This window comes from Lepidochelys kempii, chromosome 5 (genome assembly GCF_965140265.1).
Source record: "Lepidochelys kempii isolate rLepKem1 chromosome 5, rLepKem1.hap2, whole genome shotgun sequence".
Lineage (NCBI taxonomy): Eukaryota > Metazoa > Chordata > Testudines > Cheloniidae > Lepidochelys > Lepidochelys kempii.
The window spans coordinates 98,290,354-98,427,835 of NC_133260.1; the positions used below are offsets into that span (position 1 = coordinate 98,290,354).

The 137,482-nt window shown below is 41.3% G+C and overlaps 1 protein-coding gene and 1 pseudogene across 1 annotated transcript; one reads left to right on the plus strand and one right to left on the minus strand.

Moving 5' to 3' along the window:
* Positions 1-13,549: 13,549 nt before the first annotated feature.
* Positions 13,550-14,450, minus strand: LOC140911951 (choline/ethanolamine kinase pseudogene; annotated as a pseudogene).
* A 48,715-nt stretch (positions 14,451-63,165) lies between these two features.
* On the plus strand, positions 63,166-115,559 carry ALDH1A1 (aldehyde dehydrogenase 1 family member A1). The gene is made up of 13 exons (XM_073345141.1): positions 63,166-63,330; positions 78,149-78,253; positions 87,775-87,915; positions 95,058-95,187; positions 96,341-96,402; positions 97,714-97,842; positions 100,884-100,997; positions 102,707-102,809; positions 103,515-103,699; positions 108,893-109,057; positions 110,587-110,744; positions 112,240-112,314; positions 114,955-115,559. The coding sequence occupies exons 1-13, from the start codon at positions 63,235-63,237 to the stop codon at positions 115,025-115,027; spliced, it is 1,536 nt and encodes a 511-aa protein (XP_073201242.1). The 5' UTR covers positions 63,166-63,234; the 3' UTR covers positions 115,028-115,559.
* The last annotated feature ends 21,923 nt before the right edge of the window (positions 115,560-137,482 follow it).

Sequence of the window (137,482 nt, forward strand, 5' to 3'; positions counted from 1 at the left end):
TATAGGTCCCCTATAGTATCCTACACAGACATAAAACATGAGACAAATTTACTGAGCCAAGAAATACAGGAGTCAGGAGTATGGCCTAACTTGTTGATACTAAATAATTGGTTAATTATTAGTAATACAGATCAGCCTGAACCAAATGTTCTAATCTGAGCAACACTGAACTTTAAAGCAGAATTCAAATTGGTAACAAACCCCAATCTGAATTTTGTGATTAGGATTTACCTCTGCAATATCTCAAATGGGCACGCAAAATCCAAACACTGCCAAACTTTGAGGTTATTCAAAATCTGTACCTGAACCTGGATAAAGTGTGGTTCTGCCTCATTTCCAATTATTATTGTTAGGAGTTACGAGAGACAAGGTTATGCCCATATTTAGAAAGACTGTGGTGCCCTCTGATGTTTATTTTTTGAAACTACCCAGAGAGATTTATTTAATATGTTTGCTCACTTTAGAAACTAAGCTCAGTTACCAATGTCTCTGAGTACATATATTGTTAAACACAACCTTTTTTTTTTTGTTTGTTTTGTTTTTTTAAAAAACAAGCAGTCATTCCGACACACCAGACTCTGACATTTAAATCTGGGAATTGTTTGCTGTGATTCCTAATCTGATTTCAGTTGTAGTTGCTAATGGAGAGAAAAAAGGCCTCCCAAATTCACCTCTGCCTCAGTCAAAAGTGAACCCTGACCTCAAACTACAGGAGGTGATGATCTGACCATGACATTTGTAATTTTCAGCCCCTTAGTCCCCAAATCTCATCCAAAAGCAACCCGCAGGGTGTGCCCATCCGAATGCATAAAACCAGAAATCATCTTTGGAATGACATGGTGGTCACTATTGTAATCTAATCCTGATCCCATCATCATGTTTGCAGTGTTGTTGTAGTCATGTTGGTCCCACCATATTAGGAAGACAAGGTGCATGATGTTTTATTTAACCAACTTCTGTTGGTGAAAGAGAAACGCTTTCAAACTACACAGAGCTCTTTTTCAGGTCTGGGAAAAGTATTCTCTGTCACAGCTAAATACAGTTGTTTAGCACAAGTAGTTGATACATTTTAAGGGACCATTCAAGATGAGTGGCCTGTTAACACCCCTACAGTCATAAAACCAAAAAAAAAAAAAAAGACTTGTGAAACCTTTAACAAACAAAACCTTTAATCTCCATGCCAGAGGACAGCTATAGGGTCCCTGAAATCAAACCACCAGATAGTTATCAAATCAGCAGACAAAGGGGGTGCTATGAGGCCAACCAGCAATTCTCCAACAGCACCTACTATAAAGAAATCAAAATCCCACACTGCAATTCACCCAGCACTTTAAGGATATCATGAAATCCTTCCCAAAACATTACTCCAAGGAAAAAATCCTACAGTCTCATCCTCAATCCCATCTCAGGGATCTTCTATATGCTTCCAAGATACACAGGTAGATCCATCATATCTGACTCTTACTGAAAGAATATCAGAACTCATAGACACCATCCTCAAACTACTCACCACACAAAGGGCCAACTTTCTCCAGGACACAACCGACTTCCTCCAGAAACTCTGCAACATTATCAACCTCCATCAGAATGCTATCCTTGCCACTAGGGATGTCACCTCCATATACGCCAACGTCCCTAACAAATGGTGGCATTGATTCCTATCTCAAACATCTCAGAGACAATGGACAACACTCAGATATTCCCTCATAATACATTGTTAAACTCCTCCATTTCATCCTCACCCATAACAATTTTACATTCAACAACAAACACTTTGGCCAAACCATGGGAACAGCTATGGATATGAGGATGCTTTCCAATATGCCAACTTCATGGACAAATGCACCAGAAAACCAATGATATACCTAAGCTACCACAATGATATTTTTATTCTCTAGACAGATGACCTGAACTCCCTCATAGATTTCCACCATCATTTTAACAACCACCAGCCATTCATCAAATTCTCTCTAGAATATTCCTGTACCAAGATCAGTTTCATGGATGCTATGACCAGTTTCAATGATGGAACCCTATATAGACAACTACATACAAGAATACCACAGATCACCACACTTACCTCCACAGATTCAATAACTACCTCAATCGCACCAAGAAATCTGTTATCTACAGCCAGGCCCTCAGATGTGACAGAATATGATACTAGGAGAAAGTCCAGGAGCACATCTTAACACACTTAAAACTGTCTTCACCAAATAAGGATGCTCCACCAGAGAAGTAGCTCACATCATGGAATGGGCTACCTAAATACCCTGAGAGAACCTGATTAAACACGGGGGGGAAGGGGGCAGGGGGAGGGGTTTGGGAGCCTCTGACCACACATCCCTAGTTGTCTTCTGCCACCTCCCCTGGAACCCATATGGGGTATCCTTAAACAATTACAACTTATACTTGATGTATAGCAAGCATATATGTATATAACACTCTGACCTCACTTCCACCAGTTTTACGTGTTGAGTTACGCTGAAGTAAATGTCGTTACACTGTAACTCAGTACTGCCAACTGCAAACATTCTAATACCATGAGCCAGGTGCAGGGGGGAATCATGAAGTGTGCTTAAAAATAAGATTTTTTTAAAAAATGTTAAATTTGGGCTTCTTTTTACTTGCCTTCTGGGTTTTATGCCTTTTGGATTCACGCTTTTAAGTTTTTTTCTCTCTGCAACCATGAAGGATAGAAATTCTCATTTATTATAAAATGAGAGCTGCATTCTCATGTAATAATAGCATTCCAGGAGCTGATTCGAAAGGAAAATACCAAATATCATGAGACACACAATAAAATCAAGAGAGCTGGCAACAGTGTGGGAGTGTGGCTGCAGAGACCAAAGGTGATCCCCCATCTTGGAAGGCAGGGTCTGGATTGCAAGGATAGATCAGCAAACTGTAGATGGTACCAGGCACTAGGTGCTAGTTGCTATAATATAAAACCTTTTTGAATAAAGGAATAATTTTTAAATACAAATTCTCATTGCTTTAATGCAAATAGAATCCCTGATGACTGAGACTGTTTGGAAGTGGCCATGAATAAGCACATCTCCCAGGTAGCCTGGCTCCATCCACTATTTTGGCTACACCAATTGCCTCAAAGACCTCAAGCAGACATTTTCACCATGGGGGTCTTGCAGCTTGGCATGTACTATAGTGAAAATCAAGCCCTAGGCATTGTTTTTATAAGTCTGACCTGGCATTATTTTATGTATTTTTTAATCTATGTTATATGATGTATTTCTCTTTCCCTGAACTCATCTCCTGTTGCATTAATATTTAATATTGATCTTTTTTTAATTGGCTGTGCTGTAAAAGCATGTAGTATGAAGACACTGCCTGGATAATTTTTGCTTCACAGAGCTATTCACAAGGAAAAGAAATGAAGTTAGCCTCATCGCTTTATTGTTTTTTTGGGTCAACATTTGATTAGACTCACGTGCTAAAAGCTTTGTCCTCAAATGCCGATGTTATTGATGACCAAGATGCAAATGGGTTTGGGGTGATACCATTAACATTCATCTCCTAAAAATATGTTGTGGGGCGAATCCTTAACCCTAGGAGTTTTTACATCTACTGAGGTGTTTGACTCCATAACTAATAAACCACTCGCATAGATTATATTAACACGTTAACAAACGGGTTGTTCACTGTTTATGCAGTAAATGAGCCTTATAAATAGGGTTGTCAGTGTTCCCTGAATGGCTGCTAATTTATGTGCAGCTGTTTGATTAATCTAAAATGCACACCATTAGAGACGACCAAACTGGTTCAGAGGAAACAAGAACCGATCCAAACATTTGAGTGTACTGCCGTGCTGCCAGCTCTGATGATTTTATCACTCTCAAGCCTCATGGCATTTGGTTTGTGTTGTTGTTTTTTTTAAAATCCCGGGTCCTTGGGCCATGGAAGTATATGAGAGTCTCTGGTTTCCTTTCAAATCAAAAGTTATGTTTCTAGCCCTCACGGGGTTGCAAAGAAGAGCCTGAAAACATGATCTGAGTGCTCAGAAACTAGAAAGCAAATAAAAAGAACCCACAGTTTGGCTTAAAATCATGGTTTAAAAAATTAATCTCTTGATTTTTTGGGGGCGGGGGTGGGGCTGACTCATGATTTTTTGAATGCTTTGGGTTGGCAATAATGCTAGTGAAACAGAATCATTTAGTACCAGGACCCAGGGAAAGAGGAAGCCGATTGGCTCCGGCAAGGCCTCCCACTTCCCACTCTATGGTTAAGTATTACCAGTCGATCATCCTGCTGAAGGCTGCCCCACCCTGCCCTGCCTTAAAGCCAGTGTAGTTGTCAGAGCTGGGTATCCAGGCTTGCTGGAGCGTTTAACCACATTGCCTTTCTGGGTCTGAGAGGAATTTTTCTCTGTGGGCAAGATTTACAAATGTCCGGTTGTTTTTGTTTTTTTGTTGTTTGCCTTCTTCACAGCAGCCCAGAGGCCTGATAATTGTGGCTAAAAAGGATTAGGAGTGTCCAAAAAAAAAAAGTTCTGATCGTGGTAAAGAACATCACTCAATATTGTTGCAAAGGGTAGCCTTGTCCAGTGCAGGTCAGAGGCCTCAAGGGGCCAACTCTCAGGGTAAATCTAAGCACAGCACCCAACAAGGGCTGGTGGTCTGAACCATGAATTTGATAGTGGAAGTTTTGCTAGGAGGGCAGCAATTCCTTGATTGTATGATATGAGGCCATTTAGTCTGACACTGGACCCAATTAATACCTGATAGTTTCAGGAGGAGCACTGAGCTTCTTTCATAATACAATAATGTTGTGTCCTGGCACTGTAAATCTATTCACATACCTATTTTTTCCATGCCTTGATCAATGTACCATGCACGTGGTTTTCTGAAGTTTAAACATTCCCCAAATTATCCAGCTGTACTGTCCATAAACAGGAAAGTGGCTGAAATAATTACCATCACTGCAAGTGTCCTTCATGATAGAGAATATTGACTTTCAGTGGCTGTTACCACATATTGAGCTATGTGAGTCTCTTCCAATTGAAAATTCCTCTCAGCAAATGCTGTGTCCGGCATACTGATGGCAGCTCATTGAACACAGCGGGGTGTGCTCTCAGAAAAGCAGAGGGAATGTTTGTGATATATGAACAACAACGCAAAACAGCTGAGTATCTATCACAAGTGGGTTAATTTTAAGTCTGAGGAGGATGGAATTCTTACTTGTAGCAAAATTTCTGGGCCTGAAATATATTCCTGCCACCATGACTGCTACTATCCAGAGGAATGGGCATCCATACACGCTACTGAAAATGACTGCTCTAAGTTACAGTCTTCCTTCTAACAGAGACAGTTGAGAATGGTCAGAGATAAGGGGATTCTTAGAATCTAAGAGCCTGGTTCAAAGCCCACCAAAGCCAATATTAAGGCCATAAGGGCCGAAATCTCCTCCCATAGTAGTTCCATTCAAGTCTGTGGCATTTCAATAGCATAAAGCCAGTGTAAGTGAGAGAAGACTCAAGCCCTAATCTTGTTCGCAACCTAATAACAAAAAGAGTAATAATCTGTCTCAGGCCAGTGAGTTTTTGGCTTCCTCACTCCTAGCTCAGTCAATTGACATCACTTTCATGGAACCAAAATTCTGTGAGTGCAGCAGGAAACATGAGAATTGCATTCAGTTCAGTTAGGAGTATCAATTCCCACCAACTCATATTGCTACTGGAAGGAAACCAGGCAGTCCAAAAATATACTACAAGAATTTGAATCCCTTTATGTTAACTTATGCACATCCTCCCTAATAAGAGAGAGTCCTATGAAGGTAAAGTCTGAGACCCAAAAGCAGCTGGTTCAGGATGGGGTAGAATAAGTGCCCGAGAACAGAAGTGGGAGGTTCCACTGTCATGCTCCAGTCACTTCAGCAGGACTGAGCTGCTCTTGTTTTTTTCCTCTCTTCTGAACAGTTTCTTTGCATCTTTTTTTCGCCTGGCAGCATCAAGAGATTTTGGAAGATGATCCTGCAGTGAAACCTAGGCTAGACTGGATGGAACTGTGTCTCCACTGATGAACAAGGTATTTTTGTTCATTTTGAATGCAGTTCAGATCCATGGACCTCTAAATTAAACAATACGCTACCCACATTTAAAGTGAAGCACAAAAAAGTGAGCTAAGAAGCTGATATAGGTCAGGGTCTACCCTTATGGAGGCCACCAGCGGTGGAAATTCAGTTGGAAGAGGACAGAGCACACTGTTGGCTGGAGCTGGAGCATCAGCTGTGATCTAAAGCCACCTTTTCTGGGTGAAACCCCAACAAAGAGAGTTGCCACTTCTGAGCATGGCTCAGGATAAGTCACCAATGGAATACAGGCACCAGGCTGGGGCCTAGATGATGTAATATATTCCCTGGAATGGCAACCAAAGAAGGAACTATGGAAAAACCATCTTTATGACAAGTTATCCCCCTTGTCTAACTGAGATCAAGAAATTAAAGGAGAACTCAGAATTCAGCCTGGTCCTGCTTTATATCAAAAACCTGGTTAGCTGAAATAACTCATAGATGTGGAGACAGGCTGAGACGGGGTGATGTGTCAGCTGTGATGTCAGATGTGGCACACATCTCATTTGCAGTATGGAACTGGAAAAAAGGTGGTATTGGTTAATTTTTAGTTGATGAAGCTGAGACGCTGATACTAGCCATGAGCCAATTTTCTCCCTCTCTCCCCATGCACTTACAGAGATATCCAAGAAATACCAGAACCCCATTTAATAGCACACCTTCTGCAATGATCTGCCTTAATTGTATGGACACAGCACATTAATTGTTTCTAAAACAAAAATGGGCATTCTACCATTCAGAAAATAGATTTCATTTCAATTTACAGCTGGGCCAATCTTCTAATCTTCTTGAGTAAATCATAGAGTACATATTAAAATGAATAACATTTAGTATTTTGTTTGTTTTGTTTCAAAGAGGGAAAACTGTCTGTCCACATTAGAGGTTGGTAATTTTTTGTTTGCCACCAGGAGGTGCAATTGATCTTTCCAATGAACAAGCAGCTACCCCTATGCTGTCTTTCTTGGCTTGGTACAGTTTCTTTTCAGTATCAATAATGCTTTTTACTTTGATAAATGTTTTTGTCTGTGGTACTTCTTTTGTGGCATTTGATGGAGGTGGAGGATGGACAGTAAACTTTCACGTCCTTTGACGTTTGTGTTTGCTGAACTTTACTCCCTCTTTGAGGAGCTCATCTCTTTCTTCCTCATCCTCCCACAGCTCTATCTTCAGTTTCTCAGCTTGCACTCAGACCTCAGAGCCCAGGTAGTATTCCAGATTTGGACAATCTCCTTTGCTGCTGTTGAAGCCACAGTAGAGACAGACAGAAATTTCACTTGCAGTGAGGAATCTCCAGTATCACTGTTTTCCTGGCAGTGAGATTTATTAGCCTGTAAAAACTGCCTGAAGGAAAGTGTGGAAGCCCCATCATTTATGACATTTAAAACTAGTATATACAAAACCCTAGTCAATGTACAATGGGGAGCAATCCTACATTAGAAGGGAGATAGACTAGATGCCTAAATGAACTTTTGCACCTCTAGATTCTATTGAGCTAATTAGTGAAAATCTGCATTAAATATGTTGGACTTGATTCCTTCCTGCCTTGCCCTGTGTGTATTCATTAATACCTTTGCAATCCAGATATAAATCACTGTCATTCTGAATTGGTAGGGTTTAATGTCCACTTTGTGTTCACTTTCAACAGTGTAAATTACCACACAAGGTGCAAGGCAGAGGAGAATTTTGGTCTGATTTAATCAGAAGTGGTATTTACATGTTTTAAGAGCCTATGTGTGAAATCTGCCATATCTGCACTCAGTTGTACTTTCAAAATTTTTTTCTTTTTTGAGGAGCATGGCAGGTAAAGTTGCCTCCTGTACTGAGTTCTGCAGGACATTCCTGATTTTTCTGAGGCTATCCTGCAATTACAAAGCTGCCAAGATATTGAAAACATCCCCAAATATCTTTGCGGCTAAAACATTATGATTTGACACATGGAAGGCAATATTTAAAAGATGGCAGCCTGTCTAGAGTTCTTTCCATTCTCTTTTCTCTGGGCCTCAGGTAAATGCATTGTCACTAATAATGCATTCTTTTTCTATATTTTCCATTTTTGTTGCACTTTTGATATTTCTTCTTCAGGTTCCCCCATATTGATTTTCAAGGGCACCTGTACTGTTACAGTTCCCTTCCATTCCTCCTACAGTTGATCAGCTGTTGAGATTTTCACTCAATTATTTCCTCTTTACTTTTTTGATCTATGGTAATTTGGGGGGGAAACGCTTTTTTTGTTTTTTCTTTTTAAATCGAGACTATTGACTAGCCAACATATATTTCACAGGACTATGTTTACAGTTTCTGTTTTAATATATACTGTCAGATACGGAAAAGAACTTCAGTAACAAACAAACAAAAAACATACTTTGTTTTTATTTTTTCTCTGTCCACAAAACCTTTTCTTCTTTCCTTCAACAGCCCAAGATAAAATCCTCCAATATGTGTATTCTCCAAAAAATGGCTCAGTCTGTTCTTCTTTTTCTCATGTTCTTATGCTTAAAGTGAGAAAATGATTTTTTTTTTAAGAATCTAGATTTTTAAAGACAATTCAGTTTTCCTGAAAAATGTCACCTGTGTGATGGATCAGTTGAGATTTGAACTAGTAACTGCTTGTAGACATAGCATGACCCTTTCTGCTAGAAGTCTGAGCTTCAGTGAGAAGGAACAGTGCACATTTCGTTCTCAATTATCAGTGATCCAGAAGCAATCCCTTTTTTTGCTGAGAGAGTATTTTTAGACAGTTTCATTCAGAAACATTTTGTGAATTACTGCCTTCTCTGGTATGTATGATTAGAATGTTTTTAAGCCTCAATCAGGAGCACTACGTTGTGGGAAAAGTTGAGGAAGGAGCTTCAGTTGCCCATTCCTTTAATTTTGTGTACGGTAGTTTAAAGGAATACAGAGTGTCAAAGGACAAAGGAGGTATGTGATTCATATGCAAGAATGTGCAAAAAGTGAAGACAATTGTGTTTTCAGATTGCATGAGTTGGGCACATTTAGATGTCTGCTGTATGTGCAGTCACCTGGTTTGCAAGCACAGCTGAAGTAACTGTGCATGTAACTGAGCGTACCTGTTGGTGCACAGACCTCAGGCCTCTTTTCTCAAAAGTGGGCCCTTACTACTTTTGCCAAATATCTCTGTAAAAAAACAGTTAAAATGGGAACATAAATGCCACTGATCACTAGATGTTTTCTTCAACAAACCCCTTTATTTTTCCTAATTTAATGGTAAAGGGGGAGTAGATGGTGCTTTTCATTGTTATAACTGACTTTCATGGCACCTATTTTCTAAAGATATCAGCAAATAGATCTCAAAGGCTCCAAACCTGCAACCTGATCCACTAGCATGGAACCCTGGGCCGATGCAGAGCCAGGCTCGGGTCTGCGCTAGCAGATCTGATTGCAGGATCTGGAACTCAGTATATACAGGGATCATTTCACCTATCCCTGAATGGCTACCTGTTAACAGCACATCATAGCTCTGCGCAACACTGTATGACAGGAAACAAAGAACACTTTCTCCAGTTAAGACTAACAAGGAAATTTTAAGTAGCAAAAATGAAATCCCCAACTTATTTAGCCAGGTACCACCTCTAAAACCCCTACTCTTAAGAAAAAGTGCTATGGTACTGTGGATCTCAATTTTGCATCTGATCTGAAAGGTGGCTCTTTCATCAGCTCAGTTCTCCCTAACAATGTATTGAGGCTTGCCTTATAAACACTGGTCTGTGTTGGGACAGTGCTGCACTATTCTGTCTAGAGGGCTCCCCAAAAGGAATTCTGCTTCAGTGAGACAGCATTGTCCACCGAGCTCGCTACATACACTAGAGATGCACCCACTGCTTCAGAAGGTGCAGCATATTTCTTCCTGTATACTCAACAAGCCCCAGGTCTTCTATACTTGCCCTCCCCCGGTTCACCTTTGTTGAAAGGGTGTTGAAAAGAAGCAGCCCCTGCACTTTCACAAATGTGAACTTCGCTTTTTACCTGGCCACTGCTCAAGAGTGCAACGGAAGGAAGGTTTTTTTGTTCCCTCCCGTCAAACACCTCAGGAGCAGCCAGGCACAATCAACCCTGCAGTTCTGACTGAGAGGGGATAGAATTGCAGCTGCCTAGGGTTTTGCTTTGAAATCTGCCATCCAAGGACTGATTATCCATGACCTTGCTAAGCTTGTGTTTTGATCTTACAAGACCACAGCCCAAGGTTGCATGACTGCCAGTTAAGCAGATAGTGGAAATTTAACATTATCATTTAAAGTCAGATTACTTTACAATCTAAGCCATTCTCTTCAAAAGCCTCTGTTTCAGGAGCCCTAGTTTCTACTGACTTCTTGGTATGTTGCTATCTTTGTTTCTTATTTACCTTGTCCTTCCACAGCTGTCCATTAAGGGCTTGAGTCAACTATGTTACTTCAGTTTTATGCTGGTATAATTCCATGGCTACACTGGCAAAAAAACTGGAGTAACACAGCGGTGAATCAGGGCCTAAAAAGCTTTTTTAATTTATTTTATTTTTATACCATTTTAAATCCAAAAGTTTGAATAATATCACACAAAGAATGCCATATAACAAGCATAATAAAAATACATAGACATGACTTACGCGTCCAGCTCTGTAGTCATTATATCACAATGAGCCATGCTGTGAGTAGAAATCAGTGCAATAACTTTGTAATGCTTAATGGTATAATGAAAAGCAGATGCAGAAGAAATTTTAGCAAGAGAAAGCAAATTATTAACAGTTCATGAACTTGAAACTACTTTATAAGCTTGAGGAACTCCCAGACAGCATCAGACAGATGAAAAACTGATACAATTTTATTCTTTCCAGATAAATAACAAAGTTCATTTCTGTGTATATTATGATCCACTTAAATTGCCGTTTAAATCACTGAAATATCACTTCATTTGCATAACCACACTGATCTATTATTTATGAGCAGATGTGGCTGAGAGCAGGGTTTCCAGATACTTATTTCTGCTGAATATAGTCCGTGTTCAACCTACACATCAACACATGTAGGTGGCTTTACTAAGTAATTTCTCAACCAGACATGACATAAAGTCCAGCATAGTAAGTAACTATGAACATGTGAAGAACAATCTTCAGGTGAAATTTCAACATACAAATAGGAATTCAATATTGGTGATAGTTTGTCACATTTTACATCTTCTATTTCTGGAAGCAAAAATCAAATATAGCCCAGTGATTCAATAACATACTTAACAGGGCATGTCAAATTTGTTTTTAATGTTGATGAAAACCCATCTGCTGGCCTTGTTACTCTATAAGGGGCTGAGCACAAACATCTAGTTCTAAGGTGAAGAGATGGGGATTTGGACTGGGCCACTCCCTGGAAATGGTATTCAGCCTGTGGCTCTTCATCACCATCCTATTGTTATCTTCTCTACATGGAATAAGATGTCTTATAATGTCCTAAACGATGATTTGGCAGTTGGCCCACTGAAAAAATGGTAATTTTATACAAAAATATAGACACACAAATGGACACCCTCTCACAGAGCCACTGTACAATGGGCACGCCAACCCCATTGCTTTTTTTTATAGCTTTTTTTATAGGGTAGAATATAGCAGGATCTATGCAGCAGCAACAGATCATCTGTTCACACCCTGGAACCTTCTCCATTCCTGACTCACTCTTTTTTCCAGTATTCGGACTGCAGGCGACTGACATGGAGTAAAGATCCACTCCACAGACCAGATGTTCGTGTACATGAACGCACCCTTCCAAACACCTCTTTCTCCCACCGCACCCCATAACCTCCCTTCCCCATTCTGCTAGAAAGGCTGACAGTGTTGTCTGAAATATCCCACCCTGATAGCAGGTGTTGATCCTGCTGGGGAATAAGTGACTTCTGTTCAATCACTGAAGCAGGTGGCCTGTTCTAGCTTATCTAAATATAAGGGAACTGGAAGTGGCTTTTTAGAAAGAGAAGACTTACGGTATGAGCTGCGTAAAGCTGGTGTGGAATTCTCTGATGGAACATATTTCCATTTGGAAAATCATTAATAGTGAGAGAGATTGAAACGATTGGGAATGCTTACTTCAGAAAAGAGATGAAGAAAAGGGGTGTGATAAAAGCATATAAAATAATGAATGGTTTAGAGGAAGTACATCAGGAACTTTCTTCCTGTCTCATAACACATAGGGATATTCAATGAAACTGAAAGTTGACAAATTCAAAACTGACAAGAAAATACCTTTTCACATAACACATAATTAAAATCAATGTCACATGATGTCACTGAGGCTAAAAACTTAACAAGATACAAAGGGGACCAGATATTGATATGGATAAGAATATGTAGACTAGCATTAACTATTGTGACCAAAAAAAAAAAAGTTTTGGAAGGAATATGAAACCTCTCATGTTGAGGTTTAAGACAAGCTAACTATTTATGATGAGATGTGCATAGGGAGCAGATTATCTCGTAACTGAATCATTGGGTGCTAGTGATTGTCAAAGACAGGATACTGAATAGATTGACCACAGGTCTGATTCATATGGCAACTCCTGTTTTCTACATAGAGTCAAGCACTAATAGCCTTGTCCTGAGCTCAGAGCTGTAAGTCATATGAATCAAAGCAGAATAATCAGGGTATAAGGGCTGTACAGCTATATATGAAATCTCAAATGTAGTTCCACTGGATCCTGCCATCCTTTGAAATACCCAGACCTGAAGAAGAGCTCTGTGCAGCTTGAAAGCTTGTCTCTTTCACAAACAGAAGTTGTCCCAATGAAAGATATTACATCACCCACTTTGTCCCTCTAACATCCCCTGAAATATGCATTTAGGACAGCTACATCTTTTATAGCTGGGCTAAAACAGACCCTCGCTGGGGATGTGGTTTGAACCACAGCTGAGAGTCTCTGACTTCCATCTATTCATATGCCACCCTCTAAAATTGTCATATAAACAGTAAATTTATTGAATGCAAGTTTGTTTACCGCACAGTAGAAATAAACAACTCCCATGAGACCAGATCCAATGCCTTGGGAAGCCATTAGCTGGTGATGCCTCTCCAAATCTTTCCTTCAGCCTCCTCAGGCTCTTCTCGCTCCAATGAATAATCCTGCATCTTCCAGTCCCTGCCAGCAGGTGGAGCTGTTTGTGCCATCCTCAGTCTCCATCAGTCTCTGTCACAGCTGGCTGCCTACTCCTCCCCCACTGCAGATTGAAAGGAGAGGTCCTCCCAAGTACCAGAGGCTGGAAGAGGGATATATACATACGTGGTGTGGACGTTGTTCCCTTGTGGTCCTTACCAGCTGCTGTCCCTTGGTAGCGCAGGGCAAATGGATCCCTTGGCCAGGAAGCGGCCATTCAGTAGTGACTACCAGGCCCCACGTGTCTGCAGCAACCCGAGGTCAGGGCCACACTGCAGGAGACAGAGTCTGAGAGTGGAGCAGGCAGAGCTGGGCTGGGGGATGCTGTGGGCTGGCCTGGTCACGTGCACTGCACCTTCTGCTAGAAGTAGGCCTCGAAGTGGCACTGCACATAGTCCAGGTACCCGACCTCGGTAGTGGAGATCTTTGCTTGCAGGATGGGACTAGAGGCCCCAAAAGAAGTGAGAGGCTAGAGCAAACCTGTTGATCTCAGTGAGTATCTCCTCCTCAATGCAGGCCTGCTCCTTGTGCATAATGTCCCTGGGCCTCCCCCAGTCCTCTCAAAGGTAGTGCTGAATGAAGTGCAGCTGCTGCTGGCAAGGAGGGTAAGGTCTCCATGGAGGCCTTGTACAAGGGCCACGTGTCATGGGTGTAGTCATAAACCCACTCACAGAAGTGATTACCAATGTCGAAGCCTCTGCAGTTATAGCTGCTGTACTTAACGTCAGTCAGCATCAGCTTGTCAAGGGTGAGAGCGACTGGCACCCCACCAGCAGCAGGATGTTCCCTTCCTGGATGTCATCATGGCAGAAGACCACAGGGGGAGGGCGTGGACTCCAGCAGCTCCCTGAGGCTCCTCATTTCCTTCTGCAGATTATAGGCTTTGAGATGGTTGAACTTCTTCAGCTGGGCTTGCTGGGTGAAGGTGAGCTCGGTGTTAGGTACCGTTCCATGGTCTCAAACAGCTCAATGGCTGTGAGGTTGCTGGGGTGGTCTGAAGGGCTCTGAGGATGCAGGAGTGCTGGCGTTCTATGAGTGCAGAAGGGCTGTGGGAGAGCAGAGGTGATGATGAGTGGTGGGAGGCAGTTCGAGGTGGCAGAAGGGCTGCGGGAGAGCAGAGGTGGTGATGAGCGGTGGGAGGCAGTTCGAGGTGGCAGAACAGCTCGGGGAGAAGTAGGAAGAGACACCACAGAGTGTGGGAAGGGAGATTCCCATAGGAAGAAATGAGAGAAATCCAACATCGGGGGGGGGGGGGGGAATGGGAAAAAACAAATGGCTTTCCAGGAGTGAGGGGGAGAAAGACAAGCTGACCTATTAAGGGTAAGAAAAAACAGATGTGGAAACCAGGTGAAGGTACCAACAAAAACCTGAAAATTGTGCTCTTTTAATCTTTGCCTCAAATGAAGTTTCCAAAGGGGATTGAGGACAAGTTTTCACTTCTGCTTTATTTAGATGTTACTTGATGTGCAAATGGACATCTAGGTATACTCCACAGTTGATGGTTGGGTTATGTACAGTAGCACAGAGCATAGAAGGAATATTTTAGAATATAAGCAGGATATATGGTGTTATACCAGTAGATACACCCAATCATCTCAAACTTACCTTTCAGTGCTAAATGTCTGTTTTATGATTGATTTGGTGACATTATTTTACTTGATCCTTGTACAGGCTCTGAGGATGAAGAATGAATATTAGCGAGGTCAAAGGATGACATGAATGGAATTGAAACGGAGGTTACTATTGCCATTGGTTGAAATTTTCTATGCAACCCTTTTTTTGATGAAAAATTACCTCTTTTCTAAAATGAACATTTTCCCAGAAGGTTTTTTTTCTTTTGAAATGTTCTGAGCGAGGGGTCAAAAAAGGAAAAAGGAGAGAGAATGGGGAGAGAGCAAAAATCTAAACACAAATATGTTTTGGAAAAGTTGTGGTTTTTTTCATTGAAAAATTTGATATTTCTTGAAGAAAATATTGAAATTTGTGTGGATTTTTGTTTGTGAAACATATCTACTATGGGTATGTCTACACTGCATTGTAATTGCAGGGTGAAGGGGGAGGGCCACAGAGCCTGGGTTCCAGCCCAAGCCCAAATGTCTACATTGCAATTTTACAGCCCCACAGTGCGAGCCTGACTCGGCTGACTTGGGCCAACCACAGCTGTATCACAGGTCTTTTATTTTCCCTTATGCATTTTGAGATCTTCTGTTCAAGTGTAAAAAATCACATATTACCTATTCTTATTTAAATATTTTGACGCTTTGTATTTACCCATTATGCCCTTTTGTGTAGGTGGTTGAAATCATATGCAAAAGTCCAATTTTATTAGCCCAATTTTTTAACTAAGATTGTTCAGCTCCTGGCTTCATGTTATAATCTTTTGTAAAGTACTATCAAACTCTATGAGTTAGCAACACTCACTACTGTGTTCATTAGCTCTGGTGTGACTGAAGAAAAATCATTAAAAATAACAAACCCACATCCAAGATCAATTTAATATTATATCCATTTAATAATTTCATTTTCATTAATGAATATTAACAAAGTCTATGAAATGAAAGATATTTTAAATACTTCAGTAAACAGGAATGTATAGAATAAAACACTGAAAAGGCACAAATTATTGTAGTAACACTGTGAACTCTCACATAAACAACAAAACATCTCTAAACAATCAGTTTTCAGAGTAGCAGCCGTGTTAGTCTGTATCTGCAAAAAGAAAAGGAGGACTCTAGGGTGCCACAAGTCCTCCTTTTCTTTAAACAATCCATGGCTTTTTTTCTTTGGTCTTTGGGACAATGAACCCAGATAGATTTCTCGATAGGATGCATTACATCATTTAATAAGCCAAATTCTACTCTCCGTCACACCAGGGTTAATCAGCAGTAACACCATTGAGTTAAGTGATTGTACCTTAGTATATATAAGAGCAGGAATTGATCCATTCATTCTTTTATTTAAAAAAATAAGTGCAAAAAGTATCCAAAAAGTAGATAATTCAAAAGTGGGAGGAGGAAGGTATGAATGTTTTGGCCCAAAGCCTCTTTCAGCAACTTACAATTCAGTAAAAGATATCTTTATTTCAAGTGTCCAGTCTATCAAGGCTTCAGTTGTACTGAAGCAACTAATGTTCAGCATGTGTAGGAAAGAGGGAGGAGATATTTAAATATGTGTTTTGGTATTAACATTAAAGTTCTATAGAAAACACATAATAACTCTGAAGAGAAAAACAGGAGGAAGATACATTGATCTCATTAATTTCTATCTCCACAATGAAATAGAAACCTGTATTTAAGAGTGGGTTGTGTGTATGCATGATCAAACCTGTACATTCAGCTTTGACAAATGGGAACAGAATGGTCATTCGTAGAGAAGTTTTTTGATAAAAACAATCAAAGTGACTAGAAGGAAATGATTATTAAACTGGAAATGAGTACATTTCAAAATTAGTGTGCTGGAAATAAATATTTCCTGCTGAAACAATTAAATTTGAAAAATGTATAGTTATATGTGTTTGCTATTGATGGGAAGGGGAAAAAAAGGAATAAAATCCCAGCAGTGCAATATAAATCCCAAACCGGCAATTCATTAACTTAATAACAATTATGATATTTATTAAATTTCCAAAGAAATAGTATTTCCTGGAGCTGATTCCAGACGCATTAGCAGGGAGTGAGCAAGAAGAAAACCACACAGAAAAAGAAGTTGTGGTATATTTTTCTTAAAAATATTACCACATTTTATTAATCACAAATTAATTCTGAAATATTTTTAAAAGATTGCTCCCATCTCCTAACAATAAAAGCAGGAACATGAACCTTGCTTAAAAATGTTTACTGTGCATATATATAAATGTATACTGTGTGTATAATTTCCATTCTTATGCTGTAGATTAGTCCCATAATAATTCCATAATAAATTATTGAACCATATATTAAGTAATCTATTCAGTGATTTTCCCAACACGTTTGGAATAAATTATTAATATAAAATGTACACAATAAAATTTTAAACTGACTTATCAGTTTGGTTAATGTTTATAAAAGGGAAGGAGGGAGTCTGTAATTATGGGATATAAACATGGACTGCCCCGCATAAATATTTTTTCTTGTGTGTTTTTTATCCAATTTATGTTAATCTTTCTAAACATGACTGCTTGAATAGCTGCTTTAGTAACACTTGTAAAATCATCAGATCTTTTAAAAAACATTTCCATTAGAAAGGAATAAATGCAAATAATGGCAAACATCCTAATCAAACACTTTATAGTTTACAAAAGCTAGGTAGAAGTCTAACAGAGGCACAGACAACACAGGCTGAGAGGATTTCCCATGATCAATAATAACGTCCATCACACATCCAGAATTGTAATCTGGCTTTTTCATCATTAGGTGTATCTCAGCTCAGACCCCAGTGCAGATCAGGACCACACAGTCAAAGACCATCATTCAGATAGTGATTCTTCTTCTCACTTACACCAATTTTACACCCATGTAGTTATGTCTGATTTCTTCCTGAGAGGGGAATCAGCTCCATCATTAACCTCCTGCCCCCTGCCCTCCACTACTTCCATCATATCTTCTTCTGTTAGATACATCAGCAGATAACTAGAGGAATACTTTTTTTTTTTTTGGGGGGGGGGGCATTTAAAATTAAGCAAAGCTTGAGATTCTGCTAGTATATCAGGAATTTTAATAAAAGGATCATATTTGCTATTTTAATAAAAGGATCATATCATATTCAACTTTCAGAAGAAATAAAAGCAGCCCTTTAAAAATAAAATAAAATAAAATAAAAGAGCTGCAATTACTAATCATAGTTCTTTGTAAAATATATAGTGATTTATACCTGGGAGGGATTAGGCCTTTGCTCCAAATCCCCTCTTAACAGTGGATGCCCATAAGTATTATTTGAAAACAAAACTGGAATATAATATGTTTCCCAAGTCATGGCCAGAATCTAGTGAAACTTTTAGATTTGAAAATCTTACCCCAATCTTTACATGCATGCATTTTAATAATATAGTATAAACTCTCAGCAATATCTGCTTCCACTAGCTAACAGCCTAAGTTCTTGATTCTGATCTTATTTACATCAGCTCTAAAGTGGTATAATTCCATTGACTTTAGTGGGGCTACTACTGATTTGCTAAGTACTGGTGTAAATGAGATCAAAATTACAACTGGGCAAAATATTTTGGAAAAAAAAATTTCTGAAAAAATCAGATTTGGGTCAACCGAAACATTTCCAAGTTCATGTCAAATTCACCAAATTGTTTCAGTTGAAAACAAACACAAAAAAATCTGGAAAAAAAATTCATTTTGACAGTTTTGAAATAAAACATTTTGATGCAAAATGTTTCATTTCAAAATTTTCTTCAATTTCATTAAAAAAAATTAGAGATGTAAAAAAGTCAAAAACAAAATGAAACTTTTTTAGGTTAAACAAAATATATCAGTTGACACAAAACAATTTTTTAAAAATATTTTCTGTTTGCAAAAATATTTGAAAAATGTTCATTTCAGGTTGACCTGAAACTATTTTTTATTTTATTTTGGCAAACAAACTTAAAGTTCAGTTATTCATACAACTCTAATCAGAATCGGACCCTAAAGCAGTGTGGTGTCCTTACTTCAGATGGAGGAGCTACACATACAGTACTATCATGACTAATAATGAGCATTTCACACGGTCAGTGTACTACTGTACAAACAATAATTAGCCGTATAACATTTATCACAAACCCACTCCTCTGCATACACTGAGTAGATTTAATGGAACGAAACTGTGCAAGTTAAGTGTCAGCTCCAGCAGTTTTTAGTCAATGGAAGCTTATCAATAAGTGCAAGACTGGCTTCTACAATATTAATGATATAACATGTTTTCAGGAATAAACTGCAATGAGATTCTAAGATTAAAACAAGGTCTGTAACATAACCTTTTTTAACAATTCAATAACTAGCTGTTAATGTATTTGTTTCATATCACTTAAAAGAAAACCTAGTTTCAGTACAAAGATCAGTTGAGTAGTCATTTATAAGTGTCATGATGACATACCAAATATCCCACAGCATCATTACATTTTCATCTGTTGATGTACAAATTATCAATGAAACAACACATGTCAATAATTTTAAAAGTCTTATTATTTGCAATGACAGTTAAGTACAGAAAGCAACCTATTTAAGTATAAGTCAACAAGCATTACCGAGTAGATATGCCTAATAAATCCTTTGGACTAATTCAGTATTCGTAGAAATTAATTCAATTAATTTGCCTACCTGGCAGCAGTAAAACAGGTTTCAGTGCAGGGTTCCTTCATCAGGCAAAGTAGCTGATTTGAGCAGTCCAACTTCAGCAAAGCTTTTTTAATAAAGCATTTATCCCAAGAACAATCCCAGTTCCACTGCAACAAAAGGGCAGGGTCACACATTCAACAGAAAAAATAAACAAACAGCAAATTCATTGACATGGGATTGCCCCACAAAAGCTAAACTCCAGCTCAATTCCATCCTATCTTCTGTGATTAACAGGAGAAAAATCAGGCCCTTCTCATAGCCAGTTTTTTTCTACTGAACGACCCTGTTAACTTCAAATAAATCCATTATGAAAAAGGCAGTCCTTTACAGAAACAAGCTTCATTATATGGAAAAGCAGAGAACAGGCCTTCATGTGACAGGTCTCTTTCACAGCCAGCTCAGCCCACCTTCACTTCAGCCAAGTTCATCATGAAAAGTCACAACAGAGCCTCTTGCAGCCAGCTCCTATTCTGAATTTTAAAAAAACCAAGATGCTGGAACCAAAGATGTGGGGAAACCTAAATCATGTCATCAAATGGAACACCTCCAGGTGCAAGCACATGTGCACACTTGGCCTTGGTCATCTTGATCATCCAGTTCTGGGTCCCTTGGTGGGTAATCCACCTGAGAGCTGGTCAGTTCACTCCACAGCTCTCTGTGATCTGAATAACTGTACATTCCAACGCTTCCATCTTGAATTTCTTCTATACCTGGGATTTCATAAACTACACATGCTTTTGTGACTCTAATTTCTGGAGCTGTCTTTTTAACTGCGAGGGCATGCATGGTAGGAAGCAATTCAGTGACTGAGAATAACTCACTTTCTGCTAGATTGTCTCTTGTGTTATTTGCCAGCAGCTGACCGTGACTCATCAGTTCCTTTTTGTTTAGGGGGACAATTTTCAAGCAGCATTTTTTACAGTACTATGTGATTATAAACTAGAGTTAGAGATTTGTTGCTTGGCAACAAGTTTAGCAGTATGCTAACTAGAATCATCCTGGAGAGCCTCAACTTAATTTATTCCTTGAATTCAGATACATGAGGGATTCACAGAAAATTCTAATTTTGTGTATATTCTCTGGTTTAATGAAATCTTGCCTGAAAATTAACCTGACAAAATGTGTTGTTCTGGTTATTCACATTATCTGGTTCCCCTTTAAGAGTAGCAGAAGCAATTCATTGTTTTTCAGCTTGCTTAAGTTTTTGTTCCAAGTAATAAGATAACCAACAAGATTTCCAACATGTACCAGGTTGTCATAAAATGAGTATTTAATACCAACGGTACAGAAACAACTGTATATTTTTAATATCACCTAGTTACACAGCAAATGGACCTTAATTTCCAATTGTTTTGCTTAGACTCAGATAAACTACTTATCCTCTGAAAGACAGGATGTGATTCATCTTGTAAGCTTATTTTCTCCTATAACCATTTTAATACTAGATACAATTTTAGCAGCTCATCTGAAAGTTGGAGACATTTGCTTCGTTGTCACAGCCATAGATGTGACCAAAACGAAAAACCTTCATAAATTATAGGCTCAGTCATGCTAAACACATGGTTCAGAGGATGGTCTTGCTAGTGAGAGCATAGACCTGATTTGGCTACTTCTAATCAGCTTTTGGCTCCAAGGCCTTCAGAAGAACAAGGATGGAAATTGACGGACAAGTGCTAAATAGTCCTTCATCCTGCACTGGTCTGAAAATGACTTAGTGAAAGGGTGATATGTAACGTGTGTAATGTCACCATATGTCAGCAAACCTAATTAAATCAAAATAATTTCCCCACTGCATACTGTATTACCATCCACAGGGAAATCTTCTTTAGTAAATATAAGCTTAGATCATGTTTATTTTTCTCACGTTCCAACTGGGGAACCTGAAAAATACCAGGAATATAAAAGGTATTAAAATATGTGCAAATTACTAAAATGAGTGCAATCCAAACACCAAAAAAAGATATAAAATTTCACCATTTTCAACTCTTCAGGCCTGATTTTGATCTAACGCTGGTCTAAATCTTGATTTGATGTCAGTGCAGTTACACAGATGCAAAACTGGTCTGAGATAAGCAACAGACCTGTGTTTAACTGCTTAGAACTTTTTCACAGCCCTCTGTGCCCCAAAGTTTAAAGAAGAAAGGTATAGACAGGGCCCTTGTACTCTATGGCACAACCTTTACATTTTGTGGCAGCATTTGGTGAGGATGTTACCAGGAAATGCCCTTATCTCCCTCCCACAAACCACGCACGATTGTGGCTCATGGCTGGAAATCCTCATTGACATAAAATTCATCAATAATTATTTTCAACAGTAATTTAGGAGGATTTTTTTTCTATAATTACCAGGTGGCCCAGCACCAGTCCCTTGCTGTTGGCTCCCCCAGTGTTGTTCAGGCATCTGCCCAAAAAAACTCCTTTTGCATGTGTGCCAATTAATTCCCTCTTATGAGGAAAGCTGGAGAGCAAGATGCAGCCTCAGGCAGGTTCTGCCAGGTCAGGGAGCCAAAAAACAAAATGTCAGTCGCCCAACTGTAGCAAAATAGAAAATTCCATGGTAAAAATATTGTATTCTGTGGCATCTTGGAAAAATACCAAATTCTACAGCTACTGAATCATGGGGCCCTAAATGATGTGGGGCAATTCACCTATCTCACTGTGATTGTTTTAGCTCTTTGCAGGCTCAGACCATGTCTGCCCTAGAGACCTTACAGCAACACAGCTGTACAGAAGCAGCTATGCTGCTGTAAGATTTCCCGAGTATCCACTCTATGCCAACAGGAGAGAGGTCTCCCTTTGACATAATTAAACCACCCCCAACAAGCAGCAGTAGCTATATCGGCAGGAGAGCATCTCCTGCCGACATAGTGCTGTCCACACCGGCGCTTCTGTCGGTGTAAATTATGTTGCTCAGAAGGGTGTTTTTCACACTCCTGAGCAACATAAATCATAATGACAAAAGTGGTAGTGTAGACATAGCCTCAGGCAGTCATCACTGCATCCTGTACTCCTGGTTCACAGTTTTAAGGATGTTGCGCAATCAAAAGGGATAATAACATGTTATTTAAATGAAAGCTGAGTTTCTCAAGCATAATTCTGCAGTATGGGGTGAAATAGAGTATAAAGTTCGTGGCTGACTAGTCACTAGATTCATGGGCCTTAAGGTATAGAGTAGTGGCTTGCAAGATGGAAATGGGTTTTTTTAGTTATGGTTAGTCTTTTAGATAATAGCTTCTTAAGAGGCTTAATGTTAAAGACTGTCATTTGAAAGCAAAACTTTCATTTTAAATTATGATCTGTCTGATAAGTATCTGACTAATTTATACATTGGAAAGATTATTAATGGCTTGATATTGTCACCTAACTTCTTTTCAAGAAGCAGGCTTCTTGCTTGAACAGTGATAATTACAGTTGAGAGCCTATAAACTCCACCTGTTCTGCAGGAGAAAGGTGAATGCCAGGAGTGTGCATGGGAACTTTCTGTAGCATAACAAACTGTTCTCTACTTATTTGTTTGTCATAGGAGGCTAACAGAAATGGAGAAAGTGACAGCAAAGCAAATTGTATTTAACTTTTAAACAAAATTTGTTTGTGCTAATCGGCTGGCGTCAGATTCTGTTCTCATGCTGGTATAATTCCATATAATGTGAATGCAGTTGCGCCTTATTTTGATTTAAGTTGTTTGACAATAAAGGAGACTCAGGCCCTTCATTTTGCGACCAGATCGTGACTAAAGGCACAACCCTGAGCATTGGATTGTACATAAATTGCACCATGCAGGAGTAACCCAGGAGGCATTTTACGGAGGTGGTCATATTTTTTCCATTTATAGTTTTTCTTTTGGCAAAAAATCACTGTTTTAAAAAAATGGGAAAAAATGTAGAATTTTTGCATAGTTTTTGAAATTTCCGGGGTTTGGATGAAAAAAACAGAAGAAATATCAGTTTTCAAAAATCAAAAAGTTCTTAGTTTTCAGTTTTTCACTGAAAAATTTCCCCTGAAAAATCTAGGGGGAAAAACTAACATTTTTCATTTCTTGTGTGGTGTTGTGTTTTGGTTTGGTTTGGTTTTGGGTTGGGAGGTTGGAATATACTTAACATTTTCCAAAGGTAGAGCTTAATCTCTCTTTTGTGCCTAGGCTACCATGCATGGCTACTCTGGCCAGCAAGAAGGGAGAAGGGTCATAGCCCAGGGCCCACCCATTTTTGCCCCTCTCCATCCACTTTCTCACAGGGGAGAATATTCTAAGAGTAGGGCCTGTGCTCCAACCAGACCCCAGGTCTTGATAGATCAAGCAAGGGGGTGGTTGAGGAACAAGCGTCCCTACTTAGCTAAATAGAACAGGAGGACAATGTAGCTTGAAATGAAATAGTTGCATATCTGATTATTGTATCTGTGTAAGCTACACTGCAAGGATATCCTATATACATAGAACAGAGGAGCATCTTAGAGCTCTCCTAACATTTTGCACAGATTGGTCTCACATTACACTAATGTAATCATGGTGGGGCAATTGTCATTTTTGTGCACCATTTTGTTTTCCTTTTTTCATGAACACATCCGTTCACGTAACTTTTTATGTCCAGTAGGAAGGACAGTTTGCTCAGTAAAACTATGAGAAATTATACATTGTGAAAAACGTAATTTTCATTGAAAAAATGTTAGATTTGGTTCATAAATCTAGCCTCGCTCACCCCCACACCATAGCCACATGGCTGCACACGCGCGTGCAAACACACACACACACCCCTTTCCTTCCTATTCATTGTGGTAATAGTTCACTAACGAGAGAGATTTCCCACCCATTTTTTCAAACATATTTAGATTTAAACATTGATGTGAGCAATCCTTTGCTGGGCAATGAGACTGTGATGTGAGAAATAACTCCAGCAAATGATCATACGGTTAACTTTAGTTCATTTTCATAATCCAAAACTATCAAGTACAATACTGTAAAACTTACTTTGTGCATTTTCCCCTCATATTTTAAGAGAGTAATTTCCTGGCTATAAAATCACAATATTACAGGATGGTTTTTCCAAAGGGCTCAGGCCTGATCTCTCTTCCCCCACTTTCTGTAGGAACTAGCCTGATCAATTTTTGAAACCTGTTTCTTGGGGCGGGGGGAGGGAATAATGAAAGTGCCAACAATCCTGCCACAACTAGACCTCCATTATTTGCACTGCCAAATGTGGAGGCCAGTATCTGTCTTGCCTTAAAAATCACTGTGTCTTGGATAATTATCAGTAACTGAGAATGTATTTTTAATATGTTTGCATATATGGGGAATACGAATGTTGATATAATATGGTCTAGATAATAGTTAGACCTTGCCATGAGTGCAGGGTACTGGTCTAGATGACCTCCTGAGGTCCCTGCCAGTCCTATGGTTCTGTGATTGCTGCACAGTGTTCTAAATTTCTTGGTATAAGAAAATGCTGAAAAAGTTTGATTAGTTTCATTCTGAGCTGAACCAATGACCGTTGACTCCCATTGATTTTAGTGAGCATTGGAACAGGCCCAGCTGTATACTTGTCCTGGCCATGGTTTCTGAAACAAACTAGTGACAATTAGAAGTTTTCCACAGAAAAATCCTGGGGACTGAATATACTCAGTCTTGTACTTGTTTAGTTTTTTACACCTGGGAAAAGTGAATGTAAAATGAGTGTAAAATCAAATCAGAATGGTAGTGTTTTACACACATGAAAATGACCTCATAATATACATGGCAGTGGAGAATCAGGACCATAGTGTTTGTCACACTTTTTTTTTTTTTTTTGGCTATACAGGTTTGTTTAACGATGATAGGAGATCTCTAATGTCGCTGTAATTTAGGAATGTATAACATGCTTTATCAGATCTAACTAGGCTATCTTTATTTGCTTTTAAACTATTAATGGCAGCTATTTCCACTTTTCAAGTGGAGAATAATTTAATAATAATTAAAATATTTGGTGCCACCAACTTTCACGTTTTAAACTAAAATGATTAGTGTTCTCTCTCTTTCTCTTTTTGCCATGTCAAACAACCAGCCTTATTAATGGTGTATATTTTAACTCAGAAACAGCTTTCTGTGAATGCTCAAATGCTGATGACTAAAGATGTGTTCAGATGTAAAGATGTTTCCATGTGTGTGCAATGAGTATTTGCACTTACTAATTAGCAGCACACACCTCTGGGTGTGCAAAGTAGGTGTATAGTTACAGATATACAAGTGCACACCAGTGTATAAGTGTATAAGTCCATGTGTACTTAGAGGATCTGACAATCAAGTTGTATGTCTTCCCAGACATGTCTTTGGGGGCAAATTTACTGAGCGCATTTAGAAAGAAAACTTTTGTTTTCCCTCACAATATTGCATGCAAAAAAACCTGTTGAAAATTAGACCTGGATGAGAGACATCTACCCAGAGATATTTTTTAACTACGTGAAGGGAGAATGAATACAGTCTCTTCAGCAAAAATATTTCCTCTTGGGAAGTTCCAGATCCCAGAGGCAGTGGCTGTAGTGTAAGTGTGTTTTGTATTAGATCTGAAAGGAGGTGATCTATAATCTCACTTTCCCTTTTCCTTCCCCAACCTCTTTTCCCCTACCCAAAATCTGGTCTCTGGCTTTGCACCCCTCCGCTCCCTCCCTTCTCTCCATTTGCTCTTCTGAAGATGTCCGGGATGGTTAGGATTCATCAGGTCACACCTCAGCCTGTCAGGACACGGCGCCTCCTTTGCCCTGCTTCAGCCCATCGCTTCATTTCATCTGCAAAGAGGCTGGCGACGAGTTGGCCTCGTTAGGCACGAATAACCACAGTGAGCCAAAGGCAGACAGCGATTTCCTTCTCAGTTACCTGTCACATCCCCTCGGCTTTTGCAAAACCAGCCAGTGCTTTTATTAACCCCAATCAAAGCCATGGCAGAGAGGCAGACACACAGGCAACAGAGTTTCGGACAAGAACTCCTACTTTCAAGTTGATAATGACTTGAAACCTGAGGAACCCAAAATCTGGTCTTTCCCCTTGCCCCAGCCTCATACCCATCCTGACAAACTTTTCCTCATCTACCCTCCCTTTCTCCCCTTTTCTGTCCTGACAACTCCCCCCTCCACACTCCACCTCCTACTGAAACTCCTCCATCTGCTTACCCAATGGCTCAGATTTGACCCCTCTCCTGTTCCTCTGAATGGTTGCCTTTGTAATATTTCCCCCCCACTTTCCTAGCCTGACCCAAGACACTACTCTTTACCTTACCCTTTTACAGCTTAACTTTCCCTTCTCACCTCCCCTTCTTCACCTTCTCCAGCCTGAAACTGTTTTCAGCACATGCTTATTAGTAGTCTGACATTTCTTCCTACACTATTACCCCTCCTTCCCAAGCTTGACATGGCCCTCTTATCACCCAGTGCTCTTATTCCCCCTTTTTTGGCTTGATGCCCCCTGTCTTTCCTCAGCCTCTGCTTCCCCAGTCTGAACATCTTCTCACTCTGTCTGATTTCTCCTTTAACCAGTTTGTCTGTGGTGTGTGTTAAGGGGGAAACTCTCCTGTTTGGTATGTGGTATTGCCTGTGTTACAACTGCAGTAGAGACATTCACTGTCTCCTCTTCCACTTGCCATGAGGCGTACGTTTCAGGCATTGGACAGGAGAGAGAGGGAATACCAGAAGGCCCAGCCAGAAAAAGTGTGTTAGGTAATTTGATGCCTCCACTGAAATAGAGGCTGGACACAGAACATGTTCCTGTTAACACCCACTGCACACACATATATATACACACACATATTGGTCCTGCTGCTTGTCTCACACCAGTATAAATTAGGAGTAGTCCCTCTACAGTCAATGAAGTAACAGCAGTGTAGAACTGGTATAAGTGAGATTAGAATCAGGGCTACTGTGTTTAAGAACACCAGAAACTTGAATTCATGCCTAGACATAGGAAGTCCTTCCAAAGAAGTGGCATCAAAAATACATGCTTTCATATAACTGTTTTATATCTTATACAAACTATCAACACATAGAGATGTAATTATAGTAATGAAAGTTGAAGATTAAGATCTCTTTCTCTTTTCCACAAATGTGTGCGTACACATATGTGTGTACACATGCTCTTGTAAGCCGCAGATTGTGCCCACCTACATCTTAAAAAGCATTGTGTGTGAGCACTGCAATTAGATCCTTCTTTCCTGACTTTTTGTTATGTTGTATATTTTTAACTGGTATCATAAGGAAAGGTGTATTTAATTTTTGGTTAGAATAATGCAAACCCTGCCATTTTGCTGGCAGTTGAGAAGAAGTTTAAAAAAACCCCAACAGTCAGATACCACTTCCTTCCATGAACATTTAGCAACTATAAGTAGTACTTTGGTTGGCAAAAATAACTGCAGCAATAAATCATGTATTTTTTTAGAGGTGGGTGCAAGGTAGGAACAGCTGCTGATGGGATAGCAATGTCCAGATTTTGGAATCTGAGCTGTTCCCCTGTGGGTGCTGAAATACTTCCTAACAAGAAGCAAAAATCTAACACAACGTTGGATTTTATATATTTATTTAGTAATTTTACAGAATGTCATCATCTTTTCTTGGAAACCATGCAAACATCCCACCCCCAAGAATGCAGACTAACTGTATCTATCTGTTTTCCCCTTTCTCCGTCCCCTTCCAACTCATGATCTCTCTTCTCTTCCTAGCTTCCCCCCACCCCCCCTCTCTCTCATTAGTTTAGCTTGAGTTAATTAGGAAAAGAAGGCAGCCCTCAATCTGTTATGTGTTAAAATAGAACAATCCAAACAGAGAGGCACAGACACAACTATGTGATTTCATTGTCTACGGGAGACAGAAAGCCAGTGGGGCTTCTCTTATCAAGGCTAACATCTTCCCAATGGTTAATCTAACTGGCTTTAAAATGTCCCACAAATGCAGATCTAGGATAACAATCTTTCCGTGTTTCCTTTTTTTCCATTTCATCATAGGCAAGAATGAGTGAATTGGATTGACGTGGAGGTGATGGAGGAAGAGAAATGGTCTACACGTCAAAATGACAATGTATATTACATGGTTAACAGAATGAGTGGTACGTGCAATAGCTGTGGGTATTTTCATCTGCTCTGTTGTATAACAAGCTGCTTTCCCCCCCAAGTGTATCATCAAGATCCCTCCCAATTCAATGCAGATTAAGTGTTTGGTTGAAGGATCTCTTTCTATGAGTAATATCACTTGATAAATTTGGGATTGAAGTAAGAATCTAAGTATTCACTTGTTGCTATTACTGCTTTGTGTATATATAGAGGTCATGCCTGGTGCTGTGACTATACTATTGATCACAGAGCTGAGGGCAGAGTGTGCTGTGGAAGTGAAGTTTAGCAGATCTGGGAAATCAAGCTTTGGTTGTAAAGGTAAGGCCTTGGAGTCTTGATTATCTGAGTATGGTACATTTTGCATTTGATAAGATGTATGTTCCAGGAAGAAAAGCATAACAGTACACATACAAAGAAGAATGTTTATAATGCTTTAGCCCTCAAATAAATGTTATGCCATATTATATGGGCTACCAATATTTAAGTTTATAGCAATGGTTAAATAAAACTGACAGCTCTGTGTGAAGGTGTGCAACATTTAAGATTGTAATTAGTGTTAAAATTTATTTGTGAAGTACTAAAATGCTTAATGCAGATACAAGTATCTTTGAAATTTAAAAACATGTCAATAATCTTTGATATATGATATGCAGGACACAGAATGAAAAATCAGGGACCTTTGCTGAGAAAAGAAGAGAGAGACCTTAATTGTTTAGGAAAAATATTCTGCTCCCCCTCTCCCCCCAACATGATTTTTGAATGAGACAGAGCACCAGCATTTTAAATGAAGAACAAAGTGCAAGCTTCATAATCAGACCAAATAAGGGCATTAAAAATAGGGGAGTCGAGTATCTCTTTTGAAAGGCTTTCCTTGAAGTTTGCTTTATCTGGAAGAGTTTCAGGCTAAGCAGAATGCAGTTGGCTTCAGATAGGGATATACTGTCTGTACATTTGCTTTGACTAGATTTTTAAATAAAATCATGTTTTCTTACAAAAATTAATTTAGGGCCAAAGTGTGCTAATTACAAAAATTAATTACAAAAAAAATTAATTACAAAAATTAATTTAGGGCCAAAGTGTGCTCACCTTATTGAAGATAACAGGATTTGTCCTTTAAATTTACTTGATGTTTTTGTGCTTTATACGGTAATTCAGAGTTAGTCCTCAAATGCTTTTTCTGTGTAAAAGATTTTATATATAGTGCTTGAAGTATTTTCTATTAATAATTTTATAAAATTATTATTAAGAGAAAATACTTCAAGTAATGACTCTTGACTCAATATTAGTAACCAGTGGCAGATGGTATTATGTCTAGTATTTCCATTTTCTCTTTTCTTACTGTAAGTGTCTTAGATCACAGTGTGAAATATTTTTAAACAGGCAATCAATCGAAATGTTAGAAATTACAACATTTTGGCTTAATTTAAAAATCAAGAAGATTTGAAACAATAGAGTAAGTAAGATTAAGAATTGTACACGTTATTGTTATTTGATATCTTATCAATTCCAACTAAATGTCAGTATGCTGGAGAGTTTGTAAGGATAGCCATAACATACAGATATATGTATGTATACTTTCTTGGTTTACACAAAAAGTACAATAAGTATTAAAATATTAATGTTTATTTACCAATTCCAAATCTCTGGAAGAGTAATCAAGGTTTCCCCTTTTGTAAGGTTGTTTTCATGGACTATAGTTGTTGGGTAAGACTAATATGCTATGGGTCTCCCAAAAATTGACTTTTACTGGAGTAGATATTTGGCACCATGTGCAGCAGATTAGACCCACAAGTCCCATTACTGTTCATTGCCTATGCCCATGTCAGACTGCCATGCAAGACACCTGAAAATCTACCATTCAAAGCATAGCATGCATCTCAGTATAACATGCAGAATCCTTGGCTCCCAACAGCCACTGAGGGAGGAGTATAGAGACAGCATTGCAGTTGGAGGAGAACAATTTTAGGATATAATTAGCTAGGGCAAATGTTTGTTTCTAGTCAGTTAAGTGAAGCTAGTGTAGAAAAGTGTTGTTTAGGAGAGAGAAATGACAATCTAAAATATTATGTAATTTATCTACTATAAAATTTAAGCCTGATTCTGCACACTTACAACTCCAGCTGAACTGAGTCTGGGATTGTCCAAGACATACAGAATGCAGGATCATACCCTTTTATTTGTAATAAACATATACTATACTAATTTCAGAATAATGTTTGCATTTGATTAGCAATATATGTGTTGTTTGTGTACCAGAAAAATCAACTGTATTGGCAGCTTTGTTCGTTGTCTAACAGCAAAACCTAGAACACTTAAAGCTCATGTATTTTATAATTTGTCCTTCACATGCCATTATCCTATTTACACTGCTTTGTACCAAAAAAAACCCCTACAACACACCTATGTCTAGTGGATCAACACATTTGCTAGTAGAAGCTGCTTCAAATGATTCAGTTGTGCTGGTAGTTTACCCCCTGTGACCCTAAAGCTGATGAGTGTATTGCAGTGGACTTTACTGTAACATTAGCTAAAGATCAAAACAATTATATGTTTTGTATCTAGTGTTATGCTACAAATTAAGCATTGGAGAACTAAAATAGACAGTGATTACTGAGTAGAAGACAGTATTTATTTTGCTTTTGCTGAAGTGTGTGTGTGTGTGTGTGTGTGTGTTTGGCCTGAATATTAAAAAATAACATACCTATACAGTGTTAACACCCATAGAATTTTGCAAGTCTAAGAAGTCAGGTGAAAGGTATTGAAAGCACAGTAACAACTGAGTCTAGTATTCAAGTTGTAACACCATATTTCTTAACTAAAATGAATATTTTGTGTTAATTGTGTAGTACATCAACAATAATTAACAGATTCCACTTTATGCTCCACTTCAGGCATGTACAGTATATTTACCACTTTGTTGATTTCTTCAAAGGGCAGAGATATAGCTGGCGATCTTAATGACTTCACCAACTTTTTAATATTAACATGTATGCTGTCAAGGAGTTTGAAAATTCAAAGTTTTCCATAAACCTTTTCCTACAAACTGGAATATTTTACACTGATTTGAAGTGTTTTATCTTCAGCAGTGTATATTTCATCTTGCAACCCATTGTTTTTGGCAAGGATTTAATGAGGGAAATACAATTGTAAGTTTAAATGCAAAGGGCCTGATGGTCCACTTTATTGCACTGCCATAAAAGTAGCATAAAAGAGTGGATCATCAGGCCCAAGGATCGTCAGACCATTTCCCCAAAAGTCCAGTGTATTTTCTTAGAAAACAGCATTGGGTCTTCACTTTTAAACATGAAGTAGACCTCTTGTTTGTCTTTGAATCTGTTTTCTGCTTGCATTTGAGTGTGTTTTCTTCATATCTAGAGGGGGATTACAGACTTGAACACAAATGGTATTTTATGATCTAACAAATAAAACAGTGGTTGAAAATACTGAAAAACTGGCTGCAAGGTATGTGCATGGACGGGGATAACCACACCCAAGGCAATTGTAGTTCCACTGTATTAACAAGTGTGCAGTTCAGGCTAATATCCATATTTTACAATAACAGTGACATCACATGGTGGGTAACTTCTGCAATGCATACTATTTTCTTAAAACAAACCAATTCCTAATGAAATTCTAGTTTTTAGGACTTCTTATGGGAAATCTGTGTTAAATTGACTTATTTCTAATTTTAAGCTGTATTTAACATAATGTGATTATTAGTTTTTTCACCACTTTCTATTTAAAAAGAGAAATAGATTTTTAAATGATACTTCATTGAAAAGTGGAGTTCTGGGTGGTGTGTTTGGTTTTTTTTTCCCTAATGGTACAGTGGAGATGAAGTAAAGAGAAAACCACTATTAAGTATTTTATTGAAGGGGAATTTGACTACTACCTGTTAACTGTGCAGACAGATATCTGACAATTAATTAATTTGTAGGACAACAAAGCAAAGAGTTTCTTTGCCCATAATGGATTTCCACACTCACCAATGTACTTTCCTTTCTTGAGCTTGGTCCACCACATATTAACAAACGCCAAACAGACACATGTTATGTAACATAAGGTCCCATTACAACAAATGCTTACTACAAGGCATAGCACCTACTACCATGACTGCGAATGCTGAAGTTCCTCACTGGCACTCCAACTCCAGGCTCACACCTGCATGATATTTCAGTACATAATAAGTATCTTTAATCGATTACCATGATTATATTTAAATCCATTCTTGGGCATGAGGATCTAGACTTTCCTGTTTTTTAACACATGCTACCATTACTAATATGTTTCAAATTACTAAGTAAAGTTTAAAGAAAAGGAGTACTTGTGGCACCTTAGAGACTAACAAATTTATTTGAGCATAAGCTTTCGTGAGCTACAGCTCACTTCATCGGATGCTGTAGCTCACTAAAGCTTATGCTCAAATAAATTTGTTAGTCTCTAAGGTGCCACAAGTACTCCTTTTCTTTTTGCGAATACAGACTAACACGGCTGCTACTCTGAAATAAGTAAAGTTTAGTGATGTGAAAACTTTTCTTTTCAGGCTGGAGAAAATACTACATTAAACTATTTGATTTTCTGATGTGTGGTTAGATTAGGGAGAAATTATTAAAATGATTCACAAAGATTGCATTTGGCAAATGTTGTGAAATTCTTAAGTATCTGAGGAATATTTTTCAGAAATGCATGTTAATTTCACAACATTTTCCAAACAAGATACCTGTGAATAATTTTAATTATTATTCTCCTAGTTCTAACCACAACTCAGAAAGTCAAACAGTTTGATATTATACATAAAAATGTCACTGAATGAGTCATCTGTGTGTATTATTCAACTAACTTTACTTCTTAATTCAGTATAAAATGCAGCATTGAGTATTACTTTGACCAAATGAATTTGAAACTTATTAAAACTTTATTGCATTAAGTTCACTATTATGGTTCTCATTCTCTACGTTAAGGAAAAAACTCTCATTGACTTCAATGAGAGCAAGATCAATCCTTCTATCTCCGTACACAAATAAATATTAAAAAAATAGATGCATCATTGACTTTCATATAAATGAATTATCTTTACAGCCACGGCTGCACTTAAAATGGACAATATACTTACTACAATCCAATCTGATATTATGTTCATATAATATCCTTTTATATGTGGTACCACACTGATTTGCAGAGGGAGTCAGTCATATGATTAACATTGTTAAATACCATATACACTTTGCTTTTCAAAGGGTCTTATGTTGATTATCCTTCCATCCAAAATCTGTGGTCTCTGATGAAACACTTTTAATTGCATTAGGTGAACCGAAAATACATGATACAATTCTCAAAACACTGAATGCTCTTGAACTATGAATACTATATGCAGCTATAAATTTGCCTAGTCGCAAAGCAGCATCTTAATAACTTGCCCTAGGTTGGTATGAGCTTGCATAACTTTACTGGTAGATGACACTACTGCCTTGTTTTACAATTGTTCTTCCTCTTCATTGCAAATTTCGGCACTTGAATGTTGTAATTTCCTCTCAAAGAACAGATATTTTGTAGTTTTAATATGTGCAATCTTGAGTGGGTAGGAGGAACAGCAAGGAATTCCATTACTTATTGCATAGACGTGATGATATTCCATTAATACTATTCTGTAGGACTGACAATCCTAATGAATTAACAACAAATTGTATAGAGGGAAGAAAGTATTCAGTGCAGAGAATTTTGGTTTCTGTATGTGATTACCTGCATCATATAGTCATACCTGTGTAAAAGTATTATTATTGTTGTTATTTCTACAGGAGTTAGAGTTAGAGCCCCTTACAAACACATAAATTGAGAGGTTTCTGCTCCTGAGATGAGATTTTACACAGTAAGGGATAACAAATTGTGGAGTGGAAAAGTGGCGAACGATTATGAGAGTTTATGCTCAAATAAATTTGTTAGCCTCTGAGGTGCTACAAGTACTCGAGTTCTTTTTGCTGATATAAACTAACACGGCTGCTACTCTGAAACCTCCCAAATTGTTGGGAATCAAGAGAAACTTTGTTTGCTGGAAAGCAATCTGTAACAACCTCTGTCTCACTTTTGCCTCTCTGTTTGCGCTACAATTTGCTGATTCTGCAGGTAAATAGCATCATCATCATCATGACCAGGGGCTATGACTTTGGGTTATAATTCGGGTAATGTATAATTCTTATCATTTTGATAACTATGGTTCTAATAAACATAATTATTGTATGTTGAGTATTACATTGCCACACACACACAAACCATAGAGTTAGTAGTAGGAGATAGCGTGGATTAGGCAATAGACACTATTGTCAGGAACTTAGAAAAATAAATCATATGCACTGAAACTTTATAAGCTTACACTGATTTTTCTTGGGATATGTGAACCAAATATTAAATGAAATGTTGACATTTCCAGTGTACAGCCATCATATTCTCTCTTGTGTACAATGATGGAAAACAAGTAGGCATTAACTAGTTTATTAGCTGATAAATTTAATAATCAAACAAAAATATATCTCTTTTCATTTCAAACTTTTTGAAGTGTAGTAAGTTCTTAAAGGATTTGTTTTAGGATTGGGGTCTGTTTCTCCTCTTAAGATATTTGAGCAACCCCCAGCCAGATAATGTTACACACAAGTGGCAATAAAAGGATTATATAGATTATGAGCAGCCTGAATCCATTGGTGACCAAAACTTGCTTCAGAGCATTATTCTAGACAATAGTATGTACAATTTAAATAGAACAGAATGAAATATATAGTGTGAGATTAAAAGGTACTCTCATTGTATAACCATGTATTTTTGTAGAGAAAAAATAATTATATTTGTTTAAAAAGCAATTATAAAAATAAAAAGTAAAGGGGAGAAAATATTTACGTTGCAAATAAACAGCTGTCCTAACATTTGGTAAATGTCTGTAACCATACTGGTTCTTGTGAATGAGTGGACTGGGTAGATAATGTATTACCTTTTGTTTGACCAGTTTACACATTTCTAAGCCACTGATTGCTAATACCTGGAGAAAGGGCTTTTTTTATTTTCTTTTTCTGGCTACTTCCCTAGTGGTGAGATTAAACATATATATTAAATTAATGTGAAATCATAGCTGCATTCAGTGATGCTACTATTCTGAAACTGTGAAATATTCTTGCAATTAAAAAAAAGAATTTTAAAACAGGAAAGGGATTTGTTTTGTGCTAACTCTAATTTTGGATAAGATAGTTAATAGTGTCACTACACAACATGCAGAAAATTCAAACATATTGCATTTTTTAATGCAGGCTAGGCTATCTCTAGGATTTACTGTGTACTGTAATTGGGTTTGCTTTATACTTCTGCTGACTAACAGCATTCCTCCAACAAACTAGCAAATTAATTCTTAGATTTTTAGTTGATCTCTTTGATTTTTGCTTTAGGATTGTTTTAAATTTCTGGGTATAAGTGGGTGCTATAGGAATGGCATTCCCTGACTGAGTATTAGAACTGGGCTTAAATATACATTCAACGTGTGTTCATATTATTTGCCACAAAATAGATTAATTTTTTTAAATATTTATTTAATTCAATGAGACTGTCCTACTCCCAGTGAAGACAATAGCAAAACTCTGATTGACTTCACGCGGAGCAGGGAATAGCACCTAAATTAAACTGTATTTCCAAAAACTGCAATAAAGTGTTCTGCTTTGTTTTATTAATGTTTGCTGATCAGTGTTGCAGATGACTTGGAACCTGTACGTCACTGGTTCAGCAAACAGTATACATGGGACCACAAAACAACCAAATACATGAGAAACCGGTATTTCAGATTATTTAATTAATGATGTCAGTTACACTGTATTTAAATTTGAGGATTAGAGGTGTACTACAGAACAATGGGATAATGTAAATTCTACTAATTACCTTAAAAATAAGGTACCTCTCAAAATCCAGGTGTGGGGGTTTTATTTGGTCCATGATAAAGTTAGCAGTTGGTAGTGAAATTTGGATCCGAAATCCAAAGTTTGAGTGTGTTCAGATCCACAGTTTTGGTTCAGGCCCATCTTTAATTAAACTGCTCTGGACTCAATGAAATGCTCAGCAATGCTTTACAAAATGTAAATGGAATAATGTTTTCATTTTTCTTTACTTTTGTAAACCACCCACTTTCATTATATGGCTAGGATAATATTTTGAGTTGCACAGCAAATTAATCTGAAAATGTTGTCTGATGAAGCCCTATGGGCAATCATTTTTTATAACAAAGATTATTATGACATGGATGGAATTTTCATGATCCTTCCCGTTCCACTTCAGATTTTACAAGTTAGCGTCCTGATCCTGTAAATCCTCACTCAGGCAAGTAGTTCCTACTGAAGGCAATGGAAATACTTGTGTGAATAATGGCAGTGAGGCCAGACTCAAGAATTGACAAAAGATCCAATGCTGATCCCACACTGGTTTTACAACTGTTTCACTCTATGCAGTTCAGCAGGATTACTCCTGAATTACTGCAGTGCAGGTGAGATCAGAATCATGCCCTGCATGTTTACTCCTGTACTGTGTGGCAAGTGAGTACTGGATCTCAAACTGTACATTATTTGTAATGTAAATTTCTAATCTGCCGATTCTGAGATCCTGTAAATCAAATGAGAACAAGTCTAAAAAATGGCACTGCAACTTATACTCTTGATCAACTTTCGCTTCTAACAATGCCATTAGTAATAATAAAAAAGTGGTAGCAGGCTATCTTGGAAAATGCATTTGGGTATATAATCAAAAGATAAATGTGAAGGTAAGTAGGAGAACAAATGTCTCACCATTACCTATCATATATTATCAAAAACTTCTAACTGTACTACATTTAAGTATTTATTAAATACTCCCTCAAACTCAAAAAAAAGAGAAAGACATTTTTACATACAAGACTTTCATAATGAAGGACATAATCTTCTACTGACACACAGGCTTATAAAGCACACAAAGCAATTATGTAAAATCAATTGAGGTTGTCTAAATCTTGGCTTTGAAACAAATGTTCATGTAGGGAATGCTGAAAACTACTTGGCAGCAATTGTTACTAACAATGCAGGTTAATAACTGACAACTTTTGGCTTGATCCTGGTCTCACGCAAACCATTTTTACTTCACTGACTTCAGCTGAATCACTCCTGATTTACTTCACTGTGAGATCAGGTTAAGGTCATTTAACTGCAACCTGTGGCATAGACCGATCTGTTTGTTCAGACACAGTTATCTGAGAAAACTTTGAACCATTTAGCTAATTATTACTCTAGCATTACTAGCAAGTTGGGAGCTGAACAGAATTATGTATCTTAAATTCTTTTAACAGTAGAAAAATGGGAAAAAAATTGAGTTCCTTCTTCAAGTATCAGAGTAACAGCCGTGTTAGTCTGTATTCGCAAAAAGAAAAGGAGTACTTGTGGCACCTTAGAGACTAACCAGTTTATTTGAGCATGAGCTTTCGTGAGCTACAGCTCACTTCATCGGATGCATGCCGTGGAAACTGCAGCAGACTTTATTTATACACAGAGAATATGAAAAAATACGGTGGGAGGAGGTATTTTTTCATATTCTCTGTGTATAAATAAAGTCTGCTGCAGTTTCCACGGCATACATCCGATGAAGTGAGCTGTAGCTCACGAAAGCTCATGCTCAAATAAATTGGTTAGTCTTTAAGGTGCCACAAGTACTCCTTTTCTTTCTTCAAGTATAACTTCCTTATATAATTCAACTGTCCTATAGCACTTATAAGGATGAAAGATAATTTTGCTTGAGTAAATGCCACAGATTTTTGTTGGATTGATTATTAATTAAAAATCTGCTGATTTCTTTTCATATGTGTGTGCTTGATCCTGCAAAAACTCAATATCAGTCATAGTATTTCAGAGCATGAGAAATCCCATTGAAATAAATGGGGTTACTTGGGATTATATAATGTATACCTTTTTGCAAGTGTATGCAGGATCAGGCCCCAATTTAAGATTCATACTTGCTTCCTGATTGGGACCAGGACTGGCCTTAGGGGTAAGCCACCCGGGTGACTGCCCAGGGGCGCCATGGTCAAAGGGGTGCTATGTGGCAGCACAGAGGTGTGCCCTGCTGGTGTAGAGTCAGAAACTACTCCCGGCTGGCAGGGAAGCGCTGCGTGGGGGGGCATCCAGATTTCTCCCTGCTTCCTTTTGGCAGAGGAACATGGGTGGGGAGCAAACAGTGATGCACATATACTGTCCCTCCCACCCAACATTCCTCTGCGCCCCCCTAGGGCTTATGTGAGGGGGATAGCAAGGAGCAACACCAGGGCTTCCTGTATCCAGGTCACTTTCCCCATCTGGGCTGTGCTGTGAGGCATCAGGAGCTGCTGGTCTCCTGCCCTCCCTTTAAGCAGCCCAGGTGGGGAAAGTGATCTGGATGCAGGAAGCCCTGACATTGCTCCTCATTACCGTGTCTCTCCCCGCCCCCCCCCCAAAAAAAATCTAGGGGTGCTCAGAGGAGCAGCATTTGAGGGGGGAGCAAGCTGCAATGCCAGCTGCTCCATGCATCCAAGTCCTTTTCCCCACATGGGTGCAGGAGGGGGGAAGGGGTTGGGGTGCAGGAGGGGAGTGCAGGGGTTAGAGGAGCGGGAGAGGGGGGAGGGGTTAGGGGTGAAGGAGGGGAGTGCAGGGGTTGGGATGAAGGGGGGTAAATAGATTCCTTTTGAAAATAAGATTTCATCTCTTAAATCTTTAGGTGCAGCAGCACCTAAATACCCTTAAAAAGCTTGACCTAGGTCCCTGTTAATTTGTAAAGTTCTCTCTTCTTACATTAATTATTATTGGCGTTGTTATTGCTGTTATTAAATAATTATTTCATGCCCAAATTTGCTAGGCACAGAGAAGACATGGTCCCTGCCCAAACAACATACAATCAAAAATTAGATAAAACAAAGGAGACAAAACATAGTAACTGTCAGGGTAATAGACAGAGGGATAAATGTCATAAGAACACATGGTTGCTTAGACTGGTGCACATGCTTCTAATGAAGCAGTTTGCTCCAGCTGAGCACAGCTAGTTTTTACATAAATATGCCTGGATGCCAAGTCAATCTCTGCAATGAGCAAAGACTCTCTCTGCACTCAAGAAATGTTAATCCTCTCTCTTGGACCTGCTAACCACTGACAGGTTTTGTATCCCCCTGGGAATTACCCTAGCATTATTAAATCCTAATCACAAAATATTACATCTACCACAAAAATATAATAATTCCTAAATCTTAAACAGGAAACCAGTTTCCTGGGGCAGCCCCCAAGGGCCTGTTCTTGATTGACCGTCCAGTCATGTCATCTCAGCCCAGTTGGGCTGAGGTGTTGGGGGGTCATGACTAAGTGGGCAAAGATAGCTTCCAGACTGGTTCTCTTCAGCCACCTGGACTATTGGTAGGGTCACTCAGGTGTTTGCAGCCCCTTTTCCTTCTTGGGCTTGTAGCTGAAGATTACTTCTACTGCCATCATGTTCAGAATACGGTACACAGGAGGCTGGGAGCCCCCCAGCCTTCACTATGTTTGGCTCCATTTTGTCATTTCCTACACATAAGTGTCTATTTTTAAGGATTTATGGCAATAATTGTAATGACTAGTTATTGCTGTATTTGTTATGACTTTATGCGTGCTTCTTGCCAGTGCACGTAGAATATAGGAAGTGGAGTGGGAGATTCACCTTCTAAAACTGTGCACACAGTTGGGAGAAATAAAATGTCATCAGCAGGGCTAAGCTTGTTGATCTACATGGACGACATGGTATTCTTCTGCAGTGGCTCAGTTTTGGAACAAGAACAGGCAATGGGGCAGAAGACACACTTGTTTTGTATCTTGTGCAGGAAGTGTGTTTGGCTTGATGTGAAATTAATAGATTCTGGAGGGGTTTAAGCTGGATTAATATCTAAAAAAATAATGATATCAACACCCTGCTGAGTACGTTAGCTGGAAATCAGTTAAGGTGTTATATGATGTCACCAGTACCCCAAAAGTTTCAGCCTTGCCTTTTCCACCTATCCCATTTCCTGTACCCTTCATTGTGATGCATACATAGCAATACAGATTAAATTAACCATGACTACTGCAAATTCTTTTGTATGAATAGAACAAAAAGCCGGTATTACAGCATTTGCTTCGACTTGTTAGTGATGAAGATGTTGTCAAGAACTATTTCTTGTGACACTGCCTCATATAATGTTACATTTTGTGTAGTAAAGGTAGAATAAATAAAATGAGAACAACCTGCAAACCTAGGTACCTAAAGCTGCCCACTCCCCTACTTTTATTTAGGCACTAAAGTAAGTGTGCTGATTTTCGGAAGTATGGAGCACCTAAAATTCCTGTTGAAGAAGAAACTGCTCAGTACCTCTGTAAATCAGGCCATTTTGGCCTGAATTCATAACTCTTAAAATGACTGTTAATAGACCTTTTATGTTCACTTCAAATCCACTGAGAATTCTTACTGGCTTGGGTGTTGGTAAAGGGGTAATTTATTTTTCATGTCCCTTCACGTCTTTGGCTTCTCTGCTCAGACTGCTAATATTGGTGCAAATTAGTGCCTCGATAATGGTTTTCTGATGGGTATTCCTGTCCTCTGGGAACTGGATAAAGACCACTAACTCATTTTGCATAGGCCATTTATTAGATGTCCTAGATTTTCAAGAATGCTCCTAAACCCCTTTGGCATTTTTAAAACTCTCCCTCCGGATTAACATAACTTTCTGTCAGTAGCAACATGGGATAGGTCTGAAGCACTGACAGTCTCCCTTTATCTCCTGGCCATCCAGACTCTGAAGAAATGTCTCTGTTTATCGCAGTTATGAACAAAAACTGATATATCTCGTGGGACACTATTCCGATATTATTTTGCATAATTTAAATATGTGCTTCAACATATTGATCTCTTGTCTAACTTCAGCATACATGATACAGACCTCTTAATAAAACTGCTTATCTTGTGGACCCGGTGATGAGTTACATCTGAGGCTGAAAGAAATTTTTCTTAGTCATCTTTTTCTTAGCATTGGAGGCTGCCGCCTAGGAAGCGGTGGAGAAGGGCCTGGCGGAGGGGGTGGGGTGTTCATCCCCCTAGAGCTGCTAGAGGACCTGGGTGTCCGCCTAGTCCTGACCTCCGTCCCTCCTTTTCTACCCAATGCCGCTCTGTTACCTGCTCTCTCCAACCTGGGGAAACCCGTCTCTGTCATCAGCCCTCTCCCGTTGGGCTGCAAGGACCCCACCCTCCGTCATGTCCTCTCGTTCCACAGGCAAGTGCAGCTTCTACCTTCGCCAGTGGCATGTGATGGAGAAGCGCTCGAGGGGTCCTTCCTAGTCCCTTACCAGGGAGCCCGTTACTGGGTCTACTGCTCTACAGGAGAGGCCCGGAGCTACCTCTGCCAATCAGCGGGGCATGTCCGAAGAGACTGCCCCTTGGCCGGGCGGGGAGGGGCACCCGAGACCCCCAAGACCCGGCAGGACATTGGCTCCGTTGTTGCCGACGCCCAGTACCTGAAACCACCTCTCCTCCTGCTCAAGCCACTGCTACTCCGGCCCGGGCCCAAAGGTCACCTCCCCTACAATGCCCAGATGAGTGAGGGAGCCCCGCCCCCACTGCTAACAATCTGGCAGAGCCTATGGAGGAGGGTGCAGCAAAGATACTACTGGGCATGGGAGAGGGCCCGCCCCAAGGGGAACCCTCCCTCCCTCATGTTGCCTCACCATTACTCCCCCGAGCCCCTGAGCCATCGCCTCTGCCCCCCAACACGACCCCTGCTAACCAGCCCCCAGATGATGCTATGGAGGGCTGGACCCTAGTCCAAGGGAAGCAAGGCAAGTGGAAGGCTCGAGCTCCACTTCACCCATCTGTTGCGGAGGCCCTCCGGAAGACCAGGAAGGAGGGCACTGACACTGAGCCTTCCGCTCTGCCCACGAGTGAGATCCATCTGCCGGTGTCAGGTGGGGAAGACACGATAGCCCTGGAAGGTAGGATCTCCCCTCCATAGGAGACCCTCCCCTCCGAGACGCCTGAGGAAGCCCCTTCTGCCCGGACATCACCCGAAACCCCCGCTAACCCCAAGGCGACCGTCGAGGCGGGCACCAGAGGGGAGACCCCTGGGGTGGCGGAAGGCGACCTCTCCTCCATGTATGAGGAGATCGAGGCCCTAGGTCTGACCCCGGTCACCCAAAGAGAGGATGACCTTCTGCCAGCTGGCCTCGATCTGGGCAACCTCACTCCAGCCCCCCTTTCCCCATGCTCCCTCCCCCTAACCACCTTCCCGGGTGGGGACCCTACAGAAGGTAGTCCACCACCTGATGCCATGGCTGCCAAATCCACCACAGAGCCTGCGCCTGGCATCACTGGGAGCCCCCTCCCCACCCCCTTAACCCTCAAATCTGATCGGGAGGCGTCACCTTTCAGCTGCTTGCCTCCCAAAGCCCAGAACCTCGCCTCTGCCTCTGCCCCTGCCCCTACCCTTACCCCTGTCCCTGCCCAATCCACCTCCTCCTGTAATGCTATTGCCACCCCTGGGGTTATTTCTTTCCCTTTTCTTGCGGATCCACCCCAAGGAGCAGCCTTTGCATTTTCCTGCCGCGACCCATTAGGAGTCGCAATCTTCCCTCCGCCACCCCCTTTTACTGCAAGGCTTGAGACAGACCCAATAACTTTAGCCTGTCAGACACCCCGTCGGTGGTCCGCACCCTACCTGTCCGCCTCAGTGGACCATGAGGCTGCACCAAGGGCCCCGCCAGGGAACAACCGAGAAATCTCAACCCCACACCCCCATGAGCTGCAAAAACCATTGCGGGAGTTTTTAGAAGATACCATGGCTCCTGCAACAAGGTATAGCTAGCTCTCCAGCGATGGGGGGGACTTTGACCAAATCCTCCAGGCCACAAGGGCTCTCATAAGGGAGGGACAGGAAGGCAAGGTGCTGCGGCCTACGGGCGGGTCCGCAGCTTCTGTGATCATTTACTCATTTACGGGACGGGTCACGGATTGTTGCGCGACCTGCTGGGGGCCACAAATACCCCCACCAACAAGGAACCCCCGGCTCCCCCAGCCCTCCTCATGACGCCTCTCATTATCACAACTTTGAATACCTGGCACTGTAGGATGGCTCTCTGCAGGTCCCAGGTGCTCTCTTTCCTTCGGGGTACTCTGTGGTTTTCCTGCAGGAGACCCATACGGATCCGACCGCCGAGGACAGGTGGCAGCTGGAGTGGGGGGACGGGGTCTACTTTAGCCATTTCACGGTTCGACAGGCTGGAGTGGCAACCCTGTTCTCCCCCGATACTACGGCCTGAGGTACTAGGGGTCACTGAGACCGTGCTGGGCCACCTGCTACATCTCCGGGTCTGTACGGAGGGGCTCATGATCAACCTCGTTAACATCTATGCCCCGACAACAAGCCCGAAGTGGCCGCAATTCTATCAGCAGGTGTCCGCCTTCCTCAGCACTCTAGATTCTCACGAGTGCCTAGTCCTGGGAGGGGACTTTAACACCACCCTCGAGGAGCAGGACCGCTCTGGGGCTGAGCTGAACCCGGCCACCGCGAACATTCTCCGAGAAATAGTCGAACATCACTCCCTAGTGGACGTATGGCGTGACCACCACCCGGATGACACTTCCACATTCACCTTTGTCCAGGTGGAGGCTCATCAGTCACATCACTCCCGGTTGGACCGTGTTTATTTATCACGTTTCCATCTTTCACGAGCTCACTCCTCCAACATTCGGCCAGCCCCATTCTCCGACCATAATCTAACCACCATAACAGCCTCCCTCTGTGCAGAGAGGCCGGGACCAGCCTATTGGCATTTTAACAACAGCCTGTTGGAAGATGAGGGCTTCGTGACGTCTTTCCGGGAGTTCTGGCTGGCCTGGCAAGAGCAGTGGCGTGCCTTTCCCTCGACGCGGCGATGGTGGGATCTAGAGAAGGTGCGCGCCAAGCTCTTCTGCCATGATTACACTCGGGGCACCAGCCGACGGAGAAATGAGGCGATAGAGCAGTTGGAACGGGAGGTCTTAGAGATGGAGAGGCGCCTGGCCATCAACCCCGAGGACCCGTCCCTCTGCGGAGCGTGCCGGGAGAAGCGGGAGGAGCTCCGGGCCCTCGAGGACCACCGGGCCAGAGGTGCCTTCGTTTGGTCCCGCATCCGCCTCCTTCGGGAGATGGACCGCGGCTCCCGCTTCTTCTATGCCCTGGAGAAAATGAGGGGGGCCAAGAAACACGTCACCTGCCTTCTTGCGGAAGACGGCACCCCCCTCACGGACCCGGAGGAGATGTGTGGGAGGGCCCGTGACTTCTACACAAGCCTTTTCTCCCCGGATCCGACCGATCCTGGCGCTTGTGGGGTGCTCCCCACGGTCAGTGTGGGCGACTGAGACCGACTAGAGCTGCCTCTCACCCTGGCCGAGTTCTCGGAAGCCCTCCGTTGCATGCCCACCAATAAATCTCCGGGCATGGACGGGCTGACCGTGGAGTTTTACTGCGCGTTCTGGGACATCCTTGGCCCAAGACCTAGTCACCATCTGGGCTGAGTCCTTGCAGAGCGGGGTCCTCCCTCTGTCGTGCAGATGAGCAGTGCTCGCCTTGCTGCCGAAGAAGGGGGACCTCCGCAATCTACGAAACTGGCGTCCCGTCTCACTCCTTAGCACGGATTACAAAATCGTAGCGAAAGCAATCTCGCTGTGGCTAGGGTCCGTGATGGCGGACGTGATCAACCCAGACCAGACCTATACTGTCCCGGGTCGCAGCATTTTTGACAACCTATTTCTAGTCCGAGACCTTTTGGAACTCGGGCGGAGAGATGGTCTGTTGTTCGCCCTCCTGTCTCTTGATCAGGAGAAGGCGTTCGATAGAGTGGACCATGGGTACCTCCTGGGCACTCTGCATGCATTTGGATTCGGACCTCAGTTTGTGAGTTTTCTCCGGGTGCTGTACGCTTTCGCGGAGTGTCTGGTTAGGCTCAACTGGACCCTGACCGAACCGGTCAGCTTCGGGCGAGGAGTATGGCAGGGGTGCCCCCTCTCGGGCCAGCTGTACGCTCTGGCAATCGAGCCTTTCCTCTGTCTCCTCCAAAGGAGGTTGACAGGGTTGGCGCTGTGGGGGCTGAGCCTGCGGCTGGTCCTGTCGGCGTATGCCAATGACGTGCTCCTCTTGGTCCAGGACCCGGGCGACTTGGCGCGAGTGGAGGCTTGCCAGGCCATCTATTCAGCAGCCTCCTCCGCCGAGTCAACTGGGTCAAGAGCTCTGGCTTGGTGGTAGGGGACTGGCGGCAGGTGAGCTCCCTCCCACCCGCGCTTCAGACCATCCGGTGGAGTGCAGGTCCGCTGCTCTACCTAGGCATTTACCTTTCTGCCACGCACCCATCTCCGCTGGAGAACAGGAAAAATTTAGAAGGTGGGGTGATAGAGCGGCTCCAGAAATGGAAGAGACTACTCCGATGTCTCTCCCTCCGAGGGAGAGCGCTGGTGCTTAGCCAACTAATCCTGTCCACGCTCTGGTACCGGCTCAACACCCTGGTCCTGGCCCCGGGTTTCCTGACCAACCTCCAGACATCGATTCTGGAGTTCTTTTGGTCAGGAATGCACTGGGCCCCTGTTGGGGTTCTTCATCTACCCCTGAAGGAAGGAGGGCAGGGCCTGAAGTGTCTGCACACTCAGGTCCATGTCTTCCACCTCCAGGCCCTGCAGAGACTCCTCTATAGTACAGGTAGTTCAACGTGGAGCATACTGGCACACACCTTCCTGCGCCTCTTCCAAGGGCTCCAATATGACCGGCAGCTCTTTTATCTCTGTCCAAGAGATTTTTCACGAGACCTCTCTGGGCTGCCGGTCTTCTACCAGGACCTCCTCCGGACCTGGAAACTGTTTTCAACAACCATGTCCACGGCGGCCACCGTGGGAGCAGATCTCCTCACAGAGCCCCTGCTACACAACCCCCAGCTCCGTGTGCAGGTGGCGGAGTCCCGCTCAGTGCACCAGAGTTTGGTCCTGGCAGAAGTCACAAGAGTCGGAGACCTCCTGGACTACGACCGGGGAGTCTGGCTTGATCCCCTAACTCTCACTCAGTGCATGGGGCTCTCCAGACCTTGTACCCCCTGGCGCGTACTTCAGGAGGTGAAGGCCGCTTTGACGCCCGCTGCTTGGGCTTATCTCAACCGAGCCCTGTGTGAGGGCGCACCCCGCCCACCCTCTACCCCAGGCCCACCAAACCTTTCAATGGGCTCCTACCCCGTGGATCCCAACAAACCCCTCACCCTTTCACTGCGAGCCAGCTGCATGAACTGCAGCTGGTCAGCTTCCAAACCGCGCTAAGGAAACATCTATACACACTCACGCTTCACACCCTTCACGCCCTCACCCTGGTGTCCTGCCCCGATACAAAGTGGCGGGACCTCCTGCCACCTTTGGAGGGTGAGCAGCCCCAGTGGGCCAGCCTGTATTCCACCTTGGTCCCGAGGCCCATCGGGGACATCAGTTGGCGGCTCCTTCATGGAGCTGTGAGCACGGGCATGTTTTTGACGTGGTTCACCCCCATTCCAGATACTTGCCCTTTTTGCAACGTGAGGGAAACCCTGGCACACATATATTTAGAGTGTGCCAGGCTGCAGCCCCTTTTTCGGCTCCTCACGAATATTTTATTACACTTTTGGCTGCACTTTTCCCCTCGCCTTTTCATTTACACACTCCCCATCCATGGCCCCACAAAGTCGCGGGATCTCCTGGTTAACCCCCTCCTAGCCCTAGCTAAAACAGCCATCTATAAAACCAGAGAGAGGAGGTTGGCCGATGAAGCTTCCTGCGACTGTAGGGCTGTTTTCCGATCCTCAGTACATTCACGTATCCAGGCGGAGTTCCTCTGAGTGGCGTCCACCGACTCCCTTGATGTCTTCGAGGAGCAGTGGGCGCTGTCCGAGGTTCTCTGCTCAGTGACCCTGTCCGGTTCCCTCCGTCTGACCCTTTGATTGAGGGGAAGAGCGAGAGACCCCAGCCTCAGCCATTGCCGCTGTGGATACCATCATCACCACCACCTAGGAGTCCATCGCCCCCTCCCCCACAAATTGCCCACCCTGCAGCCTTGCCCATCTTGTTGGGCATTCTCAGGAGAGGAATAGTTGGTGACACTGGGCGTGGCACTAGGTAACTCGAGGGAGTGGAAGACCATGAGTGTCGAGAAAGCCCCCTTGCTCTAGGCCACCAGGTAACTCAGGAGTGTGGAAGATCATGAGTGTAGAGGAAGACCCCCGCTCTGGGCCCAGGCAAGCCTGAACACTTGTCTCCCCTGAAGGCTGCTGTGTTATACATTGCGTTTGCTTTTGGTTTGTTGCATAGTTTTGTTTTATTTTTTTTGGTGATTTTTTGTAAGTGTGTTATGCAAATAAAATTTTCTCCTGCTTCAAAAAAAAAAAATTACTCTCCTATAGCCATCTGGCCTGACCCTGTCACAATATATTTTTTCTTTATCACACTTTTTAGGAGATCTTAACAATTGTGAGGCTCAAGAGGAATTAATTCATCTGGGCTTTTACCTGGTCAACAGCTGCCAAAAAATATATAATTTGGAGCATTCTCAGAACATCTGAATTGCAATAGTTAAAGATGGGGAACACCTACTCTCCATTTTCCTGCAATAACAATATGAACCCTGTGTTGTATTACATCTAGGGAACTTTGAGTGGAAATATGGATCATCTTATAAGCTCTATGTAAATAATAATTTGGAGTGCACATGTAAAGGATGCTAGCTTGTCTCCTGCCATGAAAAGCTGTAACCAGTTTATGTTAAGGGCGAGACTATCTGGGTTTTCCCTAAACCCATTGACTCTTTTAACGGGCATCTCCTTCTCTTCATATAACTTCATCTTCTCTTTTAGCACATAACTCTCCTTTATATTTGACATGGATATTGTGCCAGGTTTTCTTCCTTATTTGGTGATGTTTATGCAACGTTGTATATGTACAAACCAAAAAAAAAAATTCTTCCTGAAATCCTGAACTTCCTTATCGAAAGACAACTCAGATTAAATAGTCAGTGAAGAAGTTTACCCCTCTCTTGTCTGTCCCTCCTTTATATGATGGGGCAAATCCAGGGCACCTTGCATTTTTCCACCAATGCCACAGTATTAATAAAATGTTCAGGAACTTAAAAATATTATTATGGACCATTGGCCTGATCCTATAGTCATAGAAGCTCCCATTGATTTCTATAGCATGAAATCAAGCTGGGTGTGTTTAGGGAGAGGTATTTCTGGCCTCATTTCTCCTAGTTAATCTTCAGATGTATTTTACCTTGTAGCATAACAAATGATTAATTTTATTCTGGGCATAAAATAAGTTACTTATAAATATAAAATAATTGTTATTTTAAGAATTATTAAGTTATTTTAAGGGTTAGGAAAAAAAGTCATATTTGGAGTTGTGACATACTTGGTTAAAGGCAACCTTCAATTTATGTCCCTTACAAACAGAGTAAAAAAGGCAGGGCGTACGTAATAGATAAAGTACTTGCGCAAGCAGGGCCCTCCACGATCACAGCTACTGTTACTCTTGATTGATGCCAGCCATGATCTTTTAAGGACCAGTGTATGGGAAATGTGCTGTTTCTGGAAAATTAAGAACGTTCAGTGTGATCCTAATTACTGTGAGTTCTTACATAAGGGATCAGTGTGATCTCCCTGTGATCAAATGGATAGTGTCTTATATGTCATTATCCTTTGTCTTCCTTCATCTTCTTGTCCCTCTTATTTTGTTGTTGGTTTGGTTTGGTTTGCTGCATAGTGGATCATTGTCTCAGTTCATATGCACCTGAAAAAAATTTGCAATTCGAGTTTAGTGATGACGTAGTATTTGAATATCAGGACCAATAATGGAAGATTATGGCATTTCTGACCTCCACATGTGCCTCTGACCCTCCTCCCTTTGACCTTTCAGGATCATAAATACTGGACAATGGTATAGAATTATAGTCATCCCTATAACTAAAGACAAAACTTTATATGAGGATTATTCCCCTCTGTGGAAAAGTTTGAGTGAAGTATCAGTAAAAATTGCTTTTTGAAGTATTTTCCCTCATTAGTTTGTAGTAGTAGTTGTAGTAATTTGTCTCATTTTATTTAATCACAGGTGGTGTATATGAGCTGGCCTACCTAGTCCTTTTAGATGCAGAAGGCAACTGTGTCTAGGATATGTGTTGCTTGGATAAAAGTGATTTGTATTCCAATCATAGTGTCAACTTAGACTTGCCAGAGAAATGGAAACTACCACATTCAGAATTTAATAGTCAGTCCTGCCATCTATCCCTTGTAGATAGAAACCCAGATAGATCTGATGAACCTCTGTTCTTTTATCATTTCAGGCCAGTTGGGGAAAACAGAATAGTAAAAATCACAATGAAAATACATAGCCATGTATATTTTAACATCATAGAGATGATTTGGTGTAAGCTGTGAAGCAAAAGGGCCTAGTAGAGGGCATTAAATCAAAAAAGAATGAACACACAGACACACACAATAGTTGTCTAGGAACATTGTTGTTGTTTTTTGTAAAATCTTCACTCCCATAAGAAGCTGCTGTTCATAATTAGCTTGTGAAGATCACACTATGAAAAGGAGAGGAAGAGCACTTGCTGATGATGTAAGCATTCCCCTTTCGGGGCTGGTGGCAGAGGTAATGCAAAGTAAAATATTGAGATATTGTCAAGTTTCTCAGGACGCCATAAAGAGTGAGATGTTCTTGCACCAGACTTGGAGTATGGGGGCACCTCTCCTTTCCATATAACCAAATTTGTGATAATGATGTTGTCATAAATATAAAGGGAAGGGTAAACCCCTTTGAAATCCCTCCTGGCCAGGGGAAAGCTCCTCTCACCTGTAAAGGGTTAAGAAACTAAAGGTAACCTCGCTGGCACCTGACCAAAATGACCAATGAGGAGACAAGATACTTTCAAAAGCTGGGAGGAGGGAGAGAAACAAAAGGGTCTGTCTGTCTGTCTATATGCTGGTTTTCTGCCGGGGATAGACCAGGAATGGAGTCTTAGAACTTTTAGTAAGTAATCTAGCTAGGCATGTGTTAGATTATGATTTCTTTAAATGGCTGAGAAAAGAATTGTGCTGAATAGAATAACTATTTCTGTCTGTGTATCTTTTTTGTAACTTAAGGTTTTGCCTAGAGGGGTTCTCTATGTTTTTGAATCTAATTACCCTGTAAGCTATCTACCATCCTGATTTTACAGGGGGGATTTCTTTATTTCTATTTACTTCTATTTTTATTAAAAGTCTTCTTGTAAGAAAACTGAATGCTTTTTTCGTTGTTCTCAGATCCAAGGGTTTGGGTCTGTGGTCACCTATGCAAATTGGTGAGGCTTTTTATCCAACATTTCCCAGGAAAGGGGGGGTGCAAGTGTTGGGAGGATTGTTCATTGTTCTTAAGATCCAAGGGTCTGGGTCTGTAGTCACCTAGGCAAATTGGTGAGGCTTTTTACCAAACCTTGTTCAGGAAGTGGGGTGCAAGGTTTTGGGAAGTATTTTGCGGGGAAAGACGCGTCCAAACAGCTCTTCCCCAGTAACCAGTATTAGTTTGGTGGTGGTAGCGGCCAATCCAAGGACAACGGGTGGAATATTTTGTACCTTGGGGAAGTTTTGACCTAAGCTGGTAAAGATAAACTTAGGAGGTTTTTCATGCAGGTCCCCACATCTGTACCCTAGAGTTCAGAGTGGGGGAGGAACCTTGACATGGTGGCATAGTGGTGGGATTAACCTGAAATCATTTTGAGATCCAGTTGAGATTTTTTGAACTAGAAATACAGATTTTAAAAAGGAAATTTTTTTTCCTTTGGAAAGAAAGTCCAGAAAGCAGCTGAAACTGAAAGCAGCTTGTTTTTTCTCTGCTTTGTGGCCAAGCAGAGACAAAAGGGGATTATCTTTGTGAATTGCAGGTTTTCTTTGCCTGGAGGCAGGGTACTTAACTCCTGCAGGGAAATTCACAGTCTTCCAACCCAGAGGTTTTTTTTTTCTTTTCTTCCTAAAAGTAAATAGGGGGTGTGTGTTCTACCCATTTGCTTTTTCTTTGGGCTGGGTAAGCAGGTTTCCAAGTAGTTGGAGGTTTTTTGCTTTAATTTGGGCCCAGAGCAGAGACAAGGGAATTGTCTTTTTCTGTAGGCTGACAATCACTATCAGAGAATAGGTATTCTATTCCAGCACAGCAAAATTTTACAGCCAAGTTTTGTTTGTTTATTTCTAAACCTCGGGTGTAAAGTTAGTTAAAAACAGAGAGGTTAGAATGACAAAATCCGCAGCTCGACTACAGCTGGAATTAGCCAAATTTCAGGCAGAGGAAAAACAAAGGGAACATGAAAGACAGATAGAACTCATGCGGCTGGAGAAGGAGGTACAGGAGGCTGCCTACAAGAGGAAAATGGAGGCAAGGAAGCATGTGGAGGAGGAGAAGGAAAAAGAGAGGAAGCATGTGGAGGAGGTGGAGGGGATAAAGGCCCAGCAGAATATACCAACAAACCCTAGCAATCCTTCTCCAGGTACCACTTCCCATCCCAGAAAGTTCCCCACCTACAAGGCAGGTGATGATACTGAGGCCTTCTTAGAAAACTTCGAAAGGGCCTGCCTTGGGTACAACATCTCTACTGACCAATACATGGTAGAGCTGAGGCCGCAGCTCAGTGGACCCTTAGCTGAGGTGGCAGCTGAAATGCCTAAAGAACACATGAACAAGTATGAACTGTTTAAATCCAAGGCGAGAGTCAGAATGGGGATAACACCCGAGCAGTCTCGTCGGAGGTTCAGAGCCCTAAGGTGGAAACCATACGTGTCATTTACCCGACATGCCTACCACATTGTGAAACATTGGGATGCCTGGATATCAGGAGCAAGTGTTGAATCTCCAGTAAATTTGCCCTTCCTAATGCAAATGGAACAATTCTTAGAGGGTGTTCCTGAGGAAATAGAAAGATACATCCTAGACAGGAAGCCCAAAACTGTAATCGAGGCAGGAGAGATTGGAGCCAGATGGGTGGAGGTGGCAGAGAAGAAGAAAACTGGTCGCAGTTGGAGCGGAGACCAGAAGGGACAACCCCAGACCCCACCCTATTACCGGGGGCCGCCCAAAGCCCCACCTACCTCCCAAAGAACCCTCCAGACCCCTTATCGTCCCACCACCCCGTTCTCCAGCAACCCTCCTTGCCCCAGTGACCCGTCAGCTGGACAATGTTTTAAATGTAACGAGCTGGGGCATGTAAAGGCCAACTGCCCCAAGAACCCCAACAGATTACAGTTCATTGCACCGGAATCACACCAGAGGTCCACAGGCCCAGATACCTCCCAGATACCCTTGGAGCGGAGGGAAACTGTGAGTGTGGGCGGGAAGAAGGTCACCGCGTGGAGGGACACCGGAGCACAAGTGTCAGCTATCCATGCTTCCTTAGTGGACCCCAATTTAATCAACCGAGAGATCCAAGTGACGATTCAACCCTTCAAGTCCAACTCTTTCAATTTGCCTACAGCCAAGTTGCCTGTCCAGTACAAGGGCTGGTCAGGAATGTGGACTTTTGCAGTCTATGATGATTATCCCATCCCCATGCTGTTGGGGGAAGACTTGGCCAATCATGTGAAGCAGGCCAAGAGGGTGGGAACGGTCACCCGCAGCCAGGCTAAACAAGCCGTGAGGCCTAGCTCTGTTCCGGAAACTTCTATCAGGATCCGGTCAGAGGTGATGGACCCGGACCCCAGGCCAATGTCTGCAACAGCAGTAGTGGACCCAGTCCCAGAGACCCAGATGGAACTAGTCCCAGAACCGGAACCAGCCGAACAACCAACACCAGACCCCGTGTCAGCACTGAATCCAGTACTTGCAACCTCAACACCAGAGGGCCCCACCGACCCTGAACTGGCAGCAGCCGATAACCCGACACAAGAGACTCAGCCGGAGCCTGAATCCCAACATAGTGCACCAGCGGAGAGCGGTTCACAGTCAACAGAAACAGCTCCATCCCCTATATCGCTTCCAGAGGGACCAAGCCTAGGTCCACAATCCAATGAGGGACTGATGTCTCCAGCATCAAGGGAACAGTTCCAGACCGAACAGGAAGCAGATGAAAGCCTCCAGAGAGCTTGGACGGCGGCACGGAGCAACCCACCGCCTCTCAGCTCTTCTAATCGATCCAGGTTTGTTGTAGAAAGAGGACTTTTATACAAGGAAGCTCTTTCTGGTGGGCACCAGGAAGACTGGCATCCTCAGAGACAGTTGGTAGTTCCAACTAAATACCGGGCCAAGCTCTTGAGCTTAGCCCACGATCACCCTAGTGGCCATGCTGGGGTGAACAGGACCAAAGACCGTTTAGGGGGGGTCATTCCACTGGGAGGGAATGGACAAGGATGTTTCTACCTATGTCCAGTCTTGTGAGGTGTGCCAAAGAGTGGGAAAACCCCAAGACCAGGTCAAAGCCCCTCTCCAGCCACTCCCCATCATTGAAGTTCCATTTCAGCGAGTAGCTGTGGATATTCTGGGTCCTTTTCCGAAAAAGACAGCCAGAGGAAAGCAGTACATACTGACTTTCATGGATTTTGCCACCCGATGGCCGGAAGCAGTAGCTCTAAGCAACACCAGGGCTAAAAGTGTGTGCCAGGCACTAGCAGACATTTTTGCCAGGGTAGGTTGGCCCTCCGACATCCTCACAGATGCAGGGACTAATTTCCTGGCAGGAACTATGGAAAACCTTTGGGAAGCTCATGGGGTAAATCACTTGGTTGCCACTCCTTACCACCATCAAACAAATGGCATGGTGGAGAAGTTTAATGGAACTTTGAGGGCCATGATACGTAAATTCATAAATGAGCACTCCAATGATTGGGACCTAGTGTTGCAGCAGTTGCTCTTTGCCTACAGAGCTGTACCACATCCCAGTTTAGGGTTTTCCCCATTTGAACTTGTATATGGCCATGAGGTTAAGGGGCCATTGCAGTTGGTGAAGCAGCAATGGGAGGGATTTACACCTTCTCCAGGAACTAACATTCTGGACTTTGTAACCAATCTACAAAACACCCTCCGAACCTCTTTAGCCCTTGCTAGAGAAAACTTACAGGATGCTCAAAAAGAGCAAAAAGCCTGGTATGATAAACATGCCAGAGAGCGTTCCTTCAAAGTAGGGGACCAGGTCATGGTCTTAAAGGCGCTCCAGGCCCATAAAATGGAAGCATCGTGGGAAGGGCCATTCACGGTCCAGGAGCGCCTAGGAGCTGTTAATTATCTCATAGCATTCCCCACCTCCAACCGAAAGCCTAAGGTGTACCATATTAATTCTCTAAAGCCCTTTTATTCCAGAGAATTAAAGGTTTGTCAGTTTACAGCCCACGGAGGAGATGACGCTGAGTGGCCCGAAGGTGTCTACTACGAAGGGAAATGTGGTGGTGGTGTGGAAGAGGTGAACCTCTCCATGACCCTTGGGCGTATGCAGCGACAGCAGATCCAGAAGCTGTGCATTAGCTACGCACCAACGTTCTCAGCCACCCCAGGACTGACTGAACGGGCATACCACTCCATTGACACAGGTAATGCTCACCCAATTAGGGTCCACCTGCAAACCGACCATGCTGCACTGAAGTGGCTTCACACCGTCAAGGAAACTGACAAAAAACTTCTTCGGTGGAGTTTAACTCTCCAAGATTTTGATTTCGACATCCAACACATCTCAGGAGCTTCTAACAAAGTGGCTGATGCACTCTCCCGTGAAAGTTTCCCAGAATCAACTGGTTAAAATCATCCTTGAGATGTGGAAAATATTGTTAGTCTTTATGTACTTGGTAGTATATTTAGAGATGCATGTGTCTTATTAACTCTGTTTTTCCTAGAGCTCCAGGAAGAAATCCCAGCCAGTGTTTCACCCTAGCTGAGATTTGGGGGGCGTGTCATAAATATAAAGGGAAGGGTAAACCCCTTTGAAATCCTTCCTGGCCAGGGGAAAGCTCCTCTCACCTGTAAAGGGTTAAGAAACTAAAGGTAACCTCGCTGGCACCTGACCAAAATGACCAATGAGGAGACAAGATACTTTCAAAAGCTGGGAGGAGGGAGAGAAACAAAGGGGTCTGTCTGTCTGTCTATATGCTGGTTTTCTGCCGGGGATAGACCAGGAATGGAGTCTTAGAACTTTTAGTAAGTAATCTAGCTAGGCATGTGTTAGATTATGATTTCTTTAAATGGCTGAGAAAAGAATTGTGCTGAATAGAATAACTAATTCTGTCTGTGTATCTTTTTTGTAACTTAAGGTTTTGCCTAGAGGGGTTCTCTATGTTTTTGAATCTAATTACCCTGTAAGCTATCTACCATCCTGATTTTACAGGGGGGATTTCTTTATTTCTATTTACTTCTATTTTTATTAAAAGTCTTCTTGTAAGAAAACTGAATGCTTTTTTCATTGTTCTCAGATCCAAGGGTTTGGGTCTGTGGTCACCTATGCAAATTGGTGGGGCTTTTTATCCAACATTTCCCAGGAAAGGGGGGGTGCAAGTGTTGGGAGGATTGTTCATTGTTTTTAAGATCCAAGGGTCTGGGTCTGTAGACACCTAGGCAAATTGGTGAGGCTTTTTACCAAACCTTGTTCAGGAAGTGGGGTGCAAGGTTTTGGGAAGTATTTTGTGGGGAAAGACGCGTCCAAACAGCTCTTCCCCAGTAACCAGTATTAGTTTGGTGGTGGTAGCGGCCAATCCAAGGACAACGGGTGGAATATTTTGTACCTTGGGGAAGTTTTGACCTAAGCTGGTAAAGATAAACTTAGGAGGTTTTTCATGCAGGTCCCCACATCTGTACCCTAGAGTTCAGAGTGGGGGAGGAACCTTGACAGGTGTAATGTAATCCTATAAAATAAGATACGTATTTTACATGCTGTCCCCATAGGTATCAGATTCACAATATGAATTTCTGGCCAAGTCCTTTATGCCATCTTCTAAAATACACTCATCTTCTGATCTATATTATCCACATTTGAGATTGTGGATCTCCATAAAGGATTATACCTTTGCCTTGCATACACCTTGAATAAGGTTACCAGAACTGAAGTTCTTGCATTTGTAATCTGACATTTAGATAGTTTTTCTGGAACATTTTACCCAGGGTGGGAGAAGAAAGCTTGGAAGGGATCAGGATGGAGGTGTTTGGGCTGGAGGAAAGTTTTGGCAACTTGAATAGATGGGGCTGGAGAGAATCAGACAAGAACAAACAATTTGAATTTGAATGTATTCTCAAAAATGCGGAATTCATGTCTACTTCCATGAAAGATTCAGAATGGGTTTTTCTTTTTATCCATTTATGAAGTAGTTGGAAGGCTCATGCTTCTGTATTATTGATAGCTGAAGGGGAAATACTATGTACATTATATAGCTTCCAAATTATATGTAACCTCTGAGGAGCACTGAAGGAAACCAACGTAAAAAAAAAAAAAAGTAGACCCCTTAATCTTAGTTGGTGACAGGTTTATTCCAGTCTACACCCACAGCACAGTAATTGCATTGGTAGAAAATCACAAAGCATGTTTACTAAAAAACTTGACATCAAACTCTGTGCTGCTTGTTATGCAATGAGATATATCAAGTGACTAATTTTTATTGATTCTATGAGGCATGAGGCTGTTGGCAAACAGCTCAATGCCAAGCTTGTGTTGCAATACATATAACTAAAGGCTGAGTGCTTACAACCTTGGTGATGTCTCCCAATGTTACTATACCTGAGGTATGTAACTGGGTGCTGTGAAATTCCCTGTTGGTGGCTCTCTGTTTGTTTGTTTGGTTTTTCTTGTTTTTAATCTTTGTGAAGAAACCAGTGTAATGCATTACAATACAATTCATGCTGTACAGCTTCTTGCACATAAACAGTGTCTCAAAACACATTAAAAAGTTTTATAACATAATTGAAAAGTTTTTTTTTTTAAAGCTAGCACTAGAAGAAAAAAGAAATCAACAGGCTTAGGCCAGGGAGAAAAGTTGTACTATCAGATAGCATTTGAAAATAGATCATAGAATCATAGAATATCAGGGTTGGAAGGGACCCCAGAAGGTCATCTAGTCCAACCCCCTGCTCGAAGCAGGACCAATTCCCAGTTAAATCATCCCAGCCAGGGCTTTGTCAAGCCTGACCTTAAAAACCTCTAAGGAAGGAGATTCTACCACCTCCCTAGGTAACGCATTCCAGTGTTTCACCACCCTCTTAGTGAAAAAGTTTTTCCTAATATCCAATCTAAACCTCCCCCACTGCAACTTGAGACCATTACTCCTCGTTCTGTCATCTGCTACCATTGAGAACAGTCTAGAGCCATCCTCTTTGGAACCCCCTTTCAGGTAGCTGAAAGCAGCTATCAAATCCCCCCTCATTCTTCTCTTCTGCAGGCTAAACAATCCCAGCTCCCTCAGCCTCTCCTCATAAGTCATGTGTTCCAGACCCCTAATCATTTTTGTTGCCCTTCGCTGGACTCTCTCCAATTTATCCACATCCTTCTTGAAGTGTGGGGCCCAAAACTGGACACAGTACTCCAGATGAGGCCTCACCAATGTCGAATAGAGGGGAACGATCACGTCCCTCGATCTGCTCGCTATGCCCCTACTTATACATCCCAAAATGCCATTGGCCTTCTTGGCAACAAGGGCACACTGCTGACTCATATCCAGCTTCTTGTCCACTGTCACCCCTAGGTCCTTTTCCGCAGAACTGCTGCCTAGCCATTCGGTCCCTAGTCTGTAGCTGTGCATTGGGTTCTTCCGTCCTAAGTGCAGGACCCTGCACTTATCCTTATTGAACCTCATCAGATTTCTTTTGGCCCAATCCTCCAATTTGTCTAGGTCCTTCTGTATCCTATCCCTCCCCTCCAGCGTATCTACCACTCCTCCCAGTTTAGTATCATCCGCAAATTTGCTGAGAGTGCAATCCACACCATCCTCCAGATCATTTATGAAGATATTGAACAAAACCAGCCCCAGGACCGACCCTTGGGGCACTCCACTTGATACCGGCTGCCAACTAGACATGGAGCCATTGATCACTACCCGTTGAGCCCGACAATCTAGCCAGCTTTCTACCCACCTTATAGTGCATTCATCCAGCCCATACTTCCTTAACTTGCTGACAAGAATACTGTGGGAGACCGTGTCAAAAGCTTTGCTAAAGTCAAGAAACAATACATCCACTGCTTTCCCTTCATCCACAGAACCAGTAATCTCATCATAAAAGGCGATTAGATTAGTCAGGCATGACCTTCCCTTGGTGAATCCATGCTGGCTGTTCCTGATCACTTTCCTCTCATGCAAGTGCTTCAGGATTGATTCTTTGAGGACCTGCTCCATGATTTTTCCAGGGACTGAGGTGAGCCTGACTGGCCTGTAGTTCCCAGGATCCTCCTTCTTCCCTTTTTTAAAGATTGGCACTACATTAGCCTTTTTCCAGTCATCCGGGACTTCCCCAGTTCGCCACGAGTTTTCAAAGATAATGGCCAATGGCTCTGCAATCACAGCCGCCAATTCCTTCAGCACTCTCGGATGCAATTCGTCCGGCCCCATGGACTTGTGCATGTCCAGCTTTTCTAAATAGTCCCTAACCACCTCTATCTCCACAGAGGGCTGGCCATCTCTTCCCCATTTTGTGATGCCCAGCGCAGCAGTCTGGGAGCTGACCTTGTTAGTGAAAACAGAGGCAAAAAAAGCATTGAGTACATTAGCTTTTTCCACATCCTCTGTCACTAGGTTGCCTCCCTCATTCAGTAAGGGGCCCACACTTTCCTTGGCTTTCTTCTTGTTGCCAACATACCTGAAGAAACCCTTCTTGTTACTCTTGACATCTCTGGCTAGCTGCAGCTCCAGGTGCGATTTGGCCCTCCTGATATCATTCCTACATGCCCGAGCAATATTTTTATAGTCTTCCCTGGTCATATGTCCAACCTTCCACTTCTTGTAAGCTTCTTTTTTATGTTTAAGATCCGCTAGGATTTCACCATTAAGCCAAGCTGGTCGCCTGCCATATTTACTATTCTTTCGACTCATCGGGATGGTTTGTCCCTGTAACCTCAACAGGGATTCCTTGAAATACAGCCAGCTCTCCTGGACTCCTTTCCCCTTCAAGTTAGTCCCCCAGATGGAGAATCTAGTTACAGGAAATCTCTTGTAAATTGAGGATCTGCCTCTCACACCAGCAGTGGTGAGATAACAGTGTAAGATGAAGTAGAGAGGCACCTGGGCAATACGGTTGTGAAAGGAAGAGGAAAATTTCCAAACCTTGGAGGTATGGGTGAGATCCCAGGAAGGCACCAAAGATGCAGACCAGGAGGACAGATTGGATGTCTGAATCAATAAGGGAGATAGAATTAGATTTGAGGATGACACACTTGGTTCCATCTTCAAAATGTTTTGCCGAAGAAAATTGTCATGAACTTTCAAGTTTACTTGACTCCTCCATGCAGAGAGAGTTGAACAGGGAAGAGTCACTAATGATGTCAAACAATATGTCCAGATGTTCTATTTTAATTGAGGTTTGAGGTAAAGATAAGATGATGATTGAGATGGAGAAGGTAGATAGAAAAGAGCAATTCGTTAAGGACTGAACATTGGACATTGATATAGAAGAGCAATCTTTCCACACAGAAGGAATCCTCCCCTGATATGAGGAAAGAACCTTTTGACAAATGTGTATGTGGTGAGATTTGCCTGCCTAGTTATGGAGGAGGTCCAGGACAATGTTGTGGTCTGCTGTGTCAAAGACTTCACAGACTTAAAAAAGAATGAGAAGGGGGAAAGAATTGATTATGGCGAAAAGCAAAAGCAGGAGGAGAGCATGAAAAGAAGCAATTTCTGTGCTAAGGCCTGAGTGAACCTCAGGTTAAAAATGGTCAAGGATGTTGCTGAATGATAGGTGACTAGACAGCTCACAGAAAGCTACCTAATGAGGTATTTTGTTGAGAAAGGGCTGTAGTTAGAATGTCAGGTAGAAAGGAGAAATTTTGAAGAGGCAGGCAGTCATAGAAAGTAGAAAGTTGGGGAAATTAAAGGTATTATTGACAATAATAGTAATGTAAGGCAAAAAGTTTCAGCAGACAGGATCAAATAATATGAGAAGTCTGGGGATCAGGAAAGCAGGTAATCCTTTTTACTGGACTGCACATTGTCAAAAAGGTCCAAGGATGGTGGGGAGGAAGGAGTCAGTGCACGTCTTGTAGTGAAGGTAGCTTAACTCAATCCGAGATTGAAAGAAAAAACCCAAATTCCTTGCATCTGGTCAGGGAACAGTTTGGAAGGGAGAGTACACTGTGTGTGGAAAAGAGAATAAATGGCATGGAAAAGGAAGCAAGGATTTCCAGAGTCTTTTCAGGATCTCTAAATAATATCTGATGAGATTTTTCACTCTCATAACATATAGGGAGTGGGATATGTGCCATGGAGATGAGAATGTGATTCAGGAAAATGTCATTTGGGAACGGCATATTTCTCATAAAAACCAAGTAAGGCCATCGATCATTGTGTTGCAGACCTGAGTGATAAAGCTAAATCATGTGAATTTGAGCACTTAACAGATTGGCTAACTAGAGACTGAATTATTTTCAGAAAAACTGATAACCAAATCACAGAAAAGTTATTACAAAGTATGGACGTGACTTTGCAAAGTCTATATTTGTTGTGCTATTGAAAACCATGCTCCCCAAGTGAAAGTGGTAGTGAAAACTGCTTCCCAAATGAAAGTGGTAGCAAGCAGTAAAAGGCCTGAAGTGTCTCTAATTCAAGTGCATATCAAGACATGAAGAGGCACTATAGAGGAAAACAGATTGCATATACCCGGTCTTCAACGCAAATTATTGTACAGTGCTTCCTAGTGGCTAATCTTTCCCTTATAGATCTTGAATGGGGAGGGCTCACTTCCTTCAGGGACGTGGAGGGGCCAGAGTTGCAATACAGCTGGGGAGCACCCAGATTAGCAGTGTAAAAAATCATAGTGCCGCAGCAGTGAGCACTGAAGCACTGTGTTCGTATGGGTATGTGGCTAATTGGCATTTGCTGATGATGCCTCACTTTAGCTCCACTCTGGAATAAACCAGCAAAACACAACAAGACCCAGGAGCAATAATAAAGGAGAAGCAATCTCTCTCCTGCCTACATCAAATAAACAGATTATTTTCTCCCCCTATCTGAAGAGATTTTTTTAAAAGCAGATACTTTAATAATCCCTCCTCTGGGACCTACATTTAGTTTTGAATGCCCTCGCTAGCCACCTATTCAAATTAGCTGAGGAGTGTTCCTTTACCTCTGCAACCCGTTCTGCCCTTTTCGCCAGGATAAGGTAGCTCTGAGGATAGAACTGACTTTCATTTCAAAAATTAATTGGGTCTTTCTTAAAGCCAGAAGATCATGTTACCTTCTTTTGTCCAAAGCCAAAGCTCCACAAGGAGAAATTGTGGCACATATTAGAAGTCAGTGCGGCTGCTAAGATATATACAGAAAGAACCAAATGGATCAGAAGATCAGCTTAATTATATGGCCTGTATCATCGATCAGTGAGAGGCAACAAAGCCTCTACCTTCTTCATTGCAAGACAGCTCAGATGAGTCCTGATCACAGCTCACTGAAATCAATGAGACTTTCCATTGACTTCAGTATGCTTTGGATCAGGTCCAGGAGGCATATCGGAAGCTTAGAAAATGAACAGAATAGTGTCTCCTCAAAAACTCAATGCTCATTCTTCAAGAGTGATGGCATCCTCATGGGCACAGAAGTTTCATGCTTTCTATGAAGAGAAGTGTGAAGTAAACACCTTTGCTCCACACTAAGTAATAGAAACTAGACATACACAAGCATCAGTGGGCACCTCCTTCAGCAGAGGGGGGGCACTGGATGAAACAGTACTTCAGCAGTCCGCTTTTCATAATGAATTGCACATTGTTATTTGAATAAATTCAGGTACCCTTTCTAGTGGGCACTGCTGAAAAAATGTTACTCACAATTTGTGGAGCTGCCTCCGAAAAGGAATAGGCAATTTTTTGTTTTTATCTCCAAATTTTCTTTCTTGGATCAGGCAGGTCCATCATTTTGTCCCTCCCTTAAATTACTTGGTATTGGTAAGGATATGAGGACCTTATATTAATACATTAGTCCTCATTCCACATGTTCTCTGACAATAAGTGTTGTCGACAGGAATTGTGATTTTGTTCCAAGCGTATTAAAATCACAGTTGAGTACTTTACAGCTCTGGAAGTTATTCTGCCTGGCTCTCTCGTGCAAAAGGCTTTGCCTGCACCCAGAACTAACAAATTTGTCTCTACCTCCAAAGCTGAAGAGCCCAGATTCGAATTTCTGGACCTGCCTGATCTAAGAAAGATTACAAGCAATGTTCTAATATTTGCAAACTTTCATAATGTCTTTCAATACAGTTTATTTCTGAAGAATTTGCATCATACAGATTTCAACCTAAGTGAAAACACTAGTGCCCTTGGTGTTAGAAATAAGTAGTGTCATTTTCTTTTTGCAGTGAAATCTTTCATCCAATCATAGTCTTGTATGCAAATATACCATAGCCAGTTCAGACAAAATAGCACAAATAAAGCTAAATGCTCAGTCAGGACAAAATCACTCAGCTTCTCTGATTCCTCATTTCACCTGTGTTTCAGGAGCTAACTAAACATGTCAACTGAAAATACGAAAAAACAAATCCCAGATAGCAACTCTGCTCCAGCGATGCCTGCACCACTCAGTGATCTGAAAATTAAGTATACTAAGGTTAGTATGCATGTTTATTAACTTGCCTTAGGCATTCATATAAGACTATATATGTACTTACCATAAGTAGTTTTGTTCAAACCAAAGAAATAACACTAACTCAATTATTGTTTGCAGTGTTGTAGCCATGTCGGTCCCAGGATATTAGAGAGACAAGGTGGGTGAGATAATATCTTTTCTGAAGAGCTGTGTGTAAGCTTGAAAGCTTGTCTCTTTCACCAACAGAAGTTGGTCCCATAAAACATATTACCTCACCCACCTCGTCTCACTACTCAATTGTGTATTTACAAATGTTTACCTAGATTTAATTCTTATAGTGTAATTTCTGGGAACATTCTCTGATCTCTTCTGTCTTGAGAAACTCTTCCAAGGAGTTGGTAAGTTTTATACTACTATTTTTTGGTGTGCTGTCCATATTTTTTTCAGAAGCTAAGACCTGTGGTCATAAGTATCCTGGAAAGTGTAAATGAGCCAGAGAAGGAAACATTTACATCATTGCAATGAACAGCAGCAAGAAAATAAAAGATAATTGTAGAATATGTTAACAATTAGTCTAATTTTTAAATAAACTGGGATATTTACAAACAGATTTTAAGAATTATGCCAATGATGTTGGTCTGGAGGAAGGTTTTTTGTTTTGTTTTGTTTTTTAATAAAATTAAAGCAAGGGTCCTCCTGCATTTGACATATGTTCCTACAGATAATAAACCTGTTTGTCTTGCTAAGCAAGTAACTATCAATAAAACAGCTAAAGTCCACCATTGCTAATTAGTCAGTATTATCAGGAACCTTGTACAATAGCAAATTCTTTCCATATGCATTTAAAAACACAGATAAGGTAAGCATGAAATGGATCCTCTAGGCTAACCCTAAAATCAGACTTGTATTCCTGCCTTAAAAAGACACTTTATGTGTTTCATACCACAGTACACAGAGAGTTGCAAGAGAGACTGAACTTTGAACAAACAGCAAAGTTTCTGCAATCTCAGACTTTCAGGTAGTGTTTGGTAGAGCAAAGTGAAATACAGCAATAAAGAGAAACTGAGAAACTTCTGTAACAATTGTAGCTTTTGCTGGCCGTGGCTATCTCAGATTCTGGACATACAGCAAAATGCCACATAGTATGTTACTGCTGTCTAGAAAAGTTCCCAAGTAAAACAATCAAGAAAGTGTTCTTGTTGCGACTTCGTGAGCTAAACTTCAGTTTTTTCCAAAATACAAATATGCATGGCATTGAATTTTAACTTCTCACTAGAGTCAAAACTTGACTTCTTTTCAAACATTAGGGTATAATCTGGAGAGCTCAGTGCCACTCAAGGTCAGCTCTTTTGGACCCAACTCTGCACCCCATTTTCAGGGAGACCCCAAATTGCTTTTGGTACCTATTTTTCATGAATAAAGACTTCAGGTTTGGGACCTCATTTTGTAAATATTTAACAAGCCGTTAAACCTGTGCAAGTGCAGTATAGTTCTGCTATGTGATAGCTCACTTGGGCTATTCCTGTCTCAGAGTATAAAGGGCTTAATCCAGGAAAGATACTTTAGGAACTGCAATGATGCATTTTCAACTGCTGAATTAAACTACAAACAAAAAGGAATGAGGACAAGGTGATGCCCCAAGTTATTGAAGATCTGAAAAGCATAAACTGGAATATTCCTCCCCATTCCCCACTGCTTTCTTTCTTAGCCAGCATAAACTCACTTAGAAAAAACTTTCACTAATAGGAGAGATTCTGTAGGTAACCACAGAATAGTTGTCATATCAGATGTTTTTACATTGCCATCTAAAAAGTGTATTAATAGGAATATGTTTCTTGAGTGTTTCATCTTTTTGCTGAAATAACTAATGCACAAGAGCCTCATCAGAGACTTTGCCATGAGGAAGGTATTTCCCTATATGTGAAGGTATACAGCTTTCAACTAATTCAGAGTTTCATGTGCATTATCATGTACTCAGGGATTGAACAAAGGGTCAAATCCAGCATATGAAAAGATCATTGAATATGTAAATAATTATGGTTCCAATCATGATTCACAGCTGTACGTGTAGAGGGAACCAGTTTCACCTCTGCCCTACATAGCACTTTCCTCCTTTTCCAAAATCTCACTGAGGACTGTCTATGGGCCAGGAGACCACATAAAATGAGATGGTGAGCTGGGATGAGGGGACCAGGATAGGGCAGGGGGTGGGAAGCATACACAAGGTTACAAATACATCATCCTAATACCACACTACCAACCCATGACTAATTCTCTGACAAGCTAATATTGTCTAAGGCTGGACTGACTTTCCTAGCACCCTCCCCTCCCCGACCCTTTATGCGGCTTCCAGGAGAACCAGCTGATGGCAAAGCCCAGGTAGTGTGGCATCACTGAAGTTAAGCTTCAGGGACCAACAGAAAGGCCTGGGGGGCCAGAACCAGTGCAGTTGTACAAACTTTTCAATCTTCACTCTCCTTGGACTCCAGCAGATTCTCAAATATTTGTAGATTCTAAGGACTGGACCATCTCCCTGTACAACATGGGAAAACTGCAACCCTCTGCCCTCCTTAGAATGATCTAGGGAAAACTCTCCAGGGGACCCTCATGGACTTTTCCTCACACCATGGGCCCCTTTCACAGGTTTTTCTACAACCAGGAGCAATGTGGCCCTAAATAAATTAGATCCATTTAATCCAGAGGTATTTCTATGATGATATAAGTATTCCCAGATCATAGTCTGTACCCTTCTCATAAAGCATGAACTAAGCATTCTAAAGAGATATTTAACACACTCAAGAGTCAATTGCCAGAAGCTGGGAATGGGTGACCAGGGATGGATCACTTGATTGTCTGTTCTGTTCATTCCCTCTGGGGCACCTGGAATTGGTGACTGTTGGAAGACAGGATACTGGGCTAGATGGACTTTTGGTCTGACCCAGTATGGCCATTCTTATGTTCTTAATTTGGATGGATTAATTTTTAAATTGTTAAAGAGAGTTTGGATCCTGAATTGGGGCATGATCCTGAATTCCTTCTATACCCAAAACTCCTTAAGAGATGTGCCGATGACATTCGTGAGTATTTTAGGTATGTAAGATTGGCTCACATGTACTGGTAAATATTTTACTTTGTTACACTAAAGAATTAGACAATGATTGTTTAACAAATTATTTCTGTTGTGATGCTTCTGAAAAGAGCAGGTCCTATGGCGCTCCAACAGCCAGGTATCAAAGCACAATTAGTTACTTATCAGGTAGTTAAATTACATGAGGTAGCAGAAAAAACAATATTTCTCTTGCCACCGCTGCTCTTCACAGTGTCTGAGGGAAAAACATGGTGTGTGGAAAGTTAAATCACTTACGGTAAATAAAGGAAAAGAGAAACAAATATAAAATGTATTTTAATCATTACAGCTAGAAGCAAAGAGGAAATAATAAAATGGTTTCAAATTTTTAAAAAAGGGTCAAATCCCTACTCAGCTGCCACCTAACCCTGTAGGTACCTAAAATCCCTAGGATCCTGAATTTCCACCTTACAGGAGGTATGTTTCTGCCAGTGAGGATGCGCACAGCCAGCTCGTTCTAAGGCACTTGGGCACCTATTTTATGCCTCAACCCCAGCAAGATCCTCAGACTAGGCATTCCCCTGCCTATTTCATCTGATCCAGTAGGCATTGCCACACAAAACAGCCCCGGGGCAGAGGGAGAATGAGGAGGACTCCTCCATCTCAGCCTTTAGCGTGTGGCTAGAGCACTCTCCTGGAAGTGGAATGTAGGGTTCAGTGTCCTCCTTTGCCTGATGTGGAGCAGGGATTTGAACTTTTTTTTTTCCCCCACCTCTCAAGTGAGGCCCTGGTTAGCTGATTATGAGATGTTCTAGTCTGCAGGTCTCTCTGTGTCTCCTACTGCAGCTGTTCCAATGTGTATGAATAATTAAATATGCGCTGGGCCAGTGTGAGAGTGGGAATGACTCTAAGGCCCAGTGATTGGAGTACTCCCCTGGTTGGCAAGAGACCTGTATTCAAACCCCATTCTCCACACCTGACAGAGAGGAGAATTCAACCAAAGTCTCCAATGTCCTGGGTGAGTGCTAAAATGTATAAGAAAGGCCTTTTTCCTCACCTGCGTGCCTCCCTGGCATTTCTTGCAAAACATGGCTTAGACTCCTAACTCCAGCAGAGAGTTCATGGCTGAGAATCCCAGAATTTAGGCACCTAACTCTCAGAGAGGGGCAGGGTTTATATTATAGCCATCTCCTCAGCATTTCTGATTGACTAGCTTCGATGGCTCCCCTTGCAGCATGCTGGCTTTTGTGGGTCCCAATCTTAGGTGCCTAATTCTTGCTATGCATTGTATAGGGCCTAGGCGCCTAACTTGGGGCTGTGGCTTTCACTGGGTGGCAAGATGCCTAAAAGAGAAGCAATACTCAGCATTGCAATACTTAAGTCACTTTGTGGATCTAGCACAAAATAAGTGGGGCAGAATCAGACCCTGCAGATTCCCTTTAATAGTGTTTCCGGTTTAATTGACTGGTTTTTGATGGTCCATAGAACTCTTTAGGTTTAGCTGAATTGGTGGGATTTTCCATTCATACCCCATCAAACAACCACAGATGTACAGGATAGGGTGGCCAGGTGTCCGGTTTTCGAACAGAATGCCTAGTCAAAAAGGGACCCTGGTGGCTCTGGTCAGCACAGCTCTCCGGAACGTTAAAAGTCCAGTCAGTGGTGCAGTGGAGCTAAGGCAGGCTCCCTGCAGCTCCCAAAAACAGTGGCATGTCAGCCCTCCAGCTCCTATGTGTAGGAGCAGCTCCGCATGCTGCCCCCACCCCAAGCGCCAGCTCTACAGCTCCCATTGTCCGGGAACCATGGTCAATGGGAGCTGCAGGGGAGGTGCCTGCGAATGAGGCATCATACAGAGCTGCCAGGCCATGCCTCCACATAGGAGCCAGAGCGGGGACATGCCACTACTTCCAGGAGCTGCTTGAGGTAAGCGCTGCCCGGAGCCTGGCCCCTTCCCACACCCCAACCCCCTGGTCCAGCCCTGATCCCCCTCCCACCCTGCAAACCCATCACTCCCAGCCCAGAGCCCCCTCCTGCATCTCCAAACCCCTCATCCCTGGCCCGACCCCAGAGCCTGTAGTCGGAGCCCTCACCCCCTCGTGCACCCTTACCCCCTGAGCCAGCCCGCTGAAAATGAGTGAGAGTGGGGAGAGTGAGCGACAGAAGGAGGGCATGGAGTGATTGGGGGGCGGGGCCTCGGAGGAGGGGCGGGGCAGAGGGCAGAGCAAGTGTGTTCGGTTTTGTGCGAGTAGAAAGTTGGCAACTCTAGTACAGGACTATAAACTTGGAGCAGTTATCACAGTTGGTAAGTGTACATGAGTGGATACCAGCTATTTTTCAATATTGTGTTTTAAATTTTTGATTTAATGTTAGTGTAACTGGGTACAGTGCTCCTATTACGGCCCTTGGGCCTCATAAGAGCAGGCATTCTGGGAAATGTAGTTTCCCAAGAGGGACTGCAAGTCTTGAGGGCACATGACCAGGGAGTCAGGTGACCACCTTTGGAACAATATAATGGGTAGCCTGAGTAGTGAGCGCACTGTGGGGGAATATGATGGCTCTTAGTGAGAAGTATCTCCATGGCAGGAATTATAGGACATAGAAAAGGTTACCTGTAGAGAAGAGTGTGCTCTTCCCCTCCCAACTTACTGAGACCTGGTTGCCAGGTTCAGGTGTTTTAAGTTGTTTTGATGTTGTTTGAGTCTTTTTTTGATGATAAAAGCCAGCCCTGAGGAAAGAACCTTGGATTGAACTGGTTTATTTATTGTGGGGGGGGGAGTTATTTTACCTTCCCTGGCTGGCATATCTGCCCACTATTTTACAGTGGGCAACAATTATATCCAGTTAGATAGAAATCTTTCTTGCCAAAGGATAAACATGGGGTAAATCCAATTTGTAGAGGCCAGCTTGAGTAACATGGGTGCACGCTGAGGTTTGCTGCAGAGCTGGGGATGAGGAATTTCATTTTGAATCCATAGAGTAGTTTAGGAACCACTCCTCAGTTGCTATTGAAACCTTTGGAACTTGAAACCTTTGCAGAGTAGCCAGCTGCCAGTTGGCGACCAACTGTCAGAGGATTCATGCAGCAGATAATCCTGCCTTTTGTCACCCACATAAGGAGGTCCTGCAGAGCTGTGCTCCACAGCGTATAGTAGACGCGCACAGGAAACCTTCTTCTCTTTTTCTGCAGAGCTGCAGTAGGTTCCACTTCACACCAAACCCTCTGTGGGTGAAATGCTATCTGTGTGTGATAAATAACTATAGTAAGATAATAGCACTCTTTGTCTTAAGAGTGCCTTGCAAACACTAATCAATTTTCACAATACACCTGTGGGATGGAGAAATATTATCTATATTTTCCAGATTGTGAAACTGAGCCATAAAAAGGGCAAGGGTGCCCAAAGCAATAGAATAAATCATTCTCAAAGCCAGGATCAGACCTCAGGAGTTCCTTGCTCCCAGTCCTATGCTCAGACCGTGAAAGTAAGCAAATAAAATCCCCAGACAAGGACCTTAAGACTTCAATATTGCCTAAACCTCACAAGGCTGAAGCTAAACCCTTGCAGAGCTGCCAATTTCCCACATTTCTGATTGTCTGCAATGACTTGGAGAATTTGGAGAATCAGGATTTTACTATATTTTTATCACTGAAGATGAATTCCAGTCAAATAAGATTTTGCTTGCAGCCACCGTAGAGCTACCACCTGGGTCTGTATTTTGAAATACAAAGCTTCAGAACCGTAGAACAGTGTCAGAATCCATCTACAACAAATGTTGATTTCTAGTTCTAGTGGAAAGGACAAGAGTATGGTCATTATAAGACTTGCCATCTTACTTGAAGATCTCAGTGAAAACAATAGCTCTACCATGCACACCATAACATTTCTAAGTAAAAAGTTACTTGATGCAAAGATTTGACTTGTCAAAAACTCTTAAACCCAATGAGTCATATCCAGTCCTTACAGGTGAACATGAACACTCATACAGCATGTGCAACTGTGGGTGAACATCTGGCAAAAGAAACACCTTACTATGGAAGACCTGGCTATCTGACAGCAAACTACCACACCATGATGTAAGATAACTGCTACTGCTTTTGTAAGCATGGGCAATGAGTGTACTGCAATTCAAGCAGGCCAGAGGCTGATCTTTGTTGCAGCGTCCGTTCACATTGGCTTGTGCACTAGCTGGTTCTGTTTTCAGTGCACCACAGCCCATGTGTCTATGCAGTGTACACTCCAAAGGAGCGTAGCTGCCAACATACTCTGGAAAAAATAGCTCCCAGGGTTACAACATATGTACCATTGCGTATAGGTTGGATTTGGGCTTTTTGCACCATTTTCTTTAGTTCATACCTGTATAAGCAAAGTCATAATGTATCCTAACGGAGATGTTTGGATACTGCAATTTTCAGTGTTCTTGTACATTGTACAGGTTTGTACATAGTGAAAAGTTAGGATAAGGAGGAAGTGACATTAGGAACAATAATAAGTAAGGGACTCTAAAATAATAGCATTGTGTCAGTACGCTAAATGCAGTATTTAAACCAATATTTGCAAAACTTCCCAAAATGGTAAGTTTTACTATTACTCCTTTCACAGACAGATATGAATTTGGCATACTGTAGCATCACCCAGCACTGTTATGTTAATATTTACCTTTTACTTTGTCTCTTTTCTTGGCAACATAGATAGATGACTTCATAGGATTTTTTCTTGTTAACCACCTGACTGCTGTGCATCTGTGCCCCCTCACAGCATCCACAATTTCATATGGACTCCTTAGGATCAACCATGTGAAATTGCTAGGAAGTCATATAGTACATTATTATCTTTACAACTTTTGACAAGCCTGAGGTTCAGGCACTGTTGGCTGCAGGCTGTGCATATATCTCTTTGGATACCTAGACAAATACACCTCTACCCCGATACAACACGATCCTCGGGAGCCAAAAAATTTTACCGCGTTATAGGTGAAACTGCTTTATATCAAACTTGCTTTGGCCTCGAGCATTTCCGTTATTAATAGTAACTTCCTGCCCCCTGACTGACCCCTCAGAACCCCTGACCCATCCAGCCCCCCCACTCCTTGTCCCCTGACTACATCCTCCAGAGACTTCCCCCGCCCCAACCACCCCTCCCAAGACCCCACCCCCTATCTAAGCTCCCCTGCTCCCTGTCCCCTGACGGTCTCCTCCAGAGACTCCCGCGGCCCTAATCACCCCCAGGATCATAGAATATCAGGGTTGGAAGGAACCTCAGGAGGTCATCTAGTCCAACCCCCTGCTCAAAGCAGCACCAATCCCCAACTAAGCCCTAGTCTACACTAGGACTTTAGGTCGGATTTAGCAGCGTTAAATCGATGTAAACCTGCACCCGTCCACACGATGAAGCCCTTTTTTTCAACTTAAAGGACTCTTAAAATCTATTTCCTTACTCCACCCCTGACAAGTGGATTAGCACTTAAATCGGCCTTGCCGGCTCGAATTTGGGGTACTGTGGACACAATTCGACGGTATTGGCCTCTGGGAGCTATCCCAGAGTGCTCCATTGTGACTGCTCTGGACAGCACTCTCAACTCAGATGCACTGGCCAGGTAGACAGGAAAAGAACCGCAAACTTTTGAATCTCATTTCCTGTTTGGCCAGCGTGGCAAGCTGCAGGTGACCATGCAGAGCTCATCAGCAGAGGTGACCATGATGGAGTCCCAGAATCTCAAAAGAGCTTCAGCATGGACCGAACGGGAGGTATGGGATCTGATCGCTGTTTGGGGAGAAGAATCCGTGCTATCAGAACTCCGTTCCAGTTTTCGAAATGCCAAAACCTTTGTCAAAATCTCCCAGGGCATGAAGGACAGAGGCCATAACAGGGACCCGAAGCAGTGCCTCGTGAAACTTAAGGAGCTGAGGCAAGTCTACCAGAAAACCAGAGAGGCGAACGGCCGCTCCGGGTCAGAGCCCCAAACATGCCGCTTCTATGATGAGCTGCATGCCATTTTAGGGGGTTCAGCCACCACTACCCCAGCCGTGTTGTTTGACTCCTTCAATGGAGATGGAGGCAACACGGAAGCAGGTTTTGGGGACGAAGAAGATGATGATGATGAGGTTGTAGATAGCTCACAGCAAGCAAGCGGAGAAACCAGTTTTCCTGACAGCCAGGAATTGTTTCTCACCCTGGACCTGGAGCCAGTACCCCCTGAACCCACCCAAGGCTGCTTCCTGGACACGGCAGGCGGAGAAGGGACCTCTGGTGAGTGTACCTTTTAAAATACTATACATGGTTTAAAAGCAAGCATGTGAAAGGATTACTTTGCCCTGGCATTCGCGGCTCTCCTGGATGTACTCCCAAAGCCTTTGCAAAAGGTTTCTGGGGAGGGCAGCCTTATTGCATCCTTCATGGTAGGACACTTTACCACTCCAGGCCAGTAACACGTACTCGGGAATCATTGTACAACAAAGCATTGCAGTGTATGTTTGTTGGCGTTCAAACAACATCCGTTCTTTATCTCTCTGTGTTATCCTCAGGAGAATCAGATATAATTCATGGTCACCTGGTTGAAATAGAGTGCTTTTCTTCAGGGGACACTCAGAGAAGCCCGTTCCTGCCGGGCTGTTTGCCTGTGGCTAAACAGAAATGTCCCCCGCTGTTAGCCACGGGGAAGGGGAGGGTTGAGGGGGTAGCCATGTGGTGGGGGGAGGCAAAATGCGACCTTGTAACGAAAGCACATGTGCTATGTATGTAATGTTAACAGCAAGGTTTATCCTGAAAGAGTGTAGCCACTGTTTTATAAAATGTGTCTTTTTAAATACCGCTGTCCCTGAGAGTAAGTGGCGGGCTGAAGACAGGGCTGAAGCTCAAATGTGGCGGCAGCGTGATGAGAGGAGGCAGGATTCAATGCTGAGGCTGCTGGAGGACCAAACCAGTATGCTCCAGTGTATGGTTGAGCTGCAGCAAAGGCAGCTGGAGCACAGACTGCCACTACAGCCCCTGTGTAACCAACCGCCCTCCTCCCCAAGTTCCATAGCCTCCACACCCAGACACCCAAGAACGCGGTGAGGGGGCCACCGGCCAACCAGCCACTCCGCCACAGAGGATTGCCCAAAAAAAAGAAAGCTGGCATTCAATAAATTTTAAAGTTGAAAACTTTTAAAGTGCTGTGTGGCATTTTCCTTCCCTCCTCCACCACCCCTCCTGGGCTACCTTGGTAGTCATCCCCCTATTTGTGTGATGAATGATTAAAGAATGCATGAATGTGAAGCAACAATGACTTTATTGCTTCTGCAAGCGGTGATCGAAGGGAGGAGAGGAGGGTGGTTAGCTTACAGGGAAGTAGAGTGAACCAAGGGGCGGGGCGTTTCATCAAGGAGAAACAAACAGAACTTTCACACCATAGCCTGGCCAGTCATGAAACTGGTTTTCAAAGCTTCTCTGATGCGTACTGCGCCCTCCTGTGCTCTTCTAACCGCCCTGGTGTCTGGCTGCACGTAACCAGCAGCCAGGCGATTTGCCTCAACCTCCCCCCCCGCCATAAACGTCTCCCCCTTACTCTCAAGATATTGTGGTGCACACAGCAAGCAGTAATAACAGTGGGAATATTGGTTTCGCTGAGGTTTAAGTGAGTCAGTAAACTGCGCCAGCGTGCCTTTAAACGTCCAAATGCACATTCTACCATCATTCTGCACTTGCTCAGCCTGTTGTTGAACAGCTCCTGACTACTGTCCAGGCTGCCTGTGTACGGCTTCATGAGCCATGGCATTAAGGGGTAGGCTGGGTCCCCAAGGATACATATAGGCATTTCAACATCCCCAACGGTTATTTTCTGGTCTGGGAAGAAAGTCCCTTCCTGCAGCTTTTGAAACAGACCAGAGTTCCTGAAGATACAAGAATCATGTACCTTTCCTGGCCATCCCACATTGATGTTGGTGAAACGTCCCTTGTGATCCACCAGAGCTTGCAGCACTATTGAAAAGTACCCCTTGCGGTTTATGTACTCGGCGGCTTGGTGCTCCGGTGCCAAGATAGGGATATGGGTTCCGTCTATGGCCCCGCCACAGCAACTGCTGGGCCAGTCCAGTTTTGCACCACTCTTAAAAAGAGGCTATGTCTTAAAGGCACAAAAGAGAGCACAGTATTTGATGCAAAACTATTATAATCAGTTTACCAAGGTATAATGTTCACCATAAAGAAAAACACTTACCCTAATTTACCATGGTGACATGTGAGATGTCAAATTTTCCTTATAGTTACAAAAGAAAATAACTGCAGTATCTCCAACACCCCTTGCTGGTAACTGTAGGTAAATGTTGACTTTTTGATAGCAACTGCTTTGGTTTCTTTCACAGCATTTTATAGGGAGACGTTGTTTATACCGGCTGTACAGGCACTCATACTAACCTTCAAGCAGGATTTACAAGTAACTGAACACCAAGGAGAGAGACAGAATTACCCATTTATGAAATCCTCATTTTGTGTAGTTTTAGAACATATGCAGTCAGCTTAGGGACGATCAGTGTGGCCTAATACCAAGGGGAAGGAAAGTGCCATATGGAATAGACTACAAAATTCAGAGTAAAAAGCAGATAAGATTGGGTGGTGATTTTATCCCTGCCAATCCTGAAACTTCTCTGCTGTCTTTGAAGAAAGTGCTCACATTTGACTCTGTTGTCATCCAGACATTCTAAGGAATTCAAATATTTACTTCTTGCGGGGGATTATTCCAGAGTGAGAGTGAATTTGCAAATAAGATAATCAAATGTTTTCCTGTGTGAGTGACGTCATTTGTGTGTTTAATGTTACTGATGATGGATAATGATATCCATTCCATCTAGTTTTATTAAAGTGTGCTTCTGTGCCAGGATATCTCAATGTTCCTATCTGTGCGTGAGGGTGGTTGTTCCAGCTATAAAAAGGAAAACTGGCATGTGCTGCTCTTTCTGCCTGTATAAAGGTTAAAGCTACATATGTAATGCAGTTCCTGGCAAATATGAAATAATCTTTGGATGTGATCTCAGCAGTTTTAAGGTTGCTGCATCAACCAGTTTAATTATCTTTGCTTTATACTGGCCACAGTACATTTTTTGTTATTCATTATGTTTGTTAATTGCCAACAACGTGCTCAGTCCTATATAAGAGCTTAAAATCGAAAAGACAGAAACCAATAAGACAGGATACCCAGAGGGGAGAATAGCTTACTGTTTTGATTAGTTTTTAAATGTCACATACTAGCCCACTTCTAGTGTGGACCGTGCAAGAAGTTAGTCATTAGAAATCATTGGAATGAGAACCAGTTGCTGGTTTGGTTACCTGGGGTGAGGAAGGTATTCCAGGCAAAGGCAAAAGCATGGAATAAGGCACAGAGAAAAATGTGAGAGAAGGAGATAAATGGAACATCAAGTCTGGTGTCATTTATAGAGGGAAAATGGTGAGACAGACATGATAAAAGATTTAATCAGAGATATAGGGTGGAGCAAAGTTGTGTAAGGCCAAGAAATGCTAATCTGATGTGGTGGATGACTGGGATCCAATGAAGACACTCAAGTGGGTGGTGACGTAATCACAAAAACAGTACGGTATATCAGAAAACAATTTTTTTCTCGTTTCCTATGATTGGAAATCCCCTTTTCACAAAATATATAACACTATAGCAGATACATTTTAAAATCCATACACACACACACACACACACACAAAATTAAAAGAACATTAAGGTTGCAAAGTGGAGCTCTCCTGGGAACTAAAGTTGGTAACCATCTTGCCTAAAAATACTATGTGGTTATGTAATTAAAGACCATGCACCAAGTTCCTTGCCGGTGTAAATTTGGTGCAGCTCAGCACCAGCAGAAAAATAGGCCCACACTATTGTAATGCATACATACAGCCTTCACTTTTGCGTTGCCAGACTTTTGAGAGCTTAACTTTGTGTCTGTGTGAAACTTCCTAGGGGTGTGTTGTTTTTAAAACAAAAAAAATTAAAAAAAATGATAAAACAAACATAGGTGTTGGAACTAGGAATGCTGGGCGTGCTGCAGCACCCCTTGGCTTGAAGTGGTTTCCATCATATACAGGGTTTACAGTTTGGTTCAACGGTTCTCTGCACCCCCACTATGCAGATTGTCAGGGGGGCTGGAACAACAAAGAAATTCTGTCCCACACAAACCTTTGCTAGAAAACAGTAGGATACTCTCAATGTGTGTGCAGAACAAGGGAAGGGCTCCTGCAGGATGATGCAGGGCTGCCCTGAAGCGCTTCATCATGCCCTACATAATTTCAAACACTGACTGGAAGGATATGGGACTCCTTTGGAATGAAAACACATAGTCAACCTTAACTATAGACCTTGTTTCACAATCCATCTGTAATACTCTAGAATTAACATGGAAACAAGTTACTGTGCACCATGGTCTGCTCTCAGGTCATGGTGCAACCTACTGAAGTCAGTGTGGTTTCCCCCACGTAGCTGAGAATGCAATTTGACCCACTATATTTAGAATGTATCTCATTGCACAGTGTTTTCACTTAAATAACACAATAATTTATAGTATTATAACCGTTTTAATAAGTTTCCAGCATTGTTGCATGCATTTTGAAATATACGTGCAATGTGTCTTTAAGATCCATCTAATCGTTACAAAGACAATCCATGTTTTGGCTAAATAAGCAGTGTCATTTTAGTAAATGCCTCTTGATCTGTGGATACTCCTCCATGAAATGAAATAGATTCCTTAGTTCCTGTAAAAGATTAATATCATTACATTTCTGCTTTTAAATAAGCTTTTTATTAGGATCATATTAAATGAAGCACCAGTCCGCAGGCCAGAGGGATTTGGAAATAAAATCACAGAGATTAGAGTTCCTTTTTATTTTTCTCCTGTGATATGGAAGTAAAGGAGTGTACAAACCACATTTTCTTGCTCTTGCACTATGCCTCAATGGTTCCTTCTTTGTTGTAGATTTCATTAAATTGGCTGCAGCACTTTAGTGTTGTCTTTCATTTAAGAGACACATGTTGTTTGAAAGGAAATGAAAGAAAAGTTAGATAAACAGTTAAATAAAATTGCTCTCTCCAAAACATCTATGACTGCTCTGACCTAGTTGTTTGTCGTCTTCTGTTAGGTGACAAATCTTCTGCCTCTGAGACACAAAGGCTCCCCTGGCAGCAAAACCTGTGTGGTTCTGCTGGGCAAAAGGGAGACAGGATTTCAAGAGGGCTATACAGGGAGTTTACATTCCCTGTGCAGCACAGAGCTCAGTTTCTCAAAGAGATTCCTGTATGCCTGCGGAGCAGGACAGGAGAATATACTGCTACACCATTCCATCTGCCGTCTCTACCCATGTTGAAGGGGTTTATTAATACTAGAGGAGCTGCAGTAGTTGTGAAAGTGGATAGAAGGCTCTGTAGGTCATATACTGCCTTCTATCCACTTGTGCTAGTTCCCTGAGTGCCAATGATCTTAAAGAAGCAATTATTTTATTATATGAGATGAAAGCCATGAGCGAATGTCTGCATTTTTTAAGTCATTGGTGACTCGAAGCAGATAGGTGAATGTTACTGAAATTTTCAAAATCTTTAAAATTCCACATTTATTTATCCGTATTTACTCTGCAGAACTCGAAGGGGCCTATTCCCCATTGATGCATAGGGACCTAAAACAAAAAAGGATCGTTGGATAGCTATCAGGTGACACCATACTAATATTTCATTGCAACAAGTAATAAACCACGACGATATCTGTGTTATTGATGATGTTCCACTCTTTGTTTCCTTATTTCTTTGCAGATATTTATAAATAATGAATGGCATGATGCAACTAATGGCAAAAAATTTGCAGTCTATAACCCTGCAACTGGAGATAAAATTTGTGAGGTTGAAGAAGGAGACAAGGTAGGTTTTTAAAGCTTTGCCATGTCACTGCTTTCTTTGTATCCAATCCAGCACTTGCAAGGCAATGGGACATATGCTGTGCTGGTGCCAATTGACACAGTTCCACGACTTCCGTGGAGCTATACCAGCTTCCCCCAGCAGAGCATTTGGCTCCATGACAGCTTTGCTATTGATTACGCTGAGATCAGGAGCAAGACCTTTTTATCAGCCACTACTCCAGTGTACAGTAGTTTGTGAATCTGGAAAAGGATTTAGTCGCTCAAGTAAACTTGAAAAAAGAGAACATTTAAGAAACAAAGCCCCAAACCCTGTGTTTGGCTAATTGTTTTCTTGATTCATCTTACTATTATTCTGGCTATTTATGTCTGTATTCTTTCCTCCCATACTGCCCAGCTCCTTCTTCTGATTGTTCCTTCAGTGAAGATATAATGACATACCTGATACCATGAAAATAACTGGGATACAATGTATTCATCACTGACTGATTTATTTCAAAGTTTTGCTTACTGTGAAAGCCTTTCTTAACAGTTCTATTCACACTAAGCGCATGTACTATGTAAGGACAGTTACAATAGTCAGCCACACTGGTATTTGGCCACGCTAGCCACGTTAATCCCTTAACTCATATATAAAATGTCAGGGAATCTTTGCTAACAAGTGGTCACAACTCTGTATGTATGTCTTTTGTGAATGATGACACTTCCAATAAGAGAGTGCATCCTTACAGCACAGTGGATCATTGATTTCATACAGATTTGCAGTGATGAATTCTGCCTGCTGGATCACCAGCACCAGTTCCTGTGAAATGGATCTGGCTCATACATTCCTAATTGTTAAGATTTGATGGGAGGACTGCAAAAGGTGGTAATAGCTGAAGAGAAATGTACTTATTTTGCCATGTATAAGACCATTTAGGGGGAAAAAGATACACTTACATACAGATTTCAAAAATCTGGAATGGAACCTGAAGAGCTGAAGAGCAACTTTCGTATCTTTTCATAATTTTGTATAATTTTCTGTTTGAAAAGACTTTGCTTAATAATACTATCTAGTTTCAGTGCACATTATCAAGTACAGAGAGATATGTTTAAATATAGCAGGCTCTTTTGTTTCCATAGTTTTAGGACTGATATCCAGAGACATTTTTTGGATGAACTCTCTAAAAGGAAGCCTGAGATGAGGGTGTTCTATTTCTAGCTGACAACTGTAGAAAAACTTTTAACTAGACCTGTGGAAAAAATTACTGGTTTTATCTGTTAATGTTTTCATCCATGCAAATATTTGCCTTTGTGAATCTTCATTCCCGAGCATGCATGGATACACAGGCACATGCAGGCACACATTTTTTCTGTTTCTATAAAGTTTTCTCATTTGTGACATCATTTTTGGCCTCAAAATTGGCCCGTTTTTGCTTAGAAAAGTTTGCACACAAATAATGAGTTTTGTGTATATAGATGGGTCCGTGGTGAAATTAATAACAAAATGCAGAAAATACAATTTTTCAGGGCTTTTGCATTTCATTAGAAATATTTTGCACCTGTTTTAATACTAAGTACCCAGTCCTGTTTTCATTGTATATTTCATAACTCCCACTAAGTCAACAGCCATAAAGAAATGCTTATTGGGCTGAATCTTCAAATGTGATCACACCACAATTACCCTAAAAAAGTGAGATGGCCAGAGGCTAGGTCAGTCCCTTTTGTGACTTTGAGGATAAACAGGCTGGGACGCTACATCCACCAGATGACACTGTCATCAACAGAGTCACTGTCCACACCATTTTCTGGAGGACCCCATGTAACCCCTTTTGCCTTGACTTATGAAACTGTACCTTGCTTTTAGAAGCCCTGGCAAAAGATGTTTTAATTACGCTCTCAGCTGGTGTAGAATGGTTGTTGAAAGTGCTTTTGGCAGATTGAAATCCCATTGGAGATGTTTATGACCCATTTGGATTCCAGTGTCTGTATTACCGTCAATGCTGTACTGTGGCTTGCTGTGCTCTTCACAATCTTTGCAAAGCCAGAGGCGAGTCATTTCCTCCTGAATGGAGCTATGACAGATAGGGGCCACTGAATCAGTACACTCAGTCAGAAGCCACTGCTGGAGCTGGATGTACCCAGGCAGAAGTCAGGGATGCTTTGTGCTCGCACATTATAAACTTGCATGGCCCAATGGAAGAAGAAGAATAGTACATTTGTGAATGTGCTTGTCGGGGGTGGGTGGATGGAACTCATTGATTGATGGTGAGGGAGGGGTGGAAGGTTGGGGAGGGGTGGAAGGTTGATTGTCATGCAATATGCTTATGACCACTTCCCGAATGGGGTTGGGTGGTTGGTCCACAGTATGGACTGACGTAAGGAAGTGATTAAAATACGGATTGAGGTAGCTAACTGTTTAGAGGACTAGTGTTTGCATATTAATTCCTAATCGTCCCTAATCATGTGTTTTACCTTTATAATTTGAAATGTACATTGTGTGATGTGATGCAGTGATAGCAATACACTTTCTTGATGATAAAATCAAAAGCTTTATTTATAAACATGTATCAGGAAAGTACGCCGTTAACCCATTGCCAGGAAGGCCAGTGGCCATTACCACACCAAAACACCAGTACACAACAGAACCCTTTTTTTAAAAAAAAAAGCGCATGAACAAGAGCAAACAGAAACCCCCTACTGTTGCATGTCCCCTGCCCCCACCCCCTATTCTCCTTGCCCTTCTTTTCCCTTTTGCCACTCGGTGCTGGGTGAGATGGGAGGGGGTCTATATGGAGGATAGCAAGGGGCAAAGTTGCCTTTCCCAGTCGTTCATGGGGCCTGCTTGCGTGGGCCACCCAGCCATGGAGTTTTTCCCAGCTGTTTCTGGACTGCATCACAAGGCACGGTGAAAGAGAGTCAAGCTCCGATATGAGTGATGCAGCAAGAGCTGATACTCTTGTGGCCATTAGTGATATCAGCTGCTCAGCTCTGTCCTCTACCTTTAGCCACCATTCCTGTTCCAGGAACTGCAAAACAAGAGACAGCTCCCATGTTGAAATCCTGCCCTCAAACCTGAGCCTTTCCTCTTGCCTCTCGCCATGACTTTCCTCTCTCTATAAGTCCCTCCATCTTTGGTGCTGGACCTGCTTGTTGGCCAACTCCAGAATTTCAACCATATGTTCATCATGGAAACAGTCTGTGAAGGTGCAAGGTGAAGGTTCAGGCTTCTGCTGCAGTATAGGTGAGCGGTGGAGGTGCTGCAGCCAAGAAGAGGTCAAGGGGCCTGGAACAGGACAAGATACAGAGGGATATTGTCTCAGATAAACTCAGAGCAGGAGCATAGACAAATTTCTTGTTGTATTTCAAGGACTTAAAATGTTACTTTTCCAAGCTTCAGACCACAGAAGCTCCCTGGACACAGCCTGCTTAATCCCAGCAACAGAAGTACAGGAACAATGGAAAGTTAATTTGAAAGCTGGTTTTTGCTTTCTAAAAATTGTAGAACTACTTGGCCTTGCGAGGTGGGAGCATCAGTGGCTGAGCTCCAAAAGCTTTTTCTATCATTTCAGGCCTTCCATATTTTGGAGGACATAACAGTCCTTTTTGTGCCCAATTGACACAGAGAGATGTTATTCTAGTCTGCTGGTCAGAAACCTGCAGCGTATGCAGCTGAAGTGTTCATACGTATAGTGACTGAACAGCACATCTATGAGTGGAGTTGGCTGGTCAGCTACCAAGGTGGCCCAGGAAAATGATTCCTTTTCTGAAATGTGACTGCCTATCTGGAGTTCCTGTTTCAAGAAAAGTTTACAGCTATCAGCACCAGGAACTGGGTCATAATTCATGACTGAATCAACAGGATGATTTCTTAGCTTCCGCATGGCTTAGCCTGTTATGGCTGCCCACAAACACATAGAACTCCACAGCCATCCTCCTTATCCCCACTCCTTTCCCCAGCCACATTTCTGGACCAAATTTCAAACTCTAGTCAAATATGGCACAAAGAGTTTTGTCACCTATGGACTGCATGGACTACTTCTAACTGACATGGACTAGATTAGTAAATGGAAAACATTTCCCCTTCCCCTTCCCACAGTTCACTGTTTTCAGTCAAACTCCTCATAAAACGGTCATGAAGTCAGTGAGTTGCCCAAGGTGCAGTTCTGATCCCTGGTTTGAGACCAGAGTAATGTTAATCCACTCCATGAACTGGTCACCAAGCCAGTAAATTTGCAATGCTGCCAGCTTCTTTGCTATTTCCTGGTACACGTGGTCATTCTAAGTACTCTGACTAAAGGATACAGTTTTGCTGGCTTTATACCAGAGATTTACCCAAATCTGGCTGTGCTCCCATGACCATGAAGCAGTACGCTTTGCAAAAGACTTCTTCTGCTCAGCCTTTATTGCAAACCCAGAAGAGTCTCATGGTGGGTTTGTAGCTCAGTGTTGGGAAGACAATGGACGGGTTGAACACTGACCTATCAAGCTGCTGCATTACACCAATGGGGATTCTGTCTGTTTCCCTTGAGTGGATTGGAGATGCTAAGGACAGAGCGGACAAAGGAAGTTGGCCCATGGAACTATGGGATACTTTTGGCAGACTCTCAGGACCAAGTCAGAGTAGGCTGCATCTACACTGTAAAGCAACAGAGCTTAAATCCTGGGTCCATACCCTCCACCCCTGCAGGGTCCTAGAACCTAGGTCTGAGCCCAAGAGATTTGTGTGTAAACAGAAGAGGGTTTGGGCTCAAGTCTGAATCTGGGCCCGGGCTTACTTTGCAGAGTAGACATACCCAAAGTTTCACTGTCACAAAAACCCCTTCATATTCAGCCTAAATGCCCCCTTAATGTTCTCGGATTTCTCCCAGTTTTATCGCTTTTTACTAGACCAAATCATTTGTTTACTTTATTATATATTCAGCCTTTGAATACATAGGAGCTGTTGCTCAGCTTCCCATCCCCTTCCAGTAATCATTTAACCCTAATATGGTACTGATCCAGATCCAGCATAAAATATTCTGTCTGCAGCATAATTCTGTGGATTCTAAATTACAGGTTTCAGCACTTTACCAGAAACCTGTACCATAGATTTGACGATAGGATTCAGGTCCAAGTGTGATTGTCTGATAGGTGTCCAAGCATAAGAGCTGATTGTAAGATACCTGGCAATGTTTGGAACATCTTTGCTATTCAAGTTTGGATCTATTTCTTGTAAAATAGATAGCTAGATAAAGTCCCTCATGAGAATGGTTTCCTGTGGTGTCAAATATCTCAGGAGGACTCATGATGTTGGATACATGACTGCATTTATTGAACAAAAACTCCATGTAATGTAAAGCAAATGCACATCTATAACAAGTGTTTTGTTTTTTTAAAAAACCTAGTAAATCTGGCCCTATGAAATCTGGTCTTGGAATTTTTCATTCTTGTCCTTCTCCAGTCCAGGTTGTCTGTAGCTGATGCTCAGTGTGGCTTCATCTTCATTTTTCATTCCTTTTGTCCTTATCCAAAGAATTTCATAACCACTCTTGATTGTATCTCACTGGCATTGTAGGTATCTTTCATGTAAAGTGCTACCCCTCTGTCAGGGTTCCCTCCCTACTCTGAACTCTAGGGTACAGATTTGGGGACCCGCATGAAACACCCCCTAAGCTTATTTCTACCAGCTTAGGTTAAAAACTTGCCCAAGGTACAAATCCTTCCTGGTCCTTGGATGAGTACTGCTGCCACCACCAAGTGAGTTAGACAAAGATTCAGGAAAAGGACCACTTGGTGTTCCTGTTTTCCCAAAATATTCCCCCAAACCCCTTCACCCCCTTTCCTGGGGAGGCTAGAGAGTAATCTACCAACCAGATAGGTAAACAAGGCAAGCACAGACCAGACCCTTGGGTTTTTAGGACACTAAAAACCAATCACATTCTTTAAAAAAACAGAACTTTATTATAAAGAAAAAAAGTAAAAGAAGCACCTCTGTGAAATCAGGATGGAAAGTAATAAGACTTAAAACACAGATAATTCCCCCGTAGGCAAAACTTCAAAGTCACAAAAAACAGGGATAAACCTCCCTCTTAGCACAGGGAAAATTCACAAGCTAAAACAAAAGATAATCTAACACATTCCTTGCTATTACCTACTATTTCTGTAATGTTAGATGTATCATTTCAGAAGGAGCTGGATTACTTGCTTGGTCTCTCTCTGTCTCGGAGAGAACACACACAGAGCACAAAAACAAAGCCTTCCCAGATTTGAAAGTATCTTCTTTCCCCATTGGTCCTTCTGGTCAGGTGCCAACTAGGTTAATTGAACTGATTAACCCCTTACAGGTAAGGGGATTCTGTACCTCTGGCCAAGAGGGATTTTATATTACTGCATCCATAAAGATTGTTACCCTTCCCTTTATATTTATGACACCTTCTACTACTTCTCTTTTTAATCTTTAAAAATCAAGTTACATTGCAAATCAGGTTGGCCTGATATTTGATCATCCTCAAATTAAATTACTCATGACCTGCAACTGTTCACTTAACATTTGAAACTCTTGTAGCTTTCATTCTTTACAAGCAATCTAACAACTCGTTAAATAAAGAGATAATGCTGTTCAGCATACAGGTTTGCTTCATATGCAGTAATTTTGTAAACTAATGTGTAATGACAACTGCTATTAACTAAATTGTCTAGTGAAATGTACAAATCTAATAAATTACAGTCATTGTAAACCTAATATTCTAGAGTCTAGTCTTTAGCCAAGAGATTTTAGGAATTTAATTTGTATGTACAATAGAGTTAACAGAGAGCTGTACACTGCCTTTCAGTGTGTTTTTTTTTTAAGTGAAGATTACAAAGTACAGACACATATGTGAATGGGAATGGTTTTCCTTTCAGTTAGATGGCTCTTTTAGGCTATGCTCACTAATCCTGAAGGCCCCTAGTAATAATAAAGCATGACTACATTTATTTAACAAATGGTCAGTGAGATGTAAAGTAAATGCACATTTATAACAAGTGTTAAAAAAAAAAAAAAAAAACCTAGTAAGCCTGGCCATGTGCATAATTATCTGTCTCTGTCTCTTGGTGTAGATTTTCTATGTTAAATTAAGTCTCATACAACTGACAGAACAGTTTTATATTTTATATTTTTTGCTCAAAGGATTAATTAGTTGAATTTTTGTTTTGCTTTCTGGTTTTATGGATTCTAACTAGCTATTTTTTACTGTAGAAAAGATCACTGCAAAAATAAGCATTTGATCATATATAGACTAAAAGCATCTATTATCCTTAGGCCAATAGGCACCATAAAATTAAACAGTATTAATTATTATTTTATACAGTTGTTCTGGGTCATTAATATCTGACAGAGTGCATGGGAGAATTTTGAAATTTCAACAAGTATGATGGAAAATGTCTTGAACATATTTGCATTTTTTTTTACAACTAGATCTGCAAATTCTATTCATTATATGATATTGGAATCACAATTAATTAAAATGAGCATTTGAGACCATTTTAAATGGTCTAGCCCAACATTTTCACCCTTGGGTGCCTAAAACTAGGCACTTAAATAAATGGCCTAATTGTCAGAGGTGCTGAGCACCCACAACTCACTATTGGCTTATGTGTGGATCAGATGGGTTGTGAATTTGTGGGAGTGAGGAAGAGGATCTGCCACTGTGCAGACCATTCAATCCTCTCTCTCAAAGCAGGGCCACATTAAGGGTACATGGAGGCTACTTCAGCCATTGAGCTGAGATTGCCTCTGCAGAGCAGCTACAAGGCTACTCAATCGGCTTGTAGGGTGGATGTTCCCTCATTCTGCTGTGCATTTCCCCTGGTATTCATGCTGAGTGAAGGGGTGGGGCGTAATACCATAGAGACATTGTGTACCATTGATTTTTACACTCGTAGGAAAACATTATGTCTAAATCAGTACATGGATTACATTCCATCATACAGTGTATATAGTTGTTTCATCCATGATAAAGTATAAATGTTCAATTGGGGATCAAATCCTTATCCCTTCACAATGTCCAACTACATGGTCTATGCATGTGGTAGCTTCCATTTAGGGAAGGAATCCTCTCCATCAGGCTACAAAATATTAGCGGAATATTAGCTTTATTGTAGCCTCAATATTCCCCATAGCTACCGTGCCTTCCCATGTAGGTGGGATTGGTCAGCAGAGCTACATGGTCATGAATCCACCTGCTCCACGCACTCCTTTCCTTCATCCTGCCCCCAAACCTCATGCTGACTTGGACACAGAGAGCCACTGTGGAGCTGTCTGTGCTGTGATAGTAAATACCCACTGTAGGAAGATCCTGCCTGCATAGCAGGTCTGCACTGGTTCTTTTGCTTTCTGGGCTCTCTGTGACATGATTTGTCCCTCACTAAGTCATTGAAGGATAATTCAATTTCAGTTATCAATATTGATTAAAAATATTGGGCCTGATTCACCTTTCACAACAATTTTACCCTAGTGTTGAATTCAGTGGAGTTACTCCTGATTTACACCAGTGTGAGAGGAGAATCAGGCAAATTACAGTGTGGGACAAATTTTCAGAAGTTGCTGCTTAAATTTTACATGCAAATTGCTCTACAGATAGATTCCTACTTTTTCTAGAAATATTCTTTCAAAAAAACCAAAGGGCTGAATTGAACCTCCATTGGTATTTTACTTGGAAAAGGAGCAGCAGGATGTGTGAAGTATGACAAACTCCCAAATACTGAAAATCATTTCTAAATAGGCCTTTAATTGCTTCTTTTTGCATCCTAGAACACCCTCCATGTAGATACAATTCCCGCACAGTGAAATATACATTGCTCCATTGTTGTGAAAGCCAAAAGATTAATAATAAACAGTATTATAAAAACTGCCATAGGCTGACAAGTTAACATGTTTAATTTAGAGACAGTGCCAGCATTGTGGAGTGCTTAGGGTTGGCAATTAAAACCTGGTCAATTAATCAGACGCTTCCATGATTTAGGGTGCTTAGGTCCTGCACTTTCAATTAAAAAAACAAAGATGATTTGTTTTCCAAAGAATACATTTGTGATCATCATATGAAATATTTTGGGACATATTTTGAATCTGGCCTTAACCAAGCCTTTGGGCGGTTTTATGTCTAGAATTTAGGCTACATTAGATGTTTAGATGCCTGATTTGTGGGTACGGGCAGCTACCTGGACATTGAAATAGATTGTTACACCTGCAAATAACAGGGGGTGCTAAAATGGGGGGTAAGTTTTTGAAAATCTAGACTTAAAAGTGGAGTTCCTTAATATACTTTTATGTATGGGCTTTGAGACTTCAGCTGTTTCCTATATCACTTCATATAACTGGGAAACTTTTCAAGTGATAGTGAGCATGTTTGAAAAAAACTGATGTAAAATGAGTGTTCTCTAATTAGACTGTAAGTTGCTTGCAGCAAGTTTGATGTCTTGTATTTATTCTGCAAAATGCCTAGCACACTTAAGGTGCTGTACAGATAGGAAAAAAACAGGATTATATAACAGAATCAAATAAATCTCCATATTGTTCACACACAGGAGGACATAGACAAAGCTGTTAAAGCAGCGAGAAAAGCTTTCCAGCTTGGGTCGCCATGGCGTACAATGGATGCTTCGGAACGGGGAAGGCTCTTAAATAAACTAGCTGACTTAATTGAAAGAGATCGTCTACTCTTAGCTGTAAGTATAAAGCATTTACAGAAAGAAGGGAAAGGATGGTCTTATATTGATGCCCTGATTTTCACAGGACACATCATCAGTGGGAGAAGTTGGTGCTCAGCCCTTCTGAAAATCAGGCCATGTCAGTGCTTGTTTTCAGCCAAGTCTCTGACTGGCTTGTTTTGTGTTGCTAATTGGCATGTTTAAATGACCAACACTTTTGTACCCTCATTCAGCAAAGCAGTTAAACATATGCTCAGCTTTAAGTCATACTCAGATCCTACTAACATCAATGTAACTTCAATGGTATTTAAGTACATGCTCAAAATTGCTAAATCAGGGCCTAAAAGCAAAGCTCCGCTCTTAAAGATGGAAAGAATTTTGGATTTCATTAACGCACCATTTTCATCACTGCCTCTTCCTCCTCCCACTCTCTCCCTTATATCTCACAAATTTTGGATGAAAGACCAAAGGTGCAACATATTTGCTGTTGACAGTGAGAAGGTGAGCAAATAGAGGACCACCTAACTCTGAATATTTAGTAGACTTCTCCTTACTGGAACATTTTAGCAGTCAGATGGCTGACAACTTGCATTAATGCATTTTAAAACTTTACAGCAGTGCTGCAAATAGCTGTGTACATGGTCCAAAATATTTACCTACACCTTTCTCTGTAGCCCAGTTTTGTTGTTGTCATTGAGATGTTCACTTTGCTATTGCAAGCAGTGTTAGAGATGGGGTCTTATAGTAATCAGCTACATAAAAAATAACCACCAGGTATTGTAATAGTTCACAAAATCCTGAGCTGGGACAGTGTTTTTCTGCCAAAGATGCCAGAAATTTAGCCATAGCATCCAGTGTAGCTAACCTCCAAGATAACACAATGATTTAACCACGTTACCCAGAGTAATTCAATCACAGCATTCAAACTATACAGTCAGCAGCTGCAGACGATACCAACAGTTTAATGTAATGGAACTGGCATACTTAGCCTACAAAAATACATAAATATCTGCAAAGAAATCTCCATTTGCCCTTCTCTTTCTTTCTGGCTATAGAGTCTTCTTAAATAACACTTGCCTGCATTCCAAAAGGCTTTTTAAACCAAAAATGAAGATTTATAGGGGCTGTGGTCACTTGCTCACACTTGAGAGTTGGCAACTGCTAGTTTCTAGGGCAGCTTATTTTTCAAAAATCAGATCTGAACATATACTTTTCTTCAGCAAAGTACCCACTTTAAACTAGTCCTGTCAGACCTAACAGAAGAACTAGCTGTCACACTTCTTGGGAAACACAGGGGAAACTACATTGTGAGACTTCCACTGTTTGAACTAGTGGTTTAGCACATTTTAAAGGAGTCATACTTTGGATGTGGATTTTACATACCAATTTTAATGCTGACATATACTGATATTTGTATCTTTGCCATACAGTACAGACTATAGAGGTGTAAGAGTCAACCCTGCAAAAAAAGCAAACATCATTCTAGGGTGTATTAGCAGGAGTCTTGTAAGCAAGACACAAGAAGTAATTCTTCCACTCTACTTCATGCCGATTAGGCCACAACTGGAGTATTGTGTCCAGTTCTGAGCACCACATTTCAGGAAATATGTGGACAAATTGGAGAAAGTCCAGAGAAGAGCAACAAAAATGATGAAAGATCTAGACAACATGACCTATGAGGGAAGATTGAAAAAATTGGGTTTGTTTAGTCTGGAGAAGAGAAGACTGAGAGGGGACATGATAACAGTTTTAAAGTACGTAAAAGGTTGTTATAAGGAGGAGGGAGAAAAATTGTTGTTCTTAACCTCTGAGGATAGGACAAGAAGCAATGGGCTTAAATTGCAGCAAGGGTGGTTTAGGTTGGACATTAGGAAAAGCTTCCTAACTGTCAGAGTGGTTAAGCACTGGAATAAATTGCCTAGCGAGGTTGTAGAATCTCCATCATTGGGGGTTTTAAAAGCAGGTTGGACAAACACCTGTCAGGGATGATCTAGATAATACTTAGTCCTGCCTTGAGTGCAGGGCACTGGACTAGATCACCTCTTGAGGTCCCTTCCAGTTCTGTGATTCTATGAAGAGAAAAGGAAAATAAGCTACTTCCACAAGACAGCTGAAGCAGTCAGTTGTTTTTTTTTACTTGCCAATCCAATAATGTCTAATTACTCCTTTCCTCCCCTACTAAAACCTCTTGTACATCTCTGTTTTCCTTAATTTGTTTTTTATTTTCCATACCTTCCACGTGATATTGGATCCCTCTTCCATTTTAGATAGGAAGAGTTCATAAATTCATAGATTCCATGACCTCTGGGATAACCTCCTGTATAACAAAAACCATAGAACTTCCCAAAGTAATTCAGAGAGCACATCTTTTTTTAAAAAAAAAATCCAATCTTGATTTAAAAGTGATCAATGATGGAGAATTTACCATGACCCTTAGTAAATTATTCTAATGGCTAATTACCCATGCTGTTAAAATTTACACCTTCTTTCCTAAATGAATTTGTCTTGCTTCAACTTCAAGCCATTGGATATTATACCTTTCTCTGCTAGATTGAGGAGCCCATTACCAAATATTTGTTTCCCATGTATGTACTTAAACCCTGTGATCTAATCATCCCTTAACATTCTCTTTGTTAAGCTAAATTGAGCTCCTTGAGTCTATCACTATAAGGCATGATTTCTAATCATTTAATCATTCTTGTGGCTCGTCTCTGAACCATCTCCAATTTATCAACATCCTTCTTGAATGGTGGACACCAGAGCTGGACACAGTATTCCAACAGCAATTGCACCAGTCCCAAATACAGAAGCAAAATATCCTCTATACTCCTACTCAGGATTCCCCTGTTTATACACTAGCCCTTTTGGCCACAGCATTACACTGGGAACTCATGTCGAGCTGATTATAAAGCATGACCCTCAAATCTTTTTCGGAGTCACTGCTTCCCCAGATAGAGTCCCCCATCCCGTAGGTAGAGCCTACATTCTTTGTTCCAAGATGTATACATTTATATTTATCCATATTAAAAACAAATACTGTCTGCTTGTTCTCAGTTTACCAAGCCATCCAGATCATTCTGTATCAGTGACCTGTCCTCTTCATTATTTACTACTCCCCCAATTTTTGGGTCATCAGCAGACTTCATTAATTATGATTTTACGTTTCTTCATAAACCATTGATAAAAATGCTAAATACTGTAGGGCCAAGAACCAAACCCCGCAGTACTCCACTAGAAACCCATCCGTTTGATGATGATTCCCTGTTTACGATTGTATTTTGCAACCTGTTAGCTACCTTTTTAGTCCCTTTAATGTGTGCCATGTTAATTTTATATTCTAGTTTTTTAATCAATGACTTTGTCCTTACCCATAACTATTTTACATTTGGGGACAATGTATACCTTCAGATCAGTGGCACTGCTATGGGTACCCGCATGGCCTCACAGTATGCCAACATTTTTATGGCTGATTTAGAACAACGCTTCCTCAGCTCTCGTCCCCTAAAGCCCCTACTCTACTTGCGCTATATTGATGACATCTTCATCATCTGGACCCATGGAAAAGAAGCCCTTGAGGAATTCCACCATGATTTCAACAATTTCCATCCCACCATCAACCTCAGCCTGGTCCAGTCCACACAAGAGATCCACTTCCTGGACACTACAGTGCTAATAAACAATGGTCACATAAACACCACCCTATACCGGAAACCTACTGACCGCTATTCCTACCTGCATGCCTCCAGCTTTCACCCTGACCACACCACACGATCCATCGTCTACAGCCAAGCTCTGCGATACAACCGCATTTGCTCCAACCCCTCAGACAGAGACAAACACCTACAAGATCTCTGTCAAGCTTTCTTACAACTACAATACCCACCTGCGGAAGTAAAGAAACAGATTGATAGAGCCAGAAGAGTTCCCAGAAGTTACCTACTACAGGACAGGCCTAACAAAGAAAATAACAGAACGCCACTAGCCGTCACCTTCAGCCCACAACTAAAACCCCTCCAACGCATTATTAAGGATCTACAACCTATCCTAAAGGATGACCCAACACTCTCACAAATCTTGGGAGACAGGCCAGTCCTTGCCTACAGACAGCCCCGCAACCTGAAGCAAATACTCACCAACAACCACATACCACACAACAGAACCACTAACCCAGGAACTTATCCTTGCAACAAAGCCTGTTGCCAACTGTGCCCACATATCTATTCAGGGGACACCATCACAGGGCCTAATAACATCAGCCACACTATCAGAGGCTCGTTCACCTGCACATCCACCAATGTGATATATGCCATCATGTGCCAGCAATGCCCCTCTGCCATTTACATTGGTCAAACTGGACAGTCTCTACATAAAAGAATAAATGGACACAAATCAGATGTCAAGAATTATAACATTCATAAACCAGTCGGAGAACACTTCAGTCTCTCTGGTCACGCAATCACAGACATGAAGGTCGCTATCTTAAAACAAAAAAACTTCAAATCCAGACTCCAGCGAGAAACTGCTGAATTGGAATTCATTTGCAAATTGGATACTATTAATTTAGTCTTAAATAGAGACTGGGAGTGGCTAAGTCATTATGCAAGGTAGCCTATTTCCCCTTGTTTTTTCCTACCCCCCCCCCCCCCCAGATGTTCTGGTTTAACTTGGATTTAAACTTGGAGAGTGGTCAGTTTGGATGAGCTATTACAAGCAGGAGAGTGAGTTTGTGTGTGTATGGGGGTGGGGGGGGGTGAGAAAACCTGGATTTGTGCTGGAAATGGCCCACCTTGATTATCATGCACATTGTAGGGAGAGTGGTCACTTTGGATGAGCTATTACCAGCAGGATAGTGAGTTTGTGTGTGTGGTTTTTGGGAGGGGGGTGAGGGGGTGAGAGACCCTGGATTTGTGCAGGAAATGGCCCAACTTGATTATCATGCACATTGTGTAGAGAGTTGTCACTTTGGATGGGCTATCACCAGCAGGAGAGTGAATTTGTGTCGCGGGGTGGAGGGTGAGAAAACCTGGATTTGTGCTGGAAATGGCCCAACTTGATGATCACTTTAGATAAGCTATTACCAGCAGGACAGTGGGGTGGGAGGAGGTATTGTTTCATATTCTCTGTGTGTATATAAAGTCTGCTGCAGTTTCCACGGTATGCATCCGATGAAGTGAGCTGTAGCTCACGAAAGCTCATACTCAAATAAATTGGTTAGTCTCTACGGTGCCACAAGTACTCCTTTTCTTTTTGCATCATATGATATGCCTACATGATCTGGTTTTTCCCCCCCTAAATCCTGAACAAAAATATTGAACACGTCTGCCTTTTCTGTATCATTATTATTGAATGCAGTGCCTTCCAGACCCCATCAACAAAAGATTCTGAGTTTTTTCCCTTCCCAAAGCTGAACCGATTTGGATAAACTCAGAACACCCCTGCGAACACCATTGATCAAAACTTAAGGAGAATCCAAAGGTTTTTTTGTTTTGTTTTGATTTTAGTTCAATTCATTTTTTAAAAAAATTTTGCATAAGTTTGCACATTTGGCCAGGACCAAAAACATAAATGCTGAAACTCCAAAACAGTACATGGGGATTTTTTGGTATTTCTGACCTACTTAGGAGCAGGAAATACTAGGTGCTTCTCTTACTGATGATCCCCACAAGAGCCTTCACACAGTTTAAGACCCCTGGTACCCGTGTGCATAGGGAGACATGAGAAAAACTGTTCTAACAATATTTCAGTCTCCAAGAAGTTTCTGAATAGTTTGCTTAATGTTCAGTTTAGTTCTGGATAAACATGTACACCTTTGATTGCTTAGTGAAACGTCCCAACCTTTATAGGTTTAACTCCATTATCTGTATCTCAGCATGGGAATCTGCCTTACTAGCAATAGGTGTTTCTGAGAAATTGCTTGTACGTTCTGGGTCTAGTTAGGTCAGAAATCTCAAAAAGCAATAAGTGTACAGCTGGATGAATGTGAAAAACACAAATCAACAATGTTTTAAAAGTTCAGTTCTGATCTATTTTGAGCTATGGGCAAATGTTCAGGTCCATTCTTAAATTTATATTAACCTACTTTCTAACCCTAATTGTAACTGTGTCTATTTTTTCTATAACATCTTTGCTATTCTGAAAAGTTTTAGTAAAATGAAGTCAAAACATAGTGGAACGTGGGATTTCTTTAATGTTAACTCTTGGACTGGAGTACTGACAGAAGTGGGCACCCATGATCAAGGGGAAAATTACAGGTTTGGAATCACTAACTTGTCACTCTGAGAGTTAATGTTTTGGATGGCTATGTGGAGGGAGGGCTTGAGTATAGAAACCAAGTTAAAGGATTTTATTAATTCATTTACCACTATGTAGCTAGCTAATAAAAGACAATCCATTGTTTAGGAGGTGTTTATTTTTCCATACTGAAATGCCCTTCATCAAATGCCCTTCCTCATTTGTACAGGCCTCTCATATGCAGACTGGGAGACTTTGGTTTGGTTTTGGATGCCATTCTGCCCTAAGAGCCCTCCACAATGGAACCCTGCTCACATTATTTGTAAATTATTCATTCTTTCATTGAGGTTCCATGGAAGGTCTCCCACAATACTGAAGAACCACAGTATCCTAGTGCAACGACACCTGAGTGGTGTTGCCCTTGCTGGGAGCCTCTGCATCCCTTGGACATCATTGAGGAGGGTTAATCAGCTCTGAATAAGCGGTTGCAGAGTGTGCAAACTGAGAATGCCCACTGGCTCAGTATTTATGGTTCCATTTATATCATCTGAGCCAGGAGCTTCAAGTTGTAGCTCTTTTTATACACACCTATAGAATACTCAGTCTAAACTGGAGCAGCTTCACTTACTCAGCTAACAGAAATCTGTTTCCCACCTCCCCCCGAACCTGCATCATTTAAAATGCACCATTATCAAATGATCTGAATAAATCACTGAGAGTAAAGCCCTAGGGAAACGTCTGGTTTACAGATTTCCAAGCTGATTTTCCAGTGGCTCTGCTTCCTTCAGAAAGTGATTGATTTGCCTTTTAGAAAGTGAATATACCAGAGCTGCAAATCTGTAATTTGGGCAGCCAATAACACCATAACGAGTGATTTAGATAAAAAGTAACTGCCTTTATTAATACACGGTTGATGTGTTTTCTTCTAGACAATGGAATCCATGGATGGTGGGAAACTTTTTCCCACTGCCTACTTCATGGATGTGGGAGCCTGCCTTAGAACTTTACGCTACTGTGCAGGCTGGGCTGATAAAGTTCAAGGTCGCACCATTCCAATGGGTGAGTAGCTCTGAGAAAGTCTTTTCAAGCCAGACCTGATGCACGACATGTGATATGCCTTTGAACTGCCTCCTGCTAAAAATTCTGTAATGTGGAAAAATATTTTGCCTTGGGACAGATTTCAGATAAACATTTAATGTGGGTTGGTTAAGGCTTATCAGATGCCTCTTTTTACATCTTTGGCACAGTTAACATAACTTACTTATTCACATTTTTGGTATTTATTCAACGAAACAATATTAATTGTTTACTAGAGAAATATTAGTTTCTACATGTGAAAGTAAATATGAAGAGTCTTTTTTAAATGGGCAATATAAGTGGTAGAGGTTACACATAACAGTGTAACAGTATTGGAAACATATGTTAAGAAAGACTTTGGTTCAGTAAAGACTAAGACCTGGGCCAGAAGAAAGTCAGGTGCCCTACTATTCTTTGATTCCATTATTTGAGGATGGATGAGGAAGAGTCTGACTGGAAGAAGGGAAGGGAAGAAATTTACCTGATTTAGCTCAGAGCCCATTCTGTTGTCCCTTCCATTGATCAACTCTAAGGAATTTGACTGCCCTGCCTTCTCTCTAAGAAAGATAGATTTGTACTGAAGGAGGAATTAGGGTAAACAAGAGTGATAAATACTTCAACTTCAGAGATTTTTGCATCACACAGACCTCTATACTAGGCTTACTGAAACACATGTTTATTTGAAACCAAGAGGATTTTGTACTTAATGGATTTCATGTCAGCTAAAATATAATATTAAAAAATGTCTAAGTACCTAGGATTGTGAGTAGCTTTTTTAAAAAAACACTTTTTTAAAAAAAAAAGGGGGGGGGGGAGGGAGAAGAAGGAATTAAAAATGCTGAGTGGGCATGCTTTACACACCCCATCAGGATGCCTACCCACCACACAGACAGAAGCAGAGCTGCCACTAGGAAAAAATCAGCCAGGCTGGGCAGAATCAAACACTGAGGCATGTAGGGAAGGTCCAGATTGAATCCAGATGTACTTTTTTGTTGCATACTTAAGATTTTGAAAATATCGTTTATAAGTACAAGAATATGTAGCTATGTTTGGTAACTAAGTTTATCTTCTTTATACTTGAGCTGTTTCTCACAAAAGCTTGTGTCTGAGTGTACTATTTTTTCTTCTTGTTTAGATGGAAACTTTTTCACATTTACGAGACATGAGCCCATTGGTGTGTGTGGCCAAATTATTCCTGTAAGTTGGAGCCTTTACATAAAAAAAAAAGTTTTTTATTTAAAAGGAGTTGCTTTCAAAATTATCTCTGCACAAATGAATGTATGGATCTTTAATCATCAGAACCTTCCTTCTCAGGCCAGATTGCTTCTGACCCTGATCCTGAGAGGAGCTGTGCTAAAATCAGAAGGTGCTTGGCACATGAAGGGTAAACCCCTCACAAAATATAGCACTGTTTAAAATATGTACAGTCTAGAATGTAAAATAAATTATTTCCTTACCATAGTGCCTAGGAGTCTTAGTCATGGATGAGGACCCACTGTGCTGGGTGCTGTACAAACACAGAAAAAAGATGGCCCCTGCCCTCAAGGAGCTTACAATCTAAGTATGAGACAAGAAATAACAGATGGATACAGGCAGACAAGGAGTAAACAAAACAATCTGCATCATCTCTTATAATAAGTTGTAAATCTCCAAGTACGTTTTGGTGTATTCACTGGCTGCTTCACCCCTCACAGATCTTCAGAGATGGCCAGATGGCACATTGTACCCTCCTCTGTCGCTGGCTGCAGGCACAGAGACCAACTGCCTCCTGCCTGCATGAAATATTTTCAAAAGAACAGACAGCTGGCCCACCCTGCCCCAGCTACATCGTCTGCAGCAGCATGACTAGGAGATGTTTCTCCAGTGCTGTGTGGATGTTTTAAAGACTCTCTTTATGAACCCCATGATGATAATTCCCTATGATAGCAGTACATACCAACCCTAGCAGAAGGTAAACCTTTCCAGACACCAGCAGGAATGAATGAACACTTCACAGTCCTGCTACAGCAGGTTGTGGGGTGGAGGGATAGGCTGTTAGTGATCCTGAAGCTATTTCCTGTTGATTGTGAGACAACAAACCAACAGTTGACTCTCCAGAGATGCACAGCAAGGGGAGCAAGCCAACCAGCTGCTCCTTGAAGACTGGTTCTCTCACTCTCAGCAATCAACCACTCACCAAAGCCATGCGGAGGTGAGAGATTGCAAGTTACAATCCCATCCCTTTCAGTAGGCCAGTTCAGGTGAGGAACTATAGAGAGAAGGAGATGGCAAGACTCACCAGTTTCATCACTAAACGGGCAACTTTTGTCCGGCTTTGCTTGAGTTGCATTAGGTGTTTTCAGCCTCATCTGATCTCTAACTGCCAGTTTGAGTGCACTGAAATCGCATAAATCCAAATCAGTGGGTTTTGCACGGCCCATGTGGCAGTTCATGCTTCTGTTGAAGGGAAAGCCAATGCAATACAATGTTGTATTAGAAATAGGATACATCTTCTCATCTGTCTTTTAGTGGAACTTCCCTTTGGTTATGTTTGTCTGGAAGATCGCTCCTGCTCTTTGTTGTGGAAACACGGTGATCGTCAAACCAGCAGAAGAAACTCCACTGACTGCTATTTACATGGGATCTTTAATTAAAGAGGTGAGTTTGCCATAGCAGACTAGTATACTTTTCTAAGAGGCCCGTACAGTAGTAAGAACTAGTTTGCACTGTGCCAAAATAGCAAATAGCATATCTAGCCTTGTACTATGGAATTTACTGCAAATCACTGAAGCTAATGAAGGGTAAAAAGCTTACATATTTTACAATCTAGCCTACTGAAAAAAAAATCACACCACATTAGTAATCTAGTAAACTAAATTTTTTGGCAAATGACTGTGTGTTATAACAGCATCATACTTTTCAAAGTTCAAAGCAAACAAGAAGCTTTTGGAGATGAGTGGTGGTTAGTTTATCATCATGGTTATCTTAGTAATAGATCTGTTCTATGCAGGTGATTTTACGGAACACATATTTTTTTCACCTGGGTTTATGATTAATGAGGATAAAATTAAACTGCTTGACTGCTGCCAAACTTCATGTACAATATGTCCAACTATAATACACCTCCTCTGCTTCTGAATGTCTCAAATACAGTAGTCTTTAACGTTCCATTGGTTTCAAAGTAACGTTGCTGAGTATCACCAAGCATAGAAGGGACGCCAGAGAAGAGTGGTGAAACAGTTAAACTGGCTCTTGTTAGGATCAATAAAAACAAACTAAAAACTTTATCTGGATGTGATTACTGCCACCAAAGTCAATAATCACCAGGCTTAGTAACTTCCCCAAGTACTGGCAACACTGACTCAGCACATTTTAGTGTTATGACTCATAACAATGACTCATCACAAATACAGCCCATAGTCCGTTTAGGGCAAAGATAACAGTATGACAAAGTGGACAAGATTCACAAAAGGGCCAAATGCTGCTCATAGTGAGTCACAATGGAAAACTTTACTAGAAAATACAATTTGGGGGAATTGCTTTTACTGCTCAAAGTATTTCATCTGTTCATTTTAAACAGCAAAAATAAAGATGATGGCTCCATTGAAAAGCAATATAAAAGAAAAATTAACTGAGTTCTACCCTGACCTTGATGAAGTACCATCTCTCTCTAAATATAAGATTAACATTCCTGCAATAAGGAGTCAACTGTATTCAGAATCTCAGTGCTGTTGTTGTTCAATAGAGTATAACTGATACAAGACAATGACACTTTTATGTAGAAATGAGCAAAGGAGTAGAATTACCATTTTTATTTTTAAAAAAATCTAGTTTTATCATTGTTCATTTTGTTTCTGTTTTCTTTATCCAAATTTCACCTGTTGAAAGTTCAGGTATATCTGAAGTTTGAATATATCCGGATTGAATATTTTTGATGGATGCTCCGATATAAGTTATAGGGCATTAAAATGTGCAAATTCTTATTAAAGTTGTCAAATTGTTTCTGAGTCCAAATTTGTGAACTAAAATTCATCACAGTTCTGCTTTTGCATCTGAATTGCCTATTGAAATCTGAGTCTAGTAGTAGTGGCAAAAAGTTGTTACTCTGATAGCTGCTTTATGTGAAACCAACTGGTGATCTAAATTCATGTCTTCATGGACAAGTGTTCACATCAGAATACAACATAGTCACAGTTGGCACTAACTGATACCCTCATTGGCAGTCTCATTATGGAGACCAGTGATGGTATAGATTTATAGACCCTACACTGTCATTTTTTTCATCCTAATGTTGGTCCTTTTAGGTTAGGGATGAAACACAGCTAAGGCAGCATAGAGAAGATTTCATTGTTTTATCACAGAATGGGTCTGCAACAGAGGACTTCAGTTGCCAATGATGTAAATCTGGTGCCTTTAATGAGCACTTAAAAAGACCGAATTTTAAAAAAATGAATTAAAAAACCTGCTTATATTATATTTGATATTATAATTTCACATGTATATTGTAGTAGGGCCTAGAAGCTAACTAGGGTCAGGGTGCCATTTTGATAGGAAATATGAAATAACTTTTAAAAAATATATACAATATGTGTATGAGTCTCAGCTATATGGTATTCTTAATTAAACATGTCTATCTGGGAGTTATATTTCACTATTAAGTGCCTCAAAGGCTTCTTATTTCAAAGTCCCAGTTCTACTCTAAAAAGGGACTCTATTAAAGTGATAACATGGGGGATCTGTGTTTATTACCTTCTGTGATTCCATGCCACATTTGTTTCATGTAAAATAAAATCTTCTGCTAACTGCCAGCCCTGCAGACCCATTCTATAAAATTGAGGCCCACCTTAACTACACTTACCTTGCACCTCAGTTGGGTCTAAGTTAGCAGTGAGGATTCACAAGCAAGAAGGTACCCAACTTGACTCTGAGACCCTAATGGGAGTTTGCTGGGGTGGAAACACATTCTTTCTGTAAACTGAGCAAATTTCATCTGGAGTCACCGAGAGACAATGGATTTGATTCGTGCCAAAATCTGTACACCAGGGAGGAGGACAGCATTAAACAGAAGCTTTTGAAGGGAGGTTAAACAGCACATTTCCTAGGTACACAGGACATGCCTCCTCACTAGCCAGATCCACCCACTTTGTATTGGAAAGTTCCTTGCTAGCAGTCCCTCCAGGAAGTCTTTCCACCACCAAAGACCTACAGCTCAGGTTGTGCCAATGGAAAGAAGCAAGCCATTCCGTGTGGCACACCACAATGTCATTTTTATAGTCACTTTCCAGAGCAGAATCTCACTCTAAATCACCAGTCAAATGAATGGAATTGGCTTAATGAAGTTGAAAAAGATATTAACCAGTTTTCACGTCATTAAACATTTTCTGACTTGGGGAGGGGCATATTGAATTAATGCTGTTTCACCATTTGACAAAAGCATTGAAATAATGACAGAAACCGAGTCTGCTTTTCCAAAAGAATGTCCGCAATGGATTGGAACAAGATACCTACTCTGCAAGAAAAGCAAAAAAGAAGAACTGTCAGATAGAAAAATATTTGAGTTGGGGGTGGAAATGACTTTTTGGGTGGTTGGGGAAAAATTATTGGGGAGCTGTAGAACAGAAACAATTTAATGAAAGTAATAGACATGCTCATCCATTCTTCATCATTAACTCATAGTTCTGGTGGTTTTTACAATGTAGGCTGGATTTCCACCGGGGGTAGTGAACATTGTGCCAGGTTTCGGACCCACTGCTGGAGCAGCAATTTCTCACCACATGGACATAGATAAAGTGGCTTTCACAGGCTCTACACAGGTATTATTCTGAATGCAAGTAACTATAAACTGGAACGCTCCGCTCCTCCGATTCTGAGTAATGATTTAGTGTCTAGCTTGCTTTATGTAATTATTTTAACTTTTTTTCTTTTTTGGCTGCTGTTTTGTTAAACAAAGTCTGTGTAATGATTTGTTAGTTATTGAAAACTTCAAACTTATCTAAACAATGTTTGTACTCTAGGAAGGCCTCTTCAAACAAAGGAATCCAATGAGATACAACTGGTTCTAACTTAGCAGTACTATTCTGAGTCTTCTTTTTAAAAATATTATTCTTATATCTTTTTTGGGGGGTGAGGTTGTCTTATATATTTGAAAATTCAACAAATGGAGCTTTCTGCTATTTAATTTCATCAATGGCATTTTGGTAGGAAAAACTACCTGAAATCTATGCTCAAATCTTGCAAAGATTTATGCATATGTATGCACGTGAGTGATCCTATTACAGTCAATTGGACTGTTCACATGTGTAAAGTTAAACTTATGCATGAGTCTTTACAGGATGGGCCTCTGTTTAGATCAGGGATTCTCAAACTGGGGGTCATGACTCCTCAGAGGGTTGTGAGGTTGTTATATGGGGGGTCATGAGCAGTCAGCCTCCACCCCAAACCCTGCTTCATCTCCAGCATTTATAATAGTGTTAAATATTTAAAAAGTATTTTTAATTTACAAGGGGGGTGGCACATAGAGGCTTGCTGTGTGAAAGGAGTCACTAGTATAAAAGTTTGAGAACCACTGGTGTAAATGATCACTCATGCCATAGGCATTTATCATGACATAAATGAATGATGGCGTCAATAACTCATATATGAAAGGAAATTTTCTTTGAGAAGAAAAGTGTATTTGATAATGTTTCCATTCAATAATTTAAAAAGGGGTTGCAAATAAATTCCTGGAAGCAGGAAGATCTAGGTATTCTCAACTCCCCCAAATTATCCGGCTGCAATGAAAGCCAACAGGGATCTTACCACACTATCCCTCACGCTGAAGCTGGCATCACCACCCTACCTTCTCCAGTCTGGTTTGCAAGGGAGTCCCCTTAATAATGCAATAGGTGGAGGGGAAACAAAATGGTGCCATGCGCTGTGACTGCCCTTCCCATACTCTCTAGTCCCCTCTGGGCCTCCTTACCTCATCCCACTGAAGAGGTAGAAGCTGGGCCAGGGAAGAGTGGGCTGTGCAGACAGACTCTTGGTCTCCACAGCTCCCCTCCCATGTATGGTGCTTCAAAAGGCTTTCTCACTGCCTGGAGTAGAGGAAGGCTGCTTGAATGGGAGAAGGTGGGAGATCAGAGCCCTGGTGCCCACTGTGGCAGCAGCTTTTCCTGCCCTCTACCTCAGAATGCCTGTGTTACAGAGGTGGAGGTGATGTTAGTGCTCAGTACTGCTCCAAGTCAGGCACGATTGGTGAGGGAGGTACTGAATAGCCCTTCACAGATGCATCAGTGGGAGCTGGGCTTATCTCTGGTTTGGGGATGGGGGAATTCCTGGGGGACATAAAACTCAGGGACCCACCCCACCATCTGATCCCCCCCTCAAAATATTTTTAATGATTCTCATATTGGACAGCTACTAACCCGACCCTCACTTTTTTGGGAAAGTGAGAGCTGGGGATGGAGCAACACTTTTAAGTTTTATGGGTTTTTTGTTATGAAAACGTTGAGATTAAATTCTATTTTGTGCTACATTTTAGGTTGGCAAACTGATCAAAGAAGCTGCTGGAAAGAGTAATCTGAAGAGGGTTACATTGGAACTTGGAGGGAAAAGTCCTAATATTATATTTGCGGATGCGGATTGTTAGTAATTCTTTATATCTTTTTTCCTTTTATAGCTACCTTCCTCTTTTGCTTTGTGGTCTTAGACAATGTATCTAAATCACTGGTGTTTTGTTTCTTTTTTGTGTGTACAACATTGTGCATTTGTCCAGTACCCGTATGGGATCCTTCATTCTTTTCTAGTCATGCCTCAGGATCTTTAACTTAATTTTCACTTAAAAACTGGAAAAAGGGACCTTGGTCTGACATCCATGGAAGGACAGAACTTCTGTCAGTGTGTCAGCCCTTAGTATCGTGTGGTAGTTTTGTACCCAAAGTTGATACTAACTTCTGTTATGGGACATGAATCCATGAGATTCTGAACCAATGGCAAGAGTGCTGCTAACTCAGGAAGATGGATCGCTGAAAGCTGATAATTTTCAGCATACCATAACTGAATGCTCCTTTTGGCACTGTTGACCCAGCATCATGAGAAAATGTGGAATGAAAATTCTGTACCATGTAGTCAAAGATGCACTTGTCTAAGTATATCATATTTAGAAGTCTTTTGGGGAATAGTGTTGGATACATGTAAGAGGGATCATCTGTGCCTTAAAAGACCACATAGTGGAAAGTTTTACCAATGAGGTGGTATGACAAAGGGAGGCAATATTGTGAGCATTCAAAACCAGTATATGTAGAGACTGCAAAGAAATGAGATTTGACTAAATATTCATTTCATTGCAGTGGACAGTGCTGTGGAACTTGCACACATTGGTCTGTTCTACCATCAGGGTCAATGTTGCATAGCAGGCTCTAGGATTTTTGTGGAAGAACCTATTTATGAAGAGTTTGTCCGCAGGAGTGTTGAGCGAGCTAAGAAAATTACCCTTGGTGATCCTCTGTCTTGTGGTGTAAATCAAGGTCCCCAGGTAAGTTATAGTTACCTAACTTTGTATGGTCCTGTAATGCTATGGCAAAGAGGCACTGGGAGGGGGGTGTACTCCCCACACTGGCCCTGAGAGGGTATATTAGGCCTAATTAACCTATAGGCAGCACCTGGAGGAGCAGCCAGGGAGCAGGGAGTGATTAATCAGCTATGAGGCTCAACTGAACAGGAACAGGAGGGACCTATATAAAGCCAGGTAGTTGGCAACAGAAGGAGGCTGTAGGGAAGTAGGCTGCAGTCACTCCCTGAGAGAATGGAGGTATGTTAGGACTATAGAGGATAGTCCACTTATTCCCTGGGAGGAGAGTTGGGAGGCTGGCAAATCAAAAATGGGGGAAGTCAGGAAGATAGGAGAAGGCTCAGAAGAGCAAGGAATAGGAGTGTAGACCTTGGCTGCTGTTTAGAGGGTCCCTGCGCTGGAACTCGGAGTAGAGAGTGAGCTCGGTTCCCCCTACCAGCCACTGGGGACATGGCACAGACCAGGCAGAGGACAGTGGACTACCTGGGACAATTTGTTCTGGAACGTCTTTGTTTCACCCTCCCACCCCGCCCCAGAAGGGGAAACGCTCATATGAACCTGGCCGGAGGGCTGAGTCACAAAGAGCAGGCTGTGGTTCCTGGAGTGAGTGGGCTTCTGTGACAGGCACTATGCTTTAAAATATATTCTATTATTAATTAGAGTCCTGGAGAGGATTACATGTCAGGAGACCTGCATTTTATGCCTTACTACCTTTAACTAAAGGTTCTTGGGCAACATACTTCACCTCCTTGTCTCAGTTCCCTCTTCTATAGAATGGGGATAATACTATAGTACCTACCCACCCCCTAAAGTGCTTTGAGAAAACTCAGACGAAGGCCATTGTAGAAGTTCAAATTACTATTACCCATCTATACTAATCAGAGACCTCTAACAATAATATATTCAAGTACTACCACTGTATTATAAGTGAACATCTGTGCAGAAGTCAAAGTTACTGACATTTTTCCCACTCCTCCAAGGCTCTTGTACTTCTCCAGTTCTGCTCCCCAAAATATTGCAAATTTTAAAACACATTGTATCACAATTTGGTGGTGACCTGTTACATAAATATTCAATTAAGCATATTTTAAAATATAACACTATGCAACCGATAAGGATTCTTTTTAGGTTACTTTATAGCGCTGTTAAATTGTTCCTTGTCTAAAGTATGACTAAAATGGGAGTCGGCACAGTAGGATATGTACTGTAAATACACCTTTTTTACTCATTGTGTACCTGATCCTTATAGAATCTAAGTATCATCTTAGAGATGATAAAGCTAGAGCTGAACAAAGAAAACTCCCCAAAATTAATGGTTATAAAATGTTCCTCTTCCTGGCAACTGTACTGACACTTGGAATAATCAAAGACATCACAAAAGATGGAAAAATACATCCAAAACCATCCTAACTGGGGAGTTTGAAAGGTGTGCCTTGTTAGTGAAGTAACAACCCATATCCTGGGTTGAATAAACACCAAGGCCAAGGAATGTGGTGTTCATAACAATGAACTTGAGAGAACTAAGGTGTGTTTGTGTTTCTTAGTCTAGTGTGTGATTAATACTGAGCTAACATGAAGCCACCCTCATGTTATTGTTGCTGTATTGAGTTTAAAATCAAGTACTCCTGCTTGATATGAAAGAGGAAAACAAACAACAATCAAAAGGGTTGGTCAAACTGCTGAAAGGTACATTTCTGAAGAGGTTTAAATGGAAAATAAAAAAACCCTTTTCTCCCCACTCCCACCATCTCCCTCTCACCCTCATTTTCATTCTTAGCTCACCAGCACCCCTTATCTTCCTCCCAGGCCAGCAGAGCTTTTATCCCCAGAATCAGTGTACTGTCCTTTTGTTTACACTGTTTTTCAAAACTGAATTGAAAAAGGGATGGACTGGGATTCAACCGAACATGGTGAACAACAGTGACTGTTGTTACTGTCCTGAATGTGTGTACTATTTAGTAATTATGTCAAACCCTTTCCTCTTTTCTGTAAGTTCCTTGAACTATTTTGGCCCTCTTCTCAGTCCAAAAGGCAGCAGCCGTTTGTGATGCAGCAGCTTCTTTCAATGCGCCAATTGAAATATTGACATTTTTTGTACTGGAAACTGAGTTAAAAGTGACAGGAAGGCCAGAAACTGGAGTTGAAAGAGTAGCTGTGCACTTTGCGGGAGGAGGTGCTTAAAACTCTCACTTTTAGTTTTGCCCATTTCCCTCCTACTCTAGCTGCCTCTCTTCACTCTCTCATGGTACTTTTATTTTTGTTGTTTCTCCTCCCTCATATCCATTAAATATAATGAGACTCGGGGGCGGGGGTTGTTCTTTACATTATTGAGGTACCAGGACCAAGATTTTGCAAACTGGGTGCTTAAAGTTTGTAAGTCCATTTTTAGGTATCCTAAGAGGGTTAATTTTGAAACGTGCTGAGCACTCAGCAACTCCCATACAGGCCACTAATTCTGGTGTATGAGGAACCCAGTTTGCAAAATCTTGGTCTCACTGGGCTCCACTGGAGATTTGTGTGCAGGTGTGATGTCATCAAAAGGACCCAATCAGAATTTAGACAATCGGTGTCTCCAGCCAAAGTCTAACATGTAGGAGACACAGGTTCATATTATTTTATTTTTTTTAATGGACCTGCGAGAGAAATGTTCCCTCTTTAGCCCAATACCCAGGATTGGCAAGATTGCTATCTGAGATTCTATATGCAAAAGTCATATCATTTCCAAGCGTGTTATCAAACAGCCATGTAAGGCTAGGAATGAGAGCTTTATCCTATGGGGAAGCAGCGCTTCCCAGCTTCTCAGTAAAACCTGTCTCCTACACTGGACGAGCCTGGTCATGACAGTTTTATTTCTGGTTGTCAATGTTATGACACTGGATGTTGTTTTGGGAGGTGAATTACATGCATCCTGATTTGTATCTCCCTCTGAGTCCTGCACAGTGGTACTCATGGGAGCACACTACTTCACATATTCATTCATATGTACATGCATACTGACTCACACATCATCATCACGTATTGTTATTTGGGTATTACAATAGGGTCCAGAGGCCTCTATCAGATTAAGGCTCCATTGTGTTGGGTGCCATCCAAACAGATAGCATGAAACAGAGTCTTTCCTGAACAGCTTACAATCTAGTTTACATTATAACTGAAGTTGCCAAAGAGTTAATTTGGAAAGTGGACACAGCTGACAGCAACATCCAACTATTTCAATTCAACATTTTCCATTCTTCCTGATGTTGCACATATCAAAGATATTTTGCCCACCAGGATAACAGTAACCGTATATGTCTATTGTGTACAATAAGGCAACTGCTTAAAAGTATCACGGGTGGCCAAGAGGGCAGGGGGTGAAACAGACTTTAATCCTCATAAATATTTTCAAGCTTTTATCATAAGTTTTGTTGAATCATAAGTTTTGTTGGATAGCTTGGAAACTCACAAAAGAGACCAAAATGATCCAGTGTTCTCCAAAGCCTTTTAAAAACACTGTTTTATGGGAATGAGCATGATAATACTAGAGCTGATTAAGATGAAGCGTCTAGCCTCCTGCCTTGTCCTTCTGTTCGCTTAGTCAACTCTCCTGACCACTTCTCTACTGTGTGGAAAAGGGATGAGGTGCAAAACATCCATGGTGAATTATGATACCAGACCACAAAGAATGAAAAAGAAGAAAAACTTCTTCCCAGATAAAGCTGTCTGTGTATACTTTATTAGCGAATCCTTACTTAGAAACTCCACCAGTAAGGTTTTAGAACACAACCCTGATAACTGTAAACAATGGTGTTAGCAGTTGACAATTCTAAGAACTGGACAAATCATGTCAGTATTACAGTGAGATTTGGCTTGCAGTCAAATTCTGTAGCAAGAGTTTAGTTGTCACCTCCTCTCTCTAAGGTGTCATCTTGAGCAAGAAGATAGAACTCCCTTTCCCTCCTCAGCAAAATGATATAATAATGGGGAAAACTGCTCAATAAGAATGCTGATAAATGCTGGGCAAAAGTAAACATAGTGTGCCTACCTGAATTTAATCAATGGGAGTTTTGCCACTAACTTCACTGGGACCAGGATTTCCCCCTGAGCGTTGCGCTGTCCAGAGTAAGGACCCTATCCACACTAATGGATAGGGGTAAGCTTACTCATGGGAGTAGTCTCATTGTCTTAATGACTGGGTGTTTGTAAGGCTGAACCCCAAAAACACACAGAAAAAAATCACTGAGAAAATGGACAAGATAGGAAGGTTCTCAACCTATAAGAAACAAGTTGTGGTGTTGGTTTTATATTTTGAAACATATGCAGAGTTACTTGTACAAAATTTCCCTCCAGGAAGGAATAGACAATAGTGTGTTTATTTTGCTGCCACAATAATAACTTTCTAACATGGTACAACTCTATTTTCTGTTATCAACTTTGCCATTTTGTTGGGAATGTCTTGTCTCAGTTGCATTCCCATTGTAAATGTCTGCTCCTTCCACATCTTGCTCTGATGGACCTGCCAAGCTGATATATGCTTGGTGTTACTTGCATTTGTTTTTTGATTTTGGTGTAAAACAATAAATAAACCACCATTCAAGCTCAATGCCAACAGTTATTCTGTATTCCAGCAACTTCCAGTGATAGAACAAAATTAAATAGTACTGAATTCAAATTCTGCTCTGTTTTTTCCCCCTCTACTAGTGTTAGTAAAAGAGTGTGACCAATCCGGCAGTTCTTGGGAAGGCTTGTCTATATACTTGATCCCAAACAATCCCACTGACTTCAGTGGGTGCTAGATTGGGCCCTATATTAAGACTGCAGGATCAATCTCTGTGATGCCCACTTGCACGAATTTCAGAGTACTGAGAGAAGTCTGCAATTAATGTATTTTATAGAGGAGAATCTTTATTTTTTATGCAACCAGAATATCAACTTGTTTAGAACATTTAACCCTTCATACTGTGCTTATATCTCTTATTACTGATATATATGGGGAAAGCCTGTAAAGTTTTGAGAAGTTAAAGACAAAAAAATTTGTGGGGCTTGCCAGCTGTTTCATTTCAACATGTAAGATTTAATGAAGCTACAACATTGTTAAGGAACATTGTTAATGGGTTGGGAAGGGATTGCTATCAGTACATGCTACTTTTATCCCTCCTGCAATATATTTTCATTTAGATTAATAAGGAGCAGTTTCATAAAATACTTGACTTAATTGAGAGTGGGAAAAAAGAAGGAGCCAAACTGGAATGTGGAGGAGGTCCATGGGGAGACAAAGGTTACTTCATCCAGCCCACGGTTTTCTCTAATGTTACAGATGATATGCGCATCGCCAAAGAAGAGGTAAATAAATTCATGAGAGTCTGTACTTTCACATGCAGTTCTCTGCTTAAATGTCTGTACAAAATATCCATTTAAAAGGTCAATTTGATAGATAAAAATTTTTGCAATAAATCTTTCATTCTAGGTTGGTTCAGTTTAGAATCTCTTTCTTAGTTACTTACATTAGCTTAGTCAACTCAATGAAAAGTGCTGGAAAGGGAGAATAATCTGCCTGGCTAAAAAAGGTTCCAGTTAGTCTATATGAGACAACAGGTACAGTGGTTGGAATTTTTAGTTACATCACCCTGTACTGCCAGATCTAGGGTAATACATAACAGAGAAAACAAATCTTTCAGGGACAGCTTGTGAACTCCTTGATCCCCTTGATGAGCAGCTATTTGCTACAGTAGTCCCATTGACTTCAGTGGAATTATTCTGTTGAGTAGCTGTTCCACCCCTCCCCCCGGAACAAGGAGTTCACAATTTGGCTGTCAACAAATTAATTTAAAGTGAATAAAAAAGCCCTAGTGCCTCTAGAATGAATCCTGAGGGACCAGGAGCAACAGGAGAGCGATTTAAAAATCCTCACCAGATTTATGTGGTTTCTGTTAGGACATCACTCCCACAAGAATAGCCTCTCTCTTATCTGCACTGATCTAGATGAAATCAGGATGAACAGAGACCATTTTAAAATGTTCAAGATTAATTTACAATTTTGAACCTCAGAGGTTGACTTTCAATTTTAATTTGGGGGGAATGTTCAGGTGGCTGCTTCTTTTATCCAAACCAATTCATATAGCCCTCGTTGCAGAATTTGAACTAGATGCTGTTTCTAGTAAAGTCACGCACAAAGCTCCCATTCATTTCGGTGGGAGCAAGACTGAGTCTATGTGGTACTACTCCCCTATCCCTAGTTACAGAAGTACTGAATAGTGCAGCATTGCAATTTCTGGCTGAGAACATGGAGCTAAATTAATTGCCCAATAACAGAAGAAGAGCTGAGTCTAATGGAATATTTTCCTGTTTAATAGTTAACACCCAGAAGGAGAGTAGAATTAGTTATTTTACTTGGCTTCTTTGTTTAGTTGTGCAGGCACTTGTGGAGATAAAACGCTAATAAAAGGTTTATGAGAGGAAAAATTGAATGTATTTTTCAATTTTAAAAATGGAGTTGACCAAAAATAAATAATTTAAGAGTTCACTGGAACACTGTACAGATGTGGTAACATCCTGTAACTTCAAGTTAGGTATTAAATGATCTTCTGTTTCTCTTTAATTATTTTCATGTTTACAATCATCTTACTTTAATTAATTGTCGACTCCATATTATTCTAACCTCACTTACACTTAGGATAGTAGTGAACATTTAGTTATCATGCCCTAAAGTCTATGTTCTTGATTTGATTAATAACATAGGAATAAGGCTCCTCTGACAGAAATAAATACTTTAGAAATAAATTATTTCAAACAATAAACCATACTGAAGTTTCCACAGATTTTAACCACCTTTTATTTCTTTTTCTTTTTCTTTTTTTTTGGATCTGAAATAGATTTTTGGGCCAGTGCAGCAAATCATGAAGTTTAAAACTGTAGATGAAGTTATCGCGAGGGCAAACAATACTCAGTATGGGTTAGCAGCAGCAGTTTTTACCAGAGACCTTGATAAAGCATTGACATTTACAACTGCTCTTCAGGCTGGAACAGTATGGTATGTAACAATGATTTAATTATCCCTCATTGATAATATTTATACATAGCCGAGGCTGAAATAGGAGGCCATTTGAACAACACTTTATTGGGTGACTTACTATATATGTTTTTTTTCTTCTAACCCTTTCTGATCTCCAGGGAGGCAGATTCCCTCCCCTTGCCCTCCAATACCTCATTTGCTATTATGTAGTATTTCTCATGAATCTGCCAGTTAGAAAGTGCAGGTGACTTGGTGGACTCTCCATACACAATACTGTGGTAGCACAATATAAACTTAGTTCATAAAACTCAGTTTCTCACGTTACCTTAAAAAGCCCATTCTCTTAAAATGCTTCAGACATCAACCTTGGTAGAGTGGCACCCTGGGGATGAGCTGAATGGAGAGAGAGACTCAAATGATTAATGCTGTTCTCCACACTGAGAGTGACCGGGGTGCACCAGTAAAGTGGCACATGGTAGTCAAAGGGGTAGACAGATTTTTCAAGGACCCAAAGCTTGGCCTTATTTTGTGTTGGATCTTAAACAACACACACTTAGCACCAGTCCCCTGTCCAATTAGACTTACATTATTCACAAAAGAATACATGGTTACCGGTAACCCAAACAAATGCACCTTCTTACAAAAGTAATTTCAGGGTTTTGATTCAAGAGTAGGTATTTTTCTTTAGATTATTTAAAATTGTATAAACCCTTTAGAGAGAGAACCAGTGTGAAGCATCCCAGTAGTCAATAACCAAAAACATTTGAAGAGAGTAATTTTTAAAAAAAATATATTTTCTAGTCTCGAATAAATGTTGTTCTCTGTGGAAATCTCTGTTTTCTTCCTAATCCTCACTTGCCAGTGTTCAAGTCAGTGGGACCTGGCAGTGAAAGAGAAGAGAATTAGAAGCGGTAGAAATGAAGAATCACTCAGTTGAAAATCCTGGAGGACTGAGTCAACTAATCAGTTGAACCAGTAGAAGGCTCCCTCTGCCCACACTATTAATTCTGCTAGTTTCTAGCCCCATTAAAAAAAATTTGCCATAGGTAATTACACTTCTACTGAGGTTTCTTGTCCTCAACAGTAAATAATATAGAGTATTGGAACTATCACGCAGAATCCAACAGAATATCCTGAGTAAATAGTGAAATGACCCTAGACTTTGTTTCTGAGAACAAACCTGAAAGACACTGACTGTTCCTTGGGCTCTGAAAAATGGTGCCGGAACTTCACAGATTTTCAGTAGTAGGGAGATTTGTTATAGTTGTCAGTTACAAATATAAAATTATCATTATCCCTTGAAGACTCTAAATTGTATTACAAATCCAGTATCTACAACTGTAAATGCACGTATTACTGTTTCACTGAACTATGAACGACATACCTGGTAAGTATATTTAAGATCTTCAGCTGGTGGAAATCACCATAGCTCTACTGAAATCAAAGGCACTATACTGATGTTCACCAGCTGAGAATCTGGCCCATGATGTGTAAAGTCATCTTTCTTTTTCAGGGTAAACTGCTATAGTGCAGTGTCTGCTCAATGTCCTTTTGGAGGATTTAAAATGTCAGGAAATGGACGAGAACTGTAAGTAATGCTTTAGATCTGTACACTAGGATTTAGCTGCATGTCATTCCCAGGAATTCCCGAACTCAACTTTGGGGGACCACTTTCACCATTTTTCACTAGAACTCTTTACCTAGGGTCTGTAGTGTCATATTTTTCAGCTAAAGTTCAGAGCTTTCCTGTTATTACATATAGCGTCAGACAAATCATTTAATAAATTTCAGTAATTAAATTATTGACACTATAGCCAGTTTCTCAAAGAATGGGCACTTGTGGTGAGGTATAAGGGCACACGTGTATATGCAAAATTGGTATTTGTGGGTACAGTTTTCCATTTTGCATGCACACATGCATGTTTTAATGCAGTTACCTGAATGCTCATGTATAATTTGTGGATTCCACTTTAGGTGCTCAGTTTTTGAAAATTCAACCCATCCTGCATATTGTAACTAGTGAGGCACAAATTTCAAAAGTTTTGGAGCTTCATTTTAGTTTAGATGAATATTTCCAGGTTTACAGGCTCGTGGCAACAACATTTTAAAAATGCTTCCCAGTTCCAGTTTACTCAAAAGTAGCCACAGAAATAGCCTTTCACAGTCTCAGTCCTTCTACCTCTGGTTTTGACCCAAACCACAAAGTGCAAAGGTACATACAAATGAAAAGTGAACCAAACGCATTTGAATCTCTGAAGTTTGGTTCATATTCCATTTGGACTACTTGTTGGTTTATCTGAGCCAGCTCACTCATCCCTACTTGTAATATTAGCAAATGTGATGAGTCATGTAATGAGTAATATCATGAAACACCTGACATCATGTAAGCCTGTTGCATGAAATAGCATTATGCCTTCTGATTTTCAGAACATACACTGCTGCTTTCCACCTGCACCTTAGAAACAAGCAGCAAGTTTCTAAAGAACACCAATATATCACAGCAGCAATGTTCCATCTACATTAATTTGTTAACTGAAGGGTAAAGCCAAAACAATAAATAGTTTCCCTTTTGTTAAGTCTCAGGATAGATACTTGCATCGAACAACAGAATTAATTTGATAAATAACATATGTACAGGTGTACTGCATCTGAGTTAATGCTCTCTTTCTAGAGATAAGGGGTAGGATTTTTCAAAAGCACTCAGCATTGTCCTCAATCTGCTCCTTTTGGCAAAACTAATTTTGAAGGGAACAACTAGGCCTAATCTAGGCACTTCTGAAAATCCCACCCAAAGAGAACAAATGATGATTTAAGCCATTGCTATCAAAGACTGTTTTAAATTTGGTATGTCAGATATTTGAGGCAGCTATTTATGAACCACAGTCTTTATAAATCAAGGTTAAAAAGCCCTTGCAGAAATCAGGAGATACATGCAGTTGTTAGAGAGAGATTTCACCACTGGAAATTGTACAAAAATAATGTAAACACTGGTATTATCTAGAGTAAGGAATTTTAAGGAAGTTGAGCATCTAATTCCCATTCGTCCCTTTGGAAATCTCCTCCCTCATGATGTGTAGGAGTGCATCATCAGAGTTAATGGAGTGACATAAAAGGACAGTTAGGAGGCAATGTTTCCTTTGGCTTAGGTGTCTAACTTAGGAATCTGAGCCATAAGTAAACCAAACATGAGATAGAGAGAATTTATGGAGAAAAGTCATATCGAAAGGAATAAAATTTTATGTTATATTTCTATAGACAACATTTGGCAAAAACATTTTCAAGGAGTAGACACACAAACAAGCAAATGTGTAATAAATAACACAGAGAACAAGAAAGTAAATGTGTCAGGCTATATCTAGAACTAAAACTAAAAGAAAACTTAGTAGGTAACCATTACAGTGAAGGTTATACAATTTTGCTGTTACAAAGTAAATAAATGAATGTTATGAATGACCAAGATGCCTCATGAAAGAAATCTCAGTAAAGGATATCTCAGTGTATGGTCCTGATAGTTGACAGATCTCAGCTTTTCTCATATACATACTTAACAGTATGGTTATAGGAGCCAAGATATAATTAGATTGTAGCAAGGCCCAGCTTAATATGCTGTAAAAACAATCAATTATTTCTAAACAGTGTGGCATAAAATGTAAAACATCTAGGAAACTCGAAGTTAAAGCATACAGGCCATCCTGATTTCACAATGTGAAATTTAAAGGGCCACCATAATAGGTTAAGGGTCAGTCAGATTTAACTTTAAGTTTCCTAACTTCTGTTGGTTTATGTCAAAGCCTGAAAAATATTTAAACATACTGTTGTATACAGTTTCGTCACTAACTAAAAGTTCCCATAATGGGTTAACTATGTGTTTTATTCACCCAAGAATAAGATTCTTAGGAAAATTCAGACAGCTGAGGAAGGCCCTGTAAAGTGTATGTGGGTGTAGGTCGTGACAAGTTCCTGATTTGGGGCTCAGTTTAAATATGTGCTAAATGGCTTCAGTAACATTGTGTCATACCAAAATGGAAGCCCTTTGACACATTTTTCCTGGGAAGCAATTGCTTTTGTGTTGAAAATAGCATCCAGCAGTAGCCTAGCTAGATTGAAAACTTCCAAGGAGGCCAAGAAAATGTAGCCAGTTGTAAAGTACTACAGCAGATCCATTCTGAGACATCACTACTATGATCAGCATTGCAGCGAGTGCTATTATTGTTTCTCATTTATCTAGGGGAGAATATGGCATTCATGAATATACAGAAGTTAAGACTGTCACAATCAAAATTCCACAGAAGAACTCGTAATGTTGCTCCAGGACAGAATTTAGCATCTTCAAATACTAAGCAAATCTGCAAAGGTTAATTGCGTTGTGAAAAATTTTTACATCCCAAATTATTCATTAACTTGCAAACAAGGAATTTGCTTAAATTAACATGATCGAGATTAATGTAGAAATTGTACATGTAATTTACTGAGAGGGACATTTTAATGCCTGGAACATAGCTAACAAATTTTGAAATTCTTATTGAGAAAGGACTATTTTTTCAATGGAAGATATGTGCTATGAAAATGTCTTTTTTTTTCCCAATACATACAGCTTGTGCAGTTTGATTTAATGTGCTATTCTAAATATTAGATGGCAAGCTGTCTTTACGTTTTTCATCATGACGTTAGCAAAAGCACTTACAAATTACTATCTAATCGATATTCTTCTCTGTCTCTTTGGAAAATCATAGATTTGTTCTGGGTACATTGCTGAGAATGTTGAATTTGTTCATCGTGTTAAGTACTCCACACATAATCTGGATGTAAACTTTATTAAAATCTATCTTCAAATCTAATATTGTTTCTTTTACTGACATTTAAAATGGCAATAGTTTTCACTGAGCACTGTATAGTACACTTTGGATGCGACAGAATACGCAGTACTCTCAAATGTGCTTAAGTCATTAGAAATATATTAAGTTGGCTCTAGGAAAGCTAAACTACCTAATTCTTTGACAGTTACTTATAGAAGAAAACTGTAATAAATACATAGGTGCACAGAGACCAGGATAATCTGAGTCCAGCATTTAGGGTATGTCTACACTTAGAAGTGGAGATGTAAATTGCAACTTGAGGTGATCTACTCAAACTAGCTCTAATTGAGCTGCCATGCTAAAGATAGAGTGTAGCCATGCAATGGGAGGGGCTAGCTGCCCCAAATAAGGATTGCAGTCATAAACATGGTATAAACCCCTAGACAGACAGACAAGAAGTAGAAGCAGGGTTCCCTGGGGGTGGGACACCTATATTCTCTCTCTCTCTCTCCTGTTTTTCTTCTCCACTTTGTGTACACACACACACACCCCTCAATGTTTTTTTTTCTCCAACTGTTCTCTTTAACCTCATCTCTACACGGTTTTCCCCTCCTCTTCTTTCTGATCCCTCTTGTTGTTCTTCATCTCCTTCTCTCAGCCTCTTTCTCCCCTATTTTTACTCTCACACAATAGGGCTCCTCATACTATCTGGTGGAGTCACAGTGTGCTGATATTATCATACAGCACCTCTGCCCACACCCTCCCATTCCAGGCTGCCTGCAGCAACACCAGCAGCCACCAGCTAGACCGGGAGTTGCACTGTGAGGCACAGAGAGTGCTGCAACAGCTCAGACCCACTATCAGAGATGCTTAGTGGTCCTAGACCCTGCTGAACTCAAGACCCAGGGCAGTTGCACTGGCTCTCCCTCCCCATTGACAGCCCTACAAATAAACTCTGTCCATTAGCCAGGATATGGTACATTAGTAAACAGAAAATATGTACAATACAGAGGCTGTTGTGCAGTACAGAATGGAAGAGGATTTTATTTATTAGGGGTGTATCTACACTAGAGTGTAAGCCCAGGGTCTGAGCTCAGACTCAAGCCTATCTCCCCTTCTGTCTACATACAAATCACGCTAACCCAGGGCTCAGACCAGGATTTCAGTGGGGTGGATGGTCTGAGCTTGAGTCAAGCCAAGGCTAAGTTTGACCCCTATTGCTTTGCAGTGTGGACTCTTGCTCTTGGAGTCTGCCAAAAGTATCCCACAGGGCAACTTTCTTTGTCCTCTCAACAGTCAAGTTTGATGGACTGTCAAGTTTTCCCACACTGAACCACAAACAAAGGGCTATAGCAGCCATATTTTGGGAGGGCGCTAGGACGTCTGAGATATGGGTGGTTGGATTGGGCCTGCATAATGCAATGTAGATTCTGGAGCCCCAGATTGGGACCCAGGGTTCACCAGTTCCTAACCTGGGGTTACAGATGAGTGTAGACGCTGAAGCCTAGCTCAGGCAACCTTTGGCATGCGACCTGTCAGGGAAATCTGCTGGTGAGCCAGGACAGTTTGTTTACCTGCAGTGTCTGAAGATTAAGCTGATCGCAGCTCCCGCTGGCTGCGGTTCGCCGTTCCAGGCCAATGGGAGCTGCAGGAGGGAGCGGACAGCACATCCCTTGGCCCTCACTGCTTCTTGGAGCCTTTATTGGCCTGGAACAGTGAACTGCAGCCAGCAGACGCTGCAGGTAAACAAACCATCCCAGCCCGCCAGCAGATTTCCCTGACAGGCCGCATGCCAAAGGTTGCCGATCCCTGCCCTAGGTTATAGAACCAAGAGTCTGCTAACCTGACTTCTGCTAACTTTGGGCTTACGTTGCAGTGTAGCCATACCTTGTGATACATTTGTCAGCGCAACCAAAACCCAGATCTGAACTTCACATCTGGCCCCTTCTCCAGATACTAACAAACTCCCCTGGACTTTGGGGAAGATAAGGTCAGGATCCAGTCTTCGTTGCCAGGCCCATCTCTACACAGGATTCTATATTATCCTTTTTTGGAAGGTGATACCACCAAATCAACTCACTCATGCTCTAGAACAGTCTCATCACCACCCACATTTGGAGAATAAGCAGGACCCACATTCCAGCTCCCATCACCAGAAGACTAAGGGGCTGTAGGAGAAATTGAGCAGAGAGAAAAGTAGAGGGGGAATCAAAAGTGATATAAATGCAAGGTGATAATGGTAGAAGGAGATTGTACAGAGGGGGAAAGAGCGAGAGAGAAACCACAGATGGTAAAATAGAGGCCAAATAAGAAAAGAAAACCTTCTTGAAAGAAAGAAGGAAGGAGGGGAAATGAAGCAAAACATTTAAAGATGACAAAATTGTAGAAAAAATAGTCTTAGTGGAAAAATGGATCCTAAAAAGAATTAAAGACTTGTTAAGATACACAAGGCAAAGTGGAGTCTTGAGGTGGGATTTTATAAAGTTATGATTGTTGGCTCCCACTTAAGTCAGTGGCAAAAGTCCCACTGGAGCAGAATTAAGCCATCAGTGACCACCTTTCTGAAATTTCACCTTAAGAAAAGAAAAAGAAAAGAGCCCTCTGTTTCTATGCCTTATCGGAGAGGCTGAAATCTGCCCTCAGATACTTGCATGTATCTCTCCTGGCCTACATATTTTTTAAAAACTGGTAGAGCTTTATGCAATATTTTGAATCTGGTTTTATTGTGGTTTGGCAGTTTCTAGCACAAAAGAAACCTGAACATGTTCCCAATTTTGCAGATGGAGAGTGATACTACTTGCCCTCTTTCAATGACTAAATATCATTTGAAAATTGGATGTATGCAGCTAGCTGGCATCTCACACTGGCTTTAAGCTCCTGTCTTTGCAAACATCTTGGATCAGATGAGTGTGTATGTTTATGTAAAGGCAAACCCTGCCATTCAGCCAAAGAGGAATACACAATATTTTCCTGCGGAGCCATGTCTAACACTGAGTTAATCTGATATCGTGCTGAAGTTGTTATCAAGCACTGCCAATGTAAAGAGATACACCTTTTAGCAATTAAGTAAGGCTAAAAGACTAAATATGTTTGTCCAAAGTATTTGAGCTACGTCTGAATGAGGCAAACCAAGGTACTGTAGCCCAGGTAACATAAGAAGGTCAATCAGGTCTAATTGTCTGACACAAACATTCAACTCAGGAGAGTTTCAGAATATATGGAAGGTCTTATCCATAAAGGTCCAAATCCTGCCCCAACAGGCAGCTTGAGTAACTCAGCTGGGTACTGGAGGAGTCCTCTCCAGAGTACAGAGCAGAAGTAGAGCCACTTTGTGGGCACTACTACAATTTCCCTGGCCTTTGTACCTGCACTCTCCACATCAGGGAGAGGGGTTTAAACTGGAGGATGTTCAGAGCAGTAAATCCTGCAGCCACAACCCACCCTGCCTCTAAAGAGCTCCTAACTGTAGTCACACTAGAAGCTCTGGTTGAGGCTTCACGCTGTGAGCACATAGGGGGCACATTGACTCCTGGTATTCTGTCCCTCCCCACCTATTGCAGCAGAACTGCAGTGGTTACAACCTGTCTAAGGCTGGTCTCAGGAGCCTGGGGGAGGTGAACTGGGAGCTACATGAGAGCATAACACTTTCAATGAAATGTTCAAAGGGTCACCATGTTATGGACTTCATCTATCCACAGGCACAGTCTTTATCAATGGCATGTTCAAATAGGTATAATGGCTTGTACTTACTTAGTTTGTGCATGCATAAATGAGGGCTTATGCTTACAAGTATTGCAGATGTAATTTAAGAGGCCCTTTCTTTCTGAGCCTCATTCACTACTATGTTATTTCTGGTTTTTGCCAGTGCAACTCTACTGAAGGCAATGGTATACAAGAGGAGAAAGGCAATGGCTAATCAGGCCCTCTCACTGGTATCTGTTGTTTAGCAGGTCTGCGAAGTTGTGTCCACCATTTTAGAGTAAGGTTCACAGGAGAGGTGCCTGTTTTCAAAACTGAAAACTGATTACTCCTGAAGCCCCTACCAAATGTATTTTATATATTAGATTTAAATAATAAAAAGACACCCATTTATCTGTCACAGAACAGCTAGTCTCTCTGAGTAGACCAGGCATAGCTCCCTTGTGTCAGAGTTGGTAACCAGGTTGAGCTAATTAAAGGGGGAAGGGCTACTCCTGAGGCTATAAAGACCTGTCAGAGGGCAGGAAAGGGAGGAATAAGTGGGACAGGCTGTGCTTGGGGAGTAGAAACTACAGAGGTGTAGAGTCAACACCTGTGGTGGGTCCCTGGAGCTAAGGAGGTAGCAGAGCTGGCTGCCACTGGGAAGCTGTATGACTCAACGCAGGATCACCAGAGACCCTGGGTGGGGCAGCTGTGAACCATTCGGACAGTTAGTGAGTTAAGGGAATGTTTTTATTTGCTTATGTGTGGACAATAAACCTTGTTAAAGGAGACTGGGCATGGCAGTGTATGCTTGGGCTGGCATACCCATGCTACACCATTAGTAATACAATAAAATTGCAGCAGCATTCAAGTAATCATTTGAACAGGAACGTAGCCAGCTACCTTCAAAACTCCTTTCCACCCTTTTTTTATCATAGGAAGCATACCTGCAGCCCTCTCAAATAGCTGTCTTTTGCAGTATGCCTGAACATCACCAAATTCAGACTATTTCAGACCAATGGGGGAGAGAGTTCCAGAGTCCCTGCAGCCCTGCCAGAGAACACCTTGCCAGCTGTCCCCTCTTTTTTATAATGAGGGGGATCTAGCTTGGCTGCTGCTGACCACAGATGTGGCAGTATGGCATGGCAAGAGAGGCAGGCTAATTAGGGCCAAATAAATGTAGCTGTTAGAATCCCCTAGTTACCTAGCACCTGAGCTGATGGTTCAGATCCTAAGATATAAGGCAAGTCATGGAAAAAACCACTAAAGACACTGTGGGTGCAGGGGTTACTGGTGTGGCTAAAAAGATAATTTCCTAATGAAGCAGGGTTTATGGAGAGATTTGAAACACAAGAACTTGGCAGCCAAAAAGGGGACAGGAGGGAGAACTGGTCTAGGTGTAGGGCGCTGTACAAAAGCCCATGTGGGAGAAAAAGAAGGTGAGAGAAATTGCAGGAATTTAAGAAGCAAGACCAGCAAATGAGAACAGAGCTAAGGATTAGGGTGAGATTATATAGGGCTTTCAAGGGGAGGATGAGGAGCTTGAATTTAATGCTGTAAAAGATGAAGCCACTAAATTGGCTTCTCAGCAGTCCCCAGTATCCATTCCAGGAGAGGTTCCTCCTGAAAATTCCACCTGTTAGACCTGCATGATTGTTGCAATGTCCCCTCTTTTCATGGAAGGTATGGGCCAGTTCTACTGGCTTGAAGGCTGCCTAATACCCATTTACTAAAACCTGACATTTAAATCATTCCTTTTAAGGAAAAGCCCACTTTAACATCACTGTCAGAGTGAAACCAGGCTCTCTGAAAATTGGGAATGATAGTTCTCTGGGAACTTAGTGGGAGGCCCTAAAGAAAGTTCTTAGAGGCTGAATTATAGCCTTTGCCTGGCAGAGAAACAAACCGTGGCTTGATGAATAAACTGCTCTGGAAACAAAAAATTAAAAAGCTGAAAGCCCAACATAAACTGATTCAGTCAAAGTGTTACACAGTCTTGAAGGAAAGATATAAATCACTTGGTGTATGAAATATTGGACAGGCATACAGGTCCAATAAACAGACCTGGAAATAGAATGGGTTGACTGTTGATATTCCAGCTAATGAAACAGTCGTCAAAGGCAGCGATGCAGATGATTCACCCACAGTGTAATAAACTGACCTAGAAAGCAGAAGAGACCACAGCTGCTTTTGCACGTTACTACCAGGTCTCATACCCTAAATTTCCCTTTTCACTGTATGTGCTAGCCAAAATACAACAGGGGTTTTGGGGGTGGAGGATGGAACACAGATAAAGTAGCAAAATTTTCCAAAGAGGGAAGCTTTGGAAACAGGCAAGCTTGAGGAAACAAACCCCTTGGACATGTTGGTATGGAGTTGACTTCAGTGAGACTTACCTACCAGAAATGGGTTGAATGTGTTGAGGGCTCTCTTTCATGTTTCATCAGAAACAAATATTACTTGTGGACAGGACAGACAAATAGCCACCATTATGATATGACTGAAGAAGAGTAAATATTTGAATTTATGTGCACCAGCCTTTGCTCAATATAGGCTATTATGATGATGATTAAATAATAGCAAATGCCTTGATAATTATGACTGAGTGCTTTATGCACCCTGCAGAAAATTTTGACTTTGCAGAAACTGCATTTTCCACTGAACAAATTTTAGATGGAAAATTCCTAACCAGCACTAACCTAAAGCTTTTAGAAACAATTAATAGGAGAAATAATTGGATTATTCTTCCCTTATTTTCAGTCAGGAAAAGTGGAGTGGTGAAAATAAGTTATTTGATAGGGGTTTTATTTGTTTATCAAAATTTTCCTCTCTTGATCCACAAAGAAATCTTATCAATTGATAAACATCACCAGATTCTTATGGGGCATGTGAGGAAGAGGATTAAATATAGACTACTCCTGACAGAAAATGGGCTTGAGATCTAACTTTTCTTAGCTCTCTTAAGTACCACTAGACAGCATAGCTAAAATACCTGTTTGATTGGGTTTCTAGTTCAGATGAATGGGCATGAAAATTTATTGAGCTAGTGACCTTTTCTCACTTGTACTTAGGTTCAGGTCCATTTATTGATATTTTTTTCAAAGATAAATGTGCAAGCCCAATTTAATATCTGAGTTAATAGCACTACAGTCATCTGGCATCAAGAGGGAAAATTATTAATAACCCTCCATTATCCAACATAGTAATGATTTTTGCCATTCCTGACATCACTCCAGGGTTCTCATGAGATCTCAGAGTCAGAATAGAAAGAAAATACATTACTTTTTCTAGACTGGTATTTTCAAGATGTGTATGTAAGATCTCACAAAGTAATTTAAGAATTTAATATAGAGAGGAGAGACTTCAACCAAAATTTTCATCCACAACATTGCTTGTTTGTGGACATGATGGGAAGTGAAATGAACGAATATTTTGAATCCACATTGGGGGAAATCAGATAAATGAGCAGGTCCAAAGGACGAGTTGCGTAGATAGATGGAACATAAATGGATGGGACTGAGTAAACAAAGCTTTGAGCCAAATTCTTCTCATTTGCACCAGTGTAAATTGGAGTGTTTCTGTTAAACATAGGAGACAAGAGCAAAGGGATATAAACTGGCCATCAACAAGTTAGGCTGAAATTAGACAAAGGTTTTTAACCATCAGAGGAATTAAGGTCTGAAACAGCCTTCCAAGGGGAGATGTGGGGCAAAAAACCTGACTGCCTTCAAGACTTAGCTTGATAAGTGTATGGAGGGGATGGTATGATGAAACTTCCTACAATGGCATGTAGCTGATCCACAACTGCTAGCAGCAAATATCTCTGATGGTGGGTGATGGGACACTAGATGGGCAGGATTCTGAGTTACTACAGAGTATTGTTTCCCAGGTGTCTGGCTGGTGGGTCTTTCCCACATGCTCAGGGTCTACTGATTGCCATATATAAGGTCAGGAAGGAATTTTCCCACTGGTCAGATTGGCAGAGGCCCGGGGATTTGTCACCATCCTCTGCAGCAAGGGCCATGGGTCATTTGCAAGTTTAAACCAGTGTAAATGGTGAATTCTCTGTAACTGGAAGTCTTTAAATCCTGATTTGAGGACTTCAGTAACTCAGCCAGACGTTAGGGATCTATTATAGGACTGGGCGGGCGAGGTTCTGTGGCCTGCAATGTGCAGGAGGTCAGACTCGATCATGATTGTCTCTTCTGACCTTAAAGTCTATGAAGGACCAGACTGGATCAGATCCATGGTCCATCTAGTTCAATATCTGTCTCTGAGAGTGGTCCGTACAGATGCTTCAGAGGAAGGTTCAAGAATTCCACAGGATGCAGATATGGAATAACCTGCTATGCAAAATATGCTTAATAGTTAGAGACTGCCTTAAACCCTTAAGCATGAGGTTTATTATCTCATTGAAATCAATGGAATTACTCCACATTAATACCAGAATTTGAGCCATTCTACAGTAAAAGCAAAATAAGAAATGGATTTCTGAGAAACTACCATGGAGAGGGACTCGATAAATTGTAGAATTTAGAGAATTCCACAATAATTGCCTACAAATATTCAGTCAGACTGAAAAATGAATACTATGGAGCCAGAGTCACTTCCCCTTCTTGTTTTTCTGTGAATGATCAGTTTTACTCACAATAAAATGCATGGGAATGTATGTTAAGGTCACGCACTTGAGTACTTGAAGACAGACAAGGTAAACTCAGGCATGAGAGTAGTTACACTGGCTGTGGTCTAATTTATGGGATTGGTTGCGGCAAGGGGAACTGGATAAGATTTCATGGAATGGAGACAGTCAACTGAGTCAGGCAAGGATCTAACTGTCCTTTGCAGCGAGCACTGTGCAGGTATATGGAATTACTTCGTGTGACTGAAGCTAGAAAACTGATTGAATGCTGCACCCAGACAATACTTCTACTAGTCTAATTTTTCTAAGAATGATGCCTCAGGGATGGCCTGATTGGCACGGAAAGGAATCCTTAATCCTGTTTCTCTGCTACCTTTCCCTGAATGTCTGCCTCCCCCTGAAGGCCCCACTAGCTTCTTCAGGCACTCCAGGTCATCAAATCAGGGAACAGAAACAATGCTAGTTGGCTTATGCAATCAATCATTACTAACCAATAGAGCACAGCTTTTCAGTATTGGGTACCGAACATGTACAGCATGGTTAATCCACAGGATAAAAATAATTTAATGAATACATTTGAATGATGAATAAATTAAAGGAAATCATGATCGGTTTGCAGACATTCCTCATGAAGAGAAGGGTTCTAAATTCATAGAGCAAATTACTCACTGCAAATTACTTGTTCAATTCTAATACACTAATTACTATATATTCTCCCCACTCTATCATTTCTCTTTTGGCAGATGTTTTAGTGAGAGACAGGTGAGTGATTTTGTCTCTGCTCTACAGATTATCAGAGTACCCATGATTTTTAAAAAAGGAGAAGCTTAAAGTCAAGCTCCTAAATCTATATTCTGACTCTTAAATAAAAAACCTGATATTCAAAATTATTGACCACTCACTAGCTCCTGTTAACTTCACACTAGTAAGACATATGTTCAGACTAAAGTTCTTCTGATCCCGGGGCACAGTAAAACACAGGAAAGTTTGTGTGACAGGTTCAGAAACATTGGTGCAGGTAAGTGTAAGCTACATCTCCTTGCACCTGCATGGGCCATGTACCCCAAAAGAAGATTCGCCCTGAAGGAGAGTAAGTGCAACCAGCTGCCGTCAGGGTTCTTACTGGCAAGGGGAGGGGGGTGAACAATGCTGAATCTTGTCAGAGCTCCAGGGGATCTTGATGGGTGGGAGTTACTGGGGGGAGATGTTGGATAAGAGCACTCCAGGGCCGCACCCTTCTCAAATAATATGGCCTACTTTTTAAACTATTCTACCTCCCTTATGGTCCCCATTGCACAGGGGAAATTGAAGTCATTTTCTGCCACCATGTTCCCTTCCTGATGAGCTTGCTTCCCATGGGTTGTCACAGGTAGTATATATTCCATAATGTTCCATTTTAATGTGGTTGAGGAAAATACCCTATTAGTGTTATTAAAAGGGGCAGCCAAGAGATATGCAGAATGTTAACTCTGACTGCACAAAAATGCATTGGACTCATCTTACTAATTATGGCTGGGCAACTGTATGGCTGCTCTTGGTTACAGAAACTTCACAAGGGCTAAGAAACACACTTATCAAAGTGCATATCAGGTCACCTCAGAATTTGTTTACTAAAAGATTGATCTTCATTAGTTCTCTATTTATGCCTTAATAGATAAATGGAAACTATCAACTGAAATGATTTGAAACTATTATCATTAAACAATATTATGATTAGTGAACCTTGGCTCTATAATCAACAAAATATGAATTGTGTCTTACAGTTTATGCTTCACCCCCAATCAGTGCTCTCATCTTGTGCTGAGTCACCGTGTTCCTCTTCAGATGTGTCCTAGTTTCCTGCAGCAAAAAGAAAAATGTCTGCGTATTAGACTATGCATTGATGTAAGACTGATCATGTCTGATCATATGCTCCTGTCTCAGTAATTGCATGATGTTGCTTTCTTTTGTGAGGATGCTGTACTCACCATAATTAATCAAGCAGAACCCTTTTTAACCCTTGATGTTTTATCTGTCACTTCCCCAGACCTTGTTAAATACCAAGCCTGGAATGACTGGGCATTGATGCCTCTATTGTGGTTCCCAGGTGGTTACTTTGTGGCTAGGGATAGTACTGTTGGTACATGTAGCACCAGAGACGTCTCAGGTGACTCTTTTTTCAAGATATTCCCTTCTTTAGCTGAAAGGCTTTTTTAAATTAATGTATTTGTTGTACTCTCTTGTAAAGGGTGCACATACATGAAATAGATGAAATGTAGAATAAGTACCGATTGCCTGTGACCCATGTACACATTGTAATTTATGTATCAATAATCCTATTAGATATCTGATTATATGGTATGTTATAGATACAGTGGAATCTATTTATCAGAACAGAATGGGATGACATACAATTTATCCTGATAACGTGGCTTTGGTAAAAAGGAAATGTTTGTAATGGTGAGGGGGAGGGAAACAGATCTTCCCTTCACCTCCCACCCCAGGGATACGTATTAGGGCCATGACATTTACTGCAACCTCAGATTGTCCTTCCTTCCCCTTTCCACTTCCCTAGCTCCCAGATCAGCTGCTTGGAAGGAGAGCTGGGTGATTGGATTTGACCCAGAAATTTAAATTACTCTTTTTGCATTGGAACACTTACATAAAAAACTATTACAGATCATTAAAAATGCTCTCTGGCAGTGTACTGTGTTGAATGCTAGAAGTTCCCAAATCTGTTTAAAGCACCTGTTTCACCAAATGCCCCATTCTGCACTCAGAGAAGTTAATGGAGATACTGCCAGTGACATCAGTGAGTATTGAATTGGGCACCATCCATGACTAGGCACATGAGTTGGGCTGATATAGGAACATGGGAAGTGCCATAGTGAAACCAACCCCTGGTTCATCTGTCTCCAAAAGCTGGCAGATCCAGATGCTCCAAAGGAAGCTGCAACAAACCCTATCATAGGTAGATGTGTGATAATCTGCTCTCTGAGAAGATCTCGTCTTAATCCTTAATAGTTAGAATTGGTTTAAGCCCTGACCCATGATGTTTTCTTCCCTTCCCAAGCTGTTAGAATTAAACTAATAATTCTGGATATCCATATTGTTCATATGAATATCCAATCCCCTTTGAATCTTGCTAAGCTCTAGGCAGAAGAATGAACTGTCCATCAAGTTCTGTTGTTTCGTTGACTTTGGAATGTTGCTGTTTTACATTTTAAGAAGCATACTTCATCTGAAAGGCTTGGAATAAGTTGAAATGTGAACCAACAAGATTCCAATTAGTTCTCTTTTCGTTAAACAAACCAACTGGTCATCTTTAAAACAAACCTTTCTTTTTGAATGTTCTGTAGAATAAATTATTTTGAAGGTGAGACTTTTAATAATGGCATCCAACCAGGGAAATGTATAACAAATGTGAGGGCAGAACAAAGAGCACAAGAGTTGAGAGAATCCAGAAACAAGTTAAATATTTAAAACTGAAATTCTCATTGTATAAATAAACCATTACATGATTAAACAGAAAATATCTGTTTAAATTTTACTCATTGCAGCAGTTGTGAAATCACTTGCTGTTCTGAAATACCAATGCAAAAAGGCCATTGCCCCATAAGAGAAAGAGTGCACACCTGCACTTTTACATAATAAAATGCACAGAAAACAAGGGCCAAATCCTGCTCACCTTATGCACGCAAGTACCTGGCTGAAGTCAATGGGATTTCTGATGTGGATAAGATACACAGGGCCAAATCGTGTTCATATTTTAATGGTCTTACCGGCTTAAATAATAAAGTTGCAAAGTAAAAAATAATAAACAGGAGTGGTTGGAAGAAATCAAGACTCCCTACTGTCATGGGAGAAGATATGTTTTCAGATAAGCCTTCAAATTTAGTGGGAAATTGAGAAGGCAGAAAGATGCACAAAAGCTGTTCCAGGAGGTAGAAGATGCAGTAGAGAAGATTTATGAGTCAATAGATTATGTAAAGGGGCAGAAAAGGAGGCCAATGGTGGTCTTGTTTACACATGCAAACACACACACATTCTCTCTCCCTCTTGCTTAACCTACATTATCAGTAGTGGCATCATTCAGATGTGTCACTAAATCACAAGATTCACTTATCCCAACCTATAATAATACTTCTTCACATGTATCAGCCACCTTCATCCAAAAGCTCAAGACCTCAAGATTTATAGATTCGCTCTCTATAATCCTAGAGAAAACCTACATTAAATGGAAGTACAAATTAAGCATACATATCAATAAATGGGGGGGAGGGATTACAGGGATGTTGTAGTAATCTCCAAAACAAGCATTATAAACTTGGGAAATTCAGTATTAAGGTTAAATTTAAAAGAAATCCTGACATATTAAACTATGGAAATGCAACCAGATAAGGCACCCAACCACTCTTAACTGCTTTGAAGTGGTGTCCTGCAATAGCCATACAGTTATGACAACAGCATTTTCTAGTGTGCGATGCCAGATAAGATTAAACTGAATTTTAAAGACACCTTCACATTTTGCATATGTCTTTCTCCAGCTGCCAGTACAGGAGAAATACCTTCATTACACAAGAGATCAGTTCATCTGCCACGAAAATGAAGCTAATACTGTGACCAGGTTGCATGAGACACAATGTTCAAGGCACACAGCACTACATAGCAATGAGGCTTTCAAAGGGGAAATGAGCCAAGCAGTGACTTGTCCAGTTGAAACTTGATTCCAAATCCAGGACAAGCTGATTTTATTTACCATTTACTCTATATACTCTTGACTTTGCCACAATTCAATAAAAATACATTGCTCAACAAAAATGCAGCAATAGTTAGAGACAGATCAGTAGACTAGAGGAATATTTGCAGAAGGATTTATATAAAAGGAGATCTTAGCCTTCCAGCAGGGGATTGTATGACATTACTTTAACTCGTTTGGTTTGTAAATGCCATGCATTGGAAATGGGGATATCATTACTTTTGGAGGCAGGGAAGGACTTTCCCTATTTAAAATACAAATATATTTAATACAGTTATCTCTTTAGGGCAAGTTTATGATGTTTTAGAGCAACGGTTCTCAACCTTTTTCTTTGAGGCCCCCCCACAACATGCTATAAAAACTCCATGGCCCCCATGTGTCACACCTGTTCTTCTGCATATAAAAGCCAGGGCCAGCATTAGGGGGTAGCAACCAGGGCAATTGCCTGGGGCCTGGTGCCACAGTGGTCCCTGCGAAGCTACATTGCTCAGGCTTTGCCTCAGCCCTGGGTGGCGGGGCTCGGGTCCCTGGGCTTCTGCCCCATACAGTTGAGCTTCTGCTTTCTGCCCTGGACCCTAGTGAGTCTGATTCTGGCCATGCTTGGAAGACCCCCTGAAACCAGCTCGCAGTCCCCCAGGAACCCTAGACCCCTGGTTGAGGACCACTGTTTTAGAGCACAGTGCAGAGCCATGCTGGACCATTTAACAGGAAATCTTCATATTCAATTCTCCCATTTCCTACCCTGCCCCCAAACTTGCATTTCTGGATACGTGACCCCATCCCTTACATTCCATCCCTCATTGAGCTGTACCCCTGGGGTAGCAGTTATTTGGGGCAGATGTGGGGAAGAGAGAAGTGTGTGCACTGAATCTTGGGCTGTGCAGCTGAGGATACCAACAGGATGGCTTTGTAGGGGCCTTGGAACGAGAAACAAAAAATGCAAAGATACCATGCTTCAAACAACGGCGGATAGCTTCAAAAATGCTAGCCAGGACTGTAAGCAAGGTAGAAATGGCCACTGCTTTGGCAGAGATGTTAAAAAACAGGGTGATGGGATTTTGTGATATATCTCTGGCACATCATAGACCATGAAAATTACAGCCCCATGTAAAGTCTAAAATGGAGAAAATAATAATAAAACAGTTATCTTAATATCTCAGAGTTCAGTGCTTCATCTGTTAATAATCAGGAAACTTATATTCCTCCTGCTGGGTGTGGGCTGCCATTCATAACTGCTTTGTTTGTCCCATCCATCCTTCTCTGGGGTTTCTTATTGCTAGATTTCCCACTCTGCTCTGGATTTCAGCCAACACCCTTTCAAGGGGCTAGGAAGGACATTTTCCACATTGCAGAATGACAACTAGCTGTGGGGGGTTATTAGTCTTCCTTACAGCACACAGGAAGTTTGGTTAGAGGGGATGGAAGGGGTGTTTGTTTTTTGCAACTGTTCGGCAGGTGTCTAGTGTAGGTTTCCTGAGGTAGCAGGGAGTCAGAGTTGCTAAGTTGGGTGGCATATGGCTGGACCCTTGCCATGTATTGCATGACAAGGCAAGACTTCAATGTTCAGTTTCAGAAAGAGGCACTTCACATTTCAATACTTATCCCTTGCATGAGGGAAAGTAAGGTGGAATCTGGGGGGTTTTGGTCCTGATCCCTGGATAGATTTCATAGGAAGGGGCTGGAAGCTGCCTCCTCTTTAGGATTTCTCTGCCTTGATGATAGTTTGTTTGGAAACTGGACTAGGCTCTTCTTGCTGGGTAGTTCATGTGGGTAGGAGCCACTTGGCTGTTCTTCTCCTAGCTTTGGTACATCATACCTAATAAAAGCTTCAGCCTTCACTTTAATCAATCTCTCTGAGTGGTGTTTTGTTTATTGTGATGTTTGGGCCACTGGGAACAGTTAACTTGAACCAGAACACTGCTGTGTTCTTTGTAGAACTTGGTCCATAAGTCATAAGGATGAGCCTGCTCAATGAATTTCATCTTTTTCTCGTTACGATTTTTCTGAGAGCAGCTTAGGTTTTGTTACTAGAAACTATTTGCTCAATTGTTTCTAGGCATGATTCTTAGTCTGTAGTTGGTTGGAGATGAGTACTGGTCAGGCAAAATGTAAAATTCAGGCTGAACTGATTGGTTAGTTTGGACATTGGTCAAGTGGCATATTGTTCCTCTTCCCTCACTGCATGAGTGTAACTCTTAGAATCAGGTTGTGAGTGCAAAAATTCATGTTTATGAGTTTGAAAGTTTACGTTCTGTGAATATTTGCCAGTATTTGCTTAAGGTTTGCTGTTTCTATTAACATTATACATTACTGGGATCAATATAGGAGTAATTAGATGAAAGTCAATGGCATATGACACTATCAACAAAACCCCAACATTTCTGTTAATTAACTATTTGTTCTGGTTAACAAAAACCTTATTTAAAAAAATCTCTTACAAAACAAATACAAGGTATTGAACATAAATTATTTTTAAATGGTCAGGTTTCAAGTAAACAAATTGCACTGGTTTTACCTTTAATATTGTAGCTTCTATGTTATGACTACTGTAATGTGTTGTGTTGCTGTGACCTCTGCTGGCAAAAACACCAATGCACATGTATTTTCACTCTGAGCCAGATCGTTTTTTAATCAGCAAATATAAAAGAAAAAAATACAAGGATTTCTGCTGTACTTTTCTCCAACATATATTTTTTCCCAGGGCTTTCTCCTGTGGATTTAGTTGTTAGACTGATAGGTTTCAGAGTAGCAGCCTTGTTAGTCTGTATCTGCAAAAAGAAAAGGAGTACTTGTGGCACCTTAGAGCCTAACACATTTATTTGAGCATAAGCTTTCATGAGCTACAGGAAAGCTTATGCTCACATACATTTGTTAGTCTCTAAGGTGCCACAAGTACTCCTTTTCTTTTTTGCTAGACTGATGTATTTTTTACCCACACTTGATGACATGCTATCAGAATATAAGTAATAGCTAAGTATTCATTCACTAGTGTTAATTTTAAATTGCCTGTTTATTAGTCTTTTTTTTATTTTATTATTGCAGTATTAATCCTCCCAGAGTCTGAATTGTCTCTGTCTTGGGGTTGCTAGGCATACTCTTAGGGCACGGATCCTGTATCTAGTACCCCTTCCTGAGAATACAGACCATGCCCAGCACCCTGGAATGAGTCACGGCTAACCTGGTGGCTGAACTTTGTGACTTTGTCCTTACCCATAACTATTTTACATTTGGGGACAATGTATACCTTCAGATCAGCGGCACTGTTATGGGTACCCGCATGGCCCCACAGTATGCCAACATTTTTATGGCTGACTTAGAACAACGCTTCCTCAGCTCTCGTCCCCTAACTCCCCTACTCTACTTGCACTATATTGATGACATCTTCATCATCTGGACCCATGGAAAAGAAGCCCTTGAGGAATTCCACCATGATTTCAACAATTTCCATCCCACCATCAACCTCAGCCTGGTCCAGTTCACACAAGAGATCCACTTCCTGGACACTACAGTGCTAATAAACAATGGTCACATAAACACCACCCTATACCGGAAACCTACTGACCGCTATTCCTACCTATGCCTCCAGCTTTCACCCTGACCACACCACACGATCCATCGTCTACAGCCAAGCTCTGCAATACAACTGCATTTGCTCCAACCCCTCAGACAGAGACAAACACCTACAAGATCTCTATCAAGCATTCTTACAACTACAATACCCACCTGCGGAAGTGAAGAAACAGATTGATAGAGCCAGAAGATTTCCCAGAAGTCACCTACTACAGGACAGGCCTAACAAAGAAAATAACAGAACGCCACTAGCCATCACCTTCAGCCCCCAACTAAAACCCCTCCAATGCATTATTAAGGATCTACAACCTATCCTGAAGGATAACCCAACACTCTCACAAATCTTGGGAGACAGGCCAGTCCTTGCCTACAGACAGCCCCCCAACCTGAAGCAAATACTCACCAGCAACCACACACCACATAACAGAACCACTAACCCAGGAACCTATCCTTGCAACAAAGCCCGTTGCCAACTGTGCCCACATATCTATTCAGGGGACACCATCACAGGGCCTAATCACATCAGCCACACTATCAGAGGCTCATTCACCTGCACATCCACCAATGTGATATATGCCATCATGTGCCAGCAATGCCCCTCTGCCATGTACATTGGTCAAACTGGACAGTCTCTATGTAAAAGAATAAATGGACGCAAATCAGATGTCAAGAATTATAACATGCATAAACCAGTCAGAAAACACTTCAATCTCTCTGGTCACGCGATTACAGACATGGAAGTTGTGATATTATAACAAAAAAACTTCAAATCCAGACTCCAGCGAGAAAATGTTGAATTGGAATTCATTTGCAAATTGGATACAATTAACTTAGGCTTGAATAGAGACTGGGAGTGACTAAGTCATTATGCAAGGTAACCTATTTCCCCTTGTTTTTTCCTAACCCCCCCCTCCCCCCAGATGTTCTTGTTAAACCCTGGATTTGTGCTGGAAATGGCCCACCTTGATTATCATACGCATTGTAAGGAGAGTAGTCACTTTAGATAAGCTATTACCAGCAGGAGAGTGGGGTGGGAGGAGGTATTTTTTCATGCTTTGTGTGTATATAAAAAGATCTTCTACACTTTCCACAGTATGCATCCGATGAAGTGAGCTGTAGCTCACAAAAGCTTATGCTCAAATAAATTGGTTAGTCTCTAAGGTGCCACAAGTACTCCTCTTCTTTTTCCCAATAAAATTGTTTGCACCTTTGGACTTCGGGTATTGTTGCTCTCTGTTCATGCGAGAAGGACCAGGGAAGTAAGTGGGTGAAGGAATAAGCCCCTTACAAAAATAATAAGCCCTGTACACATTTCCCTTCCTCAGTGTCCTCAACATTCCAGAGAATTCTTTGGGTTGGACTCAGAGTTGTCTGAGGCCATGCAGGGTCTTTCCATTCACAGTGTTTGGCTTTGGTTTTGAAACATGGCGCTTTCCTCCCTCCAGCTACCTCCTGTACCTTGGCAGGTCCATCCCTCTGCCCTTTCCTGAACAAACTTCCTATGTGGTTCTCTGAGTCTTCCCCTTAGGAGTCCTTTTCTATCCTCTTGCTTTGGTACCTGTCTCTTTGTCCTGCTTGAAGAATTTTTGCCCCTAGTCCCCTGGTGAGGGAAGATGGAGAAAGCTGGTTTTCCCTAGGATGCAGTTACTCTTTTTCATTCTCCCCAGGTAAGGCCTATGTAGGTGCTGATAGTACTTAACAAAAGACTATTGTCAGCTCTGTATCACTACACCTTGGCATTTCAGTCCAGCATGGAAGCAAGGAGATCACGGAGAGGGTAACTAGCCCACACGTTCAAAAGGGAGTTTTCAGCTTGGTAAAGATACAAAGGGAGTTCGCAATCTTACAAAGAATTCATAAATTTTATAGACAGATTCTCAAATTATCACAGCATGCTTCAAAGAGTTTACAATCTAGTTTAAGACAAGATGTAATCAATGAGTTTAACAAACAGTAGTAAGAGAGAGAGAGAGAGGAAAAGGGTAACAATAATAAAAAGGTATGTGTTCATAGGCTAGCATAGGTGTTCATAGGCTAATTCAGCAAAATATGTAAGGATGTGCTTTACTTTAAACAAATAAGTAGTCTCATTGAAGTCAGTGGAACTACTCATTCCTTACAGTGAAGCACGTTTACATGCTTTGCTGGATTAGGCATAAGGCTGGATTCACAAAGCTACGGAGGCACCTTAATCTCCCACTGTGATCCATATAATTCCCATCGAACCCAGTAGGCATTGAAACATGTGAAGAGAAGAGACAGGACTTCAGCCACCTAACTAGCCCAGCTTCTCTGTATATCATTATGTTGCAATACAAAGCTTTATTATTCCAGGACCTTCCAGGGCTAGAAGAATTGTTGTTTACCTTATCTGGTTGAGACTCTTTCCCATTTCAGTGGTGTAAAGTAATGGTGTTTGATCATTTGTTACTAGCTTAGCCCCTTTTGTAGACACAGAATTGGTGAGGAACTGATTCTGATTTCTGTAAGGGGTGAATGCCACAGATGTACCTAGAAAGTTAGATAATCCATAAGTATTAGCAGAATAGCTCTGGTGAATAACTTTCAGCCTACAAGGTGTTTCAAAACTTTTTGCTTTCCGTATTTGGATTTTGGCATTTGAGATTTGTGAACGGTCATGTAGGTCACATGGAAATGTTTCTGCATTATGATTAGATAATGGAAACTTTTTGAAGCATAAAACAATGGACACTTTTGTTATGAATTTTTGGATGAATAAACATGATTCCAGTACACAGAAGATACATTTGGATCTTCTACACTTTCCACAGTATGCATCCGATGAAGTGAGCTGTAGCTCACGAAAGCTTATGCTCAAATAAATTGGTTAGTCTCTAAGGTGCCACAAGTACTCTTTTTCTTTTTGCGAATACAGACTAACACGGCTGTTACTCTGAAACCTGTCATTTGGATACTTGTGAATCATGAGCACTATGATGCCATGAACTTGTCATTTTTATTTGGGAAAATATTTGAAAAATCATTTTTATAAGATTGAATCAGCTGTAGAATAAATATTATGTTTTGAGTTCTGATGGGTTTTAAGATATTTCAGTTTAAACCATCACTGAATATTGTCTTTCCTGCATCTCTCACTAGTATAATTGTGGGAAGAAATTCTATACTTTGGAGAAGGAAAGAAACAGTTTTCTGGCTTTTTTTTTTTAAGAGGTTGTTGGAAGCTGCACAGACTTTTAAAACAGTATAAGTAATCCCAGCAGAGATGGACAGAGTATAGATGAGGCAATCAAAGGTGCATAATAAATGTAATTTATCACAAGACTCTGTAACTTATTAAAATGAACATCAACCCATCGGAGATACAAATGGATTTAGGTTGAAAAATCAGCCACTGAATTCTATAGGAGCAGTTAGGCCAATGCTGATCACTTTTGAAAATCCACCTTTATTGCACTATTGAAATAACGACACTTCTTAAATCACAATTGCCTATGAAGTTAACTGTTTTAGCTGATCCCAGTGAAGAATACATAAAAAAAGAAAACTGAAGACAGGGGCAAAAGAAAACCTCTGATATGGCACATTTTTGTGTGCAATACTTAAAGCAGATATTAATCCACCACGTTCTATCACTGTCCTATTCTGAGATGCTGCAGGTCTCCATTGACCTCCATTTCAACTACATGGAAGGAAATTCTGCTGCAGTATCTGAGCTTTGTTTTTCAGATTTTCAGGGCAAGAAGGGTGCAGATTGTTTATGTATGGGTCACTATATACAGCTGTTCTCCAGACTAATGGCTGGCTGACCTTTATTACTACACTGAACTCTTGCTGTTAAATGCCAAATATTTCTCTGTTGTTGACATTCACCTAAAAATCCTCTCTCATAACATAAATGCAAGCAAACATGTCTCAGTAAAACATCATTCTGCAAGGATGATGGAGCCACAACTCTGAGGAGAGCTTTCCACTCACCCTCCTCCAATAGGATCTACAAATTGTGCCTTTCACTCTTTACACATTGATTAAGGAAAGGAACAACGCTGTCCCTGGACACTGACATGGGTTTTTCACACACACCTGTTAATTATTTCAACCACTCTATCCCTAATTAGTTACCAACAGCCCCTCTGAATAAGTTTATTTAGAGAGGTTTCAGAGTAGCAGCCGTGTTAGTCTGTATCCACAAACAGAAAAGGAGGACTTGTGGTACCTTAGAGACTAACCAATTTATTTGAGCATAATCTTTCGTGATGAAGTGAGCTGTAGCTCACAAAAGCTCATGCTCAAATAAATTGGTTAGTCTCTAAGGTGCCACAAGTCCTCCTTTTCTTTTATTTAGAGAGTTATTTAAACTGGCCCAAATCCTCTCTCCTGCACAAAGCCCATGTAAACAAACTTGGCACAGAGTTCTATGGGGATCCAGGAGGACGAAGTCCTTCTCCCAAGCTGTGGAGTGCAGGCAGAGCTGCTCTGCAACTGCTAGATGAGGACATAGGTTGTAATAATCCCATCTGCTACAGTCAGCTCCCCTCCCCTAGCCCATCTTGCACGGAATCGCATCTATGGACTTACTACAGAGAGTGTAGTGCTAGCAACAGGGAATATAATAACCCTTTATGTAAACTCCCTGCATAAGAATTGCCTCAGTTCTGCTGGCTGTGGTTAACATCAGGCTTAGATGGGTTCTTGGGGTAACCTTTGACTATTCAGGACTATATTGTGCCTGGCTTTGTACTGGTGTGCAGTTGCGCATTCAGAGGCTGAGCACAGACTCACTGGGGCATGGAGGAATGGCTCACGGCTTGGACTACCAGGGATACTAACCTCCCCAAGGGGATCAGGGAAAGGGAGGGTGACTCTATCTCTCTGCTCTGGTCTGCAAAGCAGGGTTGGCTCAGTTGAGAGCACAAGCTGCATCTTTTCAAAGGAAGGTGGAGCTACTCCTCCAACATGGGCAGTTCTGGATTCCGAGTGAAGTTCTGAGGCAGCCAGAATTCCTTCCGGTGTCCCTCTCATGGTGCAGCCCCTTCACAGACCCCAAAACGCAGCAAGTGGCTTAAACCCCACAGGCTGGGCCTTAAGCTGCAGAATGGTCCTGAGTTATACACAACAGAATATTGTAGGGAACATCTGATATTTAGTATATAGTGTAGCAATGAATCCTAATATTCATGTTTCTCATAAGCTAATGCGGTGGAAGTATGACACTGAATCAGTGTTCTTCCCTTACAAACCTGAGGACTCAGTCATGGCTTAGACATCAGCCCTGAGCAAGAGGCGGTCTCAGAAGCAGCCCAAGAAACAATGACTCTGAGAGTTACCATCTGCTCTGCAATTTCCCCCTGCT

What these genes read in the sequence shown, in the direction of transcription:
- ALDH1A1 (XM_073345141.1), top strand. Translation starts at nt 63,235, where the DNA reads ATGTCAACTGAAAATACGAAAAAACAAATCCCAGATAGCAACTCTGCT. An exon ending in AGGTCGCACCATTCCAATGG is followed by an intron (nt 95,188 to 96,340) that starts GTGAGTAGCTCT and finishes CTTCTTGTTTAG; the next exon opens with ATGGAAACTTTTTCACATTT. An exon ending in TATATTTGCGGATGCGGATT is followed by an intron (nt 102,810 to 103,514) that starts GTTAGTAATTCT and finishes ATTTCATTGCAG; the next exon opens with TGGACAGTGCTGTGGAACTT.